Source organism: Narcine bancroftii, chromosome 5, assembly GCF_036971445.1.
Source record: "Narcine bancroftii isolate sNarBan1 chromosome 5, sNarBan1.hap1, whole genome shotgun sequence".
Taxonomy (NCBI): domain Eukaryota; kingdom Metazoa; phylum Chordata; class Chondrichthyes; order Torpediniformes; family Narcinidae; genus Narcine; species Narcine bancroftii.
Genome location: NC_091473.1, coordinates 120,820,181 through 120,938,473, shown reverse-complemented (window position 1 = coordinate 120,938,473; position 118,293 = coordinate 120,820,181). Strand labels below are relative to the sequence as shown.

General features: G+C 42.2%; 2 protein-coding genes and 1 non-coding gene across 6 annotated transcripts; 1 reads left to right on the top strand and 2 right to left on the bottom strand.

Moving 5' to 3' along the window:
* Window positions 1-19,194: 19,194 nt before the first annotated feature.
* On the bottom strand, window positions 19,195-100,718 carry LOC138763929 (vitamin D3 hydroxylase-associated protein-like). Of its 4 annotated transcripts, XM_069938931.1 has the most exons (16): window positions 100,520-100,718; window positions 99,996-100,151; window positions 83,917-84,033; window positions 82,429-82,569; window positions 69,991-70,124; window positions 68,671-68,877; window positions 57,012-57,052; window positions 52,588-52,712; window positions 47,672-47,797; window positions 43,162-43,259; window positions 40,124-40,223; window positions 35,387-35,430; window positions 30,111-30,150; window positions 29,138-29,246; window positions 27,616-27,761; window positions 19,195-19,610 (listed from the first exon to the last, which is right to left on the bottom strand). In XM_069938931.1, exons 1-16 carry the CDS (start codon window positions 100,553-100,555, stop codon window positions 19,485-19,487), a joined length of 1,746 nt encoding a protein of 581 aa, XP_069795032.1. In that variant the 5' UTR covers window positions 100,556-100,718; the 3' UTR covers window positions 19,195-19,484. The 4 variants fall into 4 exon arrangements, with proteins under 4 accessions (XP_069795032.1, XP_069795033.1, XP_069795034.1 ...); XM_069938932.1 differs by lacking the exon at window positions 47,672-47,797; XM_069938933.1 differs by lacking the exons at window positions 40,124-40,223; window positions 43,162-43,259.
* On the top strand, window positions 87,157-87,263 carry LOC138765588 (U6 spliceosomal RNA). The gene has a single exon (XR_011358584.1). It is a non-coding gene; the product is annotated as a U6 spliceosomal RNA (small nuclear RNA).
* A 3,626-nt stretch (window positions 100,719-104,344) lies between the features above and the next one.
* nsun4 (NOP2/Sun RNA methyltransferase 4) lies at window positions 104,345-113,654 on the bottom strand. The gene is made up of 6 exons (XM_069938930.1): window positions 113,466-113,654; window positions 112,993-113,390; window positions 109,059-109,213; window positions 107,348-107,508; window positions 106,237-106,361; window positions 104,345-104,640 (listed from the first exon to the last, which is right to left on the bottom strand). The coding sequence occupies exons 1-6, from the start codon at window positions 113,565-113,567 to the stop codon at window positions 104,364-104,366; spliced, it is 1,218 nt and encodes a 405-aa protein (XP_069795031.1). The 5' UTR covers window positions 113,568-113,654; the 3' UTR covers window positions 104,345-104,363.
* Window positions 113,655-118,293: the final 4,639 nt, after the last annotated feature.

Here is a 118,293-nt window from a genome sequence, read left to right as displayed (position 1 = left end):
TGAATTTCAAGGCTTAATGCAAGAGACTGATGAAACGGTTAATAACTTCCTCATTAGACTAAAAATTGTTGCTGAAAAATGCAGATTTAAGGATCTAGAGGAAAGATTAGTTGATCAACCAATATGGGGGTGTGCCCATCCCAAAGTGCAAAAGTCTCCTATGGGGAAGGATAGCTTGAAGATGCCCAGAGCCTTCGAAGCCACGAAAACACAAATGAAATCCTTAACTTTGCAGGCCCACCCACAGCAAAGAGATGCTATAAAGAACACAATCAGAAAAGTGCAAACCCCCAAGACCCGGAGCAATTGCGGCAGACAACATCGCTTTGATGACCAAAACAAATGCCCCATTATGGTTCTGAATGTAAAGCAAACCACTGGGCGAAGGTGTGCAAGTCTGGTATGAAGAAAACTGTAATACCAGTGAATACCAGTGAATAAAAAAGACAAGAAGATCAACCACATAAAGAAACAACAATGAAGACTCTGACACCCAGATGCTGGACGTAGAATCCATACACCATAAGATGTCAAGTGAGATGGAAGAAGGAAGCGAGTTGCACACAAGGATCCAAATACAGAGGACAATCCAGAAGAAGCCTATGATATTTAACCTAAAGTTGAAGCTGGATACTGGATCACAAAACAACATCCTTCCACTCAGACTCTACTGCCAGATGTTCCCAGAGTACATAATGAAAGGGTATCCAAAAGAGATTGCATATGAAACAGCAAATGTCACATTAATGGCCTATGGTGGACTCATGATCAAACAGCTAGGGAGGGCCAAGATCAATGGTTGCCTTAAGGGAAAGAACATCCTCTGGACGTTCTACATGGTTAATCCAGACGGTCCAGCAATTCTAGGTTTGGATAGCTGCGGGCAGTTGCAATTGATCTCTGTCAATTATGAGATCCAGGTGAAGAAAATAAACCAAAGTCATGTGAAAAAGTAAAAGATTTTTGGAGAGAAATATGTGTTATTTTAGAGAAGATATTAAAATGAAGGTTAAATTAGATCCAAGAATTTTTTTTTTGTTGGGCAATATATACGATGAAGATATTAAATTGGAATTAGATAAATATAACAAAAGATTTTTGAGTCAAACATCCAGTGGTACAATCTGATTCTGCTTTGCAGCATTAGTGGGACATAAATTGTTTTCAGGATTTTTTTCCTCTTTGAAGCCTGGTCTTATTTTAATAAATTCTCACTATATAACTTCTGAATAAGCTCTCCAAAGCTCAGTTTGTTTTCAGCTGTCCTCAAGCAGAATGGCATCCACCCTTTTTTTAAGATACTGTATTGAAGTTGCAATAATGCAAAAATTGAACAATACAATTAACATATTGAAATACAAATAAGAAGAAAAAGAAAAACAGTCCTGTTAATTCAAAATCCCTACCATGATACAAGGTTGGGGAAAAAACTAACATGAGGATATCAAGTGACAACATAGCATCAAAGTTTATAACAACCCTAAAACTTTAGATTGTGGTAATCATCCATAAAAGGGCCCCATATCTTTAGGAAATGAGTATTTGAATCTTTAATGGAGTATCTAATTTTTCTAAACTTAAACAAGACATAATACTGTATCATTTAATCATTGTGTATGGGTAGGTGGAGTATCATCTTGTAGCCGACCACTACAAAGAAAAACACACACACAATGTGGCAGGTTAAGCTCACTCCTTTATTAGGGCTGGAAAGGCTGCTTTTATACTGTTCAAGTTCCCACCATTTTTGCTGATTGACTGATTCATCCATATGAATAGCAACAGTGGGGGGAGGGGAGGGGGAATATCCATGCATATGAATGCCCTTCTTCCCCAGGCTGTTTCTGCTGAGTTAGCTAGGCAGCTTGACCAACTCCATTTTAGGGGTGCCCCACCTTCTACCCTCGCCGGTTCGTGGTCCTGGAAGTTGCTTTGCGCGATGTGCTGGCCTGATCTCTGCAATGTGGGCTGCCACATTCTTTCATGTAATCAAAGTTACACATCTGGCTATCAATGAAGTAAAAGATAAAATTCGATTTTGATTGAAGTCAAGACATCATCTTGAAATAATCCGAAGAGCAATTAATGGGCAAGATTCCAATTTAACCTTAAGAATTGCCGATAATGTTTGAAAAATATCTTTCCAAAATGTTTCTAAACTAGGGAAAGCCCAAAACATGTGAATCAAAGAAGCCTCAGCAATTTTACATTTGTCACATAGAGGATTTGTATCAGAATAAACACAAGATCATTTAACATTAGTCATATGTACTCTATGGACCACTTTAAATTCCAATGAACAGTGTCGTGCACAAAGGGAGGTATTAATCAGATTACAAATAGAGTCGCAAACCTCATCGGAGAATGAAAGATACAAATCCTGTTCCCAGTCTCTCTTGATCTTAACCAATGAGGCCATTCTTAAATCAAGCACATTGTTATAAATAAGAAATAATGAACCTTTGTGAGAAAGTTGTAAATCAAAAAGTAAATCAAGAATATTTGCCTCGGGAACTTGCCGGAAGTCAGGGATCTGAGATTGAACAAAAATATCTAACTTGTAAATATCTAAAAAAAAAATCAGTAAGTTAAATTTTATCATCAATTGTTCAAAGGAAACAAAATTGTTTCCAATAAAAAGCTAGTAAGAGAAAAATTCTGAAATCCAAAACAATATTCTAAATTGTGCTTATAGCATCCATCCATTGCTGAATTTTGTTACCATCCTATTGTTACAAAAAAAGGCTTTGAAAATCGTGAGGTTTGCAGCCACGTGCTGACAGGTGAAGAGATTGTTGCAGAGGTAGATTAGAAGAAATACCAATTAGCCACAATCTTAGAAAAGTGTCACTTTTGTATCCTGGCCACTTCTGGAGTTCTGCTTCCTGACGCAGTGAGGGTAGGTCACACTGACCTTTTTAATGCCAAGTATGCAATACACTCTTTCTTATTCCAGCCAATTCATCCACTCTGTAGCTCGGTGCAGTTTCCAAGAAGATTCTTCATGTAAGCATCACAAGAACTGCAGTTTCATTGCTTTTTAATGCTTTTCTTTAAAATATGAACATTATTCCTTTTTCAGAAACGTTCTGGAGATGTTAAATCCATTCTGTCCCTATCACTTCACGAGCTCCATGACAAATTGCAGAGAGGCTCCCTTGCACCTGATCATGTACTACATGCCTATATGGTGAGGGGGTGATACTGTGGAGCCAAAGGGACACTGATTGCTTTTCCCTTGGTTGGAACAGAGTGAATCAAGGTGAATGTCCAGCAATTCCCTGAACAGAAAGTGCAATGTAAAATTGAGGCCAAAAATTAGCTTTGTTGTTGGGCTTGAAGAGCCCAGTGTCAAGAGGAGAGAATGAGATGTAGAGGGAATGAATATAATCCCACCCATTGTCAATCCTTGCCTGAAAAAGGATTGGAATATTCCATTTGTCTTTAAAAGGTGTTCAGTGTAGAAGCCACCTTTGCATTACAAGTTAAATTTTGGGAATCCCAAGTACCATTAAAGTCAATCTGTTCAGATAAAAAATTGTGTTTTTTTTAGTTTAGGTCACAATACATTCACTTCAAAACAGATCTCATTTAAAATGCATGAGTTTGGCTCAAGACAGACAGTCCAGGCTCCCAGTGCCTTTGTAAAGACAATGGAAACTGCTTGCTGAAGGACTTCACAAGTAGGTGTTAATTGGACATGCTGTGGAATAATGGATTATTTTTGTTTTGGAAAGCAACAGATGAACGGACTCAGAAGATTAGGTCCGGGTGCCGCAGCCTGTCTAAATGCAGTTTCCTGTTCTAGGAAGGTCATGTGGTTTTGCAAGCAGAGAGAGTCAAATTCTCTAAGTGTGACAAAGAGAAAGAGAGAGGGGGGCTGCTGGTTTTCTATAGTGGGTTTTGGAAGCTTGTTTTAAACCCCATTTTGAAGACGGGTTGTGAGTTCTGAGTTCAGCCTGGTAGAGGCCCTTGTGGTCCATACAAGAGGAGATGGCTGGCTGTATAATGTTTCACCTGAGATAAGGGAAACAGAAAAGGAACTCTGCAGTGTCCTGAAAGAGGTTATCACCTGGAAAACCCTGATGGGGCAAGTTTCTTTGGCAAAACACTGAAGTGGCTGATTGTAAGGAATCAGTTTGTGTGTGTCCAACAAGCAACTAATCCCTCTCTGAAAACCAACAAAAACCTTCTTTACCTTTCAAGCACCAGAGCCTGGTGAAGATTCATAAATGTTAAATTCTGTGCGCAGTACAAGAATTGCCTGATATTAGTGAACTTGGAAGAGTGAGAAATGAATCAAATAACTTTTCTGAACTTACACACACATTACATACATGTGCGCTTAGAATTAGAAAGGGGTTAAGTTAGGTTAGTTAAGTTAATAGTAATAAGTTAAAGTTTGATCCTGTTTTTATTTTTAAAGAAAATTAGAATTAATTTTTGTTTAAGTAACCATTCATCTTGGTGAATTTCTATTGCTGCTGGGTTTTGGGATCCTTTGGCCCGTCTCAATATGTATTGATTAAAGTAGTGTACAGAATACCTTGTAATGCATGTAAATGGGTTATCTCATGATAAAAAAAATCTGCATGTTTGGCTTGTCCATGTTAGATTTGGCTAATCATACTAGCTTTTTACATTTCTTTTATTGAAGGCCTTGGAAGTCAATAAACAACTGAATTGCCTCACGGATTTTCTTCCTGAATGTCAAACACAGTTTCAGGATTTCCAGGAGAAACACAAGGGGCTACTTTATGGAATCCCTATCAGCATTAAGGACAACATTAACTGCAAGGTATAGACCTACCAGAGAGTGGAGATAACTCTCACTGAAGTTTACTGCAAGTGAAATGATGGTGATTCAATCGTTGTAAATTTATGACAGTTTGAAGCCAGTTAGCCCATTGTACCTGTGGGAGAAAAAACAGAACCTGCCTCCCATCGTTAAGTCTCTACCTCTGGGCTCTTCAATATATCATTTTACCTTTTAAATCAGTTAGTGTTTCAACTCTGTTTTCAGGCAATGAGATCCAGATCCCCGTCATCCACTTGGTAAAAATAAAAATTATTATTTCCTACATAATCATCAATCAACCAGTTAAAGACTTGTTTTGGTGGGGGTTATTTTGTCCTTGCTTCTTACTCTATCCAGGTTTCTTACAATTTTATACATCTGAGTTGAGTATCCCATTAACCTTCTCTGTTTTCATGAAAATAAACCCAGTCTATTAGTTTTTCATCTAAACGTTTCAAGTCCAGCAATCTTCCAAACCTTGCCCACTGTTGTGAGAATGAAAAACTTGGTGGTTGCTTTCCAAGCTATCCTCAACTTAATTGTATAGTTACAGTCTAAAAATGAGAAATAAAAATTGTTTAGTTCATACAACTGATTCCACATAAGTGGATTTAAACTAATTATTCTATACCATATACAATCTAAATAGTATGAAAATAAAACTAATAGTATAGCAGCTGTTAGAATTTAAAGACACGAGGCAGCAACTAAAAGCTGATTGGAGGAAAAAGCTGATTGGAGTAAGAGAGGTCAGGTGACCCTCGGAGCGGTGGCAGCCAGGATCAACTATATATGAAATGCAAGCTCATTAACAATTAAAGAATAACTTTGTAATATTATATTCCGCCCTCCTTAAAAAAAAACAGTAGCACAGTGGTTCTCAACCTTTTTCTTTCCACTCACATCTTTGGCTTGGCTTCGCGGACGAAGATTTATGGAGGGGGTAAAAGTCCACGTCAGCTGCAGGCTCGATTGTGGCTGACAAGTCCGATGCGGGATAGGCAGACACGGTTGCAGCGGTTGCAAGGGAAAATTGGTTGGTTGGGGTTGGGTGTTGGGTTTTTCCTCCTTTGTCTTTTGTCAGTGAGGTGGGCTCTGCGGTCTTCTGCAAAGGAGGTTGCTGCTCGCCGAACTGTGAGGCGCCAAGATGCACGGTTTGAGGCGACATCAGACCACTGGCGGTGGTCAATGTGGCAGGCACCAAGAGATTTCTTTAGGCAGTCCTTGTACCTCTTCTTTGGTGCACCTCTGTCACGGTGGCCAGTGGAGAGCTCGCCATATAACACGATCTTGGGAAGGCGATGGTCCTCCATTCTGGAGACGTGACCCACCCAGCGCAGCTGGATCTTCAGCAGCGTGGACTCGATGCTGTCGGCCACTGCTTTCTCGAGTACTTCGATGTTAGGGATGAAGTCGCTCCAATGAATGTTGAGGATGGAACAGAGACAACGCTGGTGGAAGCGTTCTAGGAGCCGTAGGTGATGCCGGTAGAGGACCCATGATTCGGAGCTGAACAGGAGTGTGGGTATGACAATGGCTCTGTATACGCTTATCTTTATGAGGTTTTTCAGTTGGTTGTTTTTACAGACTCTTTTGTGTAGTCTTCCAAAGGCGCTATTTGCCTTGGCGAGTCTGTTGTCTATCTCGTTGTCGATCCTTGCATCTGATGAAATGGTGCAGCCGAGATAGGTAAACTGGTTGACCGTTTTGAGTTTTGTGTGCCCAATGGAGATGTGGGGGGGCTGGTAGTCATGGTGGGGAGCTGGCTGATGGAGGACCTCTGTTTTCTTCAGGCTGACTTCCAGGCCAAACATTTTGGCAGTTTCCGCAAAACAGGACGTCAAACGCTGAAGAGCTGGCTCTGAATGGGCAACTAAAGCGGCATCGTCTGCAAAGAGTAGTTCACAGACAAGTTTCTCTCGTGTCTTGGTGTGAGCTTGCAGGCACCTCAGATTGAAGAGACTGCCATCCGTGCGGTACCGGATGTAAACAGCGTCTTCATTGTTGAGGTCTTTCATGGCTTGGTTCAGCAACATGCTGAAGAAGATTGAAAAGAGGGTTGGTGCGAGAACACAGCCTTGCTTCACGCCATTGTTAATGGAGAAGGGTTCAGAAAGCTCATTGCTGTATCTGACCCGACCTTGTTGGTTTTCGTGCAGTTGGATAACCATGTTGAGGAACTTTGGGGGGCCAAAGCCCTTTCCTGCTCACGGTGTTGAAGGTTTTGGTGAGGTCAACAAAGGTGATGTAGAGTCCTTTGTTTTGTTCTCTGCACTTTTCTTGGAGCTGTCTGAGGGCAAAGACCATGTCAGTAGTTCCTCTGTTTGTGCGAAAGCCGCACTGTGATTCTGGGAGAATATTCTCGGCGACACTAGGTATTATTCTATTTAGGAGAATCCTAGCGAAGATTTTGCCTGCATTGGAGAGCAGCGTGATTCCCCTGTAGTTTGAGCAGTCTGATTTCTCGCCTTTGTTTTTGTACAGGGTGATGATGATGTCATCACGAAGGTCCTGAGGCAGTTTTCCTTGGTCCCAACAAAGCTTGAAAAACTCATGCAGTTTGACATGCAGAGTTTTGCCGCCAGCCTTCCAGACCTCTGGGGGGATTCCATCCATACCTGCTGCTTTGCCACTTTTCAGTTGTTCAATTGCCTTATATGTCTCATCCTGGGTGAGGACCTCATCCAGCTCTAGCCTTAGGACCTATGTCATAGGTGCTCTGTTATTAATTAGTAAGGGATTGCTTAAGGTGGTATGTGAGTGGGAAGAGAAGGTTGAGAATCACTGCTCTGGACCCAATTGTTACTGAAATATTTTGGTTGAGAAAAATTGTCATTGGCCCATTTCCTTTGGGGTTATGAAACCATGCACATAACGAGTCAATTAAGTATGATTAAAACAGTGGTTTTCAAACTTCCCACATACCACCTTAAGCAATCCCTTACTAATCACAGAGCACCTATGGCATAGGGTTTACTTAAAGTGGTATGTGAGTGGAAAGAAGGTTGAAAACCACTGCACTAGCAGTATCAAGCAACACTTTACGGGATTCTCATCCATATCAATTGGGAGGTTTTGATACATGACCAGATCTTCTTAGTTCTTCTGGAGCTACTGTTTCATCGTCCTCCACACAATGGCATGTCATATCTTCCTCCTCCTCCAGTATTGGTACCACCAGATTTCTTTCATCTTGTTCCACAATAGGAGATGTGGGGATTTCCTGGGCTTCTAGACAAGGTGCCAAGTCACAAACAGACACAGTAGACTCCCATTCATCTGGGTACCAAATGTTTGCATCTGTTAGATTACTGTCAAGGTGTTCAAATTGATCTACAAGTGGTTCATTCCTGTTACTCCTCACAGAGGGGGGCAGTGAATTTCCATGGGATGAGCAATGTTGGAATGCAAAAAAATGCTCATGGGTACAGTATTTGTTGCAGTTCATAACAGCAATCTGGGAGTGTAGTACCTCAGGAAGCACCAGTTCCCAAAGCTTTTCAGGCAAGTTATGTGATCTAAGGGCCAAATGGGCTGCCTTCCATATGATGCCATTGAAACTCTCTACTTGTCTATTCCTGATTGGGTGGGATGGGGTAGTATAACGTGGCAACCACCTTCTGGGAGAGATAATCTTTTAGATCCTTAGACACAAAGGTGGTGCCTTGATCAGAGTGTATGTAATTTAGCATTCCACACAGGCTAAATAGCAAATTCAAGTATCTAATCATTGTTGTAGTATGCATATTGGGACATGGAAAGGTGAAGGGGAAATGTTAGTATTCATTAACTACTGTAAGTAGATGTAGGCAAGGGTCCCTTGAAATCAATACTAAGCTGTTCCATAGGTTTTGTTGCTTTGATAAGAATCACTCCTGGTGGGTGGTAGAACTGAGGCTTTAGTTCAGCACTGACCCTGCATGAAGTATGTCTTCTTGGCATCTTCTGTAGAAAAGGGGAGATTCTTTGCTTTAACAAAATGCAGCAGCCGAGTTAATCCTGGATGACAAAGTCCATTGTGAATGTAGGCGAGTGTGGATATAGCAAAGACTGATTAAGTGTACGCCCAACTAAATGCGTCAGGGTCCACATTCTCATTCCCAGGACGGTATTTTATCGTGTAACTAAATGATGCAAATTCCAGCCTCCATTCTTGAATTTTTGCGTTCTTTATCTTTGTATGCTTTTTACTGTCAAACATGAAGGCCACTGACCTCTGACCAGTAACCAAACTAAAGTGGTGTTGTGCCAGATAGTGGCTCTGTTTGCATACTGCCTTAATGATGGCAGTCGCTTCTTTCTCTACAATGTGGTAGTGCAATTCACTTCCTTGTACCTTCATTGACATGAATGCAACAGGCCGTCCTCCTTGGTTAAGGACAGCAGAAATAGCTCCATCAAATGGGTCACACACTACCTCAAAGGGTAAGTTTTCATCCACTGAGCTCAGAGAGGCTTCCTCCAACTCTCTCTTTAGTAAGTTAAAGGTGTTCAGGGCCTTTTCCTCCAATAGAAACTTCTCTGTATTTCCCATCAGTTGAATCTTGTTAGAAAACCCATGAATCAATTTGGGAAAATAACCAAATATCCCAAGTGCCCTTTTTAAGGATCACAAATTTTCTGGCGAAATCTCTCAGGATCTGGCTTAATGATCCCATTCCCCACACAGTATCCAAGGACATTAATGGAATTCACAGTCTTTGAATCATTAAGTGTTAGGTGCTTCTGACTGATGGTCTTTAGGAGGTTCTTTTCATTTTGATCATGCCCCTCTTGTGTATGTCCAGTAATAGTGATATTATCAAGGTAAGGGAAGACTCCTTGCTGTTTTTCTTCTCTAACTTCTCTAGAGCTCACAGGAAGGCGGCTACCCCATTTTGTGACTCCAAATGAGATCCTTTGGCTTTAATTACTTCTTATCGGACTCCTTCAGTGAGATTTTGTGATAGGCACTTTTCAGGTCAAAGATGGAGAACACCTGTATTTTTCAAATTCGTTACTCTTTGGCAAGGGGTAGTCATCCAAAACTGTGTATTTGGATAATCCACACTCATTTGCTTCTTGTTTTTGTGAGTAGAATCCTTCACTACTACCACTTGGGCTTGCCTTGGTTCAATTATGTAAATAATTATTTAAGTAATTAGTGAATTTCCTCTACAATGAAGTCCTGATCATCTTTGCTAAAGGGTCTTGATTTGGCAGCAATTGGTTTACAGCTTGGTGATAAGCTGGGAAAAGGGATGGCTCTTCTATTTTTGCTGCTGTCAGTTCACTGTAATGATCAGCACCATTCACAGTTAGCTCAGACAAGGGTCCTCTGTATTCAAATTTCACACTCAGATGCTCACGCTGGAAATCCTGCCACATATTAATTCAGAACATAGGGTATTTCAATACACCAGTTGTATGGCATCGTATGTCTGGCTATTAAGACTAAGAGTTAGGTCAAACACACAAAGATCAGTGTGTACAGAGCCGTTGTCATACCCACGCTCCTGTTCGGCTCCGAATCATGGGTCCTCTACCGGCATCACCTACGGCTCCTAGAACACTTCCATCAGCGCTGTCTCCACTCCATCCTCAACATTCATTGGAATGACTTCATCACCAACATCGAAGTACTCGAGATGGCAGAGTCCGCAAGCATTGAATCCATGCTGCTGAAGACCCAACTGCGCTGGGTGAGTCACGTCTCCAGAATGGAGGACCATCGCCTTCCCAAGATCGTGTTCTATGGCGAGCTCTCCACTGGCCACCGAGACAGAGGTGCACCAAAGAAGAGGTACAAGGACTGTTTAAAGAAATCTCTTGGTGCCTGCCACATTGACCACTGCCAGTGGGCTGATCTCGCCTCAAACCGTGCATCTTGGCGCCTCACAGTTCGGCGGGCAGCAACCTCCTTTGAAAAAGACCGCAGAGCCCACCTCACTGACAAAAGACAAAGGAGGAAAAACCCAACACCCAACCCCAACCAACCAATTTTCCCCTGCAACCGCTGCAATCGTGTCTGCCTGTCCCGCATCGGACTTGTCAGTCACCAACGAGCCTGCAGCAGACGTGGACATACCCCTCCGTAAATCTTCATCTGCGAAGCCAAGCCAAAGAAAGGTCAACAACAACATATCCTTGGAAACTAGTCTTTAAAGTTTTCTGAGCCATCGTAATGTCTTACTGGATGGATGAACCTTTAATTTTAGTTCCCATGTGATTTTCTCACTAATGTAATTATCAGTTCTGCGTGAATTCAACAGAGCCCTTACTTAACCTTTTACCATTCACAGTCACAAAAGTTGCTCTTGAGCAAGTCCTTGTGGGACATTAGTAAGTGTAGCAAGTACCTGTGAATTGACCACTGTTGCCACTGAGCTTGGTGAGGCCTTGGATTTGCAAACCTGAGCATAATATCCCTTCTTGGTACATTTATTACAAGTAGCCTCGCATGCTGGGCAGTTATCCCGTGAATGATAAGAGAAACCATAGAAGAAACATTTCAGTTTTGTATTATAAAGTATCAGCCATGGCTGGTTTCTCAAGAACAACTGGAAGGTTATCAGGCAGACCCCTGCTAAAGAATCCTTCTCACATACCTGTGATGATTCAGGGTTCACTTCTACAGCTGGATGGGCCACCAGAGTAGCATATGCATCACTATTGCATTAAGCTATGTCTAATGCAGTGGCTTGGTTATAAGTCTGTATGTCCAGTGATTTGTATGGGATACTGGGGTATTGCAGGTGAGGCAATTCCAGCAATGAACGCATCACACATTGCCTCGTTTCCACACTGCTCCACACTATGACCTCAAAAATTACAGTTTCTCTTTAACTTTCCCAACTCCTTGAAGAAATCATCAAATGATTCTTCTGGCTTCTACCGCCTGGCATCCAGAAAATGTCTGTCAAAAACCTCAATGGGACATATAAACTGTCCAACATAAAGATAGCTGAGTAAAAAATTTCACATTCTTCTATGTATTTGAAAATGTTGCAACTCGCACAGTGTTCTGTACTTGTTCAGGATTTTGTCCCCATAGTCATCGACGTGGTTCAAGAAAATCGTACGCCAGTATCGCCACTCCTTGGCAGCTGTCGGTGAGCTGGGGTCGATGTCTAAGCATTTGGGCCTCCATGCTGTCTCCAGGCCTGATAATTAAATTGAGTAAATTGTTGTGAGAATGAAAAACTTGGTGGCTGCTTTCCAAGCTTTCCTCAACTTAATTGTATAGTTACAATTTAAAAATGAGAAATAAAAACTACATAGCTCATAACACATTCCACATAACTGGATTCAAACTAATTTTTCTATAACGTATACAATCTAAATAGTATGAAAATAAATCTAATAGTACGGCAGCAGTTACAATATAAAAAGACACGAGGCAGCAGCTAAAAGCTGATTGGAGCAAAAGAGGTCAAGTGACCTGAGGAGTGGTTGCAGCCAGGATCAACTATATATGAAATGCATGGTCATTAACAATTAAAGAATAACTTTGTAATATTACACCCACGTTGCAAGCAGGGCTAGTCCATGGCTCAATTGATGTCCTAGTACTGGAGCCTAAGAGAAGAGAGAGGTTCACTTCGCAGTTCTAATAGACTCTGCTTTCAAATGAAACATTGAGAATTGGCTGCGCACAATTGTCAAAATAATCATCAAATAGTCCACATTATATTCCTGGTAAAACAGACGAGCTTTCCGGCCAACCTGTTACTGGTCTTCGCCAATTTGGATATGAAGGCTCAGTAATTAGACATTCGACACAAAATTCGGTTAACCATTTTAAAGTTCTTTGGCTGTAAATAAATTAGCATTGCTGGTTGATAACAGCGAGGTAATGCGCAGATTTGAATTGTACATAACTGCGCCAACACCAGATCAAACTTTACAAAAGGTTGCTTCCTAAAATATTGTTTATTTAATCCAATTTACCTTTCGTAAAAGGCTGTTTACAGTAACATGCAACGATATCAAAATAAACTGATTTGACAGTGGTGGGACCAATCCAAAAATAAATACTAAAAACAGCATTCTATTTCAAATTAACATACAAGTAGGATTTGAAATGAGATATAGCAGCAGAACAAAATGAATCAATGTTCATTCTAGATTTGCCAGTGATACAAAATAATCTTGCTCATGTTTGCTCAAAGGAAGGACTGAGATGGAACGACATGTATCTTTTACGTCAAGTCAAGTTTATTGTCATCTGATTGTACAAGTACAACCCGATTAAACAGCGGTGTAAAACACGCAGGCCCACAACAAAACATAACACACATACAAGCAAACAATGCATATACAGGAAAAATATTTTATCTATACAAATAAGCATTGCTTTGTATTATAACCATTGCTTTGTACATGTGAGAGTCTTGGATGGTTAGTGTGAGCAGTTCCTTTGGTCATTCAGCATTCTCACTGACAATGGAAAGAAACTGCTCCTCAGCCTATAGGTGGTGGCTCTGATACTCCTCTATCTCTTCCCTGATGGGAGCAGCTGAAAGATGCTGTGTGTGGGGCGGAAGTGGGTCCTCAATGATTTTGCACCGTCTTCAGGCAACGATCATCAATGGGTTGGGGTGGGGGGGGGGGGTGGAAGGGAGGCTCCAGTGATCCTCTCTGCCACCTATGGTCCTGTGGATTGATTTGGATCCATTTCTCTGCAGCAACCAATCCACACTATGATGCAGTCAGCCAGGACGCACTCTATAGAGCTCCTATAGAAAGTTGACATAACGGTGAGCCGTAGCCTTGCCCACTTCAGTCTTCTCAGGAAGTACTGTCACTGTTGCACCTTCCTGACAAGTGAGGAGATGTTGGAGTGTCCACTAGTTCATGTTGAGACTGAGGTTGTTAGTCTCCACCGATTCACAAGATTTTCCACCTCTTCTCTGTAGTGCAACTCATCATTGTTGCTGATGAGGCCAACTACTGTTGTGTCATCTGAAAACGATGACACTGTTGTAGTTGGATCTGGTGATTCAGTAATGAGTCTGTAGCGTAAACAGGAGCAGTCTGAGCACACAGCCCTGAGGTGTTCCAGTGCTTAGCGTGATGGTGCTTGACATTCTGCTACCGACTATGGTCTTTCTGTTAGGAAGTCCAGGATCCAATTAGAGAGAGGGGTGTTAAGTCTCAGCGAGGATAGCTACTCCATCAGCTTTTGGGGAATGTTCATATTATATCCCAAATTGAAGTAAATGATCAACAGCCTGGTATATGAGGCACTGTTTCCAGGTGGGCCAGGACAGAATGAAGGATGAGGTTATGAAATACCTAGAGATGCATGACAGGATAGGTCCAAGTCAGCATAGTTTTTTGAAGGGTAGATCCTGCCTGACCAACCTATTAGAGTTTTTTGAAGAAATCTCAAGTAGGATAGACAAAAGAGAGGCTGTGGATGTTATCTATTTAGATTTTCAAAAGGTTTTCAATAAGGTGCCACATTAGTCTGCTAAATAAGATGAGGGCCCATGGAATTTCAGAGAAATTATTAAACTGGATAGAAAAGTGGCTGATAGGCAGGAAGCAAAGGGTTGAAATTAAGGATTCCCATTCTGGATGGCTGCCTGTAACTAGTGGTGTTCCGCAGGGGTCGGTATTGGGGCCGCTGCTGTTTATAATTTATATTAATGATTTGGATTGTGGTACGAATGGTTTTGTGGCCAAATTTGCGGATGACACCAAGATAGGTGGCAGAGTAGGAAGTGTAGTAGAAACTGTAAAGTTGCAGAAGGATTTCGACAGATTGGGAGACTGGGCAAAATTATGGCAGATGAGATTTAACATAGAGAAATGTGCAGTTGTACATTTTGGCAGTGGAAATAAACAGGCAGAATACTGTTTGGATGGGGTGAAAATTTGGACCTCTGATGTGCAAAGGGACCTGGATGTCCTCGTGCAAGGAAACCTAAAAGTTAATGACCAGGTGAAATTGGTAGTGAAGAAAGCGAATGCTATGTTGGCATTCATTTCAAGAGGAATAGTGTACAATAGTAAAGAGGTGTTGATGAGGCTCTATGGGGCACTGGTGAGACTCCAATTGGAGTACTGTGTGCAGTTTTGGGCCCCTTATCTTAGAAAGGATGTGATGTTGTTGGAGTATGATTCCCGAAAGGCAAGGGCTAATGTACAAGGAGTGTTTGGCAGCTCTTGGGCTGTATTCATTGGAGTATAGGAGAATGAGAGGAGATCTCATAGAGGCATTTTGTATTTTGAAAGGTTTAGATAGGGTGGATGTGGGTAAGATGTTTCCCTTGGTGGGTGAATCGAGGACAAGGGGTCAGTTTGAAAATTAGAGGTTATCCATATAAAACAGAGATTAGGAAGAACTTCTTTAGCCAGAGGGTCATGGATCTGTGGAACTCACTGCCGCATACAGCAGTGGAAGCCAGATTACTGGGAGTATTTAAACAAGAAATAGACAAGTATCTCATTAGTGAGGCCATCAAGGGATACGGGGAAAAGGCTGGAAATTGGAACCAGAGTAGAGTAGCTTAGTGTAGATTTACAGAAGAGACTCGATGGGCCTAGTGGCCTGATTCTGTTTCTTTGTCTTGTGAATCTTGAGAACAAGGCTATAGCATCATCCGTGGAATGGTTTCTTCTATAAGCACATTGAAATGAGTCCAGTGTCTCTGGGAAGTGTGTTTGATGCACTCCATCACCAGACGGTTGAAGCATTTCATAATACTGCCTGTCGGATTATCAGCATCCAATTTCCCACCAGTGAAAGCATCTATCAGGCCAGGGTGAAGAGCAATCATCAAGGTTGCATCTCACCCTAACTATGGACTTTTTTACTCTTCTTCCATCTGGAAAGTGCTACAGGAGCCTCCATTCTCGAATCAGCAGACTCACAAAGTGCTTTATTCCCACGGCTGTGACCCTGCTGAACCTTAAATAAAGAGTGCTGTATGGTACTGCACTCACATTGTACTGTCAGTACTTTTATAATTGTTTGCTTGGTGAAGGCGTTTGTTTTTATTCGCACATATTTATTTATATTTGGCACTATTTTTTAACTTCTGGTTGGATGCTAATTGGATTTCATTGGTTTTGTATTTTACTTGGCTCAATGACAATAAAGTTTAATCTAATCTAATAATGGTGGAGGTCAGTGCTACAGGGCAGTAGTCGTTGAGGCCTGTTATTGATGTTTTCTTGGGGTAACGAGATGATGGTGGCTGTCTTGAATGTTGCAGGACTGAGGGACTGCTGTAGTGTGATCTTAATATATCCAGAAATTTTGTAATAAAACATTCATGCAAAAGTAAAAGTGTGGATTAATTTATTTTCATGTCTTGCAGCTCTCAAACATCTGAGTTTATCGTATGTGGCTCTTACCTTAAACACCCCTGACATAGACATTCTACAAATTCTCTCTCTTAAGATCCAGACCTCACTTGGTTATCTCAATCTACTTGAATGTTGATATCCCTCATGTCTACCATAACATTATGTTTCTGACACACTTTTTCTGTGTGCTGTTGTAATGTGTTGCCTTTTGCCTATCAAGTGTGACTCTCTCCTTATAGCTTCTGTCTATCATACCCTCTGCCTCCCAAATGATCTGGAGTTCATCCAGCTCCAGTCCCCTAACAGAGTCTATAAGGAGCTGCAGACGGATGCATCTCTTGGAGATGTAGTCATCAGGGAGCATGGTGCTGTCTCAGATTTCCTACATCCTATAATTGGAGCATTCCACTTCCCGAGCTTCCATTTCTACTATCGTCTCTGGGTTACTATGAAAAACCTTATCTGTAGCTGGAGCACATCCTTCTCTATACCTGGAGCACCTCCTTAGCCTCTGCTCACTGAAACCTTTCAAGCCAAAGCCTCTAACTTTCCACTCCTATACTGGGGTGCTCACACACTGGGCCAATCACACAGGAGAAAGTCCCAGAGGGAAGCCAAGAGGGGAAGATGCATTTGCTTGTGGTATCACATTCCAGGTGGCAGGAATTGTAGAGGGTAATACATTGGATGCAGAGCCTTGTTGGGTGGTAGGTAGGTCAAGGGGAATCCTATCCTTGTGTCTCAAACAACAAGGCAGATGTGCGGGAGATAGAGGAGATGTGGGTAAGGGATGAGTTGATGGTAGTAATGAGGAGGCCACATTTTTTGAAGAAGGAGGACATTTTAAAACCATTTACACTTGCAGCACAATAGAAGCTGATTCCAGCCATTCAAACCTGTGCTGCCCGATTACCTACCAAATTAATCTCCAATCCTGTATGCTTTTGTGGAAGGTGGGAGAAAACCAGAGCACCCAAGAAAACCCCCACAGACACAGGGAGAACATACAAATTCCTTACAGACCATGCCAGATTATAACCCAGGTCCCTGGCTCTGCAATAGCATCATTCTAACAGCTACATTAAGTGCGGTGACCTCAGATGTTCTGGAATGGAAGACCTCATCCTTGGAGCAGATGTGATTGAGGCAGAGAAATTGAGAGAATGGAATAGAATTCTTACAGGGAACAGGATGTGAAAAGCTGTACTCTAACAAATGAGTTCATGCCTTTCAACTGAGTGAGTATACAGTATAGGTAAGAACCTGTAAAACCTGGAATAGATTGAAATGCAAATATTCTAATCCTTGAGGATTACCATGAAAAAGATATGCAAAACAGTGCATAACCACTGGCTAGAATCATGCTTCATACAAAAAAAGTAGTTTTGGTTAATGGAGACCAATTATCTTCAACCAAAATTATTGTCACAGGAATTCACCACAGCATTCTCATCATCCTGAACACATTCAGATGTTCCATCCATTTTTACATCAATATGAGCAGTAGAGGAATTGTTCATTGTTGTTTCCTTTTTTAAAAAAAAACGAACCAGTTTGTGACCATTTGCAGCCTTTTCATCATCTACATAACACAAGTTGGGATGATGTTGGAGAAACACTTGTTTGATTGACTGACGATTAATGCTAGTCATTCAGTTGTGGCCTTCTATGCAAATGATAGCCTTGAAATAGGAGAAGGAGTAGACCTATCAAGGTAGCTCTGCCATTCAATAAAATCATGGCTGATGTGGCTGTGGATTCAGCTCCACTTATTTTCTTGTTCCCCATAACTATTCAAAAATCTATCTTTGTCTTAAATGTGTGAAACAAGGCTACTTCTACTGCTTCCTGGGGCCGAGAATCACATAGATGCCCTATGGGAGAACCAGTTTCTCTTTATCTCTGTCTTAAATCTACTCCCCTGAATTTTGAGACTAGTCTGGTCTGCTAGTGGGAAAAAAAAACATGTTTCTTTTTTATCTATTGCTTTCATAATTTTATAAGTCCCAACAAGATCTCCCTCATCTTTCTACACAAACTTTCCTAATTTCATTTCCAGAAACAACCTGGTAAACCCCCTCTCCACTACCTCCAAAGTCAGTATATCCTTTCTCAAATAAGGAGACCAGGACCACATACAGTTCTCTGTACAGTTGCAGCAGAATCTTTCCACTCTTTAATTCATTCCCTCCAGCAATGAAGGACAATATCTTATTTGCTTTATGATTATGTGTTACACCTGCAAACTTCTTTTTTTACATTTCATTCACAAGCACTCCTCGGGCTCTCTGGACAACCACATGCTGCAATTTTTGATCATTTAACTAATAGTTCAACAGTGTTTTTAAACTGTTAGCACGGTTGACATTAATATAATGATTTTCTTCTGTGTTTGGAACATGATTTGACTGGTATGGTCACCTAAATGGTGAAGGCCTGCTCCTGCATTACAAAGGGCTCAAATGTATAAGAACCAGACTGGGAGTCTTAAAGTGAAGAATCCACCATGATGTCTCTTTATTCATAAATTTAAGCTCCTGTTATATTTTCTTTCTTCTAGAGTGTACCAGCGATCACCATCTTATGTCCTGGGGGGCCAATCTCCAATGGCCAAAGGGCTAAAACCAATCAGTAGCACGTGTTACCCGTGATCAAATCTGCTCCTAGGGGGACCCAGTAAATCCATGTAACAATCATAACAAATGCATATTCACAAACACACACACACACACACACACACACACACACACACACACACACACACACACACACACACACACACACACACACACACACACACACACACACGATGCAGGACTGCCATTTCTAATACACTCAATCCTTTGCACTTTGTGTTCACTGTCTATTGTTCCAGAAAAGAAAACTGAACAATACAATCACAGATATCCTGCACATCATGTCTTTGTGCTTTTTCACACACTGAAGGTTTTTGGTCGCTCTGAGTTAGCTTATACAGGCTTTTAATTTAAAAAAAACCTCCCCCATTAAATTAGCGCAAGTGCAGTTAAAAAGAAACCCGCTTGCAACACCCATTGTGATGAGCCTGACTTGCACTTTGCAAAACCAAACAGATACTATTTCACTTAGTATATTTTTATTTAGTATATTTCTGCTTAATGTTTAAACATTAAGCTGTACATTATCATTCTAAAACTGATTGTGAGGAGCTTGTGACCAATGTAAAGAGATAATTACCATATCATCTTTCACAACCTAGTCTTAAGTAGAAGAAATGTTCAGCAATTGTAAAATGTAAGTGCTCTTCCATCTTGGTGACACGAAGAGACATTACAATCATCCTTAGAGTAAGACTTGCTCTACAAGTAACTGAATTATTATGCATGTTTTTGCTCAGTTCGAAAAATAGCTAAGTAATTTTCTTTAAATTGACGAGTCTTTCAACCTCTTTCATGAAACAAAGACAGAGTTCATCTTGCCAGGGTAAGGCCACACACTGCACAGCTAAAGGAAGATCAACACCTCCTGCCACAGCCTGAAATACAGCAAATCAAAGGTATTAGTACAGAGCATGGTGATGTACTGAAGTAGGATTTAAGATTCTACACAAATTCACATCTATATCATTTTGATCTGTAGGCATAACACCCCTGGAATCCATTTGTTATGATCCTGTTAAAGACTAAATGTTGACATTTTGACTAAATGTCAAAATGTTGCAACATGTTTCGTTTTTAGTGTCACATTTTATTTCTATCCAATCTGCATTGAAAGAAACCTGGCATTCACCTCAACAGATATTTCTGCTATTTAAATACCATATCAACTTTCTCCATTGAATCATATCAGCATAAATATCCAGTCCTTAATCTCTCACATATAACCATATAACAATTACAGCACAGAAACAGGCCAGTTCAGCCCTTCTAGTCCATGCCGAACACCTTCTCCCACCTAGTCTCATTAACCCGTACCCAGCCCATAACCTTCCACTCCTCTCTTGTCCATATCTATCCAATTTTCCTTAAATATTAAAATCAAACCCGCATCTATCACTTCGGCCAGAAGCTCATTCCACACTCCCACCAGCCTCTGAGTGAAGAAATTCCCCCCTCATGATTCCCCAAAACTTTTTCCCTTTTTCTCTCAATCCATGCCTTCTTGTTTGAATCTCCCCCACTCTCAATGGAAAAAGCCTGTCCACATTGACTCTATCTATCCCCCTTATAATTTTTAAAACCTCTATCAAATCGTCCCTCAATCTTCTATGCTTCAGGGGATAAAGTCCCAGCTTGCTCAACCTTTCCCTGCAACTCAAACCCTGAAACCCAGGCCACATCCTTGTAAATCTCCTCGGCACTCTCTCTAATCGGTTTATATCCTTCCTATAATTAGGTGACCAAAACTGCACACAATATTCCAAATTTGGCCTCACCAAGGCTTTATACAACTTCAACATGACATCCCAACCATGACATCCCAACTCCTGTATTCAATACTCTGATTTATGAAGGCCAACATACCAAATGCTTTCTTCACCACCCTATCTACATGTGACTCAACTTGAAGGGAATTATGTACCAGAATTCCTAAATCCCTTGGTTCTACTGCACTCCTCAATTGTTTACCATTTAACGTGTGATGAGCAGGAACTAGCTCAAGAGGCGAGACTGAATCACTGATTCACAATGGACAGGGACCTCATCCTGTGCCATGACCTGGGGTTTCTGAGGAAGGGGCAAGGTGTTAGAAGCTTTATACAAGGTCAAAAGAGGGAGGGGGGCCACAGGTACAGTCACAGAATGGGGTGGAACCAGGTAATCAGGAATACAGCAGTTCACCACAACTTCTGTGCTCTTTGCTGAATAGTCCTTCCAAAATGTAGCACCTCACATTTATCAGTATTAAACTCCATCCGCTATTTTTCAGCCCACTCTTCTAACTGTCCTATATCCCACTGCAAGCTTTGATAACCTTCTTCACTGTCCACAACACCACCAATCTTCGTATCATCTGCATACTTACTAATCCAATTTACCACCCCATTATCTAAATTATTAATATAAATGGCCAACAACAATGGACCCTGTGCCGATCCCTGAGGCACGCCACTAGTCACTGGTTTCCAATTTGACAAACAATTTTCCACCATTACACTCTGGCATCTCCCATCCATCCATTTGTTAAAGAGTTCTGTGTTGTTTATTGACCAATGTGTTGTGTGTGTTTTTTTTGTTAAAAAGTGACAGTTTGCCTTTGAGGTGGACTACTGAGAGTGAGAGAGAGAGTGGGAGATAGACTGGGCATGTGCAGAAGATGATCTAGAAATTTCTGGACTTGGAAGACAAACATGTTGAATCAATTGGAAGGAGATTTCCTTGCAAGGAGATTTGCTAATGGTAGTCAATTTAGTCTGGCAAGGCTGGGACCCAAAATAGGAATCTAATTGATACAAAAGTTAAAGCAAATATAGAGCAAGTAACTCCAGTCAGTTTGAACAGGAAACATAGGCCAATTGCATTTATATTAATGCAAAAACCTCACATGTATAGCAAATGAATCTAGGGCATAGCTTTGTGGTATTATGGATAAGTGGTTGAGGGATGGGCAGCTTCATGTTCTGAGACATCAATGCTTTAAATGTAACAGGGGTGGAAGTAAGAGGAGGGGGAGCTACACAATTGACTAGGGAGAACATCTTAGCAGTACTTAGACAGGATCTCCAAGGAAAATCTAGGAAAGTACATAGGTAAAAATTTGAAATCAAAACAGGAGCAATCACTTTGATGGACATATACTATAGGTCTCCCAATTGTCAGCAAGAAATAGATGAGCTAATATTTAGGGAAATTACAGGTGTAGGAATAATAGTCGTTGATTTTCACTCCCCTAATGTTGATCGGGACTGCCTTCGTTTTAAGGGACTAGATGGGACAGAACTTGTTTAGCATGCCCAGGAAAATTTTCTGTAGTTATCTGTAGATTACCCAACTGGATAAAGGGTTACATTCAAACTCTTCTTTAGTATGGAAGGGCAAGTAGCTGATACATCAATAGGGGAGCAGTTTGGGGCCAAGGACCATAAATCTATTGGTTTCAAGATAGGATTGGTACTCAAGGTGAAGTCTTAGATGAGGATTGACTAATTTTGATGGCATCAGACAGCAACTCTTGTAAGTTGATGGGCAAGGCAGTTTGCATGTTAAAAGGTATATGTTGAAATTCAAATTTACTATCATCTGATGTACATATGCAACCAGACAAAATAGTGATTATCCAAAACACAGTGCACACATGTAATGGAAGATTCTAACCTATTTTAGTTAACCTGTTTTTTCTTAATTTCCAGCTCTTGGTTCTGCAGAGCTGAGAACCTTTTTGTTTTTAGACTCAGCAGACATAAGCAAAATTCCACCGAGGGGCCAGAGATGTTGTTATATGACGAAAGGACATCTGTGTACCAAGAACATTTAATCTTACTGCTTGTTTTGGTCACAGACTGTCAGAGGCCTAGCCTTGATGCAAAATAAACCATTGTATTCAAAGTGATAAGCTGAAAATTATGTTATTCGTTAGAAGCCTAGCATGCTAGCTTGCTTGCTTATCTTTCTTGTGCTGCGAATAGGTGCTTGGGTAAGCAGTTTTTGGGTAATATAAGTCATGGTCCCGCTGCTGAAGTTTGAGACTCTCCGAGAGGTGGCAACATCTCTCAGCAAGAAGAAAAACTTCTGGAATCCAGCCAATGTCCCGGTCAGGGGAGGTGGAGAAGCTGCTACCGGCGCCCCGACAACCTACTACAAGTGTGCAGTCGTTGCCTCGCTTCGGCAGTTGGGACCAGTCCAAGCGTTGATATGTATAGTTGGGAAGGGCTTGCATATTGTAGTGTGAAATCAGCTTTTGAATTTGTAATAAACATTTGTATAAACTGAACTGCTCTCGATGTGTGTGTCTATTTTCTTTCGGTAGCTCAAACACTGTGACCAATCTAAAACGAACAAAGTGAGAGGTACAAGTTTACCCAAGACAACACATATACACAGCATCTAATAATCACAGATATACATAAAGATATAATATAAAATAAATATCAATAAATATTTTGGAATAATTTAATTATTTCATTTATAAGAGACTCAAGGTTATAGAATACTTACACAGCTTGTGGGATGAAGCTATTTCCTAGCCTAGCAGAGGTGTAATGAATAATGAAGAATGTTGTCCAATGTTACAAGCTAGATCAAATGGTAAACTAGGCAAGATAAAGTTTAACTTGGACAAATGCAAAGTGATGCATTTTGAAAAGTTAAACAACCAGTCCAGAACATACACGGTGAAAGGTAAAATCCTGGGAAGTGTTGAACAGAAAGAATTTGGGACACAAGAACATAGATTTCTGAAAATGGGAACAATGTGGTCAGGAAGGCATTTGGCATGTATGCCTTCATTGACCAGAGCATCAAGTATAAAATTGGGACATTCTGATACCGTTATTTAAAATGTTGATTAAGCTGCACTTGGCATATAATGTGCACTTCTGGTTACCACACCATAGGAAGGATGTGGTTAAGATAGAGAGGGTGAAAAAGATATTTACGGGGACACCAGTTGGGTTGAAGGGGTTGCATTATCAGGAGGAATTAGATAGGCTAGGATTCTTTTTTGGTCACCTTATCTAAGGAAGGATGTTCTTGCAGTGGAGGGAGTGCAGAGGCGATTCACCAGGCTGATACCTGGAATGGCAGGAATGACTTATGAGGAAAGATTGCGCAAATTGGAATTGTACTCGCTGGAGTTTAGAAGATTGAGAGGGGATCTCATAGAGACATATAAAATTCTGGCAGGACTGGACAGAATGGATGCAGATGGGATGTTTCCAATGATGGGAAAATCCAGAACCTGGGGCCATGGTTTGAGGATAATAGGCAAACCATTTAGGACCGAGATGAGGAGGAATTTCTTTACCCAGAGAGTGGTGAACCTGTGGAATTCATTGCCACAGAGGGCAGTAGAGGCAGGTTCATTAAATATATTTAAGAGGGAATTAGATCTATTTCTTCAGTATAAGGGTATTAAAAGTTACGGAGAGAAGGCGGGGACGGGGTACTGAACTTTAAGATCAGCCATGATCTCGTTGAATGGCGGAGCAGGCTCGAAGGGTCAAATGACCTACTCCTGCTCCTATCTTCTATGTTTCTATGTTTTTCCTGAAGCAAATGAGGCCGAGTGGTGAAATGATAGAAGTATATAAAATTATTAGAGGCCAGGATAGGGTAGATAGCCAGTGTCTTTTTCTTAGAGTAGGAGTGCCCAAAACTAGGTTTAAGGTGAGATGGAAGTTGTTAATCTGAGGAGTAAGGCAGTTGGTATCTGGAATGAGCTGCCAGAGGTATTGATGGTGGCAAGAACAGTAACAGCACTAAGAGGAATGGTGACAGGTATTTCTATGAGCAATGCAAAGATAAATGTGGAATGAATGCAAGCAAGTGAGATTAATGTAGATGGACATGAAAGTCAGCATACATGTCAATGCATTTGTTTGAAGGGCATGTTTCTATGCTGTACATTCTGTAACCCTAGTGACGGGAGAGCAAGTTGTGAAAGGGACCTAAAGAGATGACGAAGGTGAATAGATATTTAGATGTGCCAAATGAAACATGATGGTTAAAATATTTGATAGTAAAAATAACATAATTTGAAAAGTGACAGATTGCAAACCTGTGAGATAGAGATCTGGAAAGATTCGCATATAGCTTCTTAAAATCATTGAGAAAGCTAAAAGAACATTGTTGCTTATTGTGAGAGGAATTAAATGCAGAAATAGGGAGACTGTTGTTTCAATTAAAAACAGCACATATGAAGAAGAGCTACACCTCACCACAATTCTATGCCCCAAACAGTCCTTCCAAGTGATGCAACAATTGACCTGTGTATTTGTAGGGGTTATTCACTGCATCCAGTTCTTGTTTTGTTGAGCACCTTTAGTATGTCTACTGCTACAGCAAGGAGCTCCAGTGGCAAACTAATTTCACACAGCATTGCTACACTGATGTATCTGTCCAAGGCCTCATGTACTGCCAAATTGAGCCCACCTGCAAATTAGAGGAACCTTGTATTCCATCATGTCAGTCTACAACCAGACGGCATCAATATCAACTTCTCAAATTTCCATTAGCCCCCCCTTCTCAATCTCTCTCTCTCTCCTTTCCTCCAGCTCCCCAAACCTTTCTCTTCCAGTTACCATTCTTAGCCTCTGCCCTCTCCTCCCATCTCTTCTCAGATTTCTTTCTCTTCTACCCTCCCACCTATATCCACCTATTACCTCTTACCTGGTAGCCTGTGTTCCTCCCTTCTCCTCCTCCTACCCTGTCCTCACCTTTTCATTCAGGAGTCTGTCTGATTTTTTCGCTCTCCTGAAGGAGGGCTCAGGCCCAAGACTTCCATTACTTTCTATGGATGGGGTATGACCTTCTGAGTTTCCCAGCACTTCTATGTACTGCAAAGTACAACCTTCACTCCTCTTTGCTAAACTTGTATGGCAGTGGAAAGTTTATGAACTTAAGAAGCAAATTCAGATCTGAAGAAATACAACAAAATACTGCAGATAATACTATTACTGCCCTAATTCAAATATTATGGGGAGAGCTATTTTAATTGGGAGCATACATACCTTTCAGTTAATATGTTGTGGGCTCAAGATCCAGAGACCAAAATCTAAGCTGATACTGGGGGGAAACATTGAGACTTGTGCTGCACGATTTGGAGCAAAAAAAAATCTGTTGGAGGAACTCAGCAGGTTGGACAGCATCAGTGGGGGATAAAAAATGTTCTCTTTCACCCACGGATGCTACTCAATCTATGGACTTTCAGGCATGTATCACAACAGGGAATACATTCCCAAAATTCACCAGGTTGATTCTGGAGATGAATGGATTAGCCTATGAGGAGAGATCAAGTCATCTGGGGCTGTACTCGCTGGAATTTAGTAGTCTTATCAAGACATATAAAATTATGGAAGGCATAGATAAACTGGAGGTAGTCAAGTCATTTCCATTGGTGGAGGAGACTAGAACTAGGGGACATAGCCTCAAGATCTAGGGTAGTAGATTTAGGATGGAGATGAGGAGGAAATGCTGGTGAATCTGTGGAATTCACTGCCTATTGAAGCAGTGGAGGGTATCTCAGTAAATATATTTAAGACATGGTTGGATATATATATATATATATATATATATATATTTTTAAACACAGTAGGGGAATAAGGGATATCGGTAAAGGTAGGTAGGAGGAGATGAACCTATCATCAGATCAGCCAGATCTCATTGAATTGCAGAGCAGGCTAAATGGGCTGGATGGTCTACCCTTGCTCCTAAGGTTCCTATGTTCTTAATCAATGTACAGTACTTTGGGTTGTCCTAAAATTATATGAGATAATATTTAAATGTGAATCTCTTTTATTGAATTCACCCTTATTAAATGGTAGGGAAGAAAATAGCTCGTAATGTGCTAATTCAAATTAGAAATTAGTCAAATTAAAAAGGAAGGTGGTAGTGAATTGCATCTATTTTTCAAGCTTTAAATGGATGGAGAAACTCAGATGTCAGTTCAGTTTGAAGAACTCTTTATTCTGGTACTTCAGTGGGATCTTCTTAATGTACGGTTAGAGATATAATATGTGTTGAAGGACCAATTTACCTCTTAAGCTTATTTTTATATTTAATAACATTACTATGAATGAGGAGGAACAGGTGAGTTTAAGACATCAAAACCATCAAGAGGCACCATGTTACCTGTTTCAACCCAAAACTAGTAGATTGAACATCATCTTCATCGATGCAGCAATCTTTTGTGCTTTTCTGACAGTTGATGGGGAATACAAAAGGAGGTTAATAATCGAGGTCTTCCCACCTGCAGCTCTTTTCTCTTCTTCATATTGTTTTTACTGTGCAGGAAAGTCATTTTTACTGATTGATTTGTAAGTACAGAGTAGATGAGAAGACAATTTTCGAAAGCGAGGTAATCCCACTGACTTGCTGACAGTCATCGATGATTGATGTATTAAACATAATCCATTTATCGTCATGATTGTCAAATGAAAATGTAGATGCGAGCATCTTCACCAGATTATCGGGGTGGAGGCGGGCATTGTGTTTTTGTTCCTCAATCTCCTACCCCCATGCACATGCTTAGTCCTCCTGCACAGAACTCCATGCGAGTTCCTCTCCCTGGTTCTACTCCTTCACAAGAGTTTTCAATCCGGCTACTTCAATTCATTAGGCCCCAATTATGGCTTTGCCAATGACCAGAACAGCACTGCCTGCACAACATCATATTGTCCTGTTCTCATAAATGTTAAGGTAAAATTATTATGCTTTCCCAGCTAATCTCATTATTCTGAGGCTGTGTACACTTAAAGAAGCCCAGGCTGTTTAATTGTGTGTGTAAATTTGGGTTTTAATCCCACATGAACTGCAATTTAAAAAAAAAACAGAAATTGATACTATAATATTGAGAACAGTGAATCAATTATTAATCACTCTGACCTTCTTGAAGGTTTTGTCCCATATATCATTAAGGAAACCAGTATAATTCATTAGTTCTTTCTCATCCTCCTCTGTTACGTGGGTAACTGGCACAACACCCGCAGGAAAATTTAACAAGTTGAAGATAACCATGTAGCTGGATGCAACTGTAAAGGAAAATAGTTTTTAAAATGTATTCACTGTTTTATTTTTCCTAGTTTCTTCTAACTCTTGTAATAATTACAGAGCACACTCTGGACAATATCCCTGCCAAAGCATGTAACCTGCAATCTTTCAGGAAACACAGAACATTACAGCACAGTACAGACCCTTCAGCCCATGATGTTCTACTGACCCATATATACCTACCTTAAAAAAATGAAACCCTCCCTACTTTCTTTCATCAATGTGCCTGTCTAAGAGTCTCTTAAATGCCCCTATTGTTCCAGCCTTCACCCCTGGCATTGCATTCCATGCATCCACAACACTCTGTGTAAAAAAAAAAGTGCCCCTGATGTCTCCCTTAAACTTTCCACCTTTCACTTTATACATATGCTCTCTAATGTTTGCTACTCTCACCCTGGGAAAAAGGTGCTGGCTGTCTACCTTATCGATGCCTCTCATAATCTTGTAGACCTTTATTAAATCACCTGAAACATGCACTGAATGAATCACAATGCGATATGCAAAACATGATTAAAGTTGGTTTTACAAACAGAATTATCCAGTCAATAGAATCAATAAAGCATTATAGATCTGGCATAATCCATGCCTGAACACCAATTATTTTCAAGCCTTTTTGCTTGGGGTCTATTCCACTTAATACTAGCACATACCCATGAACACACAACAGTAGACTATGTGACTTAATTATAAAAATCAGTGGTAGTCATTCAAAAAAAAAAGCAATTGCAAAAACATTTTCTAACTGTGCAAATATAACAGTGAACAATGTTCTCAATATTCTGGGCACATCATGGAATGACTGTCCAGAGACAAAAACCTAATTAACTTGTGGACCTATTCAGTTTCATTGACACAGTATCGGCATCTGCATCGTGGTATTTCTGCAGAATTCTAAAATATTGATTTACATATTGTACATTGTTGTTTTTACAAAATCTACATATTAACAAATTACAGATTCTAAAATCATCTTCCACCTTGTATCTATCAATCAGTGTCTTCAAATAAATGTTCATCAATAATGACTGCCTCCTAATTTACAATGTGCATTTCATCTTCATGTAACTAGCTCTCCATTTACACTCAAACTGAAATAATTACTTTTCTACATCAAATAGAGAGGGTTTACTGGTGTGTTTTTTTTTGTAGCAACCATTATTATTTCATTTGTGCCTGTGAATAAAATCCATACTCATTTGCACCCATATCTACAGTTCATGCACAATCATCCAGTAGGCGTCTTTTCTGATAACCCTTCGAGATGAATTAACACTAGTACTGGACGTTAAAAGAGTTGGTTTTTTTTAATATACTTGTATTTTTGATATAGTTGTACTTTTTGGGACTTGTTGCTTACCTGACAATTCTCCTGCATATCCAATATTAAAAGCTGGTCCTAACGATGGACAGAGTAAGACTTCAATATTCTGGCGCTTCCATGCATTCACATATTCATCTCGGTATGCCTAGAATATAAGAATTCAACTTCACTTCCTTTCTGTCAATAAGTGTCCATGAAACTTCGAGCAACCTACTTCTTACTACAAGTCCAAAGGAGGCCACTTGTACCTTTAATTCATGTCAGCTCCCAGCAAAACAAATCACATTAAACTTGGCCTGCCAGTTATTCTCTCTCACATGTCCAACAAGTCCATTTTGATACCTTTTCACCATTTACTTGCCCTAAGTGTTAACTCACTTTACAGAATTAACCTACCTGTACATGTCTGGTATGTGAGAGGAAAACAGAAAGCCACAAAATCACAGGGAGAGAATCTGCAAATTCCTCACAGATAGCATGAGTTCTGGACCAAACTTGGTAATGTGGTAATGGCAGTTCCTACTTTCAATAAATACGGTGATATACCCACAATCAAAAGCAAAGCTCCTTGGCTCTGTGAACTTCTAAAAGTATCAGCATTCTGTGGCCTAAAAATTAGCATCCTTAGATATGCTGTACAAAAACAAAAGATAGTTAATGTTGCTATAGAGGTCCAATAAATAAACTATATACGAGAACCCACATCTCATTGGTTTCATGCTCAATTTGAGGTATAGGACAATTTCTTGGTTAATATAATTTTGTCTGCTTCTGCAGACAAATTCTGCAGCCCAATTCTATATTTCATTAATCAGAAGTTGTGAAATAACGGGAACAATGCTGCAATTGAAAGTAATTTGAAAGATTGAAACAAATGAATATTAATTGAATTTGTATGCAAGTCAAAATATAGTCAACTGTATCTGAGCAATGGGTTATGTAGGAATATCAAAACCTTTTCTGTTTATCTATAAATCAGAATGGTGCTGCCATCAATGTTTGGTCTTACCATTGCTGCAATGTGATGCTTCCACAGTTCCTTAACTGACCTGTAAAAATATGAAAATAGCAATGGCAAGGTTAGAAATAATTTTCTTGATTTTAATCACGCCACATCCTCATTCCACAAGAAAAGAGAAAGAAGAATGTGTCTGCTATAGTCTTGATTTGTTTGAATCCTACCACTTCAACCACTCAAGTAGTGTCACTCAGGGCCATATTTCTGTGGCAATGTTATTGTCTGGTGACATCAAACATTTATCTTTATCATTTTTAGCAGCTGTCAGACTGAGAACCATGAAACCTAGATCCACATGCTAATCTTCTAGCTAATCTGAAGCATGGGCTCAAATATTTAGATATTTGGATTAGGAATGCTTCTCCCTTCCAAACAGGAATACCTTGGACTCCTGTGACTTGAGCTTCCCCCTGTCCCGAGTGTTACTAATATCCAAACAGCTATGTAAACTAATTTCTAGTGAAACTTCATGAAATTTCATCTTTTAAAAAATCTTCATTTGATTATATAGAACAAAGAACATTACACCTCAGTACAGGCACTTCGGCCCTCAATGTTGTGCCGACCTATATATTCCTTCCAAAAAAAACTAATCCCTTCCCACCTTGTAAACCCCAATTTTTCTTTCATCCAAGAGTCTCTTAAATGCCCCTAATGTTTCAGCCTCCACCACCACCCCTGGCAAGGCATCCCCAACTCTATATAAAAAAGGTGCTGGCTGTCTGCCTTATCTATGCCTCTCAGAGTCTTGTAGACCTCTATTAAATCACCTCTCATCCTTCTTTGCTCTAAAGTGAGAAGTCCTAACTGTGCTAGCCTTGTGTCATGAGCCTTATTTTCCAATCCTGATAACATCCTGGTAAATCTCCTCTGCACCCTCTCCACAGCTTCCACATCCTTCCTATAATGACGTGAACACAATACTCATTTTGGAGAAAGGGTGGATGAGTCATTCCTTGGACTAAAGAAATCTTGTCTGTAGCTCAGAAATGTCTATCCTTCAAGAGTCAACATTCTGATATGTTAATCCATTCTCTGTGACTCATCTATTGAGTATTCTTTTACATATTTACAATTTTTCTTTGGGTATAATACCAAACATTTATGGTATTCTGTTTTTACGTTGTCCTTCAGTGTTCCAACCCACTAGAACAAACAGATTCACTAAGTAGCGCGTTGAGCACGAGGTCACTTTAGTGAATGAAAATTTTCTAAAATTCAGCTGGAAATCTAAAATAAAAACAGAAAATCTGGAAATACCCATCTAGTCACCCACAACTGTGGGTAGAAAAACAATGTTAACATTTGAGGACATAGACCCTTCATCAGATGCAACCTTAGCCTGCTGAGTATTTCCAGCATTTTCTGTTTTTATTTAACCTATTTTATATCACCTCAGTAAATATGTGTTTTGGCTTCCCTATGACCAGAAGTCCACCCCTAAGTTGTAGTTAAAATAAAAAATGCTAAAAACAGCTCAATCATCAAATAACATTAGTGAAGAGAAAAAAATAACAAATTGAATTCCCTCCAATTTGGATACTGATCTACTAGGGCATAAGCCACAGAGATCAGGTCTCTGGCATGGAGTCTGGTCCTGTGGCTCAGAAGGAAAGGGAGGAGAAGAGGTGAGCTGTAGTGATAGGGGATTTCATAGTTAGGGGGACAGATAAGAGGTTCTGTGGAGGATCTCAGATCAAATTCAAGGCATTCTCAGGAAGGAGGGTGAGCAGCCAGATGTCGTGGTCCATGTAGGGTCCAATGATGTGGATAGGAAGAGTGGGGAGGTCCTGCAAGGAGAGTTCAGGGAGTTAGGCGCTCAGTTGAAAGACAGGACCTCCATGGTAGTGATCTCAGGATTGCTATTCATGCCATGAGCTGATGAGGTTCGTAATAGGAGGATAATGCAGCTTAACACATGGCTGAAGACATGGTGCAGGAGGGAGGGCTTCAGGTTTCTTGATCACTGGGCTCTCTTCCAGGAAAGGTGGAACATGTTCCAATGGGACAGTTTGCATCTGAACTGGAAGGGAACTAATATCCTTGCTGGCATGTTTGCTAGTGCTGCTCCAGTGGTTGAAACTAGATTTCCAGGGGGAGGGGAACCAGAGTGGCAGAGCAGAGTGGAGTGGAGGAGGAAAAAGATGATATTAAGAAGTAAATGAGTTGAACATAACTGTACCTCAGGTGTATCTATTTCAATGCAAGGAGATCAGATAGACAAGTATTTGGACAGTCAAGGTCTGATTAAGGATAATCAGCATGGCTTTGTGCGTGGTGGGTCGCATTTAATGAATCTTAAGTTTTTCAAAGAGGTTACCAAGATAGTAGATGAAGGAAAGACTGTGGATTGTCTTCATGGACTTTAGTAAGGCCTTTGACAAGGTCCCACCTGAGAGGTTAGTTCAGAAGGTTCAGACACTAGGTATCCATGGAGAGATTGTAAATTGGATTTGAAATTGGTTGTATGGGAGAAATTAGAGAGAGGTAGAGGATGATTGCTTCTAGACTGGAGGCCTGTGACTAGTGGTGTGCCTCAGGGATCGGTGCTGGGGCCATTGTTGTTTGTTGTCTATATCAATGATCTGGATGATAATATTGTAAATTGGATTAACAAGTTTGCTGATGACATTAAGATTGGAGGTGTTGTGGACAGCGAGGAAGGCCTTCAAAGCTTGCAGAGGGATCTGGACCAATTGGAAAAATGGGCCGGAATATGACAGATGGCATTTCGGAAAGACAAAGGAAGATAGGTCATAAACAGTAAATGGTAGGGTACTGATGAGTGTGGAGGAGCAAAGGGACCTGGGAATACAGATACATAATTCCCTGAAAGTAGTGTCACAGGTAGACAGGGTTGTAAAGAAAGCCTTTGCCATCTTGGCCTTCATAAATGAAAGTATTGAGTATAGGAGTTGGGATGTTATGCTGAGTTTGTATAAGACATAGGTGAGGCCAAATTTGGAGTATTGTGTGCAGTTCTGGTTGCCTAACTACAGGAAGGATATCAGTAAGATTGAAAGAACATAGAGAAGGTTTACTAGGATATTGCAAGGACTACAGGAGTTGAATTATAGAAAAAGATTAAACAGGTTAGGACTTTATTTCCTTGGAGAAGAATGAGGGGAGATTTGATAGAGGTTTACAAAATTATGAGGGGTATAGATGGAGTAAATGCGAGTAGGCTCTTTCCACTTAGATTAGGAGAGATAAATATGAGAAGACATGGCTTTAGGGTGAAAGGGAAAAGGTTTAGGGGAAAAATTAGGGGGGGGAGCCTCTTCACTCAGAGAGTGGTGGGAGTGTGGGTTGAGCTGCCATCTGACGTGGTAAATGCTGGCTCACTCTTAAGTTTTAAGAACAAATTGGATAGATACATGAATGGGAAGATCTGGAGGGTTATATACTGGTGCAGGTCAATGGGACTAATGGAATATTTCAGCACGGACTAGAAGGGATGAATGGTCTGTTTTGTGCAGTACTGTTCTATGGTTCAGATTGTTAAATTTTATAGAAACGCATTCTCATGAAAAATGACCCACCAAGAATGTTAACCATGCACTTCACCACAGGTCCTGCTTCTCATCCTAACCATGTCCAGCATCCTCTTTGTAGTTTCACATCTACAGTATTAATGCTTGCATTAATGATTTGGCATGTCAAATGCAATAATGATAACTTGCATTTTTATGCATCTTTGAGGCAGCAATGTTTCCAAAATTTACATAAGAATGTAACAAAATAAATGCAAAGCCAAAGAAGAAGACATTGAGAAGAAGTGAAAGGCACAGGTTATAAGGAGTGTCAGAACAAAGGAAGAAGATAGACAAGCTTAGTGAATGAACTCCACGACTTGGAATTGAAAGACTGTAGATGTGACCACCAAATAATGGTGGAGGGGTGTAGGGATGCAGTGGGGGGGGGGGGGGGGGGGGGGGGGGAGGAAGAAGCCCAAATGGACTGAATTGGAACAGTACATCTTTCAATGATTTATGAAGAGATTAAAGGTAAAGGTTCCATTATTGTCACATGATACTACATTTAGGATCTAACATAATGAAATTCTCATGTAATACTACATTTAGAAAGTAACATACATGAAATTATTTAACCTTATCTACCATAAGGAAGACAGAGAGTTGCCACTTGGTCCAGCACCCCTCACAGAAATGAAGTCACAGCGAGGAACAAACTCACAACCCCTGCACTCTAACCACTAAGCTATCGGAGCCTCTAAAGAAGTAAGGAGGAATTGTTAACATTATTCCATTTCTGTCACAATACAAGATATCTGTGGCTAATTATTTTCTTTTAACATTTTTAAAATAGGTCCTTCCTTACATTCAACCTGGTCATGCCCTAAAGTGGGACCCTTCTGGGAAGATTTGGGTAATCTGGAAAAAAAATTACTGGATTTTGATACCCTCAGGTACCTGAATTATTTTTATGTGGGAATTTAGAAGACGCAAGACCTAAAATGAGGCTGTCAAAATATCAATTAACATTCATTAAGCTTGCTTTAGCAGTGGTCAGGAAATGCATAGCAGTTACTTGGAAATCTGATTCCCAACTAGGTTTAGCCCACTGGAAGATAGAAATGGATAATTGGAGAAGATCACCTATAACCTCAGAAACAGGTATGATGTATTTTTAAGAATATGGAATTCGTACCTAAAGTAGATCAGGGTAAATTTTTAACAATTTCCCCTCCTGTCTCTTCCCCCCAGTCCCATGATGGGAGTGGGGTTTATCCTAGGTGAAGCCAATCTTTTCTTTTTCTTATTCTTTCTCTTTTCTGACTTATTTTTTCTCGGGGGTGGGGGGGGGGGAGAAACAACCTCTTAGGTTGTTCCCTTTTCTCTCTATTATCTTTTGCTCCCTTTGGTTCAACATGGACATTGAATTTGCAGTTTTGTAGTTTTATTGTAATTTTTCTTTCTTTATAATAATTTAAGCACATGTTTCTTTTTTCTCACATTCTTTAATAATGACTTGTGGATCGATATTTGTATCATTTTGTTAATATTATTGATATTGATGGTTTTTTTTGATTATTCTTCATTTTGACTGCATGGTATTGAAAATTCTCAAAATAAAATATTCCAAAAAAAAAAGCATTTTAAAAATAGGACCACTTGTCCAAATTTACAACTTAATCCTGATATTCAAGCCTTTTCAAATCTTTGAAAAATCAATTTTAACTACCAAAAGAAAGTCAATCAAAATCTCTTCTAGAGCTTGCATATCTTTTCTTAGCTGATACTCACCCTATTCCCCCTGTTGCCTTAATGCCAGCAACAACTCTGGGACTCTAGATAAAAAGAAAATCAAATTAAGTAACTGCCCTTACTTCACCAAAATTATATTTGATCAGACCGTATAACCTGGAAGTATAATCTGGCTCAAAATGCTGTGCATTTTTGGGAAAGCTTTATGTTCTACTGTGAAGGACCAGAAATTAGACCAGAACTATGCAAATGTGATACTGGTTCTTAAATTGCACTCTTTCAGCAAGCTTTACAGTGTACCACCCATAATGTTTGGGCCAAAGATTCTTTTCTCCTTTATTTCCTGTGTCCTCCATTGTTTTAAATGTGTAATCAATCAATTCACATGGATTAAAGTGCACATTCTCTTCAGCAGTTGGAAGTCATGCTCAATGGGATTTAGATTGGGTGACTGATCCTGCCTCCTGAAGAGTGCTTCTAATCTGTCAGACAGGTGTTTGGAGATTTTTTTTCATTATGATGGATTTCTTCAGTCATCAGTCCTTTTGCAATTACTGAGCTTACCGGTATGCTTTTCTTCTTAATGATGTTCCAAATAGGTGATTTTGGTAATCCTGTGATGTCTCTTACTGTATTATTCTTGTTTTTCAGCTAGATAATAGATTTTTGGACTTAGTGTAGAATGCTGTTACAGCACCAGTGATTGGGATCAGAGTTCAAACCCCACACTGTCTGTATGGAGTTTGCATGTTCTCCTCGTGTCTGCGTGGGTTTTCCCACAGGGCTCCAGTTTCCTCTCACCCTTCAAAGGGTACCAGAGATTGTGGGTCAATTGGACAGCACGGTCTTGTACGCCGATGGGGCTTATTACCGTGATGTATGTCTAAAATAAATTCTGATCCTTATGTTGACAAAATGCCAAATACAGACTCCAAAAGTAATCAAAAGCTTCCAAGCAAGCCTAACTCTCTTATACCTACACCAATGAAGCAATTAAACGTACCTGAGTACTCACAAATATCTGTGAAACCCAATGTCCAAAAACATTATGGTGCTCTGACGTGGGGGAACTGTACATCAAAAGAGTTAAAATTTCAACATGGTCAAGCCAAAATGTATACAAATAACCTTGAATAAAATCAGGAATGTGCACTTCAATCTCATGTGAATTGTTTGATTACAAGTTTAAATCTGTGGAGCACAGGGGCAAATAAAGGAGGAAAAAAAATGTCTTTGTCCCAAACATTATGGAGAGCTCCGTGTAAGCCGTGGGGTTCCACTGAAAATCTTTAAATGGACGGCGTCATTGATAACACCTAAAGATAAAGAGAGAAATATAGTTATATGTAGTGAGAGGTGCATTGAATAAAGCACAACAGAAGTTGTTTGTGAGCTGAACCCACAAAACTGTTAATGGAACCTTCACAGCAGTTTAAATAATTAAAGTTGACGCATTATCACACTCATCAGACCTCTGAAGTCATGCACCTCCCTGAGTTCTTTGAGTCCCCTCCCCACCCCGGCCACAGAACTCCTGATCCTGCAGGAGTCCACAACTACGGATGCTGGTTTGATAATGGAGTGGCGAAGTTTGCCACATGCAAGACATTAACCACGATATTAATAATTAATTAGATTAGAATTATGATTGATAATGGAAATAATAATTCTGGCAGTCCCATGATTACACAACCTACGAACCAATTTTACCATGGGTTAGAAACATCCATTTTCTTTAGCTATCCATTATCATATCACTCTGCATATATTTGGTATTATTCTTTCATTTCATTCTACATCTTGTATGTTCACTCCAACTCTATCCATAATCAAACTAATGGTACATGTTTACCATTTACATTTCTTCATTTGTTTACATCTATACGCAGTGTACCGTTTATTTTTGCGCTACCAATAAGTGGCAATTCTGCCTGGCCCGCAGAATAAAGAATCTCACGTTGTACGTAATGTCATATATGTACTCTGACAATAAATCTGAAATCTGTTAATGAATACCTCAAAACATTTTATTATCTTATTATTACTATTTTGGAAAATTCTTTAAAAAGTTATGGGAAAATTAGTGCAAAGTTAGATTTCTACAACTCAGGGAGGCATTACCATGATAACTAGACAGCAATTTTATAATCTACACGACTCAATATACTAATTAAGCCACGATCCAAACAAAAATCAGAGGAAATTGGACATTTTTTTCTTTGTTCTCTTTAGATATGCAGATTTTGTCAGAATGCTAGACACTACCTAGGTAAGGAGAGAAGATTTCTAGCTGGTTAGTTATAGTCAGGCAGCGTTCACGAGTCATATATCCTGCACCACATTGATTCCAAACAGGCAGTCAAATTGCCTATTGGGTGACAGAGATAACAATCAACCAGGTAATCCAGCAAATATCATTCTGTCAACAGAAATATCACAGGGCAGACCTTCAGGGTATTCAAGCAATATTTCTGCTGTCTGACAAGTTTGCCATTTTAAGTGGATTTTTTTTTCATATTTTGCTATACTTTCCACAACAAAGGCCTGAATCCTAACTCCTGCCAAGACAACAAAAAGTGAAGCAGGACATGAAGGAACAGTAACATAAGAACAGCACTAAATAACTGTACAATGTAGAACTGTTGTAATTCCTGGGCAGCAGATCATCAAGGAAGCAACCCTTGCCATCATCATCTGTTGCTCCCCCTTCAAGTGGGCCATGCATTCACAACAAATATCAACACCAATAACAAACTGTTTACAATCACTTCATTTATGTTTTTTTTTCTTTGGCTTGGCTTCGCGGACGAAGATTTATGGAGGGGGTAAAAAGTCCACGTCAGCTGCAGGCTCGTTTGTGGCTGACCAGTCCGATGCGGGACAGGCAGACACGATTGCAGCGGTTGCAAGGGAAAATTGGTTGGTTGGGGTTGGGTGTTGGGTTTTTCCTCCTTTGCCTTTTGTCAGTGAGGTGGGCTCTGCGGTCTTCTTCAAAGGAGGCTACTGCCCGCCAAACTGTGAGGCGCCAAGATGCACGGTTTGAGGCGTTATCAGCCCACTGGCGGTGGTCAATGTGGCAGGCACCAAGAGATTTCTTTAGGCAGTCCTTGTACCTTTTCTTTGGTGCACCTCTGTCACGGTGGCCAGTGGAGAGCTCGCCATATAATACGATCTTGGGAAGGCGATGGTCCTCCATTCTGGAGACGTGACCCATCCAGCGCAGCTGGATCTTCAGCAGCGTGGACTCGATGCTGTCGACCTCTGCCATCTCGAGTACCTCGACGTTAGGGGTGTGAGCGCTCCAATGGATGTTGAGGATGGAGCGGAGACAACGCTGGTGGAAGCGTTCTAGGAGCCGTAGGTGGTGCCGGTAGAGGACCCATGATTCGGAGCCGAACAGGAGTGTGGGTATGACAACGGCTCTGTATACGCTTATCTTTGTGAGGTTTTTCAGTTGGTTGTTTTTCCAGACTCTTTTGTGTAGTCTTCCAAAGGCGCTATTTGCCTTGGCGAGTCTGTTGTCTATCTCATTGTCGATCCTTGCATCTGATGAAATGGTGCAGCCGAGATAGGTAAACTGGTTGACCGTTTTGAGTTTTGTGTGCCCGATGGAGATGTGGGGGGGCTGGTAGTCATGGTGGGGAGCTGGCTGATGGAGGACCTCAGTTTTCTTCAGGCTGACTTCCAGGCCAAACATTTTGGCAGTTTCCGCAAAGCAGGACGTCAAGCGCTGAAGAGCTGGCTCTGAATGGGCAACTAAAGCGGCATCATCTGCAAAGAGTAGTTCACGGACAAGTTTCTCTTGTGTCTTGGTGTGAGCTTGCAGGCGCCTCAGATTGAAGAGACTGCCATCCGTGCGGTACCGGATGTAAACAGCGTCTTCATTGTTGGGGTCTTTCATGGCTTGGTTCAGCATCATTTATGTACAACAGCAATAAATAACCCTAACACTAACCTTTGAGCAACCTCGTGTCCTGATGGTTTAACAAAGTTCAGAGTTCGCATTTATTGCCAGAGTACATGCATGGCATCACCTACAACTCTTGAGATTCTTTTTTCCTGTGGGGCTGGGCAGAATTCCTAATTATCTGTAACTGTAAACTATACTCAAGAAGAAAGAAATGTATAAAAAAGAAAGAAATAGGGACAATTGACTGTGCAAATACAGAAAAATAAATATTCAATGATAAATAATAAGCAAATCAATAGTCCTTAAATGAGTCTCTGATTGAAATTTGTTGTTGTGCGGTCTGATGGTAGAGAGGTAGCAACTATTTCTGAACCTGGAGGTACGAGTCCTGTGTCACCTATACTTCTTTCCTGATGGCCACAGCAAGAACAGAGTGTGTCATGGTGGTGTGGATGGATCCTTGATGAATGCTGCTGCTCTGCAATGGTAGCATTCCAGGTAAATGTTCTCGTGGGTGGGGATAATTTTGCCATTGATGTACTGTAACTAGACTGCGCCCACTAACTTTTTAAGGGCTTTCTGCTCACGTGATGCAGCCAATCAGCATACTTTCCACGACACATCTGTAGAAGTTTGCCAAGGTATCCCCAGTGGCGGCAGGTTGGGAAATGAAAGGTTAATGAGCTTCTTGTGAGGATAATTCAGATGCCTAAGAAAATAATTCACTTCCCATTTTACAATCTTAGCAGAGGTCCAGTGGAGATCCAGCGCCTGCTGGCCAATATAGGGATTATGTACAAGTTTCTGTCACAACAGCTTCCCATCTCCCCATCCCAAACCACTCATGAGGGAATTTGAATACTTACGAAAGGCTTCAGAAAAAAACATAGGAGCTTTTTCATTACTCCAGGCATAGCATATGTAGATACCTGAGTTCTTAAATGAGGGTCGATAATGTCACCTTGACTAGAAAATGTAAACAACTTTTAGTGATTTAACTTATATTTATAGTACTTGCTCAGTATTCACACATATAATCAAAGAGCCTGCACTTCTTTCCTAACCTACACCTAACTCTTAAAACTAACAAAATTCTTTGTCAGAGAAATGAAACTAAGAATTCTTAGTGAAAGACAAGAATTACATTGAAAAACCAAATTCTTCTTGTCAAGTCACATTCCTTTATGACTTGCATCTTTTGGTTACAAATCCTCATAGATCATGAATCAGGACCTTGTCTTACTTATTTTCTCAGTCAGCTGACAACACTTTAAGCAAAAGATCCGTTTTTAAAGCACTCACACTTGTCTTTCGGACAGCAGCCCTAAAAGCATCTGCTTCATATCCAGAGGCGCCTCGTAGCGCCCTCAGGACCCGATGGAGGTGAGCGACTGGTGCCGTCTGTGGATCCCAGAACAGTTCCAGCTGCGTGAAGGATTATGGGTAGGGAAGATGGCCATTGCTCTGCTGCATTCTGTGCCACAGAGAGCGGCCCAAAAGCCGGAACAGCCCGGTGTGGCTGTTCCAGCCTGCAGTGGCTGCCCCCATTGGAAAATCCATTATACATTTTTATTTTGCATTTAACAAAGCAACTACAATAGCCTCTTTCATCTAGGCTTCATTATAGCAAAGCTCAGGGGACCAGTGGGACTCTTAACCCCTCCTCCCCCTCGCTCCAGCCTAAAGTCCCCCTCTCCTCCCACCCCAACTCATCCACCCTCCATTCTCTCCCTCCAGCCCTTTCTCTCTTCCCTTTTTCATATCCTCTCTCCACGTCTTCGCTGCCCAATTCACCAGCCTTCCTCTCCTTCCCCTCCTGCCTACAACCCATTTCCCTCCGTCTCCCTTCCCTCTGCCCCCTCACTGATCATTCACCTTTTCCACCCCTCCTCTTTTTCTCCTCTATCCCCTCCCTCTGCCCATTTGCTCTCTCCTCCTCTACCCCTTATCCCACTACTTTAAAACCTCCTCTCCATCCCCCCTCCTCTCATCCTTCTCCCTAGTCCCTCCCCATCTCCCACCCTCTGGGATCTTGCCGGACTCCCTCAGCTTACTTGCGCTCCAAACCCCGCCAGATGGGATGACTGGGCCGGGACAGCGGGACTAACACTGGTTTCTTTCGCCAGGCTGGGAGCAGTTCCACTGACTCGGCTCCATGTACTTCCATCCTGACCTATGACATGACAAGCTGGCAGAGCCTCCAGTAGCTGGAGGTCCGCTACCTGATGCTGACCGACTCGGCGCAGCCCAACTGCATCTTTACTGTGGCCGGCAATAAATCCAACCTGACCGATGAGTGACTGCTGACGGAGGCTGAGGTGCACCCCTGACCACAGAAGTAAGTGAGGAGGGAAGATACCATCCACCTGTACAAACAGCTAGTTCGTTACCGGATGCTAGTGGAGTAGGATGTGCCCACCGCCGAGACCATGTGCTTTGAAACCGGCACCAAGCCTGCTGTTCGAGACCATCCTGGAGTTGGTGTGGTCAGGAATCGCCATTAACTCAAGGGAGCAGTCCCAGACCATGGATCTGCGGCACAGCACAGAGCCGAGTGGCCCCGAGCAGCCTGCTGCATCCAGCAGGCACCGTCGGCAGGTGATTGAGGAAAGCTGTAGGAGAGCGACCAGAGGAGGAGGCTTGGTGAGCGGCGTGCGCAGTATGGTTTGGCCTCCCTGCCCAATAATATGGACCCATCACAGGATCAAGCAGAAGGACCACCGCATTCTAGACACAGTCACTGACAGACCTGCCGTGGACAAGTGGGCTTGAGATCATACACGTACTGATCATTGGTGACAAGGCAAAAAGGTTCCACTTTTGAAAAATGTACTCAGGGGAGCAGTCACTCCCCCTCCTATCTACGCCACTGCTGCCAGTCCATTGCCTCTGTCCATCATATCTCAGCCCTGCTTGTTTCGTCAATCCCATGTGGGGCCACTGCCTCACTCCTCCCACCTTGCCCTCTTTAAAGTGCTTCTGTTCTAACTTTCCGCAGTCCTGATAAATGTTTCAGCTCAAATCGTCAATCCTTTCTTTTCTGCCGTTGATGTTGATGCTGCTTGACCCCCTGAGTTCCTCCAACAGGTTGTGTTTGGCTTCACATCTCATGTCTCTGTTCTCACTCTCCAATTGCTTCCATTCACTTGATGACAATGACATTTTGTTTCCTACTTTTCCCTAAGACCCTCTGGTTTTACCCAATCAGAGAACACAACCACTCCCACTCTCCCTTAAGTTCTACATGTTTCTTGTATCTCCTTTTCAGTTCTGACAAAGGACTGACTTGAAATTTTAAATATTTTAAAATTTTAAATGCAATTTTTTTTAAATTTGAAATTTAGACATATGGCCAGATAACAGGCCCTTCTGGCCCACAAGCCTGTGCTTCCAATTACCGTACAACCCCATACATTTTGAATGGTCGGAGGAAACTGAAAAACCCAGAGGAAACCTACACAGACGTGGGGAGAACACACAAACTCCTTACAGACAGCGTGGGATTTGAACCCGAGTTACTGGCACTATAACATCGTGGCGCTAATCGCTACGCTAACTGTGCTGCCCTAGAAAATGTTGGCTCTTTTTCTCTTCCCTCATTTGTGGTTTGACCTTCTAAGTATTTCCAGCATTTTCTATTTCTGCATAGATGGAATTGAGTTTAAGAAATAAAGGAACAGAAAATCAGAAAGTATATTAAAGATGTACCAATTATTAAGAAACCCAAGTGCTGATATATTTCTGGAGATGAAACTACCACATTATTTTATAATTCTTTTCCATTAACATGACTAATTCACTCCACTTGTTCCCCAAAGTAATTCATTTACATAAAATTTATAACAAAAGTTAATGATTTCATATTTTCAGTATTGCAAATTCAGGTTTATTGGGGGTTACCTACAGGCTTTCCAGGAATGAAGCACCATGGTCTGCAAGAAGTCCCTGAAATATTACTTCATTCATAGCATAGAACATTTTTGGTGGTGTGAATGATATCAGCTGAAAAGTGGGAGAAAATAAAAGTCAATGGTTTTGTGCGTTGAAAATAAACAATAAGCTCACTAAGCAATATATAAAAAGGAACGCTTACCCCATGATTAAATTTTAAACATACAGCACGGTAACAGGCTCTTTCAGCCCACGACCACATGTCGCCCAATTACACCCCATTGGCCTACACTCCCGGTACGTTTCAAAGGGTTGGAGGAAACCGAAGCATCCGGAGGAAACCCACGCAATGATGGGGAGTACATACAAACTCCTTGCAGACAGTGCCACATTCAAACCCGGTCACTTAACCGTTAACCGTTAAGCTAACCGTGCCACCTATTATGTTCTTACAGAAAAACCTCTGCTCAAGGTCCTGAAACTTGTATCCTAAAATTTATACATTTCTTTCCAAGGAGACAGTGAATCAGTGAGAAATTGGCAGTTAGAAAGTGAAGCCACAAAAATATGGTTAATTAAATAGGATACGCTGTTCGGTGTAGGTGCGGAAACTTGGAGGAGGGGGTGGGAAGTTGTGAAGGGCATAAAATCCACTTTGTATTACTTGGACTAATGCTTCATTTGTTGGTTTAGGTTGTAAGTAATTCCATTCACTTTAAAACCTTTTGAAGGGGGTTAACATACAAATATCTCTGAAGACAATTGTACTTGACAAAAATCTTGTACTCAACGTGGGCTCCACACGGAGCTTTTTGTCACTGTGACATAAATCATGAAATCATAAGACATTTATGATGCAGAAGACCACAAGACCTAGGAGGAGAATGAGGCCATTCAGCCAATCAAGTCTGACCTGCCATTCAAATCATGGCTGATGTATTTTTCCTTTCAACCAAATTCTCCTGCCTTCTCCTCATAACCTCCAATACTAATCAAAGACCTGTGAAACTCTGCTTTAAATACACTGAATGACTTTCCCTCCACACCATTTTTGCCAATGAATTCCACATCCTCAGAAGAAACTTCTCCTCACCTCTGTTTTAAAGGCATATCCTTTCATTCTGAAGCTCTGCCCTCTGGTCCTAGACTCTCCTATGACTGGAAACATCTCTCCAGCCTTTTCAATATTCAATATGTTTCAGTGAGGTCCCACTCATTTTTAAACTCTAGCGAGTGCAAGTCCAGAGACATCAAATATCATCATACACCTAATAGCCTGAATGTGCCTGGGATTGTCTGATCTCGGAAGCTAAGCAGGCACAGTATTTGGAGGGGAGACCGCCTAGGGACAGCAGGTGCTGTAGGTTTTCTGTGAGTGACACTGGACAAAGTGGAGACTCTCTGTCTGCCTTATGGTAGACAAAATTTAGTATTATGTGACAATAATGGAACCTTTAACCCTCTCATTTTCAGGGATCATTTTTGTCGACCTCTTCTCAGCTCTCTTTCACACCAACACATCCTTTCTTAGATAGGAGTCCCAAAACTGCTCCAAATGTGGTCTGACCTAAGCCTTTTAAAGCCTCAGTATTATATATTTGCTTTTATATTTTAGTCATCTCAAAATGAATGCTAGCATTGCATTTGCCTTTATTCTACCAACTCAACCATCAAGTTAACCTTTAAGCTACACTTTCTGAATTCTACCCGCATTTAAAAAATAGTCTGCTTTATACTTCTACTAAAGTGCATTTCCCAACACTCTATTCCTTCTGCCACTTCTTCGCCCATTCTTCCAACCTGGCCAGGTCTCTCTACAGACTCCCTGCTTCCTCAACACTACATGGCCCTCCACTAATCTTGGTTTTTTTGTCCATTATGCAAAGAGGAATAGATCCTTTCTATCTACTCTTTATAGGCCCTTGTAAAATCTGCATCTGTTTATTCAGGACTTTGAGGTAAAGACCATGAGATATTAATAAGATGGATACTTGCCAGGAAATACACAGACTACAAGAAAATGGTGGCCATGAAAGGTCTCTGGTCGATTCTCCTCTGATCTTAATCAGGACAATGACACTACAAATAATAATGTAGCTTCATATATCTGCTATGATTTCTTCTTTGGCTTGGCTTCGCGGACGAAGATTTATGGAGGGGGTAAAAGTCCACGTCAGCTGCAGGCTCGTTTGTGGCTGACAAGTCCGATGCGGGACAGGCAGACACGGTTGCAGCGGCTGCAGGGGAAAATTGGTTGGTTGGGGTTGGGTGTTGGGTTTTGGATTTACAAGTACAGTAAATATCCCCCTCACAAGGCCTACAGATAATACAACTTGATCACTCTTTACGGCAATCTATTCGACAAATCAATGCAACAAATAAATTTCAAATATGTATTTTAACTGTTTTTCCTAATTTGCATTGATGCCTCTCAAGTTTTTCCTTGTTGAAAAAAATCTTTCTACCCAAACATTCACTTAATTATATTTAAGACTCAATCATATTTCCTGCTAATTGAGAAAACATCCTGCAGAGTCTATCCCTGATAAATAGAATCCTGAGATTTTCAGTAAATCAGATAGGCCTTCACTAAATCCCCACCAACTACAAGACCGAACTGGAGATTGTATTTCTTGCAGTCATTTCTTATTGATAAAATAGCTTCTTCCTACTTTACACACTCTTTGGACATGATACCACTCGACATTCATGAACAAATGGGATGCATGGAGTCACACAGGAGATTGCAGGCATTGGAATCTCAAGCTAAATACAATCTGCTGGAGGAACTCAGGGGTCAAACAGTGGGAGAAAAAGAATGGTCAACCTTTCAAGCCCAAACCTTTTATCTCCATGGGATGCTTGCTTTTTTAACACCTTTCTCATATACTTGAGAACTCACTAGTTTGCAGGATGATTTCCTTTGTTTAAAAAGATGTTTATCTAATTTCATTTTTTTAAAACCAGAGTTAAATTCAGAGTCAGTAGGATACAAGATGATTGAACCAAACTTTAGAAATAACCCATGAACTTCTGCATGGAGAAATTTTGTTTTACCTTTAGGTCTACAGCACTTTCCTGCCCATGAGCCCGTGCTGCCCACAATTGCACCAATTAACCGACAAACCCCGTTCATTTTTGGATAAGTAAACATCATTTGGAAGTAGTTTATTTGGATAAAGAAAGCAATTTTTAGAATGACTCAATATAACTTTCACTACATCCCAGGATGCGGTAGATGCAACGAAGAATACTGCAGACCGTTGACATAACGTTGTTGTGAGTGAGGAAACCAGTTTGGTAGGTCTCAAAGGCCTACTGAACAGTTTTGATGTAAGGAAGGATTCTATTTACAGAAGACAAGTGTGGGAAAATGGTAACTGATGCAAAGCACACACACACAATGAACTGGTACATACAATGATCAGGGAAAAATCACCTCGATTCCCCACCCCCCCTTGACTCAGTGCAGGCCTGACTCTATGCTATAAGGGACACTAATTAAATGCTCCCAACCCTTTTAACAGTGCACATCTTACCAACAGTTTCTCCAGCACCCTTCCATATTTCTAGGCCTGGAGTGAAGCAGGGTGGTCCCAAGCTGGCAAAGAAAGAGAACAAAGAAAACATGGCACCTTTATAGTGCTGGAGGGACAAGCCCACATCATTTACCGGGGACAATAGATCAGTGGCAGGAGGGTTATTCTAATTACAACAGCCAATGGCCCAAGGACAAGTACAGGTAGGGTGGACAGTGCAGTCCAGGTAATTTACATGTGCACAACAGCAAGGTGTGCACTAATGGGTGGGGCACAGTCAAACCTTGACTGGCAGCTGGCGTGTCCTCCAACTAGGTAGGGGGCAATGCTGTCACATGACAGCCACAACCTTTCCCAATACAACGTTCTTATTAATGATTCCAAACAATCCAGTTACGTTTGCTACTTGTATCCTGTAAAGGTTATTGCTATGAATTAGATATAGGTGTTAAGAATGACCACCGAGTTTGAAGATTATAGAAAGACTTAAGCAAGAATAAAAAATATGGAAAATAATACATCTCTGCAAAGAGATTTAGATATTTAAAACTGTCAAAGATTTTTATCTTTACACCATTTTAATGTGCTCATATTTTACTAACTTAATGACTGTTTTCAATAATTTAACAGCAAATGTTTATACTCAGCATAAAATATGACATCAATAAAAACAAAAATTTATTTTTCATACTTTGGCACCTATTTTTAGTTTCCTTTTTGGATGTAGAGGTTGACGAAGTAATGGGGATGAATTAAGAGTTTTACATGAATTAAAATAATTAAAATACAATGTCTTAGTCCCCTTAATATTTTCCCTTCTCAGCCTTTCTCGAATTCTAGTAATTTCTCCATGGCCTTTGAACAATGAGACAAACCTATTTCCTGGCCTATCAATTTTACACTTGTCATTGATGGCAGGCATTTTAATATGATTGCTGCCCTTTCATTTAAAAGTCTGTGCAAATTTTTTGTATGTAAACACACCGTGTGTCCAGCGTCTTTCAGTAGCTGCGCAGTTTCCAACACGGCACGTTTTATGCTTGGGGAGGGGATCCAGTACCCGTCGCTTTCAAAGTAACCTATTTTCATCGGCTTGGTGTCAGAATAGATCTTTAAGATAAATATTTAGAAAATAAATGTTAAGATGTGATTCTTCCTGTTTTATTTTCTATGATTTCTAAATTTGTAATATTAAAAAGCAGGAGAACACAGTATTTTCTATGAAATGACTCAGTAAATGTTGGAGGAACTCAGCCAGTCTCACAAAGACTATAGAGGTAAATATATATTTACCAAAGTTTGGTCCTCACTCCTTCTTCAAGGTATAAGCAAAAAGTAGGTAGGCATCTGAATAAAGACAAGGAGAGAAAGGGGAAAGAATGGGAGGGGGAGGAGTCCAGACCAACAAACACAGGATATGATATGAGGAAAGGTGAGAAATGATTTTGGCTCTGTGAAAAGAGACAGAGGGAAAATGGGAGAAAGAGAGAGACAGAACTTCAGGAAAGGATACATGACATTGTGACAAAGATGGGGAGGGGTCATTTGACGGAAACTGGAGAAGTCGATATTAATGCCATCCGGTTGGAGGGTGCCCAGACGAAAGATGAGGTGTTGCTCCTCCAATTTGCAGGTGGACTCAGTCTGACAGTGACCACTGTTAAACTGACACCATCTCATCATCTGCAATTCCTTGTCTGCTCATAGATGGCCTGTCAGTTTTAAACTTGCCATTGCTGGAACAACACCCAACGCAGATCTGTTCATTTGATTGGGAAAATTTAAACATTTACATGTACTTTTTTGATTTTTTTTGTATATTTCACAGTATGTTTGTGTTTGATTAATTTACAGTTATTTTTCTTTAAATAAATATAAAATCTTTTAAACTAACCATTTTTAATTTGCCTTTTCAAGTTTTCCTGAAAGTCCCTAATGTCCAAAGATTATTTTAAAACGTTGAAGTGGAGTTCATGAGATTGCATAGCCCAGAGCAACAATTCAATGAGCTTCACGACATTTCCTTTCTAAATACCGTAACCAAGTGAGATTTTAACTTTTGTTCTTTTTCTGTTTCCCCGGGGCCTACCTTTCTCTTCAGTCAGAATCTCAAGAAAATAGCTTCAAGGGCACAGTTGAACCCAAAGGAACACTGGGATTTATAGTTAAAATGTTGTGGGAGTCCACACACCATTGGGCCCTGGTTATATTCAGAGAGGCCCCTCCTTCTATAACCCCAAGTAGCAAATGTAGTAAGTGCAGCCCTTCACAAACATAGCAGTTACACCTCACTTACAACCTCATTATTCTCTCCTCTTTACATGGTGCGGGATTAAAATGCATAAAATGAGGATTCATCATTCTGACTCCTCACAGAATATCTGTGTGGTTAAAAATGTAAGATGCTCAAACATTTAAGAATGCTTAAAGATCTCCACTACTGATCATTCTTTGCAATTAGAGATTCTGGGCAATGCAAAGACCAATTGATTTTGATTTCTGGTTTTTAACAATTAAAAAGCAAATGAGCATATTCAAAATTCAATTTCTTGTCATTGTCATAAAACAGTGTCATTTTACATGAAATTACTTTTGCCTGCTGTAAGGCAGACAGATTCGCCATCGGCAGAAATTGCCTGAAGTATCTCTTGCAGTCAGAGAAAAAGAAGCAAAAGAGAGACCCCCCCTTACCCCACCGAGTGTCCGTAGATTCACCACCACCACTTCAGCAGTTCTGAAGCCTCACACCATCAAGTCCAAACCATATGCAACCCGAGCCACAGATCCGGACCTCTGACACGGTCAGGAACTCTTCAGCGCCTTCGGCATCCTCTTCCATCTCGGTTCCGATACCTATTACCCCTTCAGCCAGTTTCGAGCCAGTCTCCAGCAGTCCGGTGTGAGTCCCCCCAACAGCAGTCTCGAGCAGCCCACAACCTCCGTGGGTTCTTTGCCTCGTCGCCAGCAGCCCACTGCATGCAAGGGTCTTTCAGCCTCACAGCATCCTCACTGTCTGTCACATGGCCACCATCCCGTGGGTGGTCTCCTCTGCTTCTTCTCAGACGGGGGTGGTCTCCATTTTCTGGTGCCCTGTGCCAGTCATCCGCTTCCCTGGAGTCTGAAACCCCTCTTGGCTGCTGCCCATTATAGGTGCCATCATCTAGGGATTTTAAATAAATAAAACTACCATAGGCTCCTATAATGAGCCATTCAAAGCCATTCAATTGCTGACAGCAGTTGATTGGGTGGTTGGACCCCGCGGGAACGCTGATTCTTCACTCCTCACTCTCCATGGGTCCATAACAGTGGCAGTGCTGCCGCTACACCAGCTCCAGCAGTACCACCATTTTCATTCCACAACAAATGAAGAACCTAATTATTACAGTCACTAAGAATGTCTGTAACTAAAGCCAGACACCTGGGTACTGATACATCCAATAAGGAAACACTGTTTGTCAGCAGACAATTGGCAGAAATGTGATTCATTCTGTCATTGTGGTCTCTGTCGGTCATGGTCGAACATGGGTACTGCACCTCTGGTAGTCACTGGTTTGTTGAGCAGCATCATCTGTGGCTCGTCTGAAGCCATAAAGAGAAGCTGGAGTTGCCTCTCCAGGGCGCAAGCCAGGGCAGAGTTGATATAGAGATCCGTCTGTTGCCCATGCAGTGGGACCCACCCCCACCCCCCCTCCATGCTAATGACAGGTCTAAAGGAAGGACAAAAGTCAATACAGTTTGGTGCCAGCAGCATCGCAGGAGTTGCTGTGTCAGTGCTGGGTACAACAGTCAGCCCCCTTCGGGACTCCGACACTGGATTTTTCCTCGAGGTTTATTCCCAAAGCCTTTCCCATGAGTGGGTATAGCCACAAGGCAGCAGAGGTTTGAAATCAGAGTTTTCCCTCTCCTAGAAGAGTTACCATCCATGGTTAATGAACCCCTTCTGCCCAGAGCAGCTGGTTTCAAGGTGCCAGTGGCCCATCTTTTCCCCTTCTCCCATCAGTGAAAACAGTTCTGCCAGACATAAGAACTATGCCAAATGTGAAGGCCAGGAGTTGGACTTGATTGTCAGAAGCTGTTTGAGCTGCATGCCATGAAGAGCATTTGTGTACCAGTGGGAGCTTGTCCCCACTCCCATAGCCCTTTGGCTATAACAACCTTTAGAGTCAGAAATGTGAGAGTATTTATATTTTAATAACCTTATTCTATCCCCACCCTGCCTCTTGCTCAAGCTGAGTCTAATGGCACATGTCTGCCTTTCCCCTTATCGCATCTCCAAGCTCAAACAAATTCTTGGTCATGGCTTTGATTGGTTCAGGTCCAAATTTTTTATTAGCCCTCTCAGCAGACTGTTCATTCTAAACACCATAAACTCCAATCAACCAAAAATCGCCACAGCCTTAATGATCCTATATTCTAATTTTATTAATATTTGAGTTTGGGTTTATTTTTATTGTCATATACATTGACTGATGTACCCAAATTCTTACTCACTGCAGCCAAACAGGTCTTTCATAAAAACAATGCCAATAATGAACAGAATGAATTTAAAAAGAGAATAAATACAAGAGATGGATAATAAATATTCACAGCAAAGGAAATTCCACATACCCTAGGACATAATCTCTTGCTATCCATCCCATGCTTTGCTCTTTGATCTTATCAAAAGCATCCTATATTTTTCACACATATTTAGCTGTTTAGCTCTCAGCGATCTTACCCAAAACCTTCATCCAATTTCAAAAGCCTCCTTGGAACCTATAATTTCAGCTTTTGCTTTCAGTCATCCTTCAGTACAATTCTTTGCAGAATCTATTTCTTTTATTTGAAATATTTAGAACATAGAACATACAGCACAGTACAGGCCCTTCGGCCTGTGATGTTGTGCCGACCCATATAGTCCTTGAAAAAAGTACTAAACCCTCCCTACCCAAAAATCCTCTATTTTTCTTCCATCCATGTGCCTGTTTAAGAGTCTCTTAAATGCCTCAATGTTTCAGACTCCACCACCATCCCTGGCAAGGCATTCCAGGCACCCACAACTCTCTGCATAAAAAACTTAACCCTGATGTCTACCCTAAACATCCCTACCTTCACTTTATATATATGTCCTCCGGTGTTTGTATTCCTACCCTGGGAAATATTACTGACTGTCCACTCTATCTATGCCTCTCACAATCTTGTAGACCTCTATTAAGTTTCCCCTTATCCTTCTACGCTCCAAAGAAAAAAGTATCAGCTCTGCTAACCTTATCTTATAAGGCTTATTTTCCAATCTGGGTAATATCCTGGTAAATCACTTCTGCACCATCCCCATAGCTTCCACATCCTTCCGATAATGAGGTGACCAGAACTGAACATATACAAGTGTGGTCTCACCAGAGATTTGTAGAGTTGCAACATGATCTCTCCACTCTTGAATTAAATCCCCCAATAATGAAGCCCAGCATCCCACAGGCCTTCTTAACAATCCTATCAACTTGAGCAGTGACCTTGAGGGATATATGATTTTGGAACCCAAGGTCCTTCTGTGCATCCATACTCTTAAGTAACTGACCATTAACCCTGTACTCAGCTTTCTGGTTTGTCCTTCCAAAATGCGTCACCTCAAACTTACCCGGATTGAACTCCATCTGCCACTTTTCTACCCAACTCTGCATCCTTTCTATATCCTCTCGTAAACTTCGACAACATTCAGCTCCATCCACAACTACTCCAACCTTTGTATAATCTGTAAACTTACTGACCCATCCTTCTGTCTCTTCATCCAGGTCATTTATAAAAATCACAAAGAGCAGGGGTCCCAGAACAAATCCTTGCAGTACTTCAATAATCACTGACCTCCAGCCAGAATACTTGGTAATGACTGTATAAATGCTAGCAGGTATTGCATTTTATGTTACCATGTCATTGAAGGGAAGAGGTGGCACTGTGGGATCCAATTCGAACATATCTTCACACAACAGAGCTTTCATGCAATATGCCAAGCTATCCACATCTCTGGCAAGTGGACCGACAGACGACTCAACTAGAAAATATAAATCACTCAAAAACAGCATTGATTGTTAAAATAAAAATAAATATTGAATTAGGTAGTTATGGTAGTCATGGGGGATTTTAACATTCAAGAAGGCTGCAAAAACCAGGCGAGAGAGAGAGATTTTGTAGAAAGGCGATGAGCTGGCATTTTTAAGTAGCTTGTTGATGAGCCCACTCAGGGATTGGGTGTTCAATTTTTTTTAAATAATTTTTTACATTTATACATAACATGCTGTTGTACAGAGGGACTTGGGAGTGCTTGTGCATGAATCGCAAAAAGTTAGGTTGCAGGTGCAGCAGGTTATTAAGAAGGCAAATGGAATGTTGGCCTTCATCGCTAGAGGAATTGAATTCAGGAGTAGGGAGGTAATGTTGCAACTGTATAAGGTACTGGTGAGACCGCACCTGGAGTACTGTGTCCAGTTCTGGTCTCCATATTTGAGGAAGGATATACTGGCTTTGGAGACGGTCCAGAGGAGGTTTACTAAGTTGATCCCTGGAATGAAGGGGTTGACTTATGATGAAAGATTAAATCGTCTAGGATTGTATTTGCTCGAGTTCAGAAGAATGAGAGGAGATCTTATAGAAACATATAGGATTATGAAGGGTATGGATAGGATAGATGTAGGAAGGTTTTTTGAGCTGGCCAGGGAAACTAAACCGAGAGGACACAGTCTCAAGAATGTTGGCCTGTACTCAAAATTTAGGAAAATGAGGGGGAATCTCGTTGAAACATATTGAATGTTGAAAGGCTTGGACAGAGCAGATGTAAAAAGGTTATTTCCCATGGTGGGAAAGTCTAGGACAAGAGGACATAACCAGGACTAAAAGGTGTTCACTTAGAACAGAGATGCAGAGGAATATCTTTAGCCAGAGGGTGGTAAATCTGTGGAATTTGTCACCACAGTCGGTGGTGGAGGAGGCCAGGTCATTGGGTATATTTAAGGCAGAGATTGATAGGTTCTTGATGAGCCAGGGAATCAAAGGTTATGGCAAAAAGGTTGGCAGTGGGGCTGGGTGGGTAAGGGGGCCCGACCCTCTAGGCTTCAACCTACTTAGTAAACTTGTAGAAGTGTAAATTTGACCGCTTGTGATGCACCATCAATAATTTCAAGGCTGGAAGTTATGCAAAACTGATAGGCTTTTATTCACAATAGAATGGAGACACATCTATGCTGGCCAACTGTCCTGAACTGGAGAGGGGACTATGAAACAGTCACGTTTATTCAGGAGTCTGTGGGAGAAGCCATAGGTACATTAACCCCAGGCAGACTAAAGAGCCACACTGTCTGTAAGGTGTTTGTACATTCTCCCTGGGTCTGCATGAGATTTTCCCAGCTGCTCTGCAAGGAGTTCTCTGATATTTATTTGTTAAACCTGCCAGATTGCAAGAGACCTATGAACTGTAACTGAGCTAGTGGCAGCACTGTCACTGGCTTGTCTTTGTCTGGTTGCAATGAGTGTCTAAGATGTTTAGAAACATATATGTGGTGCATTTCATTGTAATAACACCAGTGTGTCTGTGAGTCTGTAGGCCCATCACACAACTGGCAACTTGCGCTCACTATTTCCTTTGCCCACGTCTGCTGGGTGAAACCTCACAAAATCCACAAGCTACGGCAGTGCTCGGGCCCAGGCCCAGACCCGGACCCAGCGAGATTCCCCTTTCCCTGTGGTCACATTGTGTTCAGCTGTTGCCAGCCAGAAAGGGGTGTAACTAAGGGGGGACCAGATGGGCGACCGCTCTCCCCACCTTTTCAGCATGGCAGCACCCCAATCTCACAGCCCTTTCCCATACCGTATATTTCAGAACTGTGAGACCACAGCATCTGCTCCCTGCTGATTGGGGTATAAGCTGGAGTGGATCGCATGCCATGCATGCTTGAATCACACGAACACCAAGTGCAAAATGGATTCTATGTTCGAACAGTAAAACGGAGAGGGAGGGAGAGTCCCAGAGGCAAGATCTGTAAGTAAAATGTTTGTTTTATTGAAAAACTGAATTGATTTGCAAATTGTGCCACACAGTTCAGCTAGGCCGAGGGGAGGGTTCGGAGTCGACGTTGGGAGCTCCGGTGACCGAAGCTCCCGAGTCCCGACTCCTGACCCTCCCTTATCCCTTCAGCCTACTGATATGTTCCAGACGAGACTAAAGCAACCTGTGCAATATGAAGCATTGAGGATGCTTTTGCCTCCCCAGCAATAAATCGTGCTTTGCTGGAATTAAATATATTTTGCAGCTGTTTTCACGAATTGTAATTTTTTGGATTTAAAAAAAATGTATTAAGTGCAATGATAATGCTTGTGTGTTACACATCTGCTACAATTTGAAAGCATTTCTATAATAGCTGCGAATGATAACCGTATGGGAGAGAGTTCGTGGTTGTATCAAAGGTCCAGTACCGTCACGGCTCAATGTGAGGCTGCCACTCATCCCCACTCCCACACTCAGCCTGGTCAGCCCCCCAACCCTGCCCCCACCCCCCACAGCTCAACCCCCCCTCCCTGCCCCTGCTCAGTCCAGTCAGCACCCTCCCCCAACCCCCACCGCGCTCAGCCCGGCAAAGGGTTCAGCGCTTTGGGGCCACTTCGGTGAGGTGCTGGAGCTGTGCTCCAGTGAGCTCCAGCACCTCACCAGAGTGGCCCCAAAGCGCTGCTCCCCTGATGGAGACATTAAACCTGAGGCAGGAATGGAAAACGTAACATGTAGCTGCTTCAGTGAGGCTAGTGCTGCGGGTGGGTGGGTGAGCATAGCCCGCGAATGTTGTCCCACATCCCCGACCCTAGGAGGCCTTACTAACACTCATCTTAGGGGTCTGGATGGTAGTTAATCTGCCACTATGGATTTTAGTAAGGTATTTCATTCAGAAAGTCTTGAAGCATGGGATCCATGTGAATGGCTGTGTGGATTCAGAATTAGCTTGCCTCCAGAAAATATAGGGTTAGTAGTACATGGAGGTCAGTGACTAGTGGAGTTCCAGGGGGATCTGCTCTGGGATCCCTGCTCTTTGTGATTTTTATAAATGACATGGACAAAGAAGTAGAAGGATGGGTCAATAAGTTTGCAAATTACGCAAAGGTTGGAGGTGTTATGCATAGTGTAGAAGGTTGCAACAGGATATAGACAGGATGGCAGAAAAGTGGCAGATTGAATTCATTCTGGATCAGTGTGAAGTGTGCATTATGGAAGTTCAAACTTGATGGCAGAGCATAATGGCAGCATTCTTAGTAGTGTGAAAGGGTCCAAAACTATAGATCTCTCAAGGTTGCCATTTAAGTTGATAGGGTAATTAAGCAGCCTTATAATATACTGGCTTTCATTCATTGGAGGATTGAGTTCAAGAATCATGAGGTAATATTGCAGGTCTATAAAACTCTTGTTAGACCACACTTGAAATATTGTGTTCACTTCCAGACACCTCATTACTGGAAGGATGTGGAAGCTATGTAGAGCGTGCAGAGGAGATTTATCAGGATATGGCCTGGATTGGAGAATGTGTCTTATGAGGCAAGGTTGACAGAGCTAGAGCTTTTCTCATTGAAGCAGAGAAGGATGAGAGGTGACTTAATAGAGTTTTCCAAGATTTATAGATAGGGTGAACAGCCAGATCCTTTATCCTGGGGCAAGACCAGCAAATACCAAAGGATGTCTGTACAAACTTTGGGGAGGAAAGTTTAAGGGAGGCATCAAAGGTAGGTATTTTTTTTTACACAGAGAGTGGTGGGTGTCTGGAAAGCATTGTCGGGGTGGTGGTGGATGCTGGTGCAATAAAGACATTGTAAAGACTCTTAGACATGCACATTGGTCCAAGAAAAATAGAGGGTTATAGGTGTGAAATGGGGAAATTTTAGTTTGTTGAGTAGGTTTGTATAGGTTGGCATAAAATCGTGGACTTTCTGAATGAGAGAACCATGCATTATACTACATTTACCTCAATTCCTATTGTCACTTCCTCAAAAAACTTAATTCAGCTCATGAGGCATTATCTACCTCTTGCAATGCCTTGCTAACTATCCCTGAGAAGACTATGCTTGTAAATTCTGTCCCTGAAAATTTTCTCCAATAGCTTGCCCACCACTGGCTTAAGAAAATCATACCCTTCTGTCCTGGAGCAAGCTTGTGTGTCTATCTCTGTGACCTTTTATAAGTTGTTAATCTATAGTTGGTGGCTGAAGCATCTTGGCTGGATGACTGCCTGTGAGTAACAGCCTATGATCTTAAGAATAACTACGGTTAAATGTGGCACATTGACGTAATTATACACATTCATGCAGAGAGGAAACTCACCCGTCCTCTGTCCAGTTGAATTTACTGACAACCCCTTTTTGCTGCAGGAAATAAAAACATATTACTTCCTCAATGAATATTCCCATCTTAGCCAAATTATTTCTTCTGTAATCTGCTACATTTTCTTCCAGTTAACCTCTAAAAATATTCTGAGCTGTTTTGTCTAACTACCAGTTGAAATATCAACTTGAACAGTTTACGTATATATTCAGAACAAGAATGATACCTATTCAGACTCAACAAGTCCTCAGCCAAGAGCAGGCACCTGCTGCATATGTTTCTGAGGCAACTAATTCTGAATCTCACAGCCTTACATTCCTGTTCCAATGCAGTGTGATCCAAAGATACTGCATTCTCTGCCCACAAAAATCAAGTGACAAGATAAGTCCTTTCTTGTATTGAAAATTGTTGAGTAGGATTGTACTATTATTTCCCATCGTAAAATCTTACATGCATAGATGCACGGGAGGATCTTGGAATACAAGTGTATTGCTCCCAAAAGATGGCGATAGAGGTAGATAAGCTTCCTGATCATATCAGAGGTTTGGACCTGGAGCTTGGGTGCCTCAGAAACATATACACCAGGTGCCTGCTCTTGGCTGAGGGCTTGTTGAGTCTGAACAGGGGTCTGTGCGGCTGTAGAGACTGAGGGAGTGCTGGAGGTGAATCCATAGACACTCATTGACTCCCAAGTGACTCCCTTTTGCTTCTCTTTCTCTTACTGTAAGGGGGCACTGAGCAATACTAATGGGGCTTTTAGTAATGCAATATTTCCATGCAATATTGTATTTTCTGTTTAACTACACGACAACAAAAGACTCCTGAATCCTGAGAATTTTGAAGAAGGCGACATAGTTAGTGTAGCGGTTAACACAACGCTATTACAGAGCCTGCAACTCAGGTTAAAATCTGGCGCTGTCCATAATGAATTTGTATGTTTTCCCCATGTCTGCGTGGGCTTTGTCCAGTTGCTCCAGTTTCCTCCTAACATTCAAAACATATGGGGGTTGTAGGTTAATTGGGTGTAATTGGGTGGCATGAGCTCATGGGCCAGGAGGGTCTATTACCATGCTGTATGTTTCCATTTTTAAAATTAAATTTACATTTAAGTTTAGCTTGCTTCCTTGACAGGCAAGGGGTATTGAGTATAAGAGTTGGGACACAACTTTAGTTAGCCCATACTTGCAATGCTGTGTGCAGTTCTGCCTGTCACCCCACTGAAGGATGTGGTAATGCCAGAAGAAGTTCACCAGAGTCTGGCCTGAAATAGAGGGTGTCATGATAATGAATATGTATGAGATTTACCGGAAGTCACGTGGTATGAGAGAGATAAGAACACAAGCAGGAGAACAAAGGAAACCGGAGAATAAAAAGACACTAAGAAGTTTACCTGATAAACTTGTGTTTAATGTTTTATTAACTTCACATTTCGGGCCACAAATGTGACATTGGCGATGAGGATGAAAGAAGCTTGAAGAAAATTAAAGACTAAACAAGATTACAGAGGTTTACAGACAACTTCAAAGTGATAAGAATTTTCTCTGTGACTCAGTACTTTTGGGGCTGGAATATTTCCTCATGGCTGGTGCAGACAGTGACTTTCTAACACATAGTGGAATTGCTCATTTTGACCCAACAGGTGATGCAAGCACTGTAAGTGTGAAGTGGAAGGTATGGCTGGAAGAATTTGAATCCTACGCCGACAGTCGTGGCCTATTTCTAGATACCGGTACAGTTGAACAAAAAGCGCAGAGGAGGGTGTTACTTCTTTTCACTGCAGGACCCTCAGTTCGGGAAACATTTAAGACACTTTTAAATACTGGAAGAAAGGATGAGTACCGGAAAGTGGTAGATGCATTAAATGCACACTATGTAGTGACACCGAATGCTACATTTCAACGCCATTTATTTCGGAGAACGAGACAAGAAGATGGCCAGACAATTGCTCAGTACGTGACGAGACTACGCCAGCTAGCTGTTGGATGCAATTACATGCCAGCTGATTTGGACAACCAATTACTGGATCAAGTCGTACAGCACTGCAGATCAGATAAACTCAGAAGACGTCTACTGGAAAGAGGGAATGAGTTGGAACTCACCGATGCTTTAACCATTGCTGCTGCATTAGAGGCTGTTCATACCATGACCCTGAAAGACAACTCAAGCCAGCAAATTAAGAGGCTCTCACATCGCCATAATCAGCCAAGATATTCGTCGATACAGGATGTGGAGTGTTATCGATGTGGAAACCGAGGTCACTTTGGAAAAGACCCATATTGCCCGGCCAAAGGCAAAGTTTGCAGAAAGTGTGGAGGTAAGGACCACTTTGCAAAGAAGTGCAAAAGCAAGTCCAATGCAGACCAGAAGAGGAAGAGTACAACTTCCAAAGGCAAAGCCTGGGGGAAAGGAAAGTATCCTGGAAAGAAAGATACCATTCGCCAGATAGACGGTGACGATGATGATACCCAGGAGGAACAGAGTTGTTACTAATTTACGTTGAATGAAGTACATCATGAGAAGGTCCCAGTGATCATTGGTGGAGTGACAGTTCAGGTCATTGTAGACTCAGGCAGTGACAGTAATGTGATTGATCGACATTTATGGGAGAAGTTGAAAAGGAAAAAGATCATCTGTACCTCAAAGAAGTGTTCCAAGAAACTGTATCCATACACAGCAACCAAGCCATTGCAGACCATTGGATGTTTTACTCCAACTGTTGAAGCTGGAGATAAGTACACTGAAGCAGAGTTTTTGGTCATAGAAGAGAGGGGAGAACCATTGCTGAGTAGAAGCACAGCGCAAGACCTGGCAATACTTCATATTGGACCTTGTGTCAATTCAATTCAGTCATACGAGGATATGAAGCAAGAATTCCCCGCAGTCTTCCAAGGAGTAGAAAAGCTGAAAGGTCGACAATTGAAGCTAGCGGTAGATGAAACTGTCAAACCCAAGGCACAACCAATGCGCCGAACTCCGTTTGGACTTCGTGAGAAAGTCGAAGCCAAAATTAAAGAATTGATCGAACAAGACATTATTGAACCGGTGGAACATTCGACACAATGGGTCAGTCCCGTAGTGATTGTGCCCAAACCAAAGGTTGACATAAGACTATGTGTTGACATGAGAATGGCCAATGAAGCTATAATTAGAGAACGACACCCTATACCAACGGTGGAGGAAATACCAGCAAGGTATTCTCAAAAATTGATCTGAAATGGGGCTATCATCAATTAGAGCTGGATCCGGGTTCCCGAGATGTAACTACATTTGTGACTCACTGTGGATTGTATCGTTACAAGAGACTATCATTTGGAATTAATGCAGCTTCGGAGATCTACCAGTATGAAATCCATCGAGTGATTCAAGGCATTCCTGGAGTTGCCAACATTTCTGACGACATCATAGTCCATGCACCAACGAAGGAAGAGCATGACAAACGGTTGAGGCGTGTACTATCTAGACTACAGGAGGCAGGCCTTACCATGAATGGAAACAAGTGCCAGTTCGGTGTGTCAGAAATGGACTTCATGGGACACAGACTTACACGGAAAGGACTAAACCCTGCAGAGGCCAAGGTGAAAGCTATTGAAGAGGCACGTGCACCTCAGAACGCAACAGAGGTGAGGAGTTTCCTGGGATTAGTCAAATTTTGTGCAAAGTTCATTCCTAATTTCGTTACAGTGGCAGAACCACTAAGGAAACTAACCAGGAAAGGTGTACCATTTCATTTTGGATCTGAGCAGAAGAAAGCGTTCACAGCGCTGAAGCAAAGCCTGACTGATGCAAAAATTCTTGGATATTACGATCCGGCGGCATCAACCAAAGTCATAGCGGATGCCAGCCCGGTTGGTTTAGGAGCCGTGTTGGTCCAGATGCATGATGGAGGACCAAGAATCATTGCCTATGCCAGCAGATCGTTATCAGATGTGGAAAGAAGATACTCTCAGACAGAGAAAGAAGCACTCGGACTTGTATGGGCCTGTGAGAGGTTCCATGCATATTTATACGGCATTGAATTTGAACTCATCACAGATCATAAGCCATTAGAGGTGATCTATGCACCTAGATCCAAACCATGTGCCAGAATAGAGAGATGGGTACTCAGACTACAACCCTACAAATATAAAGTAATCCACATTGCAGGGAAAGCAAACATTGCAGATCCGCTGTCCAGATTGGTGAAGGATGGAGGTCCACAATCCAAGTCAGAATTGGGAACAGAAACAGAGAGCTTTGTACGCTTCGTAGCTATTCAGGCGACACCGAAAGCTGTGACTATGAAGGAAGTCGAGAGAGAATCCGAACGTGATCCAGAACTCATGGAAGTAAGAGAATGCATACAGAGTGGACAATGGGACAAGTGTACTCACAAGGCTTACATTCCCATTAGAGATGAACTTTGTTGCATCGGACAGTATGTATTGAGAGGTTGCAGATTGGTGATTCCGCAAAGATTGAGACCGAAGATTGTATCCTTAGCGCATGAAGGACACCTAGGTATTGTTGGTACCAAGCAAAACCTCAGGACCAAGGTATGGTGGCCAAGTTGTGATAAAGACGCAGAGAAATTTGTTAAAACTTGTCACGGATGTCAAATCACAAGTAGGAGTAATCCGCCAGAACCGATATTCGCAAGATATGGATTACCTGTTACATTATACTCTGACAATGGTCCACAATTCACTTCAGAGACATTTGCGGAATACATGAGAACCACAGGTATCCACCATCATAAAGTAACTCCGAAATGGCCGCAAGCCAACGGAGAAGTAGAGAGACAAAATCTGTCCATTGAAAAACGATTGAGGATTGCACACGCAGAAGGACAAAATTGGCGAGAAGCATTATGTGGCTGTCTATCGAGCAACGCCTCATGCAACCACTGGAAAAAGTCCTGCAGAAGCATTTTTTGGGAGAAAAATCCGCACAAAAATGCCAGAAATAAAGGAAATCCGAGACGACCAGGAGATGAGGGACCACGATGCTGAAAAGAAAGGTGCAGCAAAGCTGTACACAGATTCGAAACGTGGAGCCAAGTACTCAGACATCATGCCAGGAGATAATGTTCTAGTGAGGCATGAAACTGGTGGTAAGCTAGACACACCTTATTACCATTAACCCTATACTGTTGTATCCAGAAGTGGCAGTATGGTGACAGTCAAGTCTCCGACTGGAGTCCTGTATAAGAGAAATGTCTCAGGTGTAAAAAGGTACCAGTCCAGAGATACATCGAGTGAAGAGGTTGAAAGGCCAATACGAGATGCTGAAACTGAGAGACCTGATGATATTCCAGAGGCAGTTACCAGCACTCCTGATGAAGTGACTAGAGCGCCAGAAACACCCGAAGCCGTGGCGAGCAGTATTTCCGACGCTGAGAGTGAACAACCAAGAAGCGACGACAATATCGCAGGCAGGCCGAAACGAAACCAGAAAGCACCCAAACGATACGAAGACTTTGTGCCATAGTTTTAATAAGAACTTTGGGACAGTATTTAATCTTATATCATAAAGTGCATGTATGAGTGCAGTAGGAAGTAAACTTTATGTAGTTGAGTTATAGTATTACCATTAGTTACGATGTTTGTATGTTTCCGAGGGATATTGATAAGTGAAGGTAAAGTTTATTTCTGATTAAAGGAGGGATGTCATGATAATGAATATGTATGAGATGTACCGGAAGTCACATGGTATGAGAGAGATAAGAACACAAGCAGGAGAACAAAGGAAACCGGAGAATAAAAAGACACTAAGAAGTTTACCTGATAAACTTGTGTTTAATGTTTTATTAACTTCACATTTCGGGCCACAAATGTGACAGAGGGCTTTAGTTAAAAGGAGAAATTGGACAGGCTGTGATTGTTTTCACTGGAGTGAAGGAACCTTGGGAGTATTCTTACAGAGGTTTATAATATTATGAAGTACATAGATTGGGTGGATGGGCATAGTCTTTTTCCAACGGTAGGGGAATAAATTTAATTTGAGCAGAAATATTTAAAGGAGATCAAATGGGCAAGTTTTTCACACAGAGGATGATATAAGCTGACAGAGAAGGTAGTGGAAGCAGGTGTAATCACAGCATTTAAAAAGAATTTGGATAGATTCATAGATGGGTAACGAATAGATAAATATCTATTAATTGAATTCAATTAATGAAATAGATCTGAAAATAAAAAATAAATACCCAGTATCAATAGAGCCTATGAAACAAGCAATTTAGCTGGATTGTGGAGCTGAACTACCTTTTCCAACTCATGGGGTCATAGAGTTCTATTGTCCAACTTCCCCAGGCCAACTAAACCAGTCTATTTTGCCTGCATTGGGTCCATATCTATCTCTTCTTTGGCTTGGCTTCGCGGACGAAGATTTATGGAGGGGGTAAAAGTCCACGTCAGCTGCAGGCTCGTTTGTGGCTGACAAGTCCGATGCGAGACAGGCAGACACGGTTGCAGCGGCTGCAGGGGAAAATTGGTTGGTTGGGGTTGGGTGTTGGGTTTTTCCTCCTTTGCCTTTTGTCAGTGAGGTGGGCTCTGCGGTCTTCTTCAAAGGAGGTTGCTGCCTGCCAAACTGTGAGGCGCCAAGATGCACAGTTTGAGGCGATATCAGCCCACTGGCGGTGGTCAATTTGGCAGGCACCAAGAGATTTCTTTAGGCAGTCCTTGTACCTTTTCTTTGGTGCACCTCTGTCACGGTGGCCAGTGGAGAGCTCGCCATATAACACGATCTTGGGAAGGCGATGGTCCTCCATTCTGGAGACGTGACCCACCCAGCGCAGCTGGATCTTCAGCAGCGTGGACTCGATGCTGTTGACCTCTGCCATCTCGAGTACTTCGACGTTAGGGATGAAAGCGCTCCAATGGATGTTGAGGATGGAGCGGAGACAACGCTGGTGGAAGCGTTCTAGGAGCCATAGGTGATGCCGGTAGAGGACCCATGATTCGGAGCCGAACAGGAGTGTGGGTATGACAACGGCTCTGTATACGCTTATCTTTGTGAGGTTTTTCAGTTGGTTGTTTTTCCAGACTCTTTTGTGTAGTCTTCCAAAGGCGCTATTTGCCTTGGCGAGTCTGTTGTCTATCTCATTGTCGATCCTTGCATCTGATGAAATGGTGCAGCCGAGATAGGTAAACTGGTTGACCGTTTTGAGTTTTGTGTGCCCGATGGAGATGTGGGGGGGGCTGGTAGTCATGGTGGGGAGCTTGCTGATGGAGGACCTCAGTTTTCTTCAGGCTGACTTCCAGGCCAAACATTTTGGCAGTTTCCGCAAAGCAGGACGTCAAGCGCTGAAGAGCTGGCTCTGAATGGGCAACTAAAGCAGCATCGTCTGCAAAGAGTAGTTCACGGACAAGTTTCTCTTGTGTCTTGGTGTGAGCTTGCAGGCGCCTCAGATTGAAGAGGCTGCCATCCGTGCGGTACCGGATGTAAACAGCGTCTTGACTGTTGAGGTCTTTCATGGCTTGGTTCAGCATCATGCTGAAGAAGATTGAAAAGAGGGTTGGTGCGAGAACACAGCCTTGCTTCACGCCATTGTTAATGGAGAAGGGTTCAGAGAGCTCATTGCTGTATCTGACCCGACCTTGTTGGTTTTCGTGCAGTTGGATAATCATGTTGAGGAACTTTGGGTTCAGAGAGCTCATTGCTGTATCTGACCCGACCTTGTTGGTTTCGTGCAGTTGGATAATCATATTGAGGAACTTTGGGGGACATCCGATGTGCTCTAGTATTTGCCAAAGCCCTTTCCTGCTCACGGTGTCGAAGGCTTTGGTGAGGTCAACAAAGGTGATGTAGAGTCCTTTGTTTTGTTCTCTGCACTTTTCTTGGAGCTGTCTGAGGGCAAAGACCATGTCAGTAGTTCCTCTGTTTGCGCGAAAGCCGCACTGTGATTCTCGGAGAATATTCTCGGCGACACTAGGTATTATTCTATTTAGTAGAATCCTAGCGAAGATTTTGCCTGCAATGGAGAGCAGCGTGATTCCCCTGCAGCTTGAGCAGTCTGATTTCTCGCCTTTGTTTTTGTACAGGGTGATGATGGTGGCATCACGAAGGTCCTGAGGCAGTTTTTCTTGGTCCCAACAAAGCTTGAAAAACTCATGCTGTTTGGCATGCAGAGTTTTGCCGCCAGCCTTCCAGACCTCTGGGGGGATTCCATCCATACCTGCTGCTTTGCCACTTTTCAGTTGTTCGATTGCCTTATATGTCTCATCCTGGGTGAGGACCTCATCCAGCTCTAGCCTTAGGGGCTGTTGAGGGAGCTGGAGCAGGGCGGAATCTTGGACTGAGCGGTTGGCACTGAAAAGAGATTGGAAGTGTTCTGACCATCAGTTGAGGATGGAGATCTTGACGCTGAGGAGGACTTTGCCGTCTGAGCTGCGCAGCGGGCTTTGGACTTGGGGTGAGGGGCCGTACACAGCCTTTAGAGCCTCATAGAAACCCCTGAAGTCGCCAATGTCCGCGCTGAGCTGGGTTCGTTTGGCGAGGCTAGTCCACCACTCATTTTGGATCTCCCGGAGTTTGCGCTGAAGATGGCTGCATGCGCGACGGCAGGCTTGTTTCTTCTCTGGACAGGACGGCTTTGTAAGGTGAGCCTGGTGGGCAGCTCGCTTCTTTGCCAGCAGCTCCTGGATTTCCTGGCTGTTTTCGTCGAACCAGTCCTTGTTTTTCCTGGAGGAGAAGCCCAGTACTTCTTCAGTGGATTGCAGTATGATAGTCTTCAACTGATCCCAGAGGGTTTCAGGGGACGGGTCCGTGAGGCAGGTAGCATCGTCGAGCTTTGCTTTGAGGTTTGCCTGGAAGTTTCCTCTCGCTTCGTCTGACTGCAGGTTTCCAACATTGAACCTCTTTCTGGGGGCTTTACTGTTCCTGGGCTTTGGCTTAAAGTGAAGGTTGAGCTTGCAGCGAACCAGCCGGTGGTCAGTATGGCATTCCGCGCTGGGCATGATCCTGGTGTGGAGCACATCTCGTTTGTCACTTTCTCGCACCAGGATGTAGTCCAGGAGGTGCCAGTGTTTGGATCGGGGATGCATCCAGGTAGTCTTAAGGCTGTCCCACTGCTGAAAATGGGTGTTTGTAATGACAAGCCGCTGTTCTGCGCAGAGCTCCAACAGGAGCTCCCCCTCCACGTCCTCCCCCTCCACGTCCTCCCCCTCCACGTCCTCCCCCTCAAAAGATGCTCACAAACTCAAGCTAGCATGCTGGAACATCAGAACCATGCTTGACAAGGCTGACAGCCACCGACCTGAACGTCGGTCTGCCCTCATTGCACATGAACTCCTCAGACTTGACATCGACATAGCCGCTCTCAGTGAAGTCCGCCTGGCAGATGTAGGCAGCTTCCAAGAACGCGGCGCGGGCTACACACTCTACTGGTCTGGCAAGCCTTCGGATGAACGACGCCTATCTGGTGTAGGCTTCATGGTCAAGAACTTCATTGCCTCCAAACTCGAAAACCTTCCGACAGGCCACTCGGACCGAATCATGTCCATGCGACTCCCCCTTCAAAACAAGCGTTGCATCACCCTCATCAGTGTCTATGCTCCAACCCTCCAGGCGGAACCAGCAGAAAAGGACAAGTTCTACACTGACCTGCGCAACCTCATCCAACGCACCCCTACAGCCGACAAGGTTGTCATCCTTGGCGACTTCAACGCTCGCGTCGGCAAAGACTCAGAAACCTGGCCAGGAATCCTGGGCAAGCATGGCGTCGGCAAGTGCAACAACAGTGGGCCATATCTATCTAAACCTTCCCTATCCAGGTACATGTCTTGTAAAGGTGAAAATTGTTATCAATTCTACCATTTCCTCTGGCAATTTGTTCCACTTACCAGCCAACCTTTGTATGAAGAAGGTGTCCCTTGGGTCCCTTTCAAATTTTTCCCCTTTTAACCTTAAATCTATGTCCTCTAGTTTTTAGATACCACTTCTGTGGGGGAAAAAAAAGGCTATGACTACTTACCTTATCTAAGCCCCTCATCATTATATAAACTTCTATGAAGTTTCCCTTGGTCTCCTAAACCCCATGAAAAATAAAAGACCTATCCTATCCAGCCTCTCCTTATATTTCAAGCCTAACAGTCCCAGTAATATTCATGTAAATCTTTTCTTCAGCCTTTCCAATTTGATGATATCTATTCTATAGCTGGATGACCAGAAATGCACACATGTGGTGTCACCAATGCAGTGTCACCAACATTTTGAACAATTTTAACACAACGTTCATGCTTTTATACTCAACCATGATCAATGAAAGCAAGCCTTCTTCACCATCCTGTCCACTTGCGTGGCCACTTCATCGCACTATGTACCTGTACTTCCAAGTCTCTCCAATCCCTACTTTTCCTATGTGGTTTTAACCAACTATAATGTAAAAACACCTTGTACTTGTTCAAGTTAAGTTCCATCTGCCATTCCTTAATCCTGTTTCCATTTATCTAGATCCTTTTGTAATTTTAGATTTCTTTCTTCACTGTCTATTTTTGCTATCATCTGTAAACTTACTAACCATATTTACTACATTGTCATCCAAATTATTAATGTTCTGTAGATAACAAACAACAGTGGAACCAGCAATGATTACATATTACAGGCCTCCAATCTGAATAAACCTCCACTACCATATTCTGTCTCCTACCATCAAGCCAATTCTATATCCAAGTGGCCAGCTCACCCTGAATCCAATCCAATCTGAACTTCCGGACCAGCCTATCATACACGTCCTTGTCATTGGCCTTGCTAAAACCCACGTAGATGATATTGACTGTTCTAACAAGATGATTCTTGTTGCCTCTTCAACAAAAAAACTATCAAATTCGTGAGACCCAATTTCCCATGCATAAAGCTCTGCTAGCTCTCTCTAATCAGTCCTTGCCTTTCCAAATGTGAGCAGATCCTGTCTCTCAGAATCACCTCCAGTAAACTCCCCATAATTGATGTTAAGTACACTGAACTGTTGTTCCCACTTTCCCACTTCCCAGGCATGTCCTTGTAACATTTTTTTTTAGACATGCAGCACGGTAATCAACCCTTTCGGCCCACGAGCCAGTGCCACCCAATTGAGTTATAACCCCGGTACGTTTTCAATGATAGGAGGAAACGGGAGCCCCCGGGAACAACCCACACAGACATGGAAGAATGTAAAAACTCCTTACAAACAGCATTGGATTTGAACTCTAACCAACTGCACTGCCATTGTAACAGCGTTGCACTAATCACTATGCATTCGCTTTTATTTATAAAATACTTTTCTACACAAAGGCTGTACCTGACGATGATGTAAATATCTGCAATTTTTTCCAAGCTTCTCCTAATGATCAAAACCCAAGGATTTATCTATTTTTTATGTTTTAAGACCCCTTGCACCTTCTCTTCTGTAATGAAGACACTGCTATTTACTTATCGGAATTCTCCCACCTCCATGTCTTTCTCCACAGTAAATACAGATGAGAAATACTCATTTTGGACCTCACCAATATCCTGTGGTTCTTCATATAGATGATCTTTTGACCCTATCCCTTCTCATCGTTACTCTTTTGCCTTTAAAAAGCTTGTAGGATCTCTTAGGATTCACCTCCTCCCCTCATATCCCCTCCTTGTTTCACTCTGAAATAAACTCAGTACTGCTCAAAGAATCAAAGGAATTATAAATGCACCAAAAATAATGTCTCACCTCAATCGATTTGCTGTTGGTTTGAAGCCACAGATTCCACAGAATGCAGCTGGCAAGCGAATGCTGCCGCCAACATCAGTTCCAATGCCAAGGATGGAGCCACCTGCTGCAATTAGGGCAGCCTCCCCGCCAGATGACCCTCCTGGTGTCCGCTTGGGGTTGAGTGGATTGATGGTTTGACCATAAATGGGATTACTGCATTCATAGCTGTAGCAAAAAAAAAAAATCAGCCTCTGTGGATGATCTGCAAACTTAACTCATGACTGGAACCTGAAATGACTTCCTCATGCCATTTATATTTCAAAAAGGATGCTGCCAACATACCGGCAATGACGGGGCAGTCGTCATGACAGAACAATCTGTCACACGTCAATCAGTAAGTATGTAGTCACCCATGATTTTTCATTCCAAATAGCAATGTGTCACCATTTTATAAGCCATCCTTTTTCATGCGGATTGGTGAATGTCAGCAGTACAATAACAGGACTGGAGGCAATATAACTATTTTTTCCACTTGAGACAAATTTTTTGAGAGGGGCTAATTACAAAAACTCCTGATCTAGAAATCCAATTTCTATGAAAAATAAAATATTGATGAAATTCCAATTCTTCATGACAAATGCTGGAGGGCCTTTATTACCTGGTGCCAAGCTGACAAACAAAGCACATGTTGGCCTCCATAGTGGGTCCACCTAATGTGCCTATAAATTGAAATCCTGGGCATTGCTATTTACAAGACATATACTGCCCTGCCAACACATGATTTAGGAGTCTCAAATTGTACAGTTATTTCAAACTCCCCCAAACTCTTCACCTCCTAACAACGTGTATTATTAATACAAAATGCTATGCCTGAACAGAAGCAGCATCATTAAGTAGTTTGCAGTGGTGAAACCATAAAGTTAGAGAGAAATGCAGCACAGAAGCAGGCCCTGAGGCCTATTAACTCCAGAGCAGCCATCAACCACCCATTAGTATAGGAATCCTACTGTGGCGCATTTTATTCTCCCAGATGATTCCACTGTTCTCCTCCACACACCAGGCCAACTTTCAGTGGCCAATTAACTCACTAGTCCACATATTTTTCAATTGTGGGAGGAAGCCAGGGGAACAGGGCCACTGGGAGAGCATGCTGACTCCACACTGACAGCAGGATTGAAAGTGGATTGTGGGGGCTGTCCCAAATTAAAGATGATTCAAAGTAAATAAATATACAAGATTGACACTTTCTGTAATCTGTCCAATAATCACTCAAATCTCCACTCACACACTATCTGAAAGGTTCTGTTGGTCCTCTAAAGTTAATTTATTCATTACTACCTGAATAATGTCTGAGGAACATTGGTTTTCACAAATGGAATTGCTCCTTGTATCTTCAGCACCTGGACGATGACACAGTCTTCATCGATAGGCTTATTTATAAATTTCCTAAGACCACAAGTTGAATCATGACCCTGTGTTAAAATAATTATGAGACTTTTTATTTAGGTTGCCATCATTGGTTTACAATAGATTTTAACCAGTTACTAATTATCAACAATATATGGAATCTATGCTTGCCTTGCATGGATCACTAGATATAGACCCAGAAGTAGGCCTATTGAGTCTGCTCTGTTGTTCTAATCCAGTGTGGTCACTGCAGTAACTAAAGAAGAGTTTTCAGTAAGATTTTCGGAGATCCAAGTTAATGACCATGAGTCAGAAAGCAGGATGGAGATCAAGAATCTGGTTGTGTGGTGCCAGGACAACAATCTTGCTTTCAATTTCAATAAAATTCCACCTGCATTGAATTCGCCCTTCGTTATTGAATGAAGATCTACCGGGACCAATGCCTGAAGAGGGCGCATAAAATCAGTGAACCGGTGCAGACTCAAAAGGCCAACATGGCCTGTTTCCGCTCCGTAAATGGTTATATGGTTATATGAGCTGATCCATCCTCCCACTCAGCCCCACTCCTTGGCTTTCTCCCTGGAACCATTAATGCCCTGACTAATCAAATACCTGTCAATCTCTGCCATAAATACACCCAACAACCTTGCTTCCACAGCTGCCTGTGGCAACAAGTTCCACAGATTCACGACCCTCTGATTAAAGAAATTTATGTGTTTTAAATTGACGTCCTTTTATCCTGAGATTGTGCCCTCCCGTCCTAGACTCGTCTACCATGGGAAATATCCTCGCCACATCTATTCTGCCTAGGCCTTTCAGCATTCAAAATGCCTCTATGAGGTCCGCCCTCTGCTCCAATGAAAATCATTCCTCATATGTTAACCCTCTCATTCCTGGGATCAGGCTAGGAAATATTCTCTGAACTCTCTCCAATGCCAGCACTCAAATAAAGCACCCAAAACTGTACAGAGTACTCCAAGGTCTCATCAGTGGTTTATAGAATCTCAGCATTAGATCCCTGCTCTTATATGCTGTCCAGCATTGCATTCGCCTTTTTCACCACCAACTCAACCTGGAGGGCAAACTTTAGGGTATCCTGCACTTCAGAATTTTGAATTTTCTCCCTACTTAAATAATAGTCTCCCGTCTATTTCTTCAGCCAAAGTATATGGCCGTACATATTCCAACATTGAATTTCTATGAGGAATTTTGAAAGTACTGTGTCTCTGACATCCCTCCAACTATTATTTTTTTCTTGTCACCTGCCTGTCATCCTTGCTGCACTCTATCTTCACTTTTCAGCACTTCCCCCTTCTTCAGCCCCCCCACCCCCCCTGCCAAATAGATGGATAAAATTGTATTTTTCTTGGCTTGGCATATAAAAAATTAACTGGATCCTGGTGTATATTTCTGAATATTCAGCAATTAACTTTTAATTATAGGCACAATGAGTGGATCACTCTTGTCCTCTCATGACTGGGAATTAATCCATGCCTCCATATTGCCTGCCAGTTGTTCCATATCATGGTTGTGCAGTTCATTTGCATTCATCTCTTTCATTGTGCCCTTCAGTTCTTCCAAGAAGTGATAAATAACTGTGCAATTCCCAATAGAACACTCACAAAATGTGAGTGACATTATCAGTAACTCCACAGCAAATGGTACAAAAGCCGAATGAGTGATTTGAGGGGGTGGAGTGAGAGTTCAGCAGCAGGAACCTTGAAAAATACATTCCACTGAACACCTTAAATTTAAAGAGGAGGAACTGAATAATGATTGGCTTTTTGGAAGGACAGCAGCCAATAAAAGGAGAGTAGCCATATGAGATTCTTCCACAAATGTGGCTTCCCCTTCACCTCCTTCACCCTCATCTCTTCCATTTCCCGCTCACCTGTCCTGGCCCCCTCTGCTCCCAGATGCAACCAACAGAAAATCCCCCTCATCCTCAACTACCACCCCACCAGCCTCCACCTGAATTTCCAGCACTTACTACAGGACCCCACCACCAGACACATTTTCCCTTTACCTCCCCTCTCTGCCTTCTGCAGGGACCACTCCCTCCATGATTCCCTCGTGCACTCATCCCTCCCCACCTATCGCTCTCCCCCCCACCCCGACACCTTCCCCAATGGCTGCGGGAGGTGCAATACGTGCCCACACCTCCTACCTCACCATGGTGCGGGGCCCCAAAGAGGCCTTTCAAGTGAAGCAGCACTTCACTTGTGTATCCACAGGACTGATTTACTGCATCTGGTGCTCCCTTTGTGGATTTCTCTGTCGGAGACTGGTTGCAAATTGGGAGATCGCTTCACTGAGAACCTCCACTCCCTCTGCTACAACAGACACCTCCCAGTAGCCAACAATTTCAATTCTGAGTCACACTTCCATACTCGCATGTCTGTCCCAGCCTTATGTACTATCCCACCCTGACCACCTGCAGATTGAAGGAACACCACCTTATTTTCCGTCTGGGCACTCTCCAGCCAGATGGCATTAGCATCAACTTCTGTGCTTTTTGCTAATCTGCTCGGCTTTTTTTCCCCTTTCCCTTTCCAGTTTCTCCAGTTCTTCCCCGCTTCCCCCTCCTCCCCCGATCGCTGCTGTCCCTTCCCTCCCTTCTCCACCTATCATCTCCTGCCTTTCTCCCCCCCCACCCCAATCCTTTTGTTTGGACTCCTGCAGACATTCTTCCATACCTTGATGAAAGGCTCAAGCCCAAAACATTGGTTGTGTATTTTTACCTTTGCTACATAAAGGACACTGTTTGACCAGCTGAGTTTCTCCAAGATTTTGTGTTTTTACTGTTAAATTAGCCATTTTGGAGCAGCTGTTTTGGGAATAGAGGTGATTGAGATTTAGGGCTGGGATTGGGCCGAGACTGGATTAAGAGGCTTCAGCAAGAGGGCAAAGAAGAAGGTCAGGAGAGTACAGGTAACGTATCTCGTCTTTTCAGACAGTATAGCTCAGTTCAGAGGGGATGTCAGACAGGGAAAAGCTTTGCTGTTCCTGCAGATATCAGAGATATCACTGTGACTGGGGACTACATCTGCAGAAAATGAGCCCAACAGCATTTCCTTGATGAACATGCTAAGGAATTAGACCTGGAGTTGGATGAACTCAGCGTCATCCAAGAGTTAGAGAAAGCCATAGATTGCTGCTATAATAATGTGGTCACACCTAAGGTACAGATTGCAGGCAGATGGGTGATCACAAGGATGAGTAAAGGGAGAAGGTAGACAGTGCAGAGTACCCCTGTGGCATTTTCCTCAGTAAACATACTGCTTTAGATACCGTGCGGAATGACCTATCAGAGAGTAGCAGCAGCATCAGCCAAGTAATTGGCAACAATTAGCTCTGAGGTAGAGCGCAGAAGGGTGAAGTCAGGTATAGGAATAATGGGAGGAGCATACAGAGTCATTTTTATGGCTGCAAGAGAGACTCCAGGGTGGTGTGTTGCCTCCCTGGTGCCAGGGCCCAGGATGACCCTGAGTGGACACAGGACAGTCTGAGAGGAGAGGGTGAGCAGCCAAAGGTAGCAATAACATTGGTACCTCAGACAACAAGACCCTGCAGTGGATAGTGAAGTCAGCAGAAAAGATCACTGGAGGGGGGGGGGGGGGTCTCTTCCTACTATTGATGCAGGTGAAAGGCAAACATTGTGAAGGACTCCACACACCCTTCATGTAAACTGTTCTCTCTTCTGCCCTCAGGGCCTAAGATCCAGATTTGGCAACAGTATTTTTCCCAAGCCATCAGGCTCCTGAATTCCCAGAACATATGTGGATAGCGTACCATGGAGTTTTCCTGCATACGTCTTAATATTTTATTGCATTTAACTTCTATTCTAATATAATTCTTATATTTATGTAAATATGCTCCGTGGACTTCTCATCTCTACCTTGCGAGCATGGCATGAATGATAAATCTTTTTCTGGCTATCCTTCCCATGATGGTTCCTTTCAGTCAGTTTGTGGGGTTTGTTATGAGGCCACCCCACTGCTCAGAAAGGAACAGGATGCCTGAATTATCAGGCCAATGTTTTAGATGTGGCATGGTGACAGGGACTTTTGTGCATGCAACCTGGGCATATGCCAAGGCGATACCCTTTTAGGTGGGATTGGGCCAAGCCTTGGGGTAAAAAAAAGAGGCAAAAAATTCCCACAGAAGCCAGAGCTCTTTCTGCTGGGACACATAAGGGATGTAAGACTCACAATGAAGCTGACCAAATTTCAAATTCAATTTGTCATGATTGCGTTGGCGGTGGCCAGAAAATGCAAAGCAGTTGCTTGGAAGTCCGACTCCTATTGAGTATTGAACGTTGGAACACAGAAATGCAGAGCTGTGCACACCTGGAGAAAATTACCCACAACCTAAGGAAACAATATGGTACTTTCTTGAAGGTCTACTTGAACTACATCAGGCGTGATTGTAGTGTCTCATCGCCCTGCCCTGCCCTTCCCTCTTAACTTGCCCCTCCATTGTTGAGGGAATGGAGGGGCTCCATCCTATTCTAACCAGGGAAAGTTGAGGAAAAAGGAAGTCAGCCTATGCACTGGCTGCCGTGATGCGACAAGCCCATAGATCCCCAAATATAAGTTTCAAATATTTGATGTGAGTGTTTTGGTTATTGTATGTAAGTGTAATTAGTTGAGTGTTAAGTGTTCAATGTTGGAGGGGGAGGGAAGTGGAGGAAGGGGAAAAAAAGAAACACTTAAACTCCGTGAGAAGATTGTATGGAATTAACAGATACGAAATGTAAATAATGTTGATATTGTTGATAATGATATTGACAATTGTTGGAGCTTCACTGGAAAATTATAAATATATTCAAGATAGGACTAAAATAAAGAAGGGTACAGCATGTATGTGAATGTATTTAGGTGAGTAGGGGTTGCCCAGGTCCAACCCCACCTTCTCAACTTTCCCTCCCAGATCCAGTGGCATGGTGAGGTCCAAGAAGGCTGAGGGAACTTCTGTTTCAGTGAATGGCCAAACCAAACTTCGATGCAAGGGATGCCCTTTCCGCGGTTCACGGCACGCATTTGCTAGATGGCTGTTGACCATATGGGAGGGTTCATCCGCCCTTTGACATATCTTGTTTTTCATCCTGCAGGGTGTCTAGCCACCCTCTATACCAGGCAAGCCTGGTGGGGGAGCTGGTTTAGTTGCCGACCACCAACCATGCAACAGATAGTACTGGGTTACATGGTAACAGTAGCACTCAGACGAGTGACCTGACATGCACAATAAATAAAAGTGACTTGACTTGAGAAAAGGAAATGTGGTCCTGCAGAAATAAGGGGTTAATCATGAAAGACTGTGTACATTGTGATTGTAGTTAAACACACAAAAAATGCTGGCGGAACAAAGCAGGTCTCGCAACGTCCATAGGAAGTAAAGATATGTAACATACATTTCAGGCCTGAGCTGTTAAAACATTGGTTATATATCTTTATCTTCTATGGATGCTGCGAGACCTGCTTAGTTCCTCCAGTGTTTTTTTTTCCTACAGAAATAAGCTCAGGGACAAAGTTAGTAACTTAAAAAGCAGAACTTCTCATGATTATTACTCACTGGTTGCAGGCAATTCTTGTACTGTGCACAGAAGTTAGCATTAACAAAGTTCACCAGTCTTTGGTGCTTAACAGGCAAATGGTTACCACTCAGGAGGGTTCTTGCTGGTTTTCAGAGAGAGATTCCTTTTCCAGGACATCCACAACGATTCCTTCTCAATCAGTCTTGCTGACGAAACCTGCCCCCTTCAGATTTCTCCAGATGATCCTCTTTCTTTCAGGTCACCTTTCACATCGCCAGTCTTCTCCTTTGACCAGGCAGCCTTCCAAAGTTTGCCAGCTTGTCCCTCTGGAACAGATTTCTGACTCTCTCCTCTCTATTTCACACCCTCCCTCTCTGAGATCAAAACTCTTCTCCTCTGCCTGCAAAGATCACATGCTCTCCCAGGCAAGTTGCAGTCCATACTTTGTTGCCTCCTGCAAAAAGTATTCTGCAAAAGTCCCACAAATATTCTGTGTTTTAAAATGTGTGTGTGCAAGCTGGTTTAACAATTCCTCCCAAACCACCTCTCAATACTCTGTCAAAACCTAACACCACTCTTTTCTTTTTTTTTCGAAATTTATTTATAGTATCTCCATACATTCATTTCAAATTGACTTAGTATAATATTACATAATAGATACTAAATAATTTTCAAATTTTCACCCCCCCCCCCACCTCCCCTAACCCCTTAGGAAACCACCTTGTGGTGGTTAATTCCCAAAAACCCAAATGGGTGTGGTATAAACCACAAGTGGCATATGACTTTTGGGAGCAGAAGTACCACTCCCTCCCCCCCCCACCCCCCCAGGCAGACAAAATACACGTATAAACCGAAAAATCATCATTTCTTATATCCATAAAACCCCGGTCCATCAATTTAACCAATCTTATTCATAAACTCTTTTTTTTGAAAATCCAAACTTGATATTAAATTTTGCACCCTTTCCACCCTCCCAACACTGAGTTAAACATTGTTTACAATCAATAAAAGTTTTTTTAAAATTTTTTTTTCAAGTCTTCCTGAATTTCATCCACTGAATTAAAACACCTCTGAACATCCCAGTTCAACACCGAATCTTCCATTCTTCTCAGTCTCAAGTTGAATTTGTAGCTTACTTTCAAAAAAAAGTTTTTTCAAATCTTTTAAAATTTTCTTGAACATAATTCCTTCGGTCTTGATCTTCTAAAGCATCAATGTTATTCATAAGTTCTTTCTTCTGTGTTTCCCAATTTAATACCAAATTTTCCACTTTGTCAATCTTCTCAATGTTAAGTTGAAATTATTGTTTATTTTCAAGAAAAACTTATTCAAAATTTTTAACTCTTCTTGGACATTGCTCCTTCGACTTTAATTTTATAAATCATCAATCTTGTTCATAGTTTCTTTCTACTGAATTTCCAAATTTAATAATAAAGTTTCCGTTTTTTCCAATTTTCTCAATATTAAACTGATCTTGTTGTTTAGTTTAAAATAAACCTTTTCAAAACTATTAAAATCTGTTTGCAATGTATGCATACTCACAGATAATAAATTCACTCTTCCAATATTCCATCCAAAAAAAATCACTAATAAACCTTATTGCAAGTCAAGGAGTTCCATATATATGTTTATCTTCAGAAAATATTTCAAATATTTCAAATCAACATTCGTCGCCATCTTTCAAAAAGGAGTCCAAAATCAACTTTAATAAGTTCTGTTCTTGAGAAAATTCCAGCACCAACTCCCAGCTCTGTCTGGGCAAATAGGTCAAATTTCTTCCAAAGTCAAAGAATGTAATTTTATTCTGTATTTATAGATAATAAATTCATCCTTCCGATATTCCATCCAAAAAAAATCACTAATAAACTTTAATGTTATCTGGATTTTTAAAACTCACGGGCAACCAATGCCAATTACTGCAATTTATCTTCATAAAACATTTCAAATCAATATTCATCACCATCTTTCAGAGGGGTGTCCAAGGCCAGCTTATCCGACAGTCCAATTAATGAGCTCCGTTCTTAAGAAAATTCCAGCCTTGACTCCGTGGTTCTGTCTGGGCAAGTAGGCCGAGTTTCTTCCAAAGTCGGAGAGTGTAGTTTTGTTCTGTATTTGAACTCTATTTTCCTTAATCTTTATTGCCATTTTAAACATCTTTCAGAGGGGTGTCCAAGGCCAGCTTATCCGACAGTCCAATTAATGAGCTCCGTTCTTAAGAAAATTCCAGCCTTGACTCCGTGGTTCTGTCTGGGCAAGTAGGCCGAGTTTCTTCCAAAGTCGAAGAGCGTAGATTTGTTCTGTATTTGAACTCTATTTTCCTTAATCTTTGTTGCCATTTTAAACATCTTTCAGAGAGGTGTCCAAGGCCAGCTTATCCGACAGTCCAATTAATGAGCTCCGTTCTTAAGAAAATTCCAGCCTTGACTCCGTGGTTCTGTCTGGGCAAGTAGGCCGAGTTTCTTCCAAAGTCGGAGAGTGTAGTTTTGTTCTGTATTTGAACTCTATTTTCCTTAATCTTTGTTGCCATTTTAAACTAAAAACAATTGATAAACAAAACAAAGACTTTTAACAGAAAAGAAATATTCTTAAAACGGGTATTTATATAACTGCCTGGGGGAGACCGGGAATGCACGTCCGCCCCCTACGCCATCTTGCCACGCCCCCACACCACTCTTTTCTTGAACTCATTTATCCCTAATAAATGAGAATTCTCCACATTATGGTCCCTATTACTGCCTGTGTCCTTCTCCTTGGCAAATACCGATGCAAAGTACTAATTTAATGCCTTGCCCACTTTCTCTGACTCGACGCACAAATTCCCTTTGCTGCCCTTGAGTGGTCTTATCCTCTCTCGAGTCATCCTCTTCAGATTTCATATTTATTGTCAGAGTACGTACAAGACATCACATAAAAGCCTGAGATTCTTTTTCCTGTGGGTCAGGCAGAATTACCACTAATTGGTAATGCAAAAGAAAACTCTACACAATGTACACATCTAAACAAATAAGCAAATGTAAAAACAAACTGTGCAGAGAGGAGAACAAAGAAACAAACAATAAAGTCCAAATGTAAGAGTCCTTAAATGAGCCCCTGATTGGGTTTGTCGTTGAGGAGTCTGATGGTGAAGGGGCGGCAGCTGTTCCTGAACCTGGTGGTTCGAGTCTTGTGGCACCTACACCTCTTTCCTGATGGCAACAGCAAGAACAGAGTGTGTGGAGGGTGGTGCGGATCCTTGATAATTGCTGCTGCTATCCGATGGTAGAGAAGGGGCTTGCCTGTGATGTCCTGGGCTGTGTCCACTACCTTTTGCAAGACTTTACGCTTGAAGGTATCGGTGTCCCCATACAATGTGATGCAGCTGATCAGCACCCTTTCCACCACACATTTGTAGAATTTTATCCGGGTTTTTGATATCATATCAAACCTCCACAAATTCTTGAGAAAGTAGAGGCGCTGACATGCTTTCTTCACGATGGTGTTAGTGGGTTGGGTCCAGTTACTGATGGAGATTGTTGAGATGTTCTTACCAAATCTCACTGATTGTGGTCTGCAGGTGGGGAAATCAAGGAGCCAATTACACAGTGGAGTGTTGGGTCTCAGAACTTGGAGTTTGCTGATTAGTTTTGAGGGGATGATGGTGTTAAATGCTGAACTGTAGTTGATAAAGAGTATCCTGATGTATGCATCTTTTCTGTCCAGATGTTCCAGGGATTTTTTATAGAGCCAGTGAGATGACATCTGCCATAGACCTCTTGTTTTTAATATTTAAAATGCTTTGGGATTTTCTTTAATCTTGCTCACCAAGGACATTTTGTGGCTCATTTTGGCCTTCCTAATGCCCTGTTTGAGCTCTTTCCTGAAATTTTGATATTGATTCTAGACTGTTTGGTTGTAGCTTCCTGAACTGCAAATGGAATGTCTCCATAACACCCACAGATCTTGGAATTAAGTACCAATCCAAGCTTTGAGTTCATCTGCCCCTTCGAAGCCACAGCCAGTCCCAGTCAATATTGAGGGAATTTAAGTCTCCCACTACAGCAGCCCTATGCTTTTGCAACTTTCCTTAATCTGTCTACATATCTATTACTCCAACTCTTTGTGCTATTGGGAGGCTTATAGTATAGCCCTATCAAAGTGAGTGCACCTTTCTAATTTCTGATCTGTACCCACACTGTCTCAGTTGTTGATTCAACCATTAGGTCTTCTCTGACTTCAGCTGTGACACACTCCCTGATAAGTAATGCTTCATCCCCAGCTCTTTGACCTCCTTCTCTCTCCCATCTAAAACAACAAAACCCAGGAACCTTGCAGCCTTATCTCTGTAACAGACAGAGATCTTGGAATTAAGTACTGATGCAGGCTCTCAGTCCATCTGCTTTACTCCTTGTATTAAAATAAACGCGCTTCAGCCCCTCACTCTCACTGGGACCATTCATCAATCCTTTCCTGTCCTTCCTTTCAGAATTGCTTGCCCCAGCATCTGCCATCCCTTCAACCTGCTGTTCTGCTGCTCATGTTTCCATCCCCTCCAGTTCAGATGTTGCCCTTGTACAGGTTCCATTTGTCCTGGATCAGAGCCTAATGTTCTAAAAATATGATTCTCTCACTCCTGCACTAACTCCTTCGTCACACGTTAAACTGCATTAACTTTCTGTTTCTTCCCTCACGAATATGTGACATGAGTAATAATCTCAGAGAGGGAGGGTGTGAAATAGAGAGGAGAGAGACAGAAATCCGTTCCAGAGGGACAAGCTGGCAAACTTTGGAAGGCTGCCTGGTCAAAGGAGAAGACTAGCCATGTGAAAGGTGACCTAAAAGAAAGAGGATCTTCTGGAGAAATCTGAAGGGAGCAAGTTTCATCAGCAAGACTGATTGAGAAGGAATCGTTGTGGATGTCCTGGAAAAGGAATCTCTCTCTGAAAACCAGCAAGAACCCTCCTGAGTGGTAACCTGTTAAGCACCAAAGACTGGTGAACTTTGTTAATGCTAACTTCTGTGCACAGTACAAGAATTGCCTGCAACCAGTGAGATTGGACTGTGATCCAAATAACTTTTCTAATCTTAAATATACATTACACACACCTGCACTTAGTATTAGAGGGGGGATTAAGTAGTTGGGTAGGTTAAGTAATAAGTTAAAGTTTAATTCTATTTTCTTGTTCAAATATAATTAAAAACAACTTTTGTTTAAGTAACCCTGTGTTGTGGTGAATATCTATTGCTGCTGGGTTTTGTAGTTCTCTGGACCCCATAACAGGAGCATTAAGGAAACAAGTCTCCTGGCCTAACTGGATGTATTCCAGGTTACTGAAAGATCTTTACATCCACACAAATGACAATAGAGGTTCCAGAGGTTTGGAGAGTGACTAATGCTGTATCTTTGTTCAAGAAGTGAAAAAAGGATAATCCAGGAAATTGTATTTAAGATTGTGAATTCAATCCTATTTTTGTAGACTTGGACGCGACATGTTCTGTACAAGTCTATAGTGGTCTACTATCAAAGGTATTGTCTTTGAGTCATGTTCTGCTCTCTTAAATGCACATCAGAGGCCCAACAGCATTTTTTAGAAGAACATCAGGTGCAATAGAGTGTATCCCCAATTTTCTAACAATATTATTCTCCCTCCTCTCATCAGGGAGAGAGATTAAGAGTGCAAAAGCACACACCACAGGCTTAAAGTTTATTCCCTGCAGCCATTGGGCACTTGAATGAACCCTATCAGACTACCCTTCATCTGCAGGGAGCACACTGCTCTTCCTCTTCATTGTAATCCTATACTCTGCAAATTGTGGTCTTCAATAGCTATATGAATGTTAGAGATATGGTGCTGGTCTGGTTTTGGAAGAACTGTACTAGATATTTTGTGACAAACTTAAAAACTTATTATTCATGAATCATCATTGTTTAAAGAGTCTTGCAGTATCTAGGAATTTGTATAAATTGACAGCCACGTTTGTTACATTACAACAATTGTATATTAACAGACTTCCCTGATTGTATATTATTTTGTAGCATCCTTTGCTTATAAAATGTTCTATATCCTTCTATATTTCATTTTATTTGATGGGAATCTCAATTCAAGGTCTAATGACAAGTCAGAGCTTCTTGCATTATGAAATGTGTATCTGTGGGCATGGCTTCATCTATAATATTTAATAATATGATAAAGTTTCCTCACTGACAAAAGGCAAAGGAGGAAAAACCCAACACCCAATCCCAACCCACCAATTTTCCCCTGCAACCGCTGCAATCGTGTCTGCCTGTCCCGCATCGGACTTGTCAGCCACAAACGAGCCTGCAGCTGACGTGGACTTTTTACCCCCTCCATAAATCTTCGTCCGCGAAGCCAAGCCAAAGAAAGAAAGTTTCCTGAGCCAACTGAACAGCAAGGCTTCTGGTTTATTAAGTTAATGTACATCAATTAAAATGCCAGTAAGAGCATTGCAATCAGTCAGATGCATTGCTGGATTAAGAACAGGGAAAGCAGCTGCCTCTGAGCATAATCCACCGATCACTGAAAAGATATGATTAGGTTTGGCACCGGTGTCCCCATGGGCTTGGCAATGTCAATGTTAAGATGAGTCTTAATTTGTAGATGATGATGACTGGATTCTGCAAAGGGAGTCAATAATATTTGGATAGAAGGGAAAAAATGCTGAGAAACAAAAAATAAATTAGTTCTCTAAATCATTAAATTGGAAGGGTATTTTTTTTACTCTTTCAAAGAACTTTGTGGCTTCTTAAGAATGCAAATCATACATGCAAAGCTCAACAAATTCCAAAGAAACTATAGCGCTTAATAGACGATGCTCTTTCCACAAACGTTTCATACCTTGCAGTTAATGTTTTCCTTGATGCTGATGGGGATCCCATACAGTGGTCCCTTGGGCTCATCTTGTAATTCTGAAAGTCGTGTTTGACATTCTGGAAGAAAGTCTGTGATACAATTGAATTTTTTTGTGGCTTCCAAAGCCTGTAACAAAAGCAATATTAAAACACAAGCTGAGCACCGTGATTATAAATTAGCAATATCAACATGCTGTTTTTAAAAAAAGTCATACATTTGATTAAAATATTACTGACCAAATAAAAGTCTTCTTGCCGTTTTAACACATTTTTAATTCTGCTTATTATTTTTTCAAAATTTATGGGAATGACAATTACTGTGGGGCTTACAGCGTGGTGCAGTGCAGTGACCTGCCTCACATACAGTACCTTCTACATCCTTCTGCAGATCGTGCATAAATTCATGGCCACTCTTTTTTCTTTGAATGTCAAACTGGCACAAAGCTAAATGAAAAGTACAAAAGTAATAAGAGAGGCAACTATGTCGTAAAAAAGAGAGACAAGGAACCCTGCATTAAGCTGACTTTCATCTGCTTTACCTTACATAAATCGCACCAATTTTTACACCCTTCAGACAACATTGGTTGAGCTGACAACATAGTCCTTCCTTGGAGATGCAATCTCACTCACTCTCACTTTTCCAACCATTAGTTGAGAGCAAGTAGTATAGATAGAGATAAAAGGAAAAGGTGCAAGTGGAACAAATAAACAAGGAAGTGACTTTCTGGAAGCAAATATAGTACTAGAGAGGCTAGAATTGCAGATTGTTGGCCCACCCTTTAAAGCAGAGACTGCTCATTATAACTGACAGAATAACACTGACTGGACTTGAATAAAAGAGGGTTTTGGTACATGACATCAATAATTTCCATTGAACCAAGGGGTGTGGAGTGATCTCACATTTTTTCTGCCCCCTTCTTGAAAGAGTTTGTCATAACCATAGCAGAATCTTTCATGGATACCCATTCTGGCTTTGGTTTTGCCATCTCCTCCAGCCTGGGCAGTCAACATTGTAAGTGGAGCAAGTTGCCCTCTATCAGGACGAGAGCACTTGCTTATTATGGCTAACCATGTCTAGTGGGCCAGAAATTCACCTGGGGCTGAGAAGCCACAATCTGTAGCTGGGCTTTTGCAGGCCCGATCCCCTAGAGGTCACCAGCAGCAAAGCCTTAAAAGCCCATGCCTGAGCTAGCCGTAGCAGCCTTCCAAATGCTCAAGCTGCTGACTGGACTAGGAAGAGACTAGTTAAGGAAAGAAGACAATTATGTAATTATTTTGCTGCTCGTTCTGTAAATCTTTTGCAGAACTATTGACATTCACCATCTGTACTCACGTAAGAGATTGAAGGAATATTGTTGCTGTCTGTGGAATCATATAGTCATTGTCAGCTTAGGAGAGACAAAGGGAACATTTAAGGGCATGAAGAAGGGCTCCAAAACACGTGTCCCAAATAGAAACTTGGCTTTCCACTTACTTTCTCCATGTAGGCATGCAGTATGTAACTTGCTGATACATCACTAATTTTTATTGATTTCTGGAGATCACGAAGTGTGAGAAGGTGCTCGTGATCAATTTTTGTTTGAAAGGTATCCTAGAGAGAAAAGAGAATTAATATTGGTTATAGTACAAACAAAACTATCAATAATTTGGAATTGAGTCCTGCACTGTCTGTCAGGAGTTTGTACGTTGTCCCTGTGTCTGCATGAGTTTTCTCCAGGGGCTTTGCCTTCCTCCCATCGTTCAAAATGTACTGGGGGTGCAGGTTAATGGGGTGTAAATTGGGTGGCCCAGACTCGTTGGCTGAAATGGCCCATTACCCTGCTGTACGTCTAAATTAAAATTAAATTAAAAATTTTCCATCAACCTCTTTTATTCTGAAGAGAACTAGTTGTACTGGAACAACATTATAATGGGTATTGAACCATACTGCCAATATTAATATTGTGAAACTTAATCTGAGGGATTCCGCACTAGATCAAAAAGCAAGATTTTGTAAGATGCATAATGTCAGAAAAACTTACTATGTTTGCCAATGTCCATATAAAATGACCACCCCCTCATTGGCAATGCACACTTAATATGATTTAGCATTGATTTGTCCCCATTGAGCTTTCAGTTGTATCCATTTGAAAGAGCAGAAAGGTCCTCGGTGTAACATGCTTAGACATTTGGAGTGGGACCTGAGACCATAACCTTCTGGGTTAAAGGATGAATTGCCATGTTAGCCTGTCAGTTAACTTGTGCTTCAATATTGTAATTTAATAAAGGTTAAAAGTATTGAAAAAGTTCAACTCTGTAAATAGGGAAATGTGTTCATTGTAATTTTAAGATTGATGTTAAAAAATTCTTCTTGCAAAATCTCAGCATTGTGTAATATTAGCTTCCATTGTAGTAGATGCACTGGGCAGCAATGCACCAGCTCAGTGACCTAGATTCAAATCTTTCAGTTCTAGTATCCCTTAATTCATTTCAAGTTCAAAAGACTTATCAAACTTAGTCTTGAACATATTCAATAGCTGTGCAAGCCTAAGATTCTTACTCTCTGTGTGGATAAAAGTGGGGTCCATAGGAAGAATGTGCAACCTAAATGTGGCACTGTAGTTCAAGAAGTCATTTAAGAGTGGGGAGAAAAGAGAAATGTACTGGTAGTCTGCTGACTGATCCATTATGTGAGAAGTGCAAAATTTTTGAAGCGTCATTGCTTTGGGAGTGTCCCAATTTTGGAAGATTTTGGGAAAATATTTTTTAAGATCAAAATAGAACCACTGTTTTGTTCATTTCTTTTTTGTGAACCGGATATACTTGTGTCTGCATCTCAAGAGAAAGTTTTAGCGTTTAGCACGTTGATAGCCAGACGAGCAATTTCGAAATGGAAAGATGAACTCATCTTTGGTTACATGATGTAATGTCATATTTAAGCTTGGAGGAAATAAGATACAACATTATATATAGAAAGTTTCAATTTGAAAAGATGTGGAGCTCATTCATAAAATACTATAATGATTGGCAGAATTAAGAAATTTGGATGTTTTGGTGATTCTCCGTCTAGTTTCTGAAGGTTGCTATTTGACTCATATCTTTAACTTTTTTTTTCCACAAGGTAGATTGAGGGGGTAGATTGAATTTAGGTTTTTATTTTGTTTTTTTTTCTTTTTATTCATTTTTTAGATTATGGTTGTCCTACCTAGATTATATTATCACATTAGACAGATGTTACTCTGTTATGACCAAGACTTACTATATTGTAACTCATTTTGATTCTATCCAGAATTATTTTTAAGACATAATGTTTAATCAACAAATATGTATGGATTTGAATTAAATTTATATTAATTTTGTGATAGGTATATGATATGACATGATTTTTTGTATATACAGGTATTAGTAGACTTTGTATGGAGGAATAATATGTTAAACTCATTAAAAATATTTTAAAAACATTATGACAAAAGATTAGCAGAAAATATAAAAACAGCCAGTAAAAGTTTTTATTATTATATAAAGCATTAAAAGCAAGGGTGGCCAAACCGTGGCTCGTGAGCCATATGCGGCTCTTTGACATATGATATGTGGCTCACAGAGATAAGTTGACTGAGTCAGGAATAGTACAAACTGGAGCTCATGTTGGTAGTTTTAGAGGGTATAGCTTGCGATGGTTCGAGGATGGTTTTCCTTCGGGTACCTCCTGGTGTCCAGGAAGAAGTGCAGAGGCTTGTCTGGGGAGGTGTCGTGCAAGTCTCAGCTAAAAGGCATCTGCAGGACCAAGGTTCAGCATGCACAGGGCATGCACAGGGCCCAGCTCCACATTTTCCCCATAACCCTTAATTCCCCTATGAAGCAAAAATATATTTTATTGTATCTTAAATATGTTTAATAAACCAGCTTCTACTGCTTCCTTGTGCAGAGATTTCCACAGCAAATTAGCCAGGATTTTGAAAATTTTTGGTTGTATATATGTATAATTTTTTATTATTGAAACTAATACAAATTAGCAATTCAAAAACTACATATATGAATATATAATATTATGTATATGTATTTCTTAATATTTATATAAATGTTTTGCAACAAAATATGCTTGTATGAGTAAAAACATGTATGCAATATTTTTTCATGTCTTGCAACTCTCAAACATCTGTGGTTTATTGCATGTGGCTCTTACATTAAGCAAGTTCAGCCATCCCTGCACTAAAGGGTGACTAAGGTGAAGGTTAGTGCCTTGGAAGATGAGATGGGGGAATTGATATTAGATAATGAGGAAATGGCTGAGGCTTTGAATGACAAAATTAAAATTGTTGGCACTGCCGGAGCTGCTGTAATGACAGCGCTGCCGCTGATGCGGAGAGAGGAGCCACAGCGCTCCCGTAGGGTCCAACCACCCAGTCCGACTGCCATCAGCTCTGTAGAGGCTTTAAATGGCTTGTAAATGGAGCTGACGGTAGTTTTATTTAGAAGTTCTGCAACTGCAGGGTCTACACCTAAGGTAGTGGCGAGTATGATTGGCTGCAGCCATGAAGGGTTACAGATTCTGGGGAAGCAATGGACTGGTGCAAGGCACCAGAAAATGAGGCGACAACCCTCGTCTAAGAAGGAAAAGCAGAAGAGATGACCCCCGAGACAGTGACTATGGCGATAGACCAGAGAGGGGTTCTGAGGCTGAAGAACACACAGGTGGTGGGGCTGTTGGCATCGTGAGGTGAGAAACCCATGCAGGGTGCTCGCTTCGGCAACACATATACTAAAATTTGAACGATACAGAGAAGATTAGCATTGCCCCTGCGCAAGGATGACATGCAAATTCATGAAGCATTCCATATTCTATATAAAAATAAACCCATGCAGACTGTGGCCTGCTGGTGACTGTGGTCGAGGTATTCACACTGGGCAGCAAACCACTGAAGACTGGCTCAAGACTGGATGGAATGTATCAGAACTTGGATGTGAGAGGATGCCGAGGGCGCTGAAGGGTTCCTGATCACGTTGGAGGCTTGGATCTGGAACTTGGGCTGCTGATGGTTTGGACTGGACTCTGCTGAAGGCGAATCCATGGACACATGATGGCTACCTCAGTGAATATATTTAAGACAAGGTTGGATAAATGTATGCATAGTAGGGGAATTAAGGGATATGGGGAAAAGGCAGGCAGGTGGAGAATAGCCTATCATCAGATCAGCCATGATCTCACTGAATGGCAGAGCAGGCTTGTTGGGCCTACCCCTGCTCCTGTTTCTTATGTTCTTATAGCACTCTGGGAAAGATCATTCATAAGATTTATAAATCTCTCAGTGAACAAATTTCTCCTTGTCTCAGTCCTAAATGATAATGATAACACTTTTATTGTCAAATATATTGTCCAATGTAAAAAGCACCAGCATTTTTGCTTGCTGCAGACGAAGTTACTTTATATTAAAAAAAAAGTACACATAACTGAATTTAAAAGAGTCAATAAATACAAATGAGAGATAATAAATATTCCGTTATCCTTGTCCAACATAAATGACTTTGCAATAATGTAACATGAAACAACGGATTCTGGTTTTAGAATTACTTACAAGTGAGATGCAGCACTAGATTAGATATGGAAATGAAGGTGTCCACAATACAAATATCAAAACTATTTAAACTTACCCAAGATATTATTTTAGGAAAGGAACATTGGCAAAGAAAATTCTGATGGACAATCAGGAGACAAGAGCCGTGTACAATGAAGAGTCGATAAAAACCAAAACTCAGCCCATCAAGTTAAACAACAGGACGTTGCTGAAGTGATGGAGGGCATATGAGGTACTGCAGAGGTAGGTGGGGAGGAACGGGACCAGGGGAGCCACCAAATCAAGCAGCATGGATGTATCACTCAGTTTTTTCCTGATTTCCCTGCTCCACAGATTTAAATTTGTCATCAAACAATTCACATGTGATTAAAGTGCACATTCCAGATTTTATTCGAGGTTATTTGTATTCATTTTGGTTTCACCATGTAGAAATTACAGCACTTTTTATACATAGCCCCCTCATTTCATGACACCATAAGGTTTGGGACCTAGCAATGGTATGTATATTAAAGTAGTCATGTTTATTACTTTGTTACATATTCCTTGCATGCAATGACTGTGCTTGAAGTCTGTGTTTCATAGACATCACCAGGTGCTGAGCATCTTCTCTGGTGATGCTCTGTCAGGCCTCTACTTCAGCCACCTTCAGCTCCTGCTTGTTTCGGGGGCTTCTCCCCTTCAGCTTTCTCTTCACCATATGGCAGACATGCTCAATTGGATCAGGTGACTGACCTGGCCATTCAAGAATTTTCTTGAAAAACTCCTTTGTTGCTTTAGCAGTATGTTTGGGATCATTGTCTTGATGTAGGATGAAGTGCCGTCCAATGACTTTGGAGGCATTTGCTCGAATTTGCGCAGATGTTTCTATGCACCTCCAAATTCATTTTGCTACAGCCATCAGCAGTTACATCATCAATTAAAATAAATATGCCAACACTTGTGGAAGCTATACATGTCCAGGCCTTCATCATGTTTCATAGATGAGGTGGTATGCTTTGGAACTTGGGCAGTTATTTTACGCCTCCACACTTTGCTCTTGCCATCACTCTGATACAGGTTAATCTTGGTCTCACCTGTCCACAAGACCTTTTTCCTGTATTCTGCAGGTTCTTTTCAATACTTATTGGCAAACTGTAATCTGGCCATCCTGTTTCTGTGGCTAACTAGTGGTTTGCAACTTGCAGTTTACCCTCTGTATTTCTGTTCATGAGGTCTTCTGTGGATAGTAGTCATTGACACTACCACATCTGCCTCCTGAAAAATATTTCTGACCAGTTGGACAGGCGTTTGGGGATTTTTCTTCATGATGATGAGAATTCCTGTGTCATCAGCAGTGGAGATCTTCCTTGGAATTTTACGACTACTGAGTTCACCAGTTCACTCTTTCTTCTTAATAATGTTCAAAACAGTTGATTTTGGTAATCCTAAGGTTTGAGCAATGTCTCGCTGTTTTATTCTTGTTTTTTCAGCCTCATAATGGCTTCTTTGACTTTCCTTGGCACAACTCAGGTCCTCATGTTGAAAAATGGCATCTAAAGTCTACAAAGGTGATCAAAAGTTTAGAAGCAAGCCTTGCTCTCTAATACCTGCACCAATGAGGCAATTAAATATACCTGAGTAATTACAAACAGCTGTGAAGCCAAATATTCCAAATGTCATGGTGCCCAGAAATGTGGGAATTATGTATTAAAAAAGTGCTATAATATGAACATGATCAAACCAAAATGTATATAAATAACCTTGATTAAAATCTCAAATGTGCACTTTAATCACATGTGAATTATTTGATTACAAATTTCAAACTGTGAAGCACAGGGGCGAATAAAGGAATAAAGTGTCTTTGTCCCAAAAATTAAGAGGGCGCTGTACCAGTTTGATATTCTAGAAGGAACACTGGAAAAGCAGGGTTCAGCCTCAAAGCTTTGAAGGATTTAGTAACTGAGCAATGACCTGCCCTGCTGCAACAGTAAAATGCCAGCAGGCAGAGAACTTGTTTTGTGGCATTTCTCACCTTGTACAGTATCAGAACCATGCTAGACAAGGCTGACAGCCACCGACCTGAACGTCGGTCTGCCCTCATTGCACATGAACTCCTCAGACTTGACATCGACATAGCCGCTCTCAGTGAAGTCCGCCTGGCAGATGTAGGCAGCCTCCAAGAACGCGGCGCGGGCTACACACTCTACTGGTCTGGCAAGCCTTCGGATGAACGACGCCTATCTGGTGTAGGCTTCATGGTCAAGAGCTTCATTGCCTCCAAACTCGAAAACCTTCCGACAGGCCTCTCGGACCAAATCATGTCCATGCGACTCCCACTTCAAAACAAGCGTCACATCACCCTCATCAGTGTCTATGCTCCAACCCTCCAGGCGGAACCAGCAGAAAAGAACAAGTTCTACACCGACCTGCGCAACCTCATCCAACGTACCCCTACAGCCGACAAGGCTGTCATCCTGGGCGACTTCAACGCTCGTGTCAGCAAAGACTCAGAAACCTGGCCAGGAATCCTGGGCAAGCATGGCGTCGGCAAGTGCAACGACAATGGGCGCCTCCTGTTGGAGCTCTGCGCAGAACAGCGACTTGTCATTACAAACACCCTTTTTCAGCAGAGGGACAGCCTTAAGGCCACCTGGATGCATCCCCGATCCAAACACTGGCACCTCCTGGACTACATCCTGGTGCGAGAAAGTGACAAACAAGATGTGCTCCACACCAGGGTCATGCCTAGCGCGGAATGCCACACTGACCACCGGCTGGTTCGCTGCAAGCTCAACCTTCACTTCAAGCCAAAGCCCAGGAACAATAAAGCCCCCAGAAAGAGGTTCAATGTTGGAAAACTGCAGTCAGACGAAGCGAGAGGAAACTTCCAGGCAAACCTCAAAGCAAAGCTCGACGTTGCAACCCGCCTCACGGACCCGTCCCCTGAAACCCTCTGGAATCAGTTGAAGACTACCATACTGCAATCCACTGAAGAGGTACTGGGCTTCTCCTCCAGGAAAAACAAGGACTGGTTTGACGAAAACAGCCAGGAAATCCAGGAGCTGCTGGCAAAGAAGCGAGCTGCCCACCAGGCTCACCTTACAAAGCCGTCCTGTCCAGAGAAGAAACAAGCCTTCCGTCGCGCATGCAGCCATCTTCAGCGCAAACTCCGGGAGATCCAAAATGAGTGGTGGACTAGCCTCGCCAAACGAACACAGCTCAGCGCGGACATTGGCGACTTCAGGGGTTTCTATGAGGCTCTAAAGGCTGTGTACGGCCCCTCACCCCAAGTCCAAAGCCCGCTGCGCAGCTCAGACGGCAAAGTCCTCCTCAGCGACAAGATCTCCATCCTCAACCGATGGTCAGAACACTTCCAATCTCTTTTCAGTGCCAACCGCTCAGTCCAAGATTCCGCCCTGCTCCAGCTCCCTCAACAGCCCCTAAGGCTAGAGCTGGATGAGGTTCCCACCCTGGATGAGACATATAAGGCAATCGAACAACTGAAAAGTGGCAAAGCAGCAGGTATGGATGGAATCCCCCCAGAGGTCTGGAAGGCTGGCGGCAAAACTCTGCATGCCAAACTGCATGAGTTTTTCAAGCTTTGTTGGGACCAAGGTAAACTGCCTCAGGATCTTCGTGATGCCACCATCATCACCCTGTACAAAAACAAAGGCGAGAAATCAGACTGCTCAAACTACAGGGGAATCACGTTGCTCTCCATTGCAGGCAAAATCTTCGCTAGGATTCTACTAAATAGAATAATACCTAGTGTCGCCGAGAATATTCTCCCAGAATCACAGTGCGGCTTTCGCGACCATGTCAGGAACCACTGACATGGTCTTTGCCCTCAGACAGCTCCAAGAAAAGTGCAGAGAACAAAACAAAGGACTCTACATCACCTTTGTTGACCTCACCAAAGCCTTCGACACCGTGAGCAGGAAAGGGCTTTGGCAAATACTAGAGCGCATCGGATGTCCCCCAAAGTTCCTCAACATGATTATCCAACTGCACGAAAACCAACAAGGTCGGGTCAGATACAGCAATGAGCTCTCTGAACCCTTCTCCATTAACAATGGCGTGAAGCAAGGCTGTGTTCTCGCACCAACCCTCTTTTCAATCTTCTTCAGCATGATGCTGAACCAAGCCATGAAAGACTCCAACAATGAAGACGCTGTTTACATCCGGTACCGCACGGATGGCAGTCTCTTCAATCTGAGGCGCCTGCAAGCTCACACCAAGACACAAGAGAAACTTGTCCGTGAACTACTCTTTGCAGATGATGCCGCTTTAGTTGCCCATTCAGAGCCAGCTCTTCAGCGCTTGACGTCCTGCTTTGCGGAAACTGCCAAAATGTTTGGCTTGGAAGTCCGCCTGAAGAAAACTGAGGTCCTCCATCAGCCAGCTCCCCACCATGACTACCAGCCCCCCCACATCTCCATCGGGCACACAAAACTCAAAACGGTCAACCAGTTTACCTATCTCGGCTGCACCATTTCATCAGATGCAAGGATCGACAATGAGATAGACAACAGACTCGCCAAGGCAAATAGCGCCTTTGGAAGACTACACAAAAGAGTCTGGAAAAACAACCAAATGAAAAACCTCACAAAGATAAGCGTATACAGAGCCGTTGTCATACCCACACTCCTGTTCGGCTCCGAATCATGGGTCCTCTACCGGCACCACCTACGGCTCCTAGAACGCTTCCACCAGCGTTATCTCCGCTCCATCCTCAACATCCATTGGAGCGCTTACACCCCTAACGTCGAAGTACTCGAGATGGCAGAGGTCGACAGCATCGAGTCCACGCTGCTGAAGATTCAGCTGCGCTGGATGGGTCACGTCTCCAGAATGGAGGACTATCGCCTTCCCAAGATCGTGTTATATGGCGAGCTCTCCACTGGCCACCGTGACAGAGGTGCACCAAAGAAAAGGTACAAGGACTGCCTAAAGAAATCTCTTGGTGCCTGCCACATTGACCACCGCCAGTGGGCTGATAACGCCTCAAACCGTGCATCTTGGCGCCTCACAGTTTGGCGGGCAGCAACCTCCTTTGAAGAAGACCGCAGAGCCCACCTCACTGACAAAAGGCAAAGGAGGAAAAACCCAACACCCAACCCCAACCAACCAATTTTCCCTTGCAACCGCTGCAATTGTGTCTGCCTGTCCCGCATCGGACTGGTCAGCCACAAACGAGCCTGCAGCTGACGTGGACTTTTTACCCCCTCCATAAATCTTCGTCCGCGAAGCCAAGCCAAAGAAGAAGACAGTAAGTGACATTTCCACTTGATTCTGTGTCAAGAACACAGTAGAGGTCACCTTTATGGAAGGAGGGAGTGGTGAGTTAGTGGTACTGGCACTTTTCTAAAATACAATAGAAGTTCAAAAGATCCAGACCACCTGAAATCTGGACTATTTGAAACTCTCAAACTTTTTAAATTGAGTGGGCCTTTGCATGCATGCGTAAGCACTGCAGATCCACAGCAGCAACAAGTGACCACGTTTAAGAAGTAAGTAAACAAGGAAGTCTGTAAGTAAACAAGGAAGTAAAATCACAATGCTGCAAAAACTCAGCAGGTCAAACAGTGTACTTTATATAGCAAAGATAAAGATACATAGCCAATATTTCGGTGTTGAGCCCTTTATCAAGGTATGGAAAAATGGCAGCAGGGTCCTGAACAATATGGTGGGGGGGGGGGGGGGAGGAACAAGGACCCAAAGGCAGGGAGGACTCAGCAGTAAGCAGAGGGAGGAGGGATGGCTCGGTGAATAGGCCTCTCCTACTCCTCTACCGGAGTAAAAGAGGTCCATTCTCTACCAGATATATGCATTCAACTGCCGATTTTATGTACAGCTGGCATCCATCAAGGATCAGAAGCTCGCATCCCTGGAAACTGCTGCCTCAGGGACCTCCCACACAGGCCTGCACTCTGGTAGTTTACAGGACCAACTCCTGACAGAGGACTCCATCTTAGCGCCAGTGATCTACAGGGCCAAGCCTCCAACATGAACTTTCACCCTGAACCCGATGGCCTATAGAACAGGGCTTCAGATACGAGTCTCCATCTCAGCCCCGATGACCTACAGGATCGAGCCTCCGACATGAACTTTCACCCTGAACTGGCAGTCTACAGGACCAAGCTTCAGACAAGGGCTTCCACCTTGGTCCCTGCAACCTACAGGACCGACGTCCGTTGCAAACTCCCACCCTGGTTCCGGGAGCACATGAGGGCTCTCTCCCTCCACCCTCCAACTTTCCCAACCCTCCCCTTCTTCCCTTGGACTCTTCATACTCCATCTCGTGATCCCACCACTAGACACATATTCCCCTCTCCTCCTTCCTTCCCTCCCCAACACCCTCCACGGTGTTGAATCTCCCCCAACCCCTGCCTGGTCGCCATCCCCTCCGATCTTCCCCTCTCAGAGGTTGAATAGTCTGCCCTCAGAAGAGGCCTCACCTTCATCCCCCTTCACCCACACCTTAATGAGTTCCACATACACCATGATGCTGAACACTTCTTCCGTCGGCTCCATCTCCATGTCTACTTCCACAACCACGATTCTCCACACACCACTCCCACCCCCCCACCCCCCCCCCCACCCCCGCCCCACTGCTACTACAGGTCCCTTCTCCCACTTTAAACTTTCTTCCTCCTCCTGGACACCTCATTCTGGTCTCTACCTGCTCTGGACCTTTATATTTCCAACTGCTGCCGTGACATGAACTGTACACTTCACTACTCCCCTCATTCATTCTAATCTCACCCTCTTAGAATGCCTGGGCCTCCACTCTCTCTGCACCAATCCAAACCTCACTATCACCTGCAGACTAGGGTGGCGTAGTTGTGGTCTGGTGCACTGACCTCAATCCAGCTGAAGCCAGGAGACAACTCGCAGACACCTTCTCTTACTTACTCCTTCAACAGGAAGCCACCAAAACTCATCAAACCACTGTATCACACACCATCTCTGAATTCATCACCTCCAGTCACCTCCTTGGCACGGCCTCCAACCTTTTGCTTCCCAATCCTGCACCACCCATTTCTACCTCCTACCCAAGATCCACAAACCAAATTGTCTCGGCGGACCCATCATGTCTGCGTGCTCCTGTCCCACCAAATTGGTCTCTGCTTACCTCAACTATTTATTCCCCCGGTCCAGTCCCTTCCCACCTACATCTGGAACACTTCACACACCCTCTATCACTTCAACAACTTCTAGTTCCATGTACTAGATCACCTCATGTTTACCATGAACGTACCATGGCGAGCTCTCCACTGGCCACCGTGACAGAGGTGCACCAAAGAAAAGGTACAAGGACTGCCTAAAGAAATCTCTTGGTCTCTGCCACATTGACCACCGCCAGTGGGCTGATAACGCCTCAAACCGTGCATCTTGGCACCTCACAGTTTGGCGGGCAGCAGCCTCCTTTGAAGAAGACCGCAGAGCCCACCTCACTGACAAAAGGCAAAGGAGGAAAAACCCAACACCCAACCCCAACCAACCAATTTTCCCTTGCAACCGCTGCAATCGTGTCTGCCTGTCCCGCATCGGACTGGTCAGCCACAAACGAGCCTGCAGCTGACGTGGACTTTTTTACCCCCTCCATAAATCTTCGTCCGCGAAGCCAAGCCAAAGAGACCATCCTTATACACCTCCATCCCCCATACTGAAGGCCTCAAAACCCTTTGTTTCTTTCTGGACAAAAGACACAAACAGTCTCCTTCCACCACCACCCTCCTCCAGTTTGCAGAACGTACTCATCCTCAATAATTTCTCCTTTGACTCATCCCACTTTCTCCAAGTCAATGGGGTAGCCACGGATACCCATATGGGCCCCAGCCTTTTTGTTGGCTACGTGGAGCAATCCATACTACAAGTCTACACAGCCAAGGCCCCTCAACTCTTCCTCTGCTACATCAGCGATTACTTTGGTGCTACCTCATACACCCATCATGAGCTCGTTGATTCATCTACTTTGCTGCCAACTTCCACCCCGACCTTAAATTCACTTAGGTCAATTTCTAGCAACCCTCTTCCTTTCTTCGGTCTCTTTGTCTCCATCTCAGGAGACAAACTCTCAACAGACAACTTCTACAAACCCAACTACCTTGACTTTACACCCTGACTCCTATAAGGTTTCCATTCTATTCTTTCATTTCCCCCGTCTCTTCCGCATCTGCACCCAGGACGAGGACTTCCATGCCAAATCATCAGAGATGTCCTCCTTCTTCAAACAATGTGGCTTTCCCTCTACCACCATCAACTCGGCCCTCACCTTAATTTCCTCCATTATCCACACATCTACCCTGGCCACCTCCACCCTCACACGGAACAAGGACAGGATTCCTCTTGCCTCCACATCCAACACATCCTCCCCCAACATTTTCACCACCTATTACTTGATCCCACCACTAGACACATATTCCCCTCTCCTCCTCCCTCTGCCTTCTGCAGGGACCGCTTTCTCGGTGACTCCCTTTTCCACTCTTCCCTCCCCATCAATTGTCTCCTTGGTACCTACCCCTGTGACCGTGGGAGATGCTCCACTTGCGCCCACATCACCTCCCTCATCACCATTCGGGGCCCCAAAAAAGTCCTTTGAAGTGAAGCAACATTTCGCTTGTGAATCTGCAGTGGTCTACTGCATTCAGTACTCCTGTTGTGGTCTTCTCTACATCAGAGAGTCTGGGTGCAGACTGGGAGATCACTTTGTTGAATATCTCAGCTCTCTCCACCTCAATAGTGTGGATCTCCCACTTAATTTCCCTTTCCCATTCCTTCGATGGCATGTCTGTCCATGACCTCATATACAATCAGACTGAGACCACCTGCAATTTGGAGGAACAACACTTCATCTTCCAACTAGACACCCTCTAACAGGATGGTATTAACATCGACTTCTTTGGCATTCATTAAACCCCCCCTCCCCCTCACTTCTTTCCCCGTTCCCCTCCCCCAGTCTGTCTCTCTCCCTTTTCACTGTCTTCTTTTGCACAGTCATAATCAATTCTCACTTTCCCCTTATCATATCCAATTATGGACCCCTCCCCCAGCCAGCACTGTCCGTATTCTGAGAGTTCCTCTTTTTGCTCATTCTGCTTATTCCTTGAAAAAGGCCTCAGATCCAAAATGTTGGCAACACATCTTTATCTCCTATGGACGCTGAAAGACCGGCTGAGTTCCTCCAGTATTTCTGTGTGATTTTACTAAGAAGATAAAGGGAAAAGGGAAGGGAGAGAGGGAGAATGGAGAGCAGGATAGTAGAAACTAGAGAGGTCGATGTTAATGCCATCCGGTTGGAGAGGGCCCAGGTGGAAAATCAAGCCTTGTTCTTCCAATTTATGGATGGTCTTGGTGGGATAGCTCATGAGGTCATGGACGGACACGTGAGTATGGGAGTGGGACACAGAATTGAAATGGGTGGCCACTGGGAGATCTCTGTCATTAATGCAGACAGAGCGAAGGTTCTCAGAGAAGCGATCTCACCGTCTACACCCAGTGTCTCCGATATAGAGAAAGCCACAAGGGAGCACCGGATGCAGTAGATGACTCTCGCAGATACACAAGTGAAGTTTGCTTCACTTGAAAGGACTGTTTGGAGCCTGAATTGTGGTGAAGAAGGAGGGGTGGGCACGTGGGGCACTTTCTGCAGCCATAGGGGAAGGTGCAGGGGAGATAAATTGGTGGTGAAGGATGAGTGAATGAGGTATCACATACAGAGCGATCCCTATGGAAGGCAGAGAGGAGAGGAGAAGATGTGTCTAGTTGTGGGTTCAGTTGTAGATGACAGAAATTATGGAAAATAATGTGTTGGTTGGATGTGAAGTCTGCTGGGATGGTAAGTAGGGAATCATGTTTTGTTACATCTGGGGCAGAGGGGGCCAGGGCAGGTGAATGAGAAATGGAGGAGATGTGGGTAAGGGCTGAGTTAATGATGATGAAGGGGAAGCCACATTTGTGGAAGAAGGCGGACATTTCATATGATCTGGATTGGAAAAGGTCATCTTGGCAACAGATGAGGTGGAGATGAAGAAATTTCAAGAAGGGAATAGATTCCTTGAAGTGTAGTGGAGGTAGTTATGGGAGTTAGTGAGTTTGTAAAATATGTCTGTAGAAAGGGGAGAGTGTTGTCGGAGATGAATTTTAGGTCGGAATGGAAGTCAGCAACAAAGTGAATGAAGTTTACCAGTGTAAACAAGTATGAGGAAGTCGTCAATTTAGCAGAGAGGCCTTGCCTGTGTTTAAACGTGGTTTTCCCTTCACCACCATCAGCTCAGTCATTATCTGCATCTCTTCCATTTCTTGCTGATCTGCCCTGACCCCTTCAATCCCCAGATATAACAAACATAAGATCCCCCTTGTCCTCATCTACCACCCCACCAGCTTCCACAATCAACATATGATCCTCCATAATTTCCACCATCTACAATGTGATCCCATTACTAGACACATCCTTCACTCTCTGCCTTCATAGGGATGGCTCCTTCCATGATTCCCTCATCCACTCATCTTTTCCCACCAATTGGTCCCATCAGCATCTCCCCCTGTGGCCGCAGGAAGTGACACACTTGCGCCCCTCACCACAATTTGGGACCCCAATCAGTCCTTTCAAGTGAAACAACACTTCACTTGTGCATCCATGGGAGTTATCTACTAGATCCGGTGCTGACTTTGTGGCCTTCTCTACATCACAGAGACTGGGTGCAGTCTGGGAGATAGTTTCAATGTGCACTATCACTCTGTTCACATCAGTGATCCTAACCCTAACCCTTAACTCTAACCCTTACCCTAACCCTTAACCCTAACCCTTAACCCTAACCCTTAACTCTAACCCTTACCCTAACCCTTAACCTTCACCCTAAACCTAACCCTTAAACTTAACCCTAACCATTAACCCTAACCGACCATTTCAATTCTGCATCGCACTCCCATACTCACATGTTTGTCCATGGCCACATAAACTATTCCACCAAGACCAGCTGTAAATTGGAGGAAATAACTTGATTTTCCATCTGGGAGCTTTGCAACCGGATGGCATTAACATCAACTTCCCTACTTTCTGCTAACCTACTCTCCATTCTCCTTATCCCTTTATCTTCTTTCCCTTAGATTTTCATCCCTTTGCCCTATTTAGAGCCATCTTTCCTTCCCTTGCTTGCTGCTGTGCCCTCCTTCCCCTCTCCACCTATCTTCACCTCCTGCCTTTAGGTCTGTGCTCCTACCCTTTCCCTTCCCTCCCACCATTTTGTTTGGGCACCATCTGACATTTTTCCATATCTTGATGAAGGGATCAAATCTGAAACATGTGATCTTTATTTATGCTACATAAAATACACTATTTGAACTGCTGAGTTTCTCCATCATTGTGTGTTTACTAATACAGATAATCTTATCACAAAGAAATTCATTTGTTCACTGTATTTTTCTTTTACAATGTTCATTTTAAACATAATTTCAAGCACTTTTGTAGTGAAAATAATTATGTTTACATTTCTATCAAGCATTGGCTTTATTTTTCTTTAAAACTGCTCGTTTTGATAAATGAAGCATGCAGTATTTCCTAATGAATAAACCATCAAAATTTACTTATTCATCTTTTTATTGATCCTTAAATTTGAATTTTAGAAATACTGCCCAAGAATCTGGACCAACTCAATCCCCAAACAGTCCAGACTTTCGGACCTCTACTGTTAATAAGTTATTTTTTCTAATAAAGTAGGTAATTTTATAATTCCTAATGTTGATACATCCACTCCATGCAAACGTACAATACTCCAGAGTAATACTTCCAAATGAAGACAAATTTGTTCATGATATAATAACCAGTCAAAATGAGAATTAATAGGTTTCCATCCCAAAGTCTACCTTGGTAATCCACAGTTATTTGAAAAAAAAACTTTGGATTTCTGTATCCTCTTCCACTATGTTTCCTAAAGGTCTATTTTTAGGAAATACTGCATTTTATACTAGAGAAATAATGAAATGCTCAAATTCCAACAGAAAAAAACTTGGCTCTTACCATTGTTTTAATCCCATCCATAACCTTTTCCATGTTCTTCAAAGATTCTTCCCTCCTTGAGCGAACTCTCAAAATAGTTTGATGATAGTTCCTGATCTCCAACCATCTCATTAGATTCAAAGATAGGACAATGGAGATGAAAATAATACAGATGATCTACCAGAGAAATAAAATTAGTCTTAAACATGGACATCAAAGTAAGGGCAAAGAATATGTCCATTAGTTTTTTTTTACTCACCACCTCAACATGAGTAGTCATTGGACCAAATGAACATTGCAACATTACCAAAAAAAAACAAATTGCTGAAACACTTGTGTAATATTTTTTTTGCAGCCTCATCGACCATTTTTCTTATTTTCTCCTTCACATTAAATAGTTGCATCTTGTCTGACAAAATAACTTAGGATTTGGGTGGCAGCCATGTTTTTCTGCCTCCATCAATTCTCAAGGTATGAAACTCATTCTCTTAGTTACCTTCACATATTCCTAATTTTTATATTACTTGAGACATTCAGTAACTCACCTCTATCTTGACTGATTTATGGACCTCAATTTTCATAAAAATCTTGATGTCCAGTCACTTTTGATCTTCTATCACGTTGTACGGCTGCTCCTTTACCTCTTACCAATTTAGTTCTTGTTGCCTTCGGGGTTTATTTGGCAGCATTTCTGCTGCTTCTGGCTTCTCCTCCTCTCTGTATTATTTCAACAGTTTAACTGTCACATTGTCACCTTTTTGTGTTTTTACATTCTAGAAGCTGACCGTTTCAAACATCAATGTTCCAAACCTATCATGACACATTATGTAAAACATGCAATATTTGAGCTAACTTTTAGAGCAGGTAAAATCTCTTGTGTTGTTCCTCAAAACGTCATTAAACCAGATAGGTGGTGCTGATTTGAAATGTTTAATAGTCCTCACAATTCATTTGTGATCTAGTCTTGACTGCCCCAGTTAGGAAGTCAGCTTCCAGCCTGGTGTTGCCTAATCTGAAGCTGCATCTGGAAAAAATTAGACTTCTTACTAACAATGAATCATTTATCTTTAAGTGGACTACTTATGAAAACTGTGACTGTGGATCTTTCCTTTCTAGCGCCTCAACACAAGCCAATCTGTGCATACAATTCTGCATCACGTTTAGCCAGAATGGATGATCCATCCTGCCTTCCTCCCTAATTCCACTATTTCATTCACTTTATTTGGTATCACTAAATGGTTGAGAGTACAGGAGACAGCCAAAGCCAAGGAACCAGACAATATTCCAATCCTGAAAGCATGCTTCAGAGCTTCCATCCACTTGACAAAGTGGCTACATATATCCTGTTCACGAAAAGAACAAATCCTATTTAATTGCTGTTCGGGCTCAAGCCTGAAACGTCTGTTATGTATTTATTTTACCTTTGCTACATAAATGACCCTGTTTGACCTGTTGAGCTTCTCCAACATTTTGTGTTTTTATTTCGACCAGTGTCTGCAGATTTTCGTGATTTACTTCTAATTACTGTATATACTTGTGTAATAGTCAATTTTTAGGGACCAATATTTTGGGTCAAATTTGGGGGGTGGGGGAGAGGGGGGTCAATTTTTACACGGGTACTACTTTTGACTGGCGTTCAAGGCATTGGGAGCTTGGACAGCAAGGACTGTGGTAAGTTTGTGTTTGGGTCATCAGGAGGTCAGGTGACTGGTGTGGATGGATAGCGACAATAGCAAAGAAGCTGAACCATGTCCTTCCCCCTATGTGCCTGACTGGTGACCATGTGGTCCCAGACCCAGCATGGAGGTACCACACTGGCTCTAGTCCATGGAGAGACAGCAGAAGAACCACAGTCAATCATATCTAGGGCCAGTACAAGGTTACTGAGACCCAAGAGTACTCAGCCAAAGAGCTGACCGGGCTGGGGGACCAGTACATGCAGCTGTTGGATGAGGACCTGTCCTCGTGGTTACTCAAGACTCTGGGATGAGGCGGCAATGAGTGTGATCATCTCAACTGGAAGTGAACATCCTGAGTGGGCTGTCTGACCAGCAGACAATTAATAATGCCCCACAGGCACCAGCTGACGTAATGGAGGACAGTGCATCCTTGTGGGATGAGGTGGTAGCAGAAGTCCAGGTGAGATACCCCTCAATGATTGAGGGGAAGCTACAGTGACAGCCACAGTAGGAGAGGGAACAAGGGCCATTAGAGTGAGCCCTGGTAAGCAGTATCTTCAAGGGCACCCGCGACTTCCCCGAAAGCACAAGGGTTACGGCGCACTGGTAGGGCATCACCTCCCAACCTAAATGGGGCAGTCCTGTCCTTAATGGGCTAGGCAGTCAACAGCTGCTCAGATATGCACAACAGTGGTGGACTCTGAACAGACAAACTCTGGCGCACTGGCAGCATGGGCACACCGCAAGAGTGGGCAGACAGGACTCGACACCTGAGGGCAGCTCAAATCCACGATGAAGCCAAGACTGTAGTTGCCAGTTCCCCAACCTGCCTGCAGGTCAAGCCCTGGGATTGCCAATACAGGGATCACCAAGAAAGGGTGAGGTAGAAGTGCACAGACCAGGCTACATGTGATGGGTAGCATTACTGGGAGAACTGGGAATGATGTGTGTGCAATTAACCAGGAGAGAGCAAGTCTGCCCTCATTCACAGGATCGCATATCTGTGGACACTGGAAGTAGTGATGGTGGCAGTGATTGGCCAAATGGCTCACAGATACGGAAGCAGAGATAACCAGACGCCACCAAAAGACACTGCTGACGCAGATCCCTCCCGACACTCAATAACAAATCAATGGGGGAAAACTGACCAGTTCCATGGGTTTTGATGTCCTGTTTTGGGGGTAGGCTGGGAGATAATGGTTTCCAACCAGCTTTGCCCCACGTCAATAACTATCTCACACCATGTGACCGTCAATTTGAAAACCATTGCTTTCGTACATTCAGATAGAAATTATCAGGCCCTGGGGATTTATTGGCTGTGCAACTGACTTCGCCAGCGCTATTTTCTTTTCTGATAATAATTCTCTTTACGTCCTTAGTTTCCTCAATTCACCCTTGTTCATTTCAGGATAATCCAAAAAAACATTCCATTCATAATGAAGGAATTCTTCCTCCATGTTACTACAGTTAAATTAGTTTGGCCAGTTTGCACCCATGTTTAATGTGCATGCACTTTTAAGTTCACGTTTGATGGTTTTCTCTGCATCACCATTTCTGTTGGAAGCAGGTGGATAATTCTCACCAGGGTGGTACGGTTGGCATAGCAGTTAGCGTAATAGCTTTACAGTGCCAGCGAACGGGACCGGGGTTTAAATCCCGCACTGTCTGTAAAGAGTTTGTACATTCTTCCCGTGTCTGCGTGGGTTTTTCCTGGGGGCTTCAGTTTCCTCCCACCATTCAAAATGCACAAGGATTGTAGGTTAATTGGATGTAAAACTAGGCAGCTCAGACTCGTGGGCCGAAATGGCCTGTTACTGTGCTGCATGCCTAAAATTTAAATTTAACATTTAAATATATCATACAATAAAAGTCCAAAAATCCAAATGCCAGAAATCCAGAGCACCTGTCTTCTCGAAAACTCTCAAAACTCTTTAAATTTAGCAGACTTTTCTATGCATGCAAGCATTAGTGTTGGATGCACAAAAGTCACAGTATAGTGGGGTCGCTACAGTTATAGTTCAAGGTTGAAGAAAGAAGACTCTCACATAAAGGGAGTGTAATCAACACTGACTTTATTGGGCTGCAGTTCTGCCTTTTATAGGCAGCTGGCCACGTCATCACTGGGGTGTAGCTTGAGCAGGGCTGGCTGCTGATTGGCTGTCCCAGATGCGCAGTTCCAGATTGGAGCCCCTGTACTCCGCTGGCAGTGATTGGTCGATTCATTCGCTATTCCTGTGGCCTATTGGAGCGGGAGTCTCATCCCACGTGCTGTTTGTTCGATCGCCATGTTTGACAACTATTTCCTACTTCGGCCCACAGAGCGGGTGGCTACAGCTGATGAATTATGTATTTTTTTGTACTTTGTATTTCACATCAAAAATTTTGTTAATAAACGATCAAAATTTACCTATTCATCTCTCTATTCTTCCTTAAATTTGAATTTTAAAAGTATGCCCAAGAATCCAGAAAATCAAAAAAAAAATCCAAACGGACTCAATCCTGAAGTCTGGATTTTAGGACTGTTACATACTTGGCTCCAATCAGATCTTCATTTTCTAAACTAATAGCTTTTGCAGTGAAAAAGTAATAAATTGTCAGAAGATATAAAAGGATCAGTCACATTGTCAGGAAAGCAGTAAATGAAATTCAAGTTGCATTTTCAGAAGGAAAATGAAACAAGTCACTCCTCTATGAAGTTAAAAAATTGCTTTTAATGTACTTTATTCAGTTTACAGAAATACATTGGCCCATAATTTGCAGTAAGATGTGGAAGGACCAGTTCACCAACTCTACAATCCCCATAGAAATTAAACGTCTCTCTATAAAGTGTGCGGACAGCAGTGAGGTCCTCCAGACGCAGCTCCATGCCATGTTCCATCTCTGCCACTTGCACTGCTCTTTCCACTACATGTTCATTTTGCAAATGGGATAAACTACAAGTTGAGTACACAATTGATCCACCAGGTTTAGCAGCAAGAATGCCAGAACTGAGAAAGAAAAATCAACAATCAATCCTCATGCAATATATTTTGCCTTTAATTTTGAAACAATTGGAAAATCTGAGGCATTGATAATGATCAACAAGCAATGCAGGAAAACTGCATATTAGAAAAGCAGGATTCAAGTACCTACATGTCGGAGGTCAACAAAATGTATGCTATATACAAATTTCTAAAATCATTCTGGAGCATTAAAATCATCTTGAAAGCAGGTAATGAGATGGGAGCACGAAGAATTAATGGGAATATTAAAAGATCTTTTGTTTGGACCCTTGCTTGAAGCTGGAATGATACCACAAATAAACAGCATATAACAAGGAACAAGGGGGTAAAGTTGATGTGAGCCAGAGTAAAGAATAAAATATTAGAAGAAAAAAAACAACCATTCACAGAAAAGGAAAACAAATCTGAAAATGTGATGAATGTCTATGTGGACAGTAATAATTAATAAAATGACAGAAGTTATATCAGCACAGTTGAGTAGGGAGGCAAGGAATGAGTCAAGTGCTTTGGCAGGAAAGGAAAAGCAGGAACCAACAAGAACATGAATAGGCGGATAAAATCATTTATAACAAACCCAGGACTGACCACCTCCGTGGCATTTGCCATTTTGAATATAGGATAATTAATGGGAATAAATATGTAACTGTCTTTTCTTAACTGTGACCAGCTCATCACAGAATGTTAACAAATGATTTCCAACAGTAAAGTAACTTTCCCTGTAAATTTGGAGAGATACTGGAAAATACAAAAGATGTCAGAAATATTCAACAGTTCAGGCACCATTTTTGGAAAGAGAAACATTATTTTAGTTTGATGATTTTCCATCTGTTATTGTTTATAAACTTTTTTTTTTAATTTCCTGGATTAGTTATGAAAATCCTACATCCAACTCTCATACTAAATCCACAGTCAAAAACAAGCATTGTCACTCACTTCTGGTACCCTGCTCATGACCATTTAGGTTTGGACAAGCAATCTATCACCACAGCAAAGGGGCAGACAGATGCAGCAGTGTGAAAATTTAATTTTTTTTAAATTTTAAATGTTTAAATTTAGACATACAACACAGTAACAGGCCATTTCGACCCACGAGTTCAGGCCACCCAATTTACCTCCACCCGCAGTAAGTTTCATGAGCAGAAGGTGGAAGTGAGAATGGGGCACTGTAAGGCCAAAGCATCCACCTCCTGAGGAATGAGGTCCATGACAGAGTGGGAAACAGTCAGCTGATATTCAATAGCAGGATCGTTGCCCACAGGATGTATGAAGATTTGTTTAAGAGCTGACATTTGGCCACTACATAATTGAGGTCACGTTTTCACGCAGACACGGAGAAGGTACAAACTCCTTACAGACAGTGTGGGATTCGAAGCCCAGTCCTGATCACTGGTGGTGTAAAGATGTTGCACTAACCTCTACGCCAACCGTAGCAGAAGTTAAAAGAAAAATAAGTTTGGCAATACTGAGGGGGGGGGGGGGGGGTGAGATGAATTAGGCAGGTGTGTGGGGGGGGGGTTGCAGTGGGTGAACAAAAATGGGCAGGGTGCAGGAACACAGAAATAAAATGACCGAAATACTCACACCAAAAGCTGGGTTTGTATTAGAGGAAGCATTCGCCGTTCCCTGAGGCGCATCTGGCTGAAGATGTTGTTGTCATCCTCAAGTACGGAATGCCTATCGGTTGTACAGGGAGCATCAACTAACACCTGTTAAGACAATCAATATAAATGTATCATTCTTCTTTGTTCAATGCAGAAATTGACTGGTTATTTGGCCATCATAAATTATCCTTCATATGTAGGATAGCGATAGAATCTAGGAGATGCAAGCTGCCATAGACACAATGGGCATAGTACAGCAAAGAGGACACTGAGATGAAAATGACTCAATGAGAATAAGCTATGATGTTCCTCCTACACTGCTACTCTTGAGATTTGAGACCATTTTATGTGGTACCATATGGATAAAGAGAATGGCTTATTATTATATACTACCTTTCCTAACCTCAACACCCCAAAGCACGCTATCACAAATGACAAAGTTTTCGATGCAGTCAAGATTGCAATGTAAGAACTACCGTGGTCAGTTAAGCAGACATAACAGTAACTCAACACGATAATGACCAGATAGACCGTTTCGTTTGGCATGCAATACTTGCTCGCTAAACATGAGCGAGAATAGCAGGTAGATCTGCTTTCTTCAAAAGTACTGTGAAATCTTCTTTAAGCAATGAGGGGTAGGCTGGGGTGGGGAGTGTGGTGGCAGTTCAAATCTCTGTTTTAAAATCCTGCTGCCCGATACTCTGGCAAGAACTGGAATACCTGAATCTCTAACGCATCTGTGGAGTTAGTAGACTGAGTAACAGCAACTTCATTGTGTCATTGCGCATAGACTTTTTTTTTTGCAGGATTTCTTTGTACAAATGTGACCTCTAACCTTCATGCAGTGCAAATCGAGGAGTCCAGCAAAATTCTAACTCAAATGAAATAAAAATAAAAACGTACATGGAGCTAAATCTCCCAAACGTAATTTCAAAATCACTTGTTTAGAGAAATGACTTTAATGAAAAAGTATAGCTCCATGTTTATTCAAACAATGCAATCCAAGGTGTTTTATTACAGCAAATGAAGTTGTCTTTTTTTTTAAATTTTCACAAGTCACAATAACACTTTTCACAAGACAATCTACTCACCCTGTCAAAGGTATCCTTCTCTATTTCTCCCCAGAGCCTGCCATCAAATGACGTGATGCGCAGTCTGTCTTCTGTACAAAAATTCTTTGGGACATAACTGTGAAGGATTTTACGTAGTCTGCTTAGACGAGATATGGATATATCGTTGACAACAAGATGCCCTGTTTCAAAAGACAAGAACAAAAGCAACATTAAGCATTAAGAGAGTGAAAATCAAAGAAACAGCAGGTACTGAAAATGTGACCTCAGTTATGTAGTGGCCAAATGTCAGCTCTTAAACAAATCTTCATACATCCTGTGGGCAACGATCCTGCTATTGAATATCAGCTGACTGTTTCCCACTCTGTCATGGACCTCATTTCCTCAGGAGGTGGATGCTTTGGCCTTGCAGTGCCCCATTCTCACTTTCACATGATCCACAAACAGACCAAGCAGGCAGACCCATTGTTTCAGCCTGCTCCTGCCCCACCATACTTTTACTTCTCTCCTTGATTCCAGCCTTTCTCCTCAGCTCAGTTGTTCCTATTTGCATCCATGATACTTTGGATGTCGTCCGTCACTTCAACAGTTTCCAATTTCTGAATGTAATTTGTTCAAATTCACCACAGATGCATAATCCTTCTGCATTTTCATCTCACATCACAAGAGTCTAAGCGCCCTCAGTTTCTTTCCTGACCAGAGGCCTAACCAATTTTACTCCACCAACACATAGATTCACCAAGCTGTATTTGTCTTAACATTGAACAACTTCTCTTTCATCTCTACTTACTTTCGCCAGATTAAAAGAGTAGCTCTGGGCCCTCACATGGGCCCAACCTACACCTGCCTTTTGTGGGTATGCAATCCAAAGTATTTTATTAGTCAAGATTATTTTATCTGATTGCACAAGTACAACCCAACAAAACAGCATTCTTCAGTCCTCAGTGCAAAATACAACCAAACATAGCACACATACAGACAAACAATACATATGCAGGACAAGTATTTGCATATACAAATAAATAAAGTTATGGAAATATGAGCATCTCAGATGGTTCATGTGAGCAGTTCCTCTGGACATTCAGCATTCTCACTGTCCATGGGAAGAAGCTGTTCCTCTGCGTGGTGCCATTGGTTCTGATACTCCTGTATCTCTTTCAAAACAGGGGCAGCTGAAAGATGCTGTATGTGGGGTGGAAGGATTTCTCAATGATTTTGCACACCCTCTTCAGACAACAATCGCAGTAGATCACGTTGATGGGCGGGTGTGGGATGGAGAAGGGGGAAGGAGACTCCAGTGATCCTCTCTGCCACTATTATGGACCACCAATCTACTTCTCTGCAACAACCATATCATATGCAGCTGGCCAGAAGACTCAATAGAGCTCCTGTAGAAGGTTGACACTTACACAGTCCATCTCTGACTCTTCCCTTTCTGGACCTCCATACCTCCATCTCCAAGTATAAGTTAGCAATTAACATTTATAACAAGCCCAGAGTCCCACAGCTACCTTGATTATACTTCCTCCCATCCTACTTACTCCAAGGAATCTGCTCTGTTCTCTTGTTCCTCCATTCCTCAATGAAGAGACATTCTACATAGGGGTCACCTCTCTCCCCTCTTTCAGGTGTCATTGAAAGAATAAAGAATTCATCCAATAAAAATTACATTTTTTTAATAATGTCTTCAAAGTGTTGGAATACTCGCCAGTATAATACTTTGATAACTTACGACAGCATTCCGTTTGCAGCAATGCCAATGTCTTCCCACCAGGGGCTGCACAGAGATCAAGGACAGTGTGACCTGGCCGAACATCCAGAACGAGTACTGGAAGAAGTGATGCAGCATCCATTAGATAATATTCCAGCAGTTTTAGACTACCCAGTCTGAAATAAAAAATATTGTTTCTTAACTTTAACAGTATAACTAATAATTTTCAAAAAAATTTGGATTTGGTCTCTTAAGAATTTAAAAAATTCAGAATCCTTCAACGAAAAAGAATTAAAGCACCAACGATAAACATTCTCTACTCCCTCCGAAGCAGAACAGGTAATTAATAACTAACAATATTAATATTTGGGGAGAATTTATAAGATTTTGAGTAGGTCACATATACACATTTTAAAACATCTTATTTGAAAGCAATTCACATTGCAAGATCTCTGGAGAGTAAGCATCTTTCACAAGTAGGTGTTAATTGAACTGCCATCATAAAATGCTTGACCATTGTCTTGCTGGAGTCATGCTGTTTATCAGTATCCTTTCTGCAAAGTGCTCACAGAAAGGTCATTCTGGATTGTTTACCGAAGATAACATCTTGAGAAGAAGAAACTCCTGTTGTTTTGCTCAGGAAGGTAGGGGTTTTGCAAGACATGAGTCACATGCTCTCTTTGGAGTTTCAGTTGGAAAAGAGAGAGAGATGAGTTAACAGCTCAGTCAGACAGTCAGTGTGTGGGACACTGAAAAGTGCCATCCAGGGAAAACTGTTTGAAACTAATGAAAGCACGTTCCAGAACAGTAGATGGCTGGAAGTGCTATCTGTCTGATGTTTCCCTTGAAATAGAGGAAGGAATGGAACTCTGTGGTAGCTTGAAGAAAGGTTACCATCTAGAAGAACCGGATGGGGAAAGTTTCATTAGCGAGACCCTGAGGTGACTAGTGGAGGTACCTCAGTTGTGGAAATCCTGGAGCAACAAATATCTCTCTCTGCAAACCTTCCTGAGTGGTAAACATTTACCTTTCAAGCACCAAGTCTGGTGAACTTATACATGTTAAATTCTGTGCACAGTATGGTGATTGACTGCAACCACTTGGAAGAAGAAGTGAGATTGAACTGTGAACCAAAGAACTTTTCTTGAATTTACACACACATTGCATACATGTGTGCTTAGAATTAGAAGGGGGTTAACTTGGGTTAGTTAAGTATAGAGTTAAGTTAATGTTTGATTCTATTTTCATGTTTGAAGTTGATTAAAAATAACTTTTGTTTCGAAAGCCACTTGTCTTTGTGAATGTCTATTGCTGCTGGATTTGGGGGTCCTTTGGGCTCGTAACATAACAGAGAATGATCAGACAAAATCCTAGACTTACATTCGGCCTTAAAAACTCGACCTTGTAATTGTGCTGATACTAGAATAAGAATAGTGGCAAAATGAATAAAATGAAAAATCTTTTTCCTAAGGATTTAATTTCCTCCACATATCTACTAAATTCATGTCTTTCATTAGCTGTTTAGCCATTTTAGTTCTAATTACCGATTTGGGAGATTTGTCCAATAATGGATCTAAACAACAATTAAAATCACCTCCTACCATAATTTTATCATAAGCTTGGCTTAAGTTAAAAAGGGTCCATCATCATCAATATTTGGGGCTTAAACATTCATTAAAGTCCAATATTCAGAAAAATTGTACAATTAACCAACAAAAGCCTACCAGCTGGTTAAAAACTGACTCCAATTTAAAAGGTAACTTTTTATTAATCAAAATGGCAATCCCCTTGCTTTAGAGTTAAAAGATGATATAACCTGCCCAACCCAATCTCTTTTTAATTTTTGATGTTCTTTATCAGTCAAATGGGTCTCCTGCAAAAAAAAAATGGGCCAACCTTCAAATGTCTTGTAGTTACATGGAAAAATGAGGCTCAATTGAGTATTCAACGATGGCATGTGGAGATGAGATCATGTATTCCCTTGTAGAAAATAACATATAATTTACAAAATAATTATTCTTTTTTTTTATTAAAACTTGGAGCCCATATATGGAATATATGCAACTAGATCATTAATATTTTCTTTCCCATACATTGGTGGTGTGGTCCCAATCCATGGCAAATTATTGAATGGTATTGTTGGAGATATCCTCCTCTCTATCTATCTTTCTTTTTCTTTAGGGGTAGGGTTGGGGTGGGGTTATGTGGGATAAAACATTATATATTGGATTGTATTTTGATTGTATGATTTATTATCGTTTATAAATAAAATTTACCAAAAAAATTGAAACAAAAAAATATCAAAATGTATTATGCAAATAGATTTAAAAATAGTGTACCCCTCCTCAAAAAGAGGGAGGAAAGGAGGATTCCATTTCTAACTTTTTCAAAGCCGTTGGAAAGCTTTAAGGTTGAACTTTGGTTAACTTCAATTCTATTTACTTCCTTTTGTTTTACATTGTATTTTTAAAACTCTAAAATTATAACTTCCTATCTAATATTTTAAAACAATTTAAAATTTAAACCAAGAGAATGACTGGATGTTATTCTGACACAAATGGATTTCTACTGAAGGAGGATGACTGATATTTGGGATTAAGGAACATGTTAAAACAAATCCACAGTTTAATTAATGCGTTAAGTGCAAAATAGAAATCTGGTCTTTATTAATGTATTGTGTGCATGCACATACAGGTAATAAAAAATTTGCACCCAGTAAACTATGCTGTTAGATTTCAGGATCTTATTTCTTGAATATACAGGCCTTGGAAAGTTTCCAAAAATCTTTTTTACCAATAGAAGCACAAGCTTTAGAAAAGCATAATAAAGCAGAAAATGTGAACTGGATAACAATCCACAGAGGAAGCAGAATCAAGTGCATAAGCTCTATTCCCTGTTCCTGCTGATCAATTCGGACCATGCAGGAAGGATAAAGTTTTAGAAGACAGTAATCATGACCATGTTTCATGGCATACCCATTGGGGCTATGCAATTTGTTCAAGATCTAATAATGGATGTGTCGGCAAGTTACCAGGTACCTCACCATTTTCAAAAGAAAGACTAGCCAAGCAGAAATATCACATAAAGAGGAAATGAGAATGGATTGGAGGAGCAACATCTAATATTCCATCTGGGCTCTCTCTAACCGCATGGCACTTACATCAACTTCTCCTAGACCATTCCCTGTTCTCCCTCTGACTACTTTCCTCCAGCTCTCCATTCACAGAGCCATCTATTTATCTCCTGCCCCCCCCACCCCCACTACCAACCATGCCTGCCTATATTTCGCTCACACCTTGTTGACAGGATGAACTCCAAAACGTTGGTTATCTTTGCTCGTACACGATTTGTCCTGATGAGTTTCTCCAGCGAGGTGTCTTTACTTCAATCACGGTACCTGCAGACTTTCGTGGTTTACCCCCTTTCAGAGTATTTCCTCCCCCCCCCACGAAAAAAAATCATTTCAGTGAATAGTGTTATAGATAGAGAATTTGGGTTAAAAAGGGTTTAAGTTAAAATGTGATGATTAGTCATAAAAGGGGGCTAACCACTAGAGTTTAGCTGGAAAATGTTACAACAGACTTGCAACAGATTTAACTACAGAGAGACATGCAGGAGCCAAAGATTGATAAAGAGTGAAAAACAGAATTTGGTGTGAGCAGAGGTCATGAATGATCGTGGTGTGCGTGACTGACAGTAATCAGGATGATTCTGCAAAAACTAACCAATTAAAGCAGTGTAGTGGAGATGCCGAAGGACAAGCAAATTGTATAAAAAACAACGCACTGTATGTATCGGGGCTTGACTTGGCTAGAAGCCGGTTGAGTCCAACTCTGCAGACATGTGAATAAAGCTTGTCGTGTCACCGATCTTAAAGAGACTCATTTGTGAGAATTTGTGTTTCTGACAAATAGGCTACATTCAACGAGCGTTCCAAAACCATCCATTCGTGTACCTTGCAGGGTTAAAACGTGTGGTGTCTCCTCTTGGAAATGTAAAGCATTTCAGGTTTGGGCTTACGGAGAGATAGGGCTTCGTTTCCAGTGATTCTCGTCCCGAGTTCCCGCCAAACGGCGAAGGATCAGAACAATGCGGCGGCGACTCCTCGGTGTTCAGCCCCCGGCCTGACGACTCGTTCCTGCCGTCATACACAAAGTCCCTGGCCTGCTGCAGTTCCATCTGTCCGATCGCCCTCTCCACGTCTCCGAAGCCGTTGAGCAGAGCCCCAAACTTCTGCTCGCAGAGCAAGCCGACGCGGATGGAGGGCCAGAGGTCGCCGAACTGCGGGCCGCAGCTCATGTCCAGGCTCTGCAGAGCCAGCCGGGCGCCCCGAACCCTGCGTCTGGACGAAGCCTTCGGGCGGAAAGAAGTGGTGGATTAATGGGGTGGCCGAAGACGATTCAACCTGCCACAAATACTCCCGCTTACCCATTTCTTCTTGTGAAGGTTCCTCCGGGGCGAGCGCGGCCACCCGCCCAGCCGCTCGCTGAAAGTCCGGACACGCACACTCCAACCTCCGAACGCCGCCATCCGTGGGCACCGCTCACATCCGTCCGACCAGGAACCCGGTCCGGTCCGCGCCGCACGCGTCCCGCCTCGCGAAAGGGCCGGCGGCAAATTGAAGCCGGAATTGGGTTCCGCCTCGCGAAAGGGCCGGCGGCAAATTGAAGCCGGAATTGGGTTCCGCCTCGCGAAAGGGCCGGCGGCAAATTGAAGCCGGAATTGGGTTCCGCCTCGCGAAAGGGCCGGCGGCAAATTGAAGCCGGAATTGGGTTCCGCCTCGCGAAAGGGCCGGCGGCAAATTGAAGCCGGAATTGGGTTCCCCCTCCCCTCTTGCTTGCATGCATGAATACAGCATTAAAATATATGTGTGCATGTATCTTTGTGTGGCCTTTGAACGCGAAATATTGAACGGAAGAGAAAAGAGGTTGAAATTCAGAGCAACGTGGCCCAACAAAGATCTTGGGTTCTAAATAGTGCGAACACCCATCTCCATTTAACCAAGTGTGACATGGATCTATTCCAATCTGCCTATGGTTGCAGTGGGTGTCATCTCCCTGGTTCGACACAAAGCCCTGGAACACTGGACACCAAAGAGGTACATACATCAGGGTACTCTTTCTCAACTGCAGTTCAGCATTTAACGCCATCATCCTCTCAACATTGATCAGCAATCTCCAAGACCTGGGACTCAACACACCACAGTGTAATAGAATTTCCTCACCTCCACTGAGGATTGGTCAGAACGTCTCCTTCATCCAGTACCAGAGCACCAAAGGACTGCATTCTTTGCCCCCTGTTCTACTTGCTTCACACCTCTGACTGTGTGCCTTGGAACCATCTACAAATTCATTGACCATACCACAGTAGGGGATTGGCGATAAATGGACAATGAGAGAGGGAGAATGAAAACTTGGGTGAATGGTGCAATAACAACCTCACACTCAGTGATGCCAAAACCAAGGAACTGACTGTCAGACTTCAGGAAAGGAAAACCAGAGGCATAGAATCCAGTGATCATCGTGGAATCAGAGGTGAAGATGATGAGCAAATTTAAGTCTTGGGAGTGTTTCGAGCCCAGAGGACCCCAAAACCCAGCAGCAATAGATATTCACCAAGACAAATAGTTACCTAAACAAAAGTTGCTTTAAATTATCTTTAAACATGAAAATAGAATCAAATTTTAACTTATCTCTATTAACTTAACCCCCTTCTAATTCTAAGTGCGCATGTATGTGATGAGTGTGTGCAAGTTCAGAAAAGTTATTTGGTTCACAGTCCCATTGCATTTCCCATTCCTCCAAGTTCATTGGTTGCAGGCAATTCTTATACTATGCACAAAATTTAACATTTATAAAGTTCCCCAGACTTTGGTGCTTGAAAGGTGAATGGCCATCACTCAGGAAGGTTCTTGTCGATTTTGACAGAGAGAGATTTGTTGTTCGCTGGACACAAACTGATTCTTTGTAATCAGCCATGTCAGTGTCTTGCCAAAGAAACTTGCCCCTCAGGTTTTAACATCTTTCTTTCTGGTCACTACAGAGTTCCTTTTTGTTTTTTTTATTTCAAGAGAAACATTAGGCAGCCAGTCCTCTCTTGTATGGGTCACAAGGGGCCACCAGGCTGAACTCAGCACTCACAACCCATCTTCAAAATGGGGTTTTCCACAAGCTTTACAGCTTGTCCTGTTCCAGTCCCAGCTGCTGCTGCTGAACTGAATTCTCTCTCTCTCTCCCCCCCCCCCCATAGCAAAGCAACCTGTTTGACACTCTCTCTCTGTTTGCAAAACCACATAACCCTCTTAGAACAGCAACCTCCACTCAGACAGACTGCAGCTCAGAACCTAGATCTTTCATCTGTTGCTTTTCAAAACAACAGTCCATTAATGAAGTCCTTTGGGCACTCCCCAATGCTTTGCAAAGGGTCATGGAGTCAGCCTGTCTAGTTTGAGCAGAGCTCCAGTATTTTAAATGAGATCTGTTTTGAAGTGTTTGCATGTGACCTTCTGTGACAGAGTATACAGGGTATATAGATATATTTTTAGGAGATAAATTGGGAAAGGTTTGTTAGAGTAGGTCACATACAAACACTTTATTTAAAATACTGGAGCTCTGCCCCTTAGTAGACGTATCAGCCCCACAGCTTTTGCAAGAGCTTTTGAAGAGTGCTCAAGAGACTTCACTAATGGATTGCTGTTTGCAAAAGGCAACAGATGAAAGAGCATGTCGGAGCCGCTGCTGTCTGGGAGAGAACTTGCACACATATTACATACACATGCGCTTAGAATTAGAAGGGGGTTAAGCTAGGAAATAAGTTAGTTTGATTCTATTTTTATGTTTAAAAATAATTAAAAGCAACTTTTGTTTAAGTAACCATTTGTCGTGGTGAATATCTATTGTGGCTGGGTTTTGGGGTCCTCTGGGCTCGTAACACCTACACTAAAAAACCTGCCACACTTTATCTCCCAAAATCATATCGCAACATATTCTGTCACAGGAGTCACTATCTTGGAGAATACACTGATGCATTGTGAAGAAAGCACATCAATGCTTTTACCTCCTGAGGAGCTTGCGTAGGTTTAGTATGGCATCGGAAACCCTGACAAATTTCTACAAATGTGTGGTGAAAAGTCTGCATTGTTGTCTGGTATGGGGACACTAATATCCTGGGTGTCGAGCCCGACAAAAGATAGTGTATGGTGACAAAATGTTAGTGATATTCCTGATCAGTAGAGGGAGTTTGAAATAAATGTTACACCTTGGGATAGATACAAAAAATGTCTGCACCACAAAGTTGTGAGTTGTTAATAAAATATTGTAAATATAAAAGAATCCAAGTTTCTTTATAACTTAAAAGAAATTTCACATGGTACCATGAGTGTGAATCTGTCACTATCAGCAGGAAATATGGAGTGTGTGAAGGTTGTTGATACTGTGAATTGGACTAGGAATGTCGACCACGAATAGTGGTTGTTCAAACGATTCATGCTGTATCTGCAAGCCATTGGACTCCATAGTAAATCAAATGAATGGAAAATTGCACTGCTACTTAATGTTGTGGGACCTCAAGCTCTAGAGGTTTTCAACACATTTGTTTTTGCCGAGGCAGATGAATAGGGTAAGTTCGACAAGGTTATTGAGATGTTTGATGAACACTGCTCACCAAAGAAAAATGGAGCGTTCAGGAAGTATGTAATTTGCACACACATGCAGCTGCAGGTAGAAAGCTTTGAAACTTAATGGACTTGAAAATATCTTAACGACTTGAAACTAAAAGCAAGAACATGCAGTTTTGGATCGCTGCAAGACTCAATGATCCATAACCAAAAAGAGTGCTGGGAATGATCAATTTCATTGGTAAATTCATTCCAAACCTGTCTTCCAAAACAAAATACCTGTGTTACCATGTTACATGGGAACTCAAGTGAACGGTGAACCACGAGGAAGAATGGGGATGACTGAAGACCATTCTAAACAGAACCAGTGCTTTTGACGTTTTTTGACCCATCCAGAAGGATGAACATATCTATGGATATTTCAAAAGATAGAATAAGTGCTGTACTACTTCAGGCTGTGGGAGAAGATTGGAGGCCAGTAAGCATCAAGGATGACAACATCTGAATGTTGATATGCAAAGATCGAGAGTCTAGGTCTGGTCTATGGATTCAAGAAATTCCACAATTATGTGTATGGTCTACCAACATTCATGGCAGAGACAAACCACAAGCCATTAATAGCAATAATCAAGAAAAATCTCAATGAAATATTGCTGCGAATCCAAAGACTGGTGATGAAGCTACAATGTGAGCAAAACCCTACAAACAGATGGCATTAACATCAACTTCTCCAGTTTCTGTTAAACCAACCCCTCTCCTCCCCTTTTCCCTCTGTCTCCTTTCACAGAGCCAAAATCAATTCTAATCTTTCCTCTTATATCCAATAAACACTTTTGTTGATTTGGACTCCTTCTTCAGTCTTTATTTTGAAACCTTCCTGTTCTTTGCTTATTCCTTGAAGGGCTCAGGCCTGAAATGGAAGTAATAATCTTTACCTCCTGTGGACATTGGACTGGCAGAGTCCCTCCAGATTTTCTGTGTGTCTTTACTATAATTACAGCATCTGCAGATTTTCAAGTTTCACTCTAAGCAAAATGTGGACAAGTGCCTGAATAAAATCGTTGAGGGAGAGAGGGTGGGTGGTGGAGGAGACAGACCCACAGGTAAAAGGTAACAGTTGGGTAAGGGAGGGAGAGCACTAGAGAAAACGGGGAGGGGGGGATGGCTCTGTGAATGGAGAGGGAAGAGGGTGGAGAGCTGGAGGAAAGGAGGAAGAGGGTTTGGGAAGAGAGAGAGGAGTGATCTAGCAGAACCAGAGAAGACTTTTGGTTAGAGAGTGCCCAGAGAGAATATTAGGTGTTGATCCTCCAATAAACAGATGGCCTTGGTTTGGCAGTGCATGAGGCCATGGACAGGCATGTCAGTGTGGGAATTACAAGATATTACAATGTTCTTTTTAATATTCTGTCTTTCTTTAATATTCTAAATCTTTCTTTAGCTATCGCAATGTAGATTTTACAATCTAATGAACCTTCACTTTTCAAACTATCTCAAAGCAATTTACAGACTGAGAAAAGTTTCAGTTTTTTTTATATATCAATATAACTGGGGAAAGTTCAATTTTACATCTCCTCTGATACATGTCACAGATGGACCAATATGCAAGGCTACAATATCTAATCAAGGAACTGGGATTGTATT

Coding starts and splice junctions, on each gene's coding strand:
- nsun4 (XM_069938930.1), bottom strand. CDS start 113,567: ATGGCGGCGTTCGGAGGTTGGAGTGTGCGTGTCCGGACTTTCAGCGAG. Junction 109,214..112,992: donor ACACGTTTTAACCCTGCAAG/GTACACGAATGG, acceptor TTTTTATTTCAG/ACTGGGTAGTCTAAAACTGC. Junction 104,641..106,236: donor ATACAAACCCAGCTTTTGGT/GTGAGTATTTCG, acceptor TTTCTTTCTCAG/TTCTGGCATTCTTGCTGCTA.
- LOC138763929 (XM_069938931.1), bottom strand. CDS start 100,555: ATGAAAATTGAGGTCCATAAATCAGTCAAGATAGAG. Junction 30,151..35,386: donor AAGGCAACAGGGGGAATAGG/GTGAGTATCAGC, acceptor ATATTTTTACAG/GTCAGTTAAGGAACTGTGGA. Junction 19,611..27,615: donor GGGACAAAACCTTCAAGAAG/GTCAGAGTGATT, acceptor GCTGTATTTCAG/GCTGTGGCAGGAGGTGTTGA.